This window comes from Drosophila gunungcola (genome assembly GCF_025200985.1).
Source record: "Drosophila gunungcola strain Sukarami chromosome X unlocalized genomic scaffold, Dgunungcola_SK_2 000050F, whole genome shotgun sequence".
Classification (NCBI taxonomy): domain Eukaryota; kingdom Metazoa; phylum Arthropoda; class Insecta; order Diptera; family Drosophilidae; genus Drosophila; species Drosophila gunungcola.
In genome coordinates this window covers 251,728-395,906 of record NW_026453194.1, presented here as the reverse complement: position 1 = coordinate 395,906, position 144,179 = coordinate 251,728, and the positions used below count along the sequence as shown (strand labels likewise).

Genomic DNA, 144,179 nt, shown 5'->3' with positions numbered 1-144,179 from the left:
TGTACTTGGCCTCGCACCGCCCATCGCCCACTTTTCGAACGCCCCTTGGTTTTGGTCTGGCATCCCCCCAATCCCCTCTCCCTGGTTAATTGTTACTATTTCTGATTTCCATCAGCACTCTTATTATGGCCAAGAACGATATATGTAAATAACTATATCTTTATATACCAAGATGCAATTTGAAGCCTCATTGTTTTTGGACTCGTTGGTGCGTTGGCATCAAGGCCACTTCTGGATGGGGTCCAATGCACCACCCATCCACGTCCCCCTGTCGAAGGTGCTTCAATGGAATCTCAACAGCAATCAGAAAACAGCGAAATGCGAAATGAGAAATGCGAAAGACAACAGCAGCTGTTCGCATCGCCCCTTGATTACCGGAAGTTTTGCAACAACCATGACAGAGCCATAAGGAAGATATAGTAAACAATCGCACAAGATCCACCCATCCACCCCCACGATTTGCCAGAAACATTATCATCATCATTGTTAATGGCAATCGTTTAAACACGCCTGATGAATGTGTTTTTTATGACTTTCAAGCTTCTCGGATCTTCATTTGCCGATTGACTGATGTGCCAAATGGGCCAATATATCAATGAATTGTTGCCGCACTTTCCACAAACAGTATTGATAAAGTTCACTTCATATATATCGGTCGCCAATAATTCATTCAATTAAAGCTGCAACTTATTGTCAACCTTTGATAAATTTTTTTTATTAAAGGAATGTACAGCAAAGGACTTTATATATTTTTTATAACACGCTATTTATTAAGTGTTTTTTTATTTATGAATTGATAATGGCTGTTTTCACACCACAAAGCTTATTTATTATTCTCCCAATAATTGATATAATTTTTTGCTTTTATTGTTATATAGTTGTTTACTTTTAATCTTCATCCATTTTTTTTTCGCTTATCATAGATACGTCAGAAAACCAATGTTCAATTTATTTAGTCTTCTTAAAATAGAATTTCTATTTCTATTGACTCAAGGAGATAATTTATCAAACTAATACAAAGCTCTGCCCACAAATATTTGAGCATTTGAGTGATTAAAACATTGAAAGACTTTTCTCCGCATTCCTTAGGTGTAAATTGACCTTCTTTCTTAACTTTTTTCATGCCCAGCTCATCTGCCAGCTATAAAACCAGCCAAACCATTCTCCATCGATTTGTCGCTCCCATGCACTAAAATATTTTATGCGGATCATAATTCCCAGCACTCTTGGCACTGGCACTTGGCACTTGGCAAGGCCATTTACAGTTGGCTTCTCTGATTGCTGTTTGTTATGTGCGGTTTTTGTTGGCTTGCCCACTAAATTAAAGAACAAACAAAGTCTGTGGTGTCTCATGTCACATACCGCATATCACGTATACGTCATAGGTGCCGGTACCGGTGCCGCCCATAAAAAGTAACCATGCATGGCTAAAAAAGCAGAGCGGACCGTAAATAATGCAAAGGCGATTTATCAGCCAGAGACAGCGACAGTTTCCAGTTTCAGTTGCATTCATCGGACCCATGTACAAATTTACAAATGTGGGGGCAAAACCCGAGCACCAGAATACCTAAACGCCGCGACTATTCAAATGCAATTTCGTAATAGTTGTAAAGCCAGGTCCCAGAGTGTCCTAAAAAGCAACAAAAAAAAATACACAAGACAGAACTCTTTTCAAAAACAAAACTCTGATATACGCTACCTTGATGTGAGCCTATAGAATTTAGAATCTTTTAAAGTAGGTCTTTGCTAATATTAAAACTTAGCTACAAAAATAACACTTTATAAAGAAAAGTAACAATTCTAAGTAAAACAACTCAAGAAGATATGTGGTGGATTTTTAAACATTAAATTTTTTAATTAAGGAAAAAATTCTATTACGAATTGTTTCATTTGTATAAGTAAAATCCAATGTTAATAAGCAATGCGAACTCATATTCCAAATTCTTAAAAATAATACTTATTTTATAAAATTGTGCTCAATATTTGAAAGTTATGTTAATCAGGGAAGCATCATCCAAAACTCTTAAAATTTTAATAATTTCCAGCCTCATTCATAATTATTTTTATCATATTATTATATATGCCATATATGTTGTTAAATTATTTAAAGCTCCGTTTTCAAGCCAAGCGTCATTCAAAATCTCTACAGTTATAGAATGAGAAACAATTGGTGGCATGAAACATTCCAGACCCGAACTGGTCTGCCCGAAGTTTTACTTTTTTTTTTTGGGCGGTCTGCTCCAAAACCCAGCCCACGATCTTTTTGTTGGTTTAGCCCCGTTAAGCCTCACACTAATTACACTTGCGCTTTTTACAGATCCACACACATAAACTCTGCTCACATGACTACAACATTTTTCTTCTTAGCCCGGCCACAAAAAACTCGAACATATTTTCATTTTCATGGTCAAAGTGTCAGTCGAATTGGGTGGGGAAAAACCGGCCGGGGGAATGAACAATTTTAAATGAGAGTTAGGACCGGTACAAAATATGCAAATGAATGCTGCTGTCTCCATATCCGTTTCCTTTGCCCTTCCTTTTTTATTTTTTTTTTTAACCTGCGCAAAAGCCCGCAAATCTTGATTTAATTTCCGGCTATGAAAAATTCTGGGCTTGCAAATAGTTGTGGTTAGAAAAGGGAAAGTAGCAGAGCAGCTCATTAGGATCGCAAAGAGTCACGTATTCGGAAATGGTATACGGTGATTTTTAGTCTAATTCCCAAGAACCTTATATAACTCGCCTTCACACTATTTTAATCGCCAGGCTGTTCACAATTTAAAAACTGAAATCATGAAATAAAATTAAAATGAATAAATTCAGCGTTTTACTTTGTAATTTTTCTTTTTCCGATAAACAGTCACTAAAAATCCAACAAATTTATTTTATGAAACTTTAAGTCCGATTCTTATAGTTTCTGTTAATTAGGCCATTAAACTTTAAGATTATATTTATTTTCTTTACTCAAACATACCTATAAGGATGACAATTAAAATAATTTGCGTTTAAAATGCAGAAATTAAATATTTTATGTAAATAAACGTTAATAAATGAAGGAATAAAATATTTTATGAAAATGCCAAGCTTTGAAAAGCTTAACTTATATTTACAAAAAATAAAAACTTTCATATTTTTAGGCACAAAAGAAAAATGTTTTGTATACAACTCTTTAATTTCTTTAATATTCTTTATCTATCGTGTACAAAACAGATTTCACTATATTATCTTCACACCAATAAAAACAGACACAAACTCATGTTCTTGGACGCTTTAACCCACGCCGTGCACCTCGGCCACGCAGGAGCCATCTATCGCCGGCTTTATGGCTCTGCCAATGAATGGACACATCCCGACTGCCCAAGGCCCTCACCCTTGGCCACCTTTCCGGCCACTCTATTATTTATTTATAGAAAGTTGGCAGACTCACGCCTGGGGCTAGGAATTTGGTCCTTTGCTGCTTGGCCGCCTCCATTCTGTGACAAATGAATTTGGGTCAGAAGTTGTGCAAATTAAAAAAAAAAAAAAAACAACGACCACAAGGAAAAGGACTATGGAAGGCTTCGTTCTTTGGCGGATGTCAAAGTTCCTTCAAACAGGACCGAAAGATTCGTCTCGCCTTTGACTCGCCTGAGTGACATTCAACTGGTCAAAGTGCTGAACCGAATTGCAGTTTTATTTCCATTCTCGTAGCTCCACACACGACATGATACCCCCATCCAAAACAAAAATGAAGAAAAGCTATCGTCGAGTGCTATCGACTAAGTGCTACTCTCTATTCTGGTTCTTAATATGTTGCATAGCCAAAGACAACCTACTTTTTGTTCTACGGATGGGTATTAGTATTTCCGTGCCATGTTAAGGTTGTGGCTTCTAATCTAAGAAAGAAATGTATCGAAACTCAATTTGGATTTCTCAATACGATGTTATTTTTTCGAATGACAAATCTGTACAGGGTCTGATTCGATAAGAAAGTTTTAGGAAAGTAAATGTTTTCGAAACTGTTATTTAACCCAATGTTAAAACTTAAATGGACATTGAGAAATCGGTCTATATTCATATATTAACTTTGACTCTTGATGCTGATTAGAAATATGTATTCAATGGAGTCAAATACATTTGCGTATTTGAGTACGGCATACCCCTTTATCCTAAAAATAAAAGGGTACAAAGAGCTCATAAAAAAAGGGGACACCAAAGCGTTACAAAAGATTTACACCATCCAAACCTCAACGCCATCTCCGTATCCGCATCCGCATCCGCATTCGACGCCACCTTCTGCTTGTGGGCAATACCATTACTTTTTCAGTTTGCTGGTTTGAGTAATGGATTAGATTTTTACTCACTTGTTCTGGGCTTCCCCGCATCGGCATTGGATGATAGTGTGTTCGTTTTTTATAGTCCCCAAAAAAGGATATCACGCCGTTGACAGAGGGATGCAGGAACCAAACTTAAAAGAACTTACAATTCGGGTTCACCTAAGAACTTTGGTTGATGGTTTTGTAAAGAGGGTGAACCGGAAGCATCTTTAAAGTCCGATGTAGTGATTCCGCCCATACTTCCACGCATTTAAATTTTATCGTGAATCATATATAAGGCAAATTAGTACAAATTAGAAAACTCTAGCTTTTATTTTCACTTTTTGAGAATAATTATTTTAAATTTAAGCAAGTAAATATTTAAGACGTAACCATGGCCATATATAACAATTGTTAAATAATAAGTTGTTAATTGACTTCCTTTTTTCATTATTATTGATCCATTTTTACATTACATTTTTCATTTTTAAAAAATTTGCATACACATCTTTAAATGTTTTTTTTTTAAGTTAGCATGTGTTTTATGTTTAACATATGTCAAACTATGATCCAAAAATACTAAGTGTAAAGCATCTACAAACATATGTTCATATATGACTCATTCTCCTAAAAAATGTAAGAGCCATCAACAATGTTTTTATATATTTATATTATATTAATATAATTAATTTCTAATAATTAAATTTGTAATTTTTTGGTTGTTCATCAACCCAAAGAAGTTTGAATTTTAAGAAACATTTTTATTTGGTGGCCCCTTTTTCCAGCGAATTTTGTGTTTCCATCAAAAAGTGATATTTTAGCTTTTTTGTCATCTAAGTAGGTCTAGCACTTTGTTAGATAAATTGTTAAAGGCATAAATCATTTAAAGCAGAACGTGTTGGGTGTAAGAACAAAAACCAAGTTGCTTGCGTTGAACTTACGTTTTTTTTTTAATTTAATAGATTCCTTCAACCAAACGTAATTTTTCTGTTGTGAATGTTTCTGATCCCGACTTGAGTTGAATATGTTCACCGCATTTATGGCGCGAACGGCTGCAGTTTCGGTGACCGTATATGTGTCGTGCCGAGCTGGAGTTTGGGGCAAGACGGAGGATTCGGATCGCCTATTGCAGCAGATCACCACGGTTATTCATCCGGTGACTAAGCTGGTGAGGCGAGTGCTGCCCTTCGAGCAGACCGAGCTGAGCGTGGGCCAGTTGGCTCGGGAGTACTACAACGAAGGCGTCAAGGGAACATTCCACATTATCCGCAACATACCCAACTACTCGGGAGATCTGGCCAAAGGAGCCAAGTTTACCTGCCTGGAATTGGTCCAAAAAGCTTGGGTATTGCGTCAACATGATGGTACCTGGTTAAATACCTCCAAGGACAATGCCAAGCTGAAGGATGCTCCTCTAGATCCTGCTGCCGGCGATGGGTACTCCCAAGAACTCGTCGTTATCGAGAGACCGGGGAATATAGACGCCTTTGCCGGGGACGGTAATGTGGCCCTAAAACGGAGAACAAAGTGAGGGATTAAACATAAACAAATACTGCCCAAGTCAGAAAAAAAAATCAACCTCACCATGATTTGCCCTTTGCACAATCTAATTGTTAAATCTTTGAGTAAAGTTCGAGCATTTAAATCAATCTTTTAAATTTAACTACGTGTCACGATGGGGAAAAAAGCAAAGAATGAATCAAACTTCCGCAGGTCGAAGTTTATATATCCTTGCAGTGAGAATACAAAACTGTACTGTTTTTTTTAAAACTATACATGGATTTTGATGCGTAGAAGTTTAAAAACAATTAAACTACGTATGGCGAATTTATAAATTTAACAATTTTATTTCTGGCAATAAAAATAAGTGCTTTGATATAGTTTCATTCAATAAAATTAGTTACTCTTTTCAAGAGAATAAATTTAATTTCTAGCAACAGAATTAAGTGTTTTGATATAGTTTCATTCAGATTAATTTGTAACCCTGTTCAGTTGTGCAATATTAAGGTATTGTCTTTGCTCTGAAAACAAAAATATTTAATATTATTAATGTCATTTAATGGGCATTATAAAGTTTTAAATGTAATGTAGAAAAATCTTTTTTAAATTGACCATTGAATTTTTAGCTAGTTTTTGCCTAAAATAAATATTTTAAATATTTTGCGGATGAACAAAGATTCGTTAAATTCGTTGTAGCCAGAGTAAGAGCAACAGAAGCCAATAGGTATTGTCGTATTCTTGTATTTTATCTTTTCCTGCTCCTATGCCCAGACACTCGGTAAACAGTGAAAACCGTCAACAGTCTATTAAAATGCCAGCCAAGCCGCATTGCCGACCGAAGTCAAGTCGTGCGAAAAAGGATATTCCACCCTTTCCCTTTCCGAAATGCGAACTGAAGCCAAGCGAGCCAAATCAATCCAACCAAACACAAAACCCTTATCCCATTTCCCTTATCCAGTTGTTCTGCGTGTTGCTTAACATGCGTTTTAATGTGACCCTTGCGGGCCCATAAAAATGGTGCTTTCTTACCTATGAAAAAAACCCAATCGGTGCCCTCCATCCTTTTATCCCCCATTTTATTTTTGTTTTCATACCCGAAGTACTTGTAGCACGTTTATAAAGCATATTCTTGACCATCCATGACAAAGTAATACCTGTTTCGATCCTCACACCATTGAATAAAATAATAGAAAACATTTCTAGATACCAAAAATCGAACCAATCGGACTAGTTTTTACCATATATTTAAGATAAAAATATATTCCAACAGGGAAGTTTCACTAGTGGCTTCGATTGATTTCCGCTTTTATTGTTGAATGTTAGAAAAGGCAGGGGAAAACAGTTGAATGGTGGGTGGGTCATAAAAATGGGAACGTCAGGTGAAGGACATGGTCGTGCTGGGAAGGGTAGTAAATCCATACTTCAAGTGGAGTGTAATAAACTTTATAAACAGCTCTAGGCAATTGGCATTCAATGATTGAAAAACTACTCTATGCTGTATTTATCATACATTTTATTTAGTGTAAGCTTATTTACATTCATTTTCTAAAAGGCTTGTTCTTGTTTTTTTTTTTTAAATTTTTTGAAAATATTACTTATTTTAAATATCCCTCAGGGTTGAAATAATAAAATATTTTACGTCATAAGTTGCGGATGCAAAGAAAAAAAAATAAAAAAATATGCTTTTAGGAATAGCCTTTTTGTAGATGAATAATAAGTGGTAAATATAATTCTTAAGAATTCGCAGTATATTTTTTTATTCATTTCCAGGCGTAATTGTCTAAAAGGCCATATTTTTCAACAAATTTCGATGTTGCCTTATGTTTGAGAACATTTGAGAAGAATTTGATACAAAGCTGTATAAAGAAGTTGTGATATTATATTCCTTATATTATTTTGAAAAGTATCACCGCGCAGGTTTGATTCCTAATGTTTAAATGTAAATGTAATTTTTGTATGTGATATTTTCCGAGCCCTGCTTTAAACAACCAAATTTTCCTCAAATCTTTCTTTTTTCCCCGAATTCTTGCTCTTGCATCGAATATTTAAAGAATATCCATTGCATTGTTGTTCAAAGCATAATCCGCGTTGTATCTATTTACATATTTATCTGCGTTTTGCGGGATTCATTCCTGTGACTCCTGATGGAGGATGCTAAGAAGGTTGCTGTGAAAGGATAGGGATCGATGGAGGGAGGATAAGGATAAGGACTACGTGCCGCATCTTTTGGCTGACTCTTTAACCGCTTATGCCTTAGATTTATAGTCACGGATTTTATTTATGTCACTTTTCCCATCCTCACCGCTGGCACCATTTTTCTTTGCGGTTTAGCATACAAAACGTCTGGTCCTGGTCCTGGTCCTAGTCCTGGTTTTCTCGCTCTGGTCCTAGCCCTTTTATTCTGCCACATTCCATTTTCCCGCTGCTCTTCTAAACGCTGCATAAAATCAATTTCCTTAAGTTCAAGTCCTTGATGATGAGGTAAAAGTGTTGTAAGTTTATGCTCCTCTAAAGCGTGGGCTTTCAAGTGGTGCACTTTAAAAAAGGGAAACATGGGACACAAATTATAAACATAAAATGTGGTCATATTTTTCTTATTTCTTGTATAAGAATTTCTGAAACTACAAATCTAAGACTGATAGCTTTGAATTCTTCTCAACAATTTTTTTGTATGCTTATCAATTATACAAAGATATATGAATTTATTTTAAATATAATAAAAAGATTTAAAGATTTTACAAATATAAAAAATAAAAAGTATTTATTTTTTTTTGTAGGTAGTATGATTTAGATGAATACCGAAGTTATATTTTATATTTAATCTTTTTTCGATTCGTTAAATTCGTGTCGATTTCTCAATGTCGTGTTAAATTTTTAACACTGAGTTAATTAAACGTTTCAGAGACATTAACATTCTAAACATAATCGTTGTCTTTAATTTTTAATATGGTCATATTTAACATACTATTTTATAAATATTAAAAAACCATTTGAATAAAAATATAGGTGAATACCAGAATTTGTGTCGATTTCTCAATGTCATGTTAAGTTTTAACACTGAGTTAATAAGGTGTTTCAGGAACATATACTTCCTCATTATAATGCTCGAGCTTATCTGACCAAAAACTCTTAACTAAAGGCAAAGTTTTGCACTTTCTCCCACAGATTAAAAACCAGAATCTAAACCTGACATTGAGAAATCGGTTAAGGGTTAAAGAAATTGCGTTCTAGAATTCATGGAAAACTTTTACCACCAGTTCCTAGAGTGCAACATTTTCGCACAGTGTCTGACGAGTGTGAGTGTTTGTCAGACCTTGGCGCTGTTGTCGGCACAGCTGGCGCTGAAGTTCTTTGGGGTTTGTGGTGCTTTGGTGCTGGAGTCGTGGGGTCATGGGGCAAAGAGGCAAAGAGGCAAAGAGGCTGGGCTGGGGGTGGCACATTTGGCGCCCAGCCGAGCGCCGTCTTGCATATTTAAGTTGGCCGAACTCTCCATGTCTCTGGGAGCGAAGAGCCCCGGTTGCTTCGTTGTTTCCGTTTAGTTATTTTCCCCATTACCTGAGTGCGCAGACTGTTGGTTGGTCCTAAAACCAGCTTCATTAGCAGTGGCTCTTGAAGGGCGCCTCCACCAACATTATTTTCATACATTCACTTGGCCACTGCACTCATTTCCGTTCACTTTCAATTCCGTCCGTCTGAAGTCGTTTATTAATGAACCGACTTGATGCCGGATCCGTTTTCCGGATCTGCCACACTTCACTGGCATTTCATCCTCCTTTGGCCAACTGTGTGCGTGAATATTTTGTGCTAATTTCCGTTTAATTGTTTAATATGTTGTTTGCATTCTCTATTAGCCCAAGTTTCCGCTGTTCATTGTTCTGGCAATTATTATTTTCCGGCTTGCCACTTCGAAGTGACCTGTCTGCAATATTCAGAGATGGTAGACAAGCAGACTCAAAAGGGATCTAATCGAGTTAATAGCCAAAATTAACCGAGAGCTTGTGAAGTCGCTCAAGTGGGGTAGAAATGGAGGATTTAAATAAGTGGATATTAACTTTGAGTTCTTCGCTGCGCGTTTTGATGGAAATTATCATGGAGATACTCGTATTTAGCAAAATAAATGCATTAAAAAGCGGGTCTGTGAAAATGCTCGGAGCTACAATAAAGTGATGTTAGGCAAATATAAACTAATTTATTTGTTGCTTTTATACAAAACAGTTAAAAGTTTAACCCAACTTTAGGGAGAATGGGTTCTAGAAAGTTGAACCCACTTTTAGTTTCATTAAATTCTGATAAAAACTTTTTCTGGAAACCATTTTGTTATATAATATAATATTAACAAGTTAAAACTTGCAAAAGGTTATGTTGGTATTCTAGAAATTAAAAGCTTCATCCAGAAAAAAAAGGGTAAATCCAAATATTTTCGGGACTGATTCAAGGGCAAGAAGAAATAAAATTGTATTTGTGTTCCAATTGGCTGAGTTTTGTACATATGTGGACACATTGCGAAAATCATAATAGTCATTCAAAAATATATATGTCTTTAATAGCGACTATTATTCAGTCACCAGCGTTTCATTTGACAAATTGAAAAACTAAAAACGTTTGGTATAAATAACTTAACTTTTGCCGCAGCCAAAAGTAAGTCGATTATTTTCCCCAGCTCCCATGGGAGTTGGCAGTCTCCATGGGCAGCTGTTGTTTAACCATTTCCCGTGGCATTGGGTCTTAGCCGCAGTTAAGACTTCATTTACATACAAGTCCCTCACTCCTGTGCTAATTTAAATCATTTTAATGGCCCAGAAGGGAAGGCAGCTCAGCTAATTCTCGCACAACTCCTAAGCCCGTCCAAATCCCAGTGCCATAAATGTGGCGCTGGATTAGCGCAGTCGGGAAATGGAAAATGGAAAATAGCAGTGGGAAACTCAAGGAAACTCTTCGGGCTCTCAGCTGCGTCTCGGTGAAAAAGTCGGGCGGAAAAGGATGTCTAACAGACAGACAATGGAAGCCGCAGCCTCCATTCTGCAAGCTCCAACTTCGAATCTCCAGTCCTCACTTTCAATTATTCGCTTTCGCTGTTCTTGTTTCGGTTTTCAGTCCGCTTGTCCCCCCCGCCAATTTCCTCCTGCTCTTGTTCTTTGGCAGTCGTAATAGAATAAAGTTTTCACCATGGGAATTTCAACTGTTGTTTTTCAGCATTTCCCACCTGACCGCCTCCCCAGGTTGAAACTGAACTTGAAGCCCCCACGCAAACACCGCCATTTCCACCCACCGAGTTTGAGGACATAAAAAGTACATAGATCTCCGCCTGCTGGGGAGCGTCTTTAGCTTGTTGCGAACTTGTAATCCACTCAGCCCCTTCAGCTTGTCTTGCCATTGCTGTCTTTATATTTTAGTGTGTGATATTTTCCAGGGCATGGAAAAAACATGTCCATACATCCGATCGTCTTTTAATTGTTTTATTTTAACATGAACACGTGAAAATACAGAAAGAACATATATAAATGGGTATAGACAGTTCTAAAATTAATGAGAAATTTGTGGAGAGCCCTTTTTTTTAAATAAAGATGGTGACCGCTCAAAACCAAACACCTGATAACTTATCAAATTTAAAAGTTGTTATTAAATTTTATTTAAAAAAAAAAACCTTTGATATTACATAGTATCCACCAAAATTAAAAGTTCATTTTAATAAAACAATTTTTCGACATATAAATTTGAATTTAGTTTATTAAATCATTAATTTTAAATAAAAAACAGTTCCCAAATATAAGTAAACTAATTCGAAATTCATGCTTGATGCTTGATTAATCTTAAACATTTTATATAGATAAAGTGGCGAAGCACAGATAATTTATCTAAATTATTAGCTCTCATCTTTCTCCCTTTTTAATGGTATAAAATTTAACTTGTTTCTCTTTGTAAATTTAATTTAATATAAGGGTCGAATTATTAAACTTTTTATTTCTGTTTTTTTTTTTTTCAATTTTTTATAAAGTTTAGTATATATATATGTTTTATTTAATTGTATTTATTTGTTTGATCCAAGATAATAATATTTTCGTCCTTAAGAGTTCACTAAAAATAAATAATAATAAAATGTAAAATTCTCGCAACAATCCTTAAAATCTGTTTTAACCAAAATGTCTAGAGACTGTGACTGTTTTCAATTGAATTGACGAAACAGGGCCCAAATGTGTTCACCTTGGCCATCTATTTATCATTTTTATGTCAGCATAACGTATGTATTTTTGTGGCAAAGAGCATTCTGCTGCCTTATTCGCCGATGCTGTTGCTTTTCCCTCGTTTATGGTTTTAAATTTAACACTAAACCAGAGAAATGACTCGCACAACTTGGCCGGAATCCAAGGGGGGTAACTTAACTGTCTTTTAGTAGCGCTGCTTACCTACTTACGATGCCGTCTGCTGCCGTCTGCCGTCTGCTGTCGTCTGTCTCCTGTCGCCTGCTGTCTGCTTATTGCTTTTATTTATTTACTAGACATAACTCCAAACATCTCCAAATCCCCCCCTCATTTCCCGACACCCTCTTTTACCCTCCCCTGGCGTACACAAACAACCTCCCCACCCGCGCACTTTGGGCAGTCATGTTTTTGATTTGTTGTGGCCCGCCGGCGTTTTAGCAGTCGCAGGTGTTGTGGCCCTTCATTTCAGTGGTGTTTATGACACAAAGTTGAATTTTATGCCAGCAACCGAAAGTATGCAAAAATATATTTATACCCCCCCTGCATATGTTTTGATACACTTTCTAATGGTATTTTCTGTTCGCACTGGAACCAAATTTATAAATAATGGAAGCATTTCGTCACCTTAATGATGGTTGTAATCGCATTTTCTACTCATAATGCCTAAGTAAATTAAGTGAAGGTTTCTAAAGCGTTTTATTTATGAACAAATTATTAGTTTTCGATACAACTCTTTGTAAAAACTAACTATTGGTTTCTGATTTTAATATATTTTTCTAAGCGAACAGATTAATATTTATTTCAAAACATTGCCTTGTTAGACTTTCAAAGTTTTCATTTACAGATGTTTTTTGAGCATATCTAAAATATATTATAAATAAAAGGGTATTCGTGGCTATACTTTAAGCATTGTGTATTTCACTGAACCGTAGTCTCCGGTGCAAGTATCTGTATCTGCGTCAGTACATGTTCCTGTATCTGTATCTGTATCTGTATCGCGACACAAGGGGCATAAAAAACATGGCCTGAAAGTAGGCAACACAACATTTTTATTCGCCCATAATGTTTTATACTTACATACATTTGTCGGGAAAATCGAATGCTGAATGGTGGTAGGTGGAAATCGAAGAAAAATCGCTGTGTTTTACCCTGTTGTGGGTGACTAGTCAATTAAACTGGTGACCGGGGTCATTTGATGGGGTTTTGATTTGCCTGCGGTCGACAGCACTGCCCGCTCCAATTCATGCGGTGATTAGATGGCGCCATGGATTTTTCGCCGTAAAACTAATCAACCTTAAATGCCTTTTTGCGACCATCAAAGTTAAGCTGCTTAAATGGCACCAAGCCACCGAAAGACACAAACTAATTAAGTAATTACTTTTCGCTAATTAAACGCAAGCGGAAAAGAAATTCAACTTCAATTCGAACTGATGCCCTGTCTCCTTGGCCGTGACTCCCTGTCCGTCAGCCTCACACTTTGGCCTCAACTTTTGCTCATTTTATGTGGATCGATTGAATCGACGATGCTTAAATATTAATGATGAAACGAAGCGAACACGGTCGGTCGCACCACCGAAAACTACGAGTACTACGTCGTGGTTCGTTTGTAAGTCCTTTCATAAGCGGACGAGATGGAAAAGTTTTCCACAGCTTTCGGTGCCGTGACTCATGATTTTTGGAGTCCTTGTGTTCGTAGTTCGAATGCCACATATGCCACACCTGCTACAAAAAAAAAACATGCTCCGCTTTTGTTATTCAGGTGCATTTAAAGCTAAATTTCTACAATATATTAAGGCCCTGTACTCGCAAATAGGTGAGAAAATAAATTACACATATACAATATACGATAAGGTTTTTTTTTGTTAAATACAACAACATTAAAGGTATCTGGTTTTTTTATTCAAAAAGCATGTAAACAACTTCTAAGAAATAAGTGCATAAAATATTATAAGGCATTTCCTTGAATGCCATATATTAACTAAAAGACCTAAATAAATTAAAATTCATGCAGGATATTAATATATATGAAAAATAATAGCCTTAAATTGTATAGTGTGATAAAAGGGTGAAATTTGAAAGTGTGCATTAATAATATATTATCCGCAATAGTAGTTGACTATTCTGTATTTACTTTTACCTTGAAGCAACTTATAAGCTATATTGCAGCGATGGTAGCGCCATTTTGTGCGACAAAACCCCCAAAACTCAAAGAAGAGTGTCGGGAAAATATCAGACACCATAATTAACTTGCTCATAACGCGGCAACAAAGGATGACAGCAAAGGGCGTTGTGGTTGGGCGGAAAAAGAGGGCTTTTTGGGCGGCAAGGACGAGGATAAGGACGAGACCAGGCAGACGCCAGATGCTGCCCGACTATAAGCAACAACAACAGCAACAGCAACAACAACAACAGCAACAACAACAACAGCGGACAAAAGGGGGCAGCGTTGCGTGCAGAGGGGGCGTGGCACTAACATTGGATAATTTTTTCGCCGGCCATTATTTTTTCCCCCATTTCGGGAGCAAACTTTTGCCATTTTTGTTGTTTGTTTGAAAAGCCGTGCAGTGAAGTGCTTTAAAAAGATAAAAGCCATTTATCACGCATGCACACTCACACCCATTCAAAAGTGAGGGTAAGGGGGTATGTCGGATTTTACGCCAAAAATAATGCAGGTGCAGGAATCAAATTATATATTACAGGACAAACAATGAAGTGGGTAATGCCACATTTAAACTGGGTAGTCATTTTAAGAAGCGTTTTCAATGTGATTTCAATATTAAATAATCTAAACTTTTAAGAAACGGTATTCAGAAAGCCAGAAGAAAGTGAATAATCTCAGAAACAATATATATATATGTTCAAAGACATGTCAGTAAAAATATTGAAACACTAAACAATAGAACCCCTATACTTTTTTTTCAACTATAGTGTGAGGCCTTATTATTAAACCACATATGTTTTATTTTGATACTTTCGTGGTAATAATTAAATACTCATCTTATTCAGAAATTTTTCATACGCATTGGTTTAAAATTGACGTAACAAAAGTTTAATTTTTTTGCTGTCTCATATAAGTTTATTGTGAGGGGCGCCAGTAAAGCATACCTTAATCTATTTCTATGCTCAAAATGTATGTAAGCAGATTTCTCAAAATGTTGCATCCATTTAAGTTTACGTATAGATGGATTCTCTTTGCCTTAAGCCTAAAGCACACAAAACAAACCCTTGCCATTTTTGCCGCAAAACACTAATATATGGGTGCTAAGCCGATCGGAAAGCATTTTGTATATATATTCTATATATGTACATATCCTACTCCACCCGACTTCCTGACTAACGGTCACATCGTGCATATAATTTCCGGCCTAAAAGCATGCAACAGTTTTTCCGCCCGTCCCGCTTTCAGCCACTTTTCAGTTTGGTTTTTCAATGCACGTAGCAAAAGTTAGCCAAAGTCATAAAGCACTTTTTTCTTCATCTCCTTTTTTGCTGCCAATTCAATTTGTTATCATTTTTTCCTTCGTTTGCGGTTGCTCCGGAGTGTGTAAAAGTGTTTCGGTGTACGTCGGAAAGTCGTAAATAAACCTGAGGAAATAAAAGGAAATACCAAAGTTAAGAGACTGTAACAATTGCGCTTCCTATATTTTCAACTTCAATTTAAATGAAAGCGTTTTAAATACCTTTTTTTAATGAGACATCCATGCGAAAGCCATGTCTAAATATCCACATATTTTTTTTGGAAATTCCATGGAACACAATAATTATTTTTGTAATTGTACAACCATTTTTATTTAATTCGAGTATAGATTTTAAGGTTTTTCTTTCATTTTTTAGAAAATCATTTATATCTTATAAACAAACCTTTTTTTATTCTGTTATATTTTATTTGTTGTGGCTTTGTGAGCTGTACGTTATATAAATTTAATATAATGTATTGTTGTAAAACCAACCTATCTTATTTGGTCAAAACGAGAGCCTAATTTAATTAGCTTATTTGGAAGATTTGTTTATCACCCTGATAGCAAAACATTGTGTGCAATTGATATTTTTATCGGTCGTAAGTTTTAAGAAAAGTTCAACAATAGATGCGAATGGACCCACTAAATTTGCGATGTTGCCGCCGCCGTTAATTTTTATCGCATTCGCGTGTCTGGCATGCATGCTTCACTACCGACCCGCCCACCAACCCGCCCACTGCCACCCACTTCCAACCACTACCACCCACCCACATAGACAGCCAGCAGCACGCAACTGAGCTGAAAATTGCTACTTTGTCTGACGCTGTCTGAATTCAACAGCAATGTGGACTAGTGGGTTAATATGTCTATCACTTTTATATGGCTAGTTAACGCTACTAATACTCCACACTTGCAAAAGCGAAAAACTCTCGAGGGTTTTCCATCAAGCCATAAGCGGCTTTCGCTTCGTCGGATTGCGCAAGTTGCCCGAAAAGGGAAAAGTCGATTGCACAGAAGAGTAATTTGAAATGTCAACTATCAGTGAAACAAGTGCTGATTGTCTTCAAATGTGTGAAAAAGCTGAAAAAAATTCTCTTGAAGAAATTTCACACACCCCATCTTGTCTTACTTAATATTTTTTTACGTTTTTATTTCTATAAGCAAGGTAGCTAGAAAAACTCTAGAAACAAACTGTATAAAGTTCTAAAACTCGATTGTTCCTTTAAGAAATCAAAAGTAAACATGGCACAGATTTGTTTATGTTCAAAAATTGTTATAATTATAGGTTATTGCCAAAATATATACATACATAAGTGTCTTGATGATGAAAATCATTCGTTTCTGAAAACCCCCATTAGTTGTATTTGTTTCACTATGTTAACAAATGTAACTTGAGCTTCTAAAACTTAATATTTCTATCATTAGTTTATAAGCAAAATTGTGTGTATAAGATACATTTTAAATTCATACATTACTGAATTTAGTAATCCAAGCGTTTTTTCCCAACACTTAACAAGTTTGAGTATTCAAATTTTATTAAATTCGGTTTTACATCTTTGTCTAATACCGTTTACAACATTTTTTTTATATAAAAATATAATATGTTTTCGTAATACAATTTCTGATAATATAGAAAAGAGTTTTCTTCTAAATTGGGTGTTAAAAATTTCAGTTTTCAACATGAAAATTTAAATTTAAAGTTTAAGTTCCAGAATTTAATTATTTGTAAGTTTTTGATTGGAGAAAGCACTGAAATTTAAATTGAATGGAATTTCTAGTTTGTTAAAGTTTTTTAATAAACAAGTTGATCCTGTTTCTATCTCTTTTTCTCTGTTAATCCCTCTCTATCTACCTGACTATTGTTGTGATTTCATTCCCATTTTTACTCACCGCAACGTGATTCCACTTGCCACAATTTGCATCGCGATTCTGCGGTTGCACTTGTTACTTTCTGCACACCGCCCACTTTTCAGCCCACCGTGGCCGCTCTCTTATTGGATTATGCGATTTCTCTTTCACACACTTCCGCATTTGCCGCAAAACTGGAAAATGCCAATGGACAGTGGAAAAACCAGACGCAGCGAAGAAAAACGCGAATGCGAATCCAGGTAAAATCTCTCGCAACATCAAGAAAAGCCGGTCAAGCTGGCTGAAAGCTCTGAAATAGTTTCTGCTTACAATTGGATTTCCTTGGGATAAAAGAGGAAGCAGCAAAGTTGTCTAATTAATTTGCATTTTGCCGATGTTTGTCGCTTATCGATTTAATTGCCCGTCTTCCAATTGAAGTTGATTGAACTTCCAGGAGAGCAAAAGAGCATGGAGATCGGTAATTTGAGACCAAAAAGAGAGAGTCCTGTTCAAGTCTTCTCTTTTCTTTGGAAAGAGCGCACAGTGGTTGTCTTAAATGGCAATATCGAACAAAAACCTAGATTTTTAAAATCTTAGCTCATTTTAGAAAAATTAAGAACGGGGACTTAGCTTTGGCAAGCTTATGTTTCAACAGATATTGATTATAATATTTATTTCATTTTAATAAGCAAGACCAGTCAGTACATTTACAAAAGAAAGCAAAGCTATATAATTTAGGACTGCTGTTTTATTTACTTTCAAATAATTTGTATAGTCATCATAAAATAATTTTTTTTTTTTACAATCCTGTTTTATTTGAGCGTTGTTTCTTTTGGCTTCATATTATCGGAACAGCCAAAAAAATTTACAAAATACGCCATTGCTTAGATTATGATACCAGAAAATAGGCCTGACTCATTTAGCTAAAATATTTTGTTTTTTAACTTTTTTTTGCATATGCGAGCACAGTGGTACAAAATAAATTGTTGTAAGATTATCTTTCTTTCTTTATATGTATATTAATTTTCCTTAGCATACTCTAAGTTAAATTAAGCTTTCACTTTAACAAAAGGTTCTAGGTACTTTCGTAAAAAAAAAAGTTGTAACTTTCAGCATACTTTAAACTATTTCAATACTTTAAATTATTTAACAACAAAATTTAAATTAGTATTAGTCACACTACTACGGAATAATGTATTACAAATTTCGATATAAGTCACTATGCGATATTTTTTATAAGATATTCATCTTGATATTTTTTGATTAATGGATATTATAACAAAGTTTTCATTTTAAAATATTAAATGTACATCTCTACACACGAAGTACTCTACGTACATAAATATGGTTTTTGTTTTAGGTCTTTGGAGTTTTTTATTGTCGGCGTCTTATTTTGTTCACATTGAATGTGGTGGATCTTCCGCTGGGGCTTCTATTTATATCGCCGGCAAGTTGTGTGTGCTGCGGGGCGATCTGACACCACAGTGCCCATGCCAGCGAGGCCCACTGCCGATGCCACCGCCGATGCCACCGCCGATGCCACAGTCGATGGCAAAGTCGATGCCGCAGTAGCCGCTCGTCAGTCACAAGAAAACTTTCGATGCGAACGCGCGCCGCATCTCCTCGTTCTCCGTGAATGTACATTGTTTGTGTGTTGTCGGGGGGGCAGAAACGAGTATATGAGTATTCGAGCCCCTCAATCGCGATCCACAGAGGTGTGACCATTGCCCCCGGGAATCCGAATCTGAATCCGAATCGAAATCCTCCTACCTGACCCAAAACTCGCAAACAAATCCAATGTGAATCACGATTCGCTTGAAATTCGCCTAATCGTCTGCTTCTTTTTCGTAATGCAAAAAACAATATCACACAGAAAGAAAAGTTCAATTATTGTGAATGAGTTTTAACTTTAAAAGGAGTATTTAATGATATTTAGAAAACTGTATTTATCAAGTATTGATACATAAACAAATACTTCTTACTTAGTAGTCAGTCTGTTGCAATCTTATATCAACAAGAAACTTTATAATGTTATTATTAGACATCGAATTATTATGTTTTTAAACATCCGTTTCCAAGAGAACTTCAAACACAAATTTTGTTCATCAAATCACAATTTGATTTAAGCTTAATTTTATAACAATTGAATGCAAAAATTGAATGTTAAATAAAAGATTAGAAGAACTTATTGTTCTACATATGTACATATAAATATCCGACTTCTATGTAGTAGTATGATAAATAGAAGACTATATTGACGAGTAGCAGCCTTGCTTTGGGTTAAAAAAAAAACTAAATAGACATAGAATGATTGTTTACATGACACACATAATGTAATAAAGTTTTAAAAATATTACTCGCTTTATAAATGAGTGAATTTAAATCAATATTATCAACCCTTTTTATTACCAACTGTGGTTGTTTGTTGCTAGGGGTGATGTACATACATACACACTTACATCCAAAAGTGTATGTTAATGTATGGATTGAGACATGAACACAACGATGTAACATCCCAAAACAGTTTGCACAAGACGTTGTTTGCGAAACTCCAGTGTAGAATAGACCTTACCTTAGTTACCCATTTCGGGGTCACCTTTTCTCCGTGTGTGATTGTTTTACGCTCTTGTGATTGCGTTTGCGATTGCGACTGTATGCTGTAACCTGGCTAACAGTTAACGGTAAACTGAGCTGACAAACAACAAATACAAAAGAGCAATGATGACGATAATAACAAAAACAAAACAGAAGAAAACACTTTTATTTTTTTGACAAACGACACAGCGAAGCGTAGAAGAAACAAAACAAACGAAATGAAAAGAAAATAAAATACCTACAGCAAAAAAAAAAGGCAACAAACGAGGCAAATTAAATTGCAATTTATGTAATTTCTGTTCGCCATTATGGCTGGGTGGGTCATTGGCATCTTTAGCCCCCAGTACGAGATCAAATTGAGCTCTGAGCAGAAATGAGCTCTGCGAAATGATCGCCATGCAGATATGAAGGCCAAAAGCCTTAAAAGCCAGCAAATTCGGAGGAATCGTTTTGGTTTGCTCATTAATCACACGCCAAACGATCGGCAGACCTTATAGCTATTACCAACTGACACATTTGTCAGATCCCGGCTTCTGGGTTGCTCTTAATGGATATATCTACAAGAATCCATCAGAAGAGGCTCTTTGCAGATCAAAAAATGGACTGCTAATGATTCACCTTCCATTTTTAAAAACAAATAGCCTTCCTTTATTTAAGTGCAATTTGTTTTTGAAAAATTAAATTAAAACTTAAATTACAAAATTGTAAAATCGTGACAAATCATTTGTTCTAATGGAAGGGGAAAATTTTTTTTAATTAAGAAAATTGTTCTTATAAAAAATTAGCCCTACATTTTGGAAAATTGTATAATTATGACAAATTATTTTTTATATAGGAAGAAACATTTTTTTTAATTAAGAAAAATGTTCTTGAAATGTTTTATATTTAATAGGGTAACACAAGTTATTTGCAAAACCATCGAATTAGATTAAATCCTAAGTATAAAAACAATAAACTCCATAAATATACATAGATGTGTATGCATTTAGATTTCTTAAGCTTTCTTCGCAGAGCATTTTTTCGGGTTGATGAGCAAATTCCAGTTTCTGATAAAACCAAAGTTTAGTCACAGTTTATTAATTTTGTTTTACATACAAAAGATATAGTACCGCATCGGGCATACATCACCGATGAATCAAGCTAAAAAGAAAGAGCGTGCCAAAGAACGACAAGCGAATCGCGTCGCGTTTCGAAAAGTGTTTTCATCTTAATATCATTCATCTTTTTGTTTCTGTTCAATTTTACATTATTTTGTGTTGTGCCCCAAGTGAAACGATCTAATGAAAATAAATAAAAACGAGTTCGTATGGGTAATTACCCCGAAGGCCGAAGATCTTTCAAGCGACTCCCTGTGTGTGTGGGCGTCTGCTCAGTATCGCGCGTCTATATATGGTGTATATATCTTCTGATTAGTTTAATTAAAGCGTATTTCAATTGCCCTGCCCAGTGCGCAGTTGTTGTTAATGCCACCGCCACCGCCACCGCCAGCACCACAGTCTTTGTTGCACCACATTTCCTGCCGCACAAAAGAGGAGGCTCCGCCGGAGCCGCCGCCACGAGAATCGGAAAAACATGACAACGACCAGCCTGGGCCGTCAAATACTGGAGAAGTTCTTTCCATTTCGGTAAGTAAGTCCTCTGTCGGGCAGTACCACTGGCAGATCCGCAAAAATCCACCAGAGCAGCCGAGCCCATCAAATGCCATACCAATGTGCCAAAAATAAATATGGGTCAGGCGACGACGACGACGCGTCGGGATGACTAGCCATATACACTCATAATACTAAGGCTGACAATGATGCTCCACATCCCACATAGCACTTCTCTTCCAACTTTTCGGCCATAAAAACGGATATATAAATTCGCAACCCCAGAATATGCCCCTTGTTTTAACAATTGCAAAGAAATATACAGGGTTCTAAAACCAATTTTGAATAAATCACTCATAGGAGATTTTTAGCCTAGAGTCTTTCAATTTCTTCCTTTAATTTATTCATGTTTAGAACCTCAATGAAAAATATTTTGTTCTTACAACCCAGAAAACACATTTTTAGTGAACGAATTTTTAGTCTTAAACAACATGAATTAAAAGAGTTCAACTTTTCATGCAACCAGAGAAAAAATCAATAGTAAAATTAAACATTAAAATATTTGAATGTATCATTGTTTTTCAAACTATAAATTACTTAAATTAAACTAAAAACAATATAATAAAATTATTAAAATACTTGATTAATTTATCCAATAGGAAAATTGTAGAATTCAATTTTTATTATAATTTAAAACATAATTTTGATTTAAAGATAACACCCCTCGGGGCGTCAGTACCGAATATGTTTAATTCAAAGTGAAAATATATTATATCCAAAGTAAATCTGTAAAATATATCAACAAAAATATTCGTTTGTCCAAACTTAAAGATACCGAATTCCTTGACCGCTTAAAATAACAAATTTTTGTTAAATGTCAGATACAAAATATTAAATATTTATAAAAACAGTTTTAAATTTTATATTTAATTTTTTATCAAAAGTTTTAAGTTGTTTGAATATATTTATATTATCATTTTGGTCAAAGCTACTATTAAGATGGGGTAAAATGGTAGCCATGTAAGCAATAAAATCAATAAACGAAAATACATTCTTAATGTACGCATTTTGCATAAAAACTGATTTTAATTCTTAAAGAAAATAACAATCTTTCAATGAAACGATCATCAAAGAGCTAGCCACAACTTTTCACATTTGTCATGGCTAATTAAAGTCCAACTTCTGATGGATGCCATACATCGGAGATCCCTGATTTGTCTCTAGTGATCTCACTTTCACTCCTCGCTTTTGTTTACTCAAGTTTGCAGCTGTTTTGGGAACCACAATAAATAAACATTTTGATGACCAGAAAGATCGCAGCTGCTGCCTCTTGGGCTTCCCAAGTTTTCGACGTTTTTCCGATTTTCCGACTGCCACCCACATTTCCCACTCACTCCCATTCGCCCCCATTCGCATTATCCTGGCTGTGTAAGCCTAATAAACATATTTTCTCATTTGCAAAACTCTCATTATTACGCCCCCTTTTCCCTTTTCCCCTTTTCCTTTTCCATTTCCATTCAGTCGCAAACTCATCGCAGACCATTTTCCTAAGCATTTTTATCGCATGCTATAATTGTATGCATAACAATAACACTTTTGACATTAACAACAACCAGCGGAAAATGGGCAGCATTAAGGCAGCAACAATGTCATAATTTTTCACAATAAAAAGTGTTTTTGTTGATTAAATGGCGCAGAAGAGTAAAGGCATAAATGTTGCCCTGCTAATTTGCCATATCTGGCATAAAAAAAGGGAAAACTTTTGCTCACTTTTCCATTTTCTCGCTCTCTCCAAAAGTTTTTGCTTTGCTATTTTTATTTTTATTTTTTTTTTTGTGTTGGTTTTTTGGTGGTGTGAAGAGCCAACAAACGGAATTGGCCCTAATTTTATGGCTTTCGTTTTATGTTGTGGGGATTTCGGGGGGCGGGGGGAAACATGTGAAAGGGTGCGAACTTAAGTTCTTCAAAAGGCCAAAAAGTGTGGGAGATGGGATGTTTGGTAGTTTGAAGGAGTCAGGAAGTTTATTAGGATAGCAGGGATGCTACGCAATACTATTAAAGGCAATGCATGGTAGGGAGTTCATTAACTATTGATGACTCACATAAAAACAAGATGAAAATATTGTAAGCAGATACAATATTTGCTTGCTTAAAAAAGCTCCCGGATTTATTTAAATGTACAATTTAATTTTGATTGAAACTTTTAGCTTAAATTTAAGGACTGTCTTGCTTCCATAACTCAAACTTTAACAACAGATATTCCTTCACAAAATACCTATAAATTTAAATACAACCTCCACTGCTGTCTAAATTTAAAATATAACATTTTTAAAGAGATTACACTAAAAAGAATTGGAATAGTAAAAATTAATATCGGAATATTTTTTATTTAATGTTTAAATTAAGTAAACAAAATTTTATTTTATATAATTCAATTTAATATAGAAAATTATTTTTAATATTAAAATTAATTATAAAACTTCAGGTCAACAGCTTCAAACTTCATTTAAAGTTTTCTTTTTAAACACACAATATTATTAATTGAATGCCAGGTATTGAATATGCGACAGTTTGTTTGTGAGATACATCCTTTTGATCTCCATCAATCGCTGACATCTGCGAATTCTTCCAAATGAAGAGAGAAAGTTGCCAGTTTTTGTGGTCGCTTTTATTTGCCGTTTGCAATCTGAAAAATGCATTTGCCCATATACGGCGCACATATACATACACATACATTTTACAATGTTGCATATGGCCAGATGTCGTACAATTTTGTCTTCATCATTGGCAAAGTCAGCTTCAACTTCATCATCATTTTCATTATTTATTGATGCTGGCTTTTCTAACGTCAACGTTGAATGACCAGCATATGTTGAAATTGTTTGTTTGCTGTTGACACCAGCTTGCAGAAAAAAAAGAGATGGAAATCCGTCTATTTGACGATGTGACTTAACTTAAAAACAATATGTGAATATTTCAGCTATTGATGTTTAATGCATTCAATACATGATTAAAAATTATTATTTATGCACTCCCCAAAACTCAAATTCAAAATAAAAAGTGTAAGCTTCTTTAACTATTAACTATCTTTTGTAATGTCCCTCAGTATAAATATAACTATTGAAATTATAATAGAATTAGCTACAAGTAAATGAAGTACTTTTATGCAATATTTCATTTGATCCCCTTGCTGTTCTGGCAACTTTCACTGGGAAATTTATTAATTTATCCTAGGGGAGCAATAGTTCGATGCGTGTGTTTGTGTGCTTTGCTGACCCCTGACCCCTGACTCCTCTCCATCCTCTCTTGGGGGTCAGTAGACAGTAAACACGGATATAACTCCTGTCCACCGCAGGACCTCGGCTACTTCAACTTCAAATGCTGTCAAGATACTTTTGTTTTTGTTTTTATTTGTGTTTGTGTTTGTGTTGTTTTCCTTGCCGAAAAGTGTGAGACCGAAATGGGGGCGGGTCCGTTCGGGTCAGAGGGCAAAAAGGGGCGGGGCAGCAGCAAGGGCATTATTTAATTACAGGACTACAGTTGTCCAGTGCCATTCCTCTGGCACATTTTTTCACTTTTCCCCACTTGTTTCGCTGGAAAGTCGTAAAAATATTTTCAAGCTGCTGCCATTTCGGAGGTCTAGAAATGGGAAGCTTGGCTCCTTGGGGTCGAGGTCCTGCCAATAGCCCGACTCCGTCAATGGCCTCTGGGAGCCTCAAAACAATTTTTGAAATTTTTTTTTACTCAACAAAAACAGCAACAAGTTTTTAATTAATTTACAACATTTTTGTTGTTCTGTTTATTCAGAGGTTTTTATACTTTCAGATGTTTGTAACGACTTCAGGCAACCTCTTCGACTTTCAAATATTTTTATTTATATGTTCTTAACTCAATATTTAACATAATTTAATTGCTTTTCAAAATGCTTGCAGTTAAAGTTAAATATTCAGAAAAACAATCTTTTAGAAACCTTACTGGAATTTAGAAAGTTTAAATTCTTTCTTAGTTTTAAAGCGATGGGAAAAGGTCAAATCTAATTGCTTCAAAAAATTTTGCCTTTGAAGTTAAAAATGTAGCAAAGCAATCACTTAAAATTTTCTAATTTTTAAGCATCAATATTTCTTTAATAACGAAGATAAATGTATGGTTTAATCGTCTTAAAAGAAAGAATATCGTTTCCTTATTTAAGGATTTTAAATACATATATTAAGAGATTTGGAAATTATTAAAATATTTTCCTTTCTTGTTATTACTTTGTTTATGACCAAAAACATTTAGTTAATGTATTTACTTGTCTTTTCGTTGCAGGTGAGTTCTTTTTTGTGAAGTCTTAAATGTTAAAATCACAATTTTGTGTAAGTAAAATATGATAACTTTATAAAAACAAGTAAGGTACTTATAACTTAATTTGTTTACTAATTAAGGTAAATTTTTTGGTAAGTTAGAATGTGTAAATTTAGGTTAAAATGATTTTATTTTTAGTTTATGATGTTACTATTTAATTTCTTAAAAATGTAAGATTAAACAAATTTTTAAAACTCTTCTTAAGGGCATTCCAAAGGATATAAATTGAAATCGAATGATTTTTTATATTTTATAAATTTTAAAAATATATTTTTATAAAATAGTTAACGAAAAATTGAATTGTCTTTATTATGAATAGAGCAACAATTATAAAGTTATAATATTGGCAAAAGCATAATGCGAGTTCTCGTGTGTTCTGCTTGTGTCATTTCCCCAAGACTTCCCCGAGTCCGCTTGCCAAAAATGTCTTGCAGTTTGGAAACACACCATGTTGCACACACCATGTTGCACACATCATCTTGCACGACAACTGCAGTCGGATTTTTGGATTTGCTTCGAGATTTTCCACAAGACATTCTCCGCCCCCGCGAACAACATAGTCGTATATCTTTTCATTGTGCTCCCTTCGTCGCTTTCCAAACATTTCTCGTTTACGCTTCTCCGACTTGACAGTTTGTTTACAATATGTTTCTTGAGGCGAGGCGGTCTCCTCTGTGTCTGGCAGCTCGATGCGGGCTTTTCCCGCTTTTCCAACTCGGGGGGCTCTTGTCATCATCGAAGAACTGCCCAATTATGTCAGTAAAAGCAAACGCAAGTGCAGATGTGAACTTTGCCCAGACAGCTGCATCCGCATTTAATTTGATTTCGAATCGTTGAAATCTTATCTTATTCGTTTATTACAAAAAGTAATAATTGGCATTTAAAAAGCCGCTTAATTTTTTACAAGAAGTTTCCAAGGGGGTGCCACAGAAATTGCCAAAAGTTTTAAAACTTTTTAAAAAGGTGTCTAAAAGTATGCTGTCAAAATATTAAGTCGTTTTTCGCCATATTTTAATTGGACATGACAGTATTTTGCGGCATACTTTTAGACTACTTTCCAAGTATTAATTATTAAAAATCTATTTTAATATGAAATAATATATAATCTTAACAGAATTAAATATACATAAATAAGAAACATAATCTTCAAATGTAAATTTAAGTGTCCGATACGGGATACTTCAAAAATGTTTCATAGCCTTTTGCGATTTTAAATCTCAAAATTTCTAAACCACAGCCAGTAAGGAAGTACCACCCATTTCGACCCATCTTTTCCGTCCGTTGTGACCTTTTTACAGCCATTAGAATTTCTTTGTGGCACCGCGAATTGTTCTCAGCATCGTGGTCGTTGTGTTTTAAATAATAAATCATTTGGCCTGAAAAACCAAAAACACAGGGCAGCCAAAAATATGCACATTATGTGGCCAGAGCCCAAAGAACGGACTTTGCTGGAGAACATGTTAAAAGGAGATAGATAGGTGGCTACACAAAACAAAATTAAAGTTCTTAAAAATTCTCTTAAGATTTTCAAGGAAATCCGTGGCAATTCTCAATATCAGTATTAATTTTTTTGTATATTTTCAAATTTAATTAACTTATTTTGGCCAATTTTTAATGTCTTTCGATGCCTTCGTAAATATATGGAAAATTTACATGGTTTTATGCATAAATGAAGTATTATTTGGAGGGGTTATACAATATACATAATAACCAGCCATGACCTCCAGTTAGGCAACCAAAAAATTTTTTTATGAATATTCTAAATAATCCGATAACGTAAGTTAAATATATGTATATAGGGGTTTGTTTTTTTTAAGATACGCAAGCTTAAAATTCCACAAAAGTACGTTTTTCAGTGCAATTTATAAATGATCAGAATGTTATTTTACTTTTTTAAAATTATGTTTAACAACTTTAACTATAACTAAAACTACAACTATATAACCTTAAATATTTAAGTTTTAATTTTTCTTTGAAAAATCCTTTAAATTCCGAACCGTCAAGGGATTATAGGTATTTTTTCTCAATGTAGAGCAATCTGAAAACGGAAAACGAACCGATATAAATTGCATTATAGGCAAATTAATTGTTTTTACCGGCCACAAGGGGAGGATGAGGGGTAGTGGTCGCATTAATGGCCAACCCCTGATGCCATCCCCCCTCCCCCCAGCTGCACACGCACACATACAGACCGCGGGCCAAGGACATTAATAAGGCCCAAAGGATGTGGTGACATTAATTGCGCGTCGAAGGCCGAGCCATTTTGGATCCAGGGGGGGTCGGACGGTCATTACATTTCCATATAATATTTATCGCATGTGATAATGCCCGCCTTGGCTCGCGGCATCGGGTGGGTTTGACAATAGTTTTCAATTTATGTTGTAAATGAAACCCTCTACAGGGATCGCCCGCAAATGGAAACTGCCGTTTAATTAGATGTTAGTCCAAATTCATAAGTCTGGAAAAAAATGTCTAATGGCTTAAAATGTCTAAAAACATCGAAATAATTTTAAAGAAATAATAAGTAAGTCAAAAATACATTTTTTAATGTATGAAATATATATAAAAAATCCGTTTTTATTCGCTTGTCGGATCCAACAAAACTTTTGTTTATTATGTATATTATAAATACTTAAAATTTAATTTACCTGTGAATTCGTCGTTAAATTCCCAATCGAATGGCGTTCCCAGTTAAATTTTTTTCATATTTTCAAATTTTCGAAAAAATTTATGACGATCCACCCTTATCAAAAATGCAAAAATTGGTAAAAATTACATTTTTAAAAAAATTGATTTTTAAAAATCGGTTTTTGCATTAAAACTAAATTATTAATCTAAACCAAATGTGGATGGGTAGTATAGGTCGCAAGATTTACAAAACAGTCAATCTTATGGCTTTACGTCTAATTTTGGCCAAGTTACAACGAAAGGACTTTTTTGATTTTTTGACAAGTCTCCAAAACCCCAAAAAAAACTTTAAAAATCGGTTTTTCTATCTATGTATTTTTCAAAAAATCGATATTTGAAAATTGCTCTTTGCATTAAAACAAAATGGGTAGTATAGGTCGCAAGATTTACAAAACAGTCAATCTTATGGCTTTACGTCCAGTTTTGGCCAAGTTACATAAAAAAACTTTATTGGAGTTTTTGGTTTTTTACAAATCTTCAAAGACCCAAAAAACCACCCTAAAAATCAGTTTTTCTATCAAAACGCTGAGAAGTAATGCTCAAAAGATGGAATGTCATACATCGCTGAATTCGTCGTTAAATTGCCAATCGAATGGCATTCACAGATAAAATTTTTTTTATATTTTCAAATTTTCGAAAAAATGATGACCCCCACCCTTATAAAAAATGCAAAAATTGGACAAAAAATGTATTTTTCAAAAAATTGATATTTGAAAATCGCTCTTTGCATCAAAACAAAATTTATATTTATAAACCGATTGTGGATGGGTAGTATAGGTTGCCAGCTATACCAAACAGTAATTTTTATGGCTTTACGTCCAGTTTGGCCAAGTTACATAAAAAAACTTTATTGGAGTTTTTGGTTTTTTACAAATCTTCAAAGACCCAAAAAAACCACCCTAAAAATCAGTTTTTCTATCAAAACGCTGAGAAGTAATGCTCAAAAGATGGAATGTCATACATCGCTGAATTCGCCGTTAAATTGCCAATCGAATGGCATTCACAGATAAAATTTTTTTTATATTTTAAAATTTTCGAAAAAATGATGACCCCCACCCTTATAAAAAATGCAAAAATTGGACAAAAATGTATTTTTCAAAAAATCGATATTTGAAAATCGCTCTTTGCATCAAAACAAAATTTATATTTATAAACCGCTTGTGGATGAGTAGTATAGGTTGCCAGCTATACAAAACAGTAATTTGTATGGCTTTACGTCCAGTTTTGGCCAAGTTACATAAAAAAACTTTATTGGAGTTTTTGGTTTTTTACAAATCTTCAAAGACCCAAAAAAACCACCGTAAAAATCAGTTTTTCTATCAAAACGCTGAGAAGTAATGCTCAAAAGATGGAATGTCATACATGGCTGAATTCGTCGTTAAATTGCCAATCGAATGGCATTCACAGATAACATTTTTTTTATATTTTCAAATTTTCGAAAAAATGATGACCCCCACCCTTATAAAAATGCAAAAATTGGACAAAAAATTTATTTTTCAAAAAAATCGATATTTAAAATCGCTCTTTGCATCAAAACAAAATTTATATTTATAAACCGATTGTGGATGAGTAGTATAGGTTGCCAGCTATACAAAACAGTAATTTTTATGGCTTTACGTCCAGTTTTGGCCAAGTTACATAAAAAAACTTTATTGGAGTTTTTGGTTTTTTACAAATCTTCAAAGACCCAAAAAAACCACCCTAAAAATCAGTTTTTCTATCAAAACGCTGAGAAGTAATGCTCAAAAGATGGAATGTCATACATCGCTGAATTCGCCGTTAAATTGCCAATCGAATGGCATTGACAGATAAAATTTTTTTATATTTTCAAATTTTCGAAAATATTATGACCCCCACCCTTATAAAAAATGCAAAAATTCGACAAAAAATTTATTTTTCAAAAATCGATATATGAAATCGATATTTGAAAATCGCTCTTTGCATCAAACAAAATTTATATTATAAACCGATTGTGGATGAGTAGTATAGGTTGCCAGCTATACAAAACAGTAATTTGTATGGCTTTACGTCCAGTTTTGGCCAAGTTACATAAAAAAACTTTATTGGAGTTTTTGGTTTTTTACAAATCTTCAAAGACCCCAAAAAAACCACCGTAAAAATCAGTTTTTCTATCAAAACGCTGAGAAGTAATGCTCAAAAGATGGAATGTCATACATCGCTGAATTCGTCGTTAAATTGCCAATCGAATGGCATTCACAGATAAAATTTTTTTTATATTTTCAAATTTTCGAAAAAATGATGACCCCCACCCTTATAAAAATGCAAAAATTGGACAAAAAATTTATTTTTCAAAAAAATCGATATTAAAAAATCGCTCTTTGCATCAAAACAAAATTTATATTTATAAACCGATTGTGGATGAGTAGTATAGGTTGCCAGCTATACAAAACAGTAATTTTTATGGCTTTACGTCCAGTTTTGGCCAAGTTACATAAAAAAACTTTATTGGAGTTTTTGGTTTTTTACAAATCTTCAAAGACCCAAAAAAACCACCCTAAAAATCAGTTTTTCTATCAAAACGCTGAGAAGTAATGCTCAAAAGATGGAATGTCATACATCGCTGAATTCGCCGTTAAATTGCCAATCGAATGGCATTGACAGATAAAATTTTTTTTATATTTTCAAATTTTCGAAAATATTATGACCCCCACCCTTATAAAAAATGCAAAAATTGGACAAAAAATGTATTTTTCAAAAAATCGATATTTGAAAATCGCTCTTTGCATCAAAACAAAATTTATATTTATAATTGTGGATGAGTAGTATAGGTTGCCAGCTATACAAAACAGTAATTTTTATGGCTTTACGTCCAGTTTTGGCCAAGTTACATAAAAAAAACTTTATTGGAGTTTTTGTTTTTTACAAATCTTCAAAGACCCAAAAAAACCACCCTAAAATTCAGTTTTTCTATCAAAACGCTGAGAAGTAATGCTCAAAAGATGGAATGTCATACATCGCTGAATTCGTCGTTAAATTGCCAATCGAATGGCATTCACAGATAAATTTTATTTATATTTTCAAATTTTCTAAAAAATGATGACCCCCACCCTTATAAAAAATGCAAAAATTGGACAAAAAATGTATTTTTCAAAAAATCGATATTTGAAAATCGCTCTTTGCATCAAAACAAAATTTATATTTATAAACCGATTGTGGATGGGTAGTATAGGTTGCCAGCTATACAAAACAGTAATTTTTATGGCTTTACGTCCAGTTTTGGCCAAGTTACATAAAAAAACTTTATTGGAGTTTTTGTTTTTTTACAAATCTTCAAAGACCCAAAAAAACCACCCTAAAATTCAGTTTTTCTATCAAAACGCTGAGAAGTAATGCTCAAAAGATGGAATGTCATACATCGCTGAATTCGTCGTTAAATTGCCAATCGAATGGCATTCACAGATAAAATTTTTTTTATATTTTCAAATTTTCGAAAAAATGATGACCCCCACCCTTATAAAAAATGCAAAAATTGGACAAAAAATGTATTTTTCAAAAAAATCGATATTTGAAAATCGCTCTTTGCATCAAAACAAAATTTATATTATAAACCGATTGTGGATGGGTAGTATAGGTTGCCAGCTATACAAAACAGTAATTTTTATGGCTTTACGTCCAGTTTTGGCCAAGTTACATAAAAAAAATTTTATTGGAGTTTTTGGTTTTTTACAAATCTTCAAAGACCCAAAAAAACCACCCTAAAAATCAGTTTTTCTATCAAAACGCTGAGAAGTAATGCTCAAAAGATAGAATGTCATACATCGCTGAATTCGCCGTTAAATTGCCAATCGAATGGCATTCACAGATAAAATTTTATTTATATTTTCAAATTTTCGAAAAAATTATGACCCCCACCCTTATAAAAAATGCAAAAATTGGACAAAAAATGTATTTTTCAAAAAATCGATATTTGAAAATCGCTCTTTGCATCAAAACAAAATTTATATTTATAAACCGATTGTGGATGGGTAGTATAGGTTGCCAGCTATACAAAACAGTAATTTTTATGGCTTTACGTCCAGTTTTGGCCAAGTTACATAAAAAAAACTTTATTGGAGTTTTTGGTTTTTTACAAATCTTCAAAGACCCAAAAAAAACACCCTAAAATTCAGTTTTTCTATCAAAACGCTGAGAAGTAATGCTCAAAAGATGGAATGTCATACATCGCTGAATTCGTCGTTAAATTGCCAATCGAATGGCATTCACAGATAAAATTTTTTTTATATTTTCAAATTTTCGAAAAAATGATGACCCCCACCCTTATAAAAAATGCAAAAATTGGACAAAAAATGTATTTTTCAAAAAATCGATATTTGAAAATCGCTCTTTGCATCAAAACAAAATTTATATTTATAAACCGATTGTGGATGGGTAGTATAGGTTGCCAGCTATACAAAACAGTAATTTTTATGGCTTTACGTCCAGTTTTGGCCAAGTTACATAAAACAAATTTATTGGAGTTTTTGGTTTTTTACAAATCTTCAAAGACCCAAAAAACCACCCTAAAAATCAGTTTTTCTATCAAAACGCTGAAAAGTAATGCTCAAAAGATAGAATGTCATACATCGCTGAATTCGCCGTTAAATTGCCAATCGAATGGCATTCACAGATAAATTTTTTTTATATTTTCAAATTTTCGAAAAAATTATGACCCCCACCCTTATAAAAAATGCAAAAATTGGACAAAAAATGTATTTTTCAAAAAATCGATATTTGAAAATCGCTCTTTGCATCAAAACAAAATTTATATTTATAAACCGATTGTGGATGAGTAGTATAGGTTGCCAGCTATACAAAACAGTAATTTTTATGGCTTTACGTCCAGTTTTTGGCCAAGTTACATAAAAAGAACTTTATTGGAGTTTTTGGTTTTTTACAAATCTTCAAAGACCCAAAAAACCACCCTAAAAATCAGTTTTTCTATCAAAACGCTGAGAAGTAATGCTCAAAAGATAGTAATGTCATACATCGCTGAATTCGTCGTTAAATTGCCAATCGAATGGCATTGACAGATAAAATTTTTTTTATATTTTCAAATTTTCGAAAAAATTATGACCCCCACCCTTATAAAAAATGCAAAAATTGGACAAAAAATGTATTTTTCAAAAAATCGATATTTGAAAATCGCTCTTTGCATCAAAACAAAATTTATATTTATAAACCGATTGTGGATGGGTAGTATAGGTTGCCAGCTATACAAAACAGTAATTTTTATGGCTTTACGTCCAGTTTTGGCCAAGTTACATAAAAAAACTTTATTGGAGTTTTTGGTTTTTTACAAATCTTCAAAGACCCAAAAAACCACCTAAAATTCAGTTTTTTCTATCAAAACCTGAGAAGTAATGCTCAAAAGATGTAATGTCATACATCGCTGAATTCGCCGTTAAATTGCCAATCGAATGGCATTCACAGATAGCATTTTTTTTTATATTTTCAAATTTTCGAAAAAATGATGACCCCCACCCTTATAAAAAATGCAAAAATTGGACAAAAAATGTATTTTTCAAAAAATCGATATTTGAAAATCGCTCTTTGCATCAAAACAAAATTTATATTTATAAACCGATTGTGGATGAGTAGTATAGGTTGCCAGCTATACAAAACAGTAATTTTTATGGCTTTACGTCCAGTTTTGGCCAAGTTACATAAAAAAACTTTATTGGATTTTTTGGTTTTTTACAAATCTTCAAAGACCCAAAAAAACCACCTAAAAATCTAGTTTTTCTATCAAAACGCTGAGAAGTAATGCTCAAAAGATGGAATGTCATACATCGCTGAATTCGCCGTTAAATTGCCAATCGAATGGCATTGACAGATAAATTTTTTTTATATTTTCAAATTTTCGAAAAAATTATGACCCCCACCCTTATAAAAAATGCAAAAATTCGACAAAAAATGTATTTTTCAAAAAATCGATATTTGAAAATCGCTCTTTGCATCAAAACAAAATTTATATTTATAAACCGATTGTGGATGGGTAGAATAGGCTGCCAGCTATACAAAACAGTAATTTTTATGGCTTTACGTCCAGTTTTGGCCAAGTTACAAAAAAAAAAACTTTATTGGAGTTTTTGGATTTTTACAAATCCTCAAAGACCCAAAAAAAACCACCCTAAAAATCAGTTTTTCTATCAAAACGCTGAGAAGTAATGCTCAAAGATGGAATGTCATACATCGCTGAATTCGCCGTTAAATTGCCAATCGAATGGCATTCACAGATAACATTTTTTTTATATTTTCAAATTTTTGAAAAAATTGATGACCCCTACCCTTATAAAAATGCAAAAATTGGACAAAAAATGTATTTTTCAAAAAATCGATATTTGAAAATCGCTCTTTGCATCAAAACAAAATTTATATTTATAAACCGATTGTGGATGGGTAGTATAGGTTGCCAGCTATACAAAACAGTAATTTTTATGGCTTTACGTCCAGTTTTGGCCAAGTTACATAAAAAAAACTTTATTGGAGTTTTTGGTTTTTTACAAATCTTCAAAGACCCAAAAAACCACCCTAAAATCAGTTTTTCTATCAAAACGCTGAGAAGTAATGCTCAAAAGATAGAATGTCATACATCGCTGAATTCGCCGTTAAATTGCCAATCGAATGGCATTCACAGATAATTTTTTTTTATATTTTCAAATTTTCGAAAAAATTATGACCCCACCCTTATAAAAAATGCAAAAATTGGACAAAAAATGTATTTTTCAAAAAATCGATATTTGAAAATCGCTCTTTGCATCAAAACAAAATTTATATTTATAAACCGATTGTGGATGGGTAGTATAGGTTGCCAGCTATACAAAACAGTAATTTTTATGGCTTTACGTCCAGTTTTGGCCAAGTTACATAAAAAAAACTTTATTGGAGTTTTTGGTTTTTTACAAATCTTCAAAGACCCAAAAAACCACCCTAAAATTCAGTTTTTCTATCAAAAACGGTGAGAAGTAATGCTCAAAAGATAGAATGTCATACATCGCTGAATTCGCCGTTAAATTGCCAATCGAATGGCATTCACAGATAATTTTTTTTATATTTCAAATTTTCGAAAAAATTGATGACCCCCACCCTTATAAAAAATGCAAAAATTGGACAAAAAATGTATTTTTCAAAAAATCGATTTTTGAAAATCGCTCTTTGCATCAAAACAAAATTTATATTTATAAACCGATTGTGGATGGGTAGTATAGGTTGCCAGCTATACAAAACAGTAATTTTTATGGCTTTACGTCCAGTTTTGGCCAAGTTACATAAAAAAAACTTTATTGGAGTTTTTTGTTTTTTTACAAATCTTCAAAGACCCAAAAAAACCACCCTAAAATTCAGTTTTTCTATCAAAACGCTGAGAAGTAATGCTCAAAAGATAGAATGTCATACATCGCTGAATTCGCCGTTAAATTGCCAATCGAATGGCATTCACAGATAAATTTTTTTTATATTTTCAAATTTTCGAAAAAATTATGACCCCCACCCTTATAAAAAATGCAAAAATTGGACAAAAAATGTATTTTTCAAAAAATCGATATTTGACAATCGCTGCTTTGCATCAAAACAAAATTTATATTATAAACCGATTGTGGATGGGTAGTATAGGTTGCCAGCTATACAAAACAGTAATTTTTATGGCTTTACGTCCAGTTTTGGCCAAGTTACATAAAAAAAACTTTATTGGAGTTTTTGGTTTTTTACAAATCTTCAAAGACCCAAAAAAACCACCCTAAAATTCAGTTTTTCTATCAAAACGCTGAGAAGTAATGCTCAAAAGATAGAATGTCATACATCGCTGAATTCGCCGTTAAATTGCCAATCGAATGGCATTCACAGATAAATTTTTTTTTATATTTTCAAATTTTCTAAAAAATTATGACCCCCACCCTTATAAAAATGCAAAAATTGGACAAAAAAGTATTTTTCAAAAAATCGATATTTGAAAATCGCTCTTTGCATCAAAACAAAATTTATATTATAAACCGATTGTGGATGGGTAGTATAGGTTGCCAGCTATACAAAACAGTAATTTTTATGGCTTTACGTCCAGTTTTGGCCAAGTTACATAAAAAAACTTTATTGGAGTTTTTGTTTTTTTACAAATCTTCAAAGACCCAAAAAACCACCCTAAAATTCAGTTTTTTCTATCAAAACGCTGAGAAGTAATGCTCAAAAGATAGAATGTCATACATCGCTGAATTCGTCGTTAAATTGCCAATCGAATGGCATTCACAGATAAATTTTTTTTATATTTTCAAATTTTCGAAAAAATTATGACCCCCACCCTTATAAAAAATGCAAAAATTGGACAAAAAATGTATTTTTCAAAAATCGATATTTGACAATCGCTCTTTGCATCAAAACAAAATTTATATTTATAAACCGATTGTGGATGGGTAGTATAGGTTGCCAGCTATACAAAACAGTAATTTTTATGGCTTTACGTCCAGTTTTGGCCAAGTTACATAAAAAAAACTTATTGGAGTTTTTGGTTTTTTACAAATCTTCAAAGACCCAAAAAAACCACCCTAAAATTCAGTTTTTCTATCAAAACGCTGAGAAGTAATGCTCAAAAGATAGAATGTCATACATCGCTGAATTCCGCCGTTAAATTGCCAATCGAATGGCATTCACAGATAAATTTTTTTTTATATTTTCAAATTTTCTAAAAAATTATGACCCCCACCCTTATAAAAAATGCAAAAATTGGACAAAAAAGTATTTTTCAAAAATCGATATTTGAAAATCGCTCTTGCATCAAAACAAAATTTATATTATAACCGATTGTGGATGAGTAGTATAGGTTGCCAGCTATACAAAACAGTAATTTTTATGGCTTTACGTCCAGTTTTGGCCAAGTTACATAAAAAAAACTTTATTGGAGTTTTTGGTTTTTTACAAATCTTCAAAGACCCAAAAAAACACCCTAAAAATCAGTTTTTTCTATAAAACGCTGAGAAGTAATGCTCAAAAGATGGAATGTCATACATCGCTGAATTCGTTGTTAAATTGCCAATCGAATGGCATTCACAGATAACATTTTTTTATATTTTCAAATTTTCGAAAAAATTATGACCCCCACCCTTATAAAAATGCAAAAAATTGGACAAAAAATGTATTTTTCAAAAAATCGATATTTGAAAATCGCTCTTTGCATCAAAACAAAATTTATATTTATAAACCGATTGTGGATGGGTAGTATAGGTTGCCAGCTATACAAAACAGTAATTTTTATGGCTTTACGTCCAGTTTTGGCCAAGTTACATAAAAAAAACTTTATTGGAGTTTTTGGTTTTTTACAAATCTTCAAAGACCCAAAAAAAACCACCCTAAAAATCAGGTTTCTATCAAAACGCTGAGAAGTAATGCTCAAAAGATGGAATGGCATACATCGCTGAATTCGTCGTTAAATTGCCAATCGAATGGCATTCACATATACATTTTTTTTTATATTTTTCAAATTTTCGAAAAAATTATGACCCCCACCCTTATAAAAATGCAAAAATTGGACAAAAAATGTATTTTTCAAAAAATCGATATTTGAAAATCGCTCTTTGCATCAACAAAAAATTATATTTATAACCGATTGTGGATGAGTAGTATAGGTTGCCAGCTATACAAAACCGTAATTTTTATGGCTTTACGTCCAGTTTGGCCAAGTTACATTCAACGTTGAATGACCAGCATATGTTGAAATTGTTTGTTTGCTGTTGACACAGCTTGCAGGCAAAAAAAAGAGATGGAAATCCGTCTATTTGACGATGTGACTTAACTTAAAAACAATATGTGAATATTTCAGCTATTGATGTTTAATGCATTCAATACATGATTAAAATTATTATTTATGCACTCCCCAAAACTCAAATTCAAAATAAAAAGTGTAAGCTTCTTTAACTATTAACTATCTTTTGTAATGTCCCTCAGTATAATATAACTATTGAAATTATAATAGAATTAGCTACAAGTAAATGAAGTACTTTATGCAATATTTCATTTGATCCCTTGCTGTTCTGGCAACTTTCACTGGGAAATTTATTAATTATCCTAGGGGAGCAATAGTTCGATGCGTGTGTTTTGTGTGCTTTGCTGACCCCTGACCCTGACTCTCTCCATCCTCTCTGGGGGTCAGTAGACAGTAAACACGGATATAACTCCTGTCCACCGCAGGACCTCGGCTACTTCAACTTCAAATGCTGTCAAGATACTTTTTGTTTTTGTTTTTATTTGTGTTTGTGTGTGTTGTTTTCCTTGCCGAAAAGTGTGGAGACCGAAATGGGGGCGGGTCCGTTCGGGTCAAGAGGGCAAAAGGGGCGGGCAGCAGCAAGGGCATTATTTAATTACAGGACTACAGTTGTCCAGTGCCATTCCTCTGGCACATTTTTCACTTTTCCCCACTTGTTTCGCTGGAAAGTCGTAAAAAATTTTCAAGCTGCTGCCATTTCGGAGGTCTAGAAATGGAAGCTTGGCTCCTTGGGGTCGAGGTCCTGCCAATAGCCCGACTCCGTCAATGGCCTCTGGGAGCCTCAAAACAATTTTTGAAATTTTTTTTTACTCAACAAAAACAGCAAAAGTTTTAATTAATTTACAACATTTTTGTTGTTCTGTTTATTCAGAGGTTTTTATACTTTCAGATGTTTGTAACGACTTCAGGCAACCTCTTCGACTTTCAAATATTTTTATTTATATGTTCTTAACTCAATATTAACATAATTTAATTGCTTTTCAAAATGCTTGCAGTTAAAGTTAAATATTCAGAAAAACAATCTTTTAGAAACCTTACTGGAATTTAGAAAGTTTAAATTCTTTCTTAGTTTTAAAGCGATGGGAAAAGGTCAAATCTAATTGCTTCAAAATTTTGCCTTTGAAGTTAAAAATGTAGCAAAGCAATCACTTAAAATTTTCTAATTTTTAAGCATCAATATTTCTTTAATAACGAAGATAAATGTATGGTTTAATCGTCTTAAAAGAAAGAATATCGTTTCCTTATTTAAGGATTTTAAATACATATATTAAGAGATTTGGAAATTATTAAAATATTTCCTTTCTTGTTATTACTTTGTTTATGACCAAAAACATTTAGTTAATGTATTTACTTGTCTTTTCGTTGCAGGTGAGTTCTTTTTTGTGAAGTCTTAAATGTTAAAATCACAATTTTGTGTAAGTAAAATATGATAACTTTATAAAAAAAGTAAGGTACTTATAACTTAATTTGTTTACTAATTAAGGTAAATTTTTTGGTAAGTTAGAATGTGTAAATTTAGGTTAAAATGATTTATTTTTAGTTTATGATGTTACTATTTAATTTCTTAAAAATGTAAGATTAAACAAATTTTAAAACTCTTCTTAAGGGCATTCCAAAGGATATAAATTGAAATCGAATGATTTTTTATTTTTATAAATTTTAAAAATATATTTTTAAAAATAGTTAACGAAAAATTGAATTGTCTTTATTATGATAGAGCAACAATTATAAAGTTATAATATTGGCAAAAGCATAATGCGAGTTCTCGGTTGTCTGCTTGTGTCATTTCCCCAAGACTTCCCCGAGTCCGCTTGCCAAAAATGTCTTGCAGTTTGGAAACACACCATGTTGCACACACCATGTTGCACACATCATCTTGCACGACAACTGCAGTCGGATTTTTGGATTTGCTTCGAGATTTTCCACAAGACATTCTCCGCCCCGCGAACAACATAGTCGTATATCTTTCATTGTGCTCCCTTCGTCGCTTCCAAACATTTCTCGTTTACGCTTCTCCGACTGACAGTTTGTTTACAATATGTTTCTTGAGGCGAGGCGGTCTCCTCTGTGTCTGGCAGCTCGATGCGGGCTTTTCCCGCTTTTCCAACTCGGGGGGCTCTTGTCATCATCGAAGAACTGCCCAATTATGTCAGTAAAAGCAAACGCAAGTGCAGATGTGAACTTTGCCCAGACAGCTGCATCCGCATTTAATTTGATTTCGAATCGTTGAAATCTTATCTTATTCGTTTATTACAAAAAGTATAATTGGCATTTTAAAAAGCCGCTTAATTTTTACAAGAAGTTTCCAAAGGGGGTGCCACAGAAATTGCCAAAAGTTTTAAACTTTTTAAAAAGGTGTCTAAAAGTATGCTGTCAAAATATTAAGTCGTTTTTCGCATTTTTAATTGGACATGACAGTATTTTGCGGCATACTTTTAGACTACTTTCCAGTATTAATTATTAAAATCTATTTATAATGAAATATATATAATCTTAACAGAATTAAATATACATAATAAGAAAACATAATCTTCAAATGTAAATTTAAGTGTCCGATACGGGATACTTCAAAAATGTTTTCATAGCCTTTTGCGATTTTAAATCTCAAAATTTCTAAACCACAGCCAGTAAGGAAGTACCACCCATTTTCGACCCATCTTTTCCGTCCGTTGTGACCTTTTTACAGCCATTAGAATTTCTTTGTGGCACCGCGAATTGTTCTCAGCATCGTGGTCGTTGTTGTTTTAAATAATAAATCATTTGGCCTGAAAAACCAAAAACAAGGGCAGCCAAAAATATGCACATTATGTGGCCAGAGCCCAAAGAACGGACTTTGCTGGAGAACATGTTAAAAGGAGATAGATAGGTGGCTACACAAAACAAATTAAAGTTCTTAAAAATTCTCTTAAGATTTTCAAGGAAATCCGTGGCAATTCTCAATATCAGTATTAATTTTTTTTTTGTATATTTTCAAATTTAATTAACTTATTTTGGCCAATTTTAATGTCTTTCGATGCCTTCGTAAATATATGGAAAATTTACATGGTTTTATGCATAAATGAAGTATTATTTGGAGGGGTTATACAATATACATAATAACCAGCCATGACCTCCAGTTAGGCAACCAAAAAATTTTTTTATGAATATTCTAAATAATCCGATAACGTAAGTTAAATATATGTATATAGGGGTTTGTTTTTTTTTAAGATACGCAAGCTTAAATTCCACAAAAGTACGTTTTTCAGTGCAATTTATAAATGATCAGAATGTTATTTTACTTTTTTAAAATTATTGTTTAACAACTTTAACTATAACTAAAACTACAACTATATAACCTTAAATATTTAAGTTTTAATTTTTCTTTGAAAATCCTTTAAATTCCGAAACCGTCAAGGGATTATAGGTATTTTTCTCAATGTAGAGCAATCTGAAAACGGAAAACGAACCGATATAAATTGCATTATAGGCAAATTAATTGTTTTTACCGGCCACAAGGGGAGGATGAGGGGTAGTGGTCGCATTAATGGCCAACCCCTGATGCCATCCCCCCTCCCCCCAGCTGCACACGCACACATACAGACCGCGGGCCAAGGACATTAATAAGGCCCAAAGGATGTGGTGACATTAATTGCGCGTCGAAGGCCGAGCCATTTTGGATCCAGGGGGGTCGGACGGTCATTACATTTCCATATAATATTTATCGCATGTGATAATGCCCGCCTTGGCTCGCTGCATCGGGTGGGTTTTGACAATAGTTTTCAATTTATGTTGTAAATGAAACCCTCTACAGGGATCGCCCGCAAATGGAAACTGCCGTTTAATTAGATGTTAGTCCAAATTCATAAGTCTGGAAAAAATGTCTAATGGCTTAAAATGTCTAAAAACATCGAAATAATTTTAAAGAAATAATAAGTAAGTCAAAAATACATTTTTTAATGTATGAATATATATAAAAAATCCGTTTTTATTCGCTTGTCGGATCCAACAAACTTTTGTTATTATGTATATTATAAATACTTAAAATTTAATTTACCTGTGAATTCGTCGTTAAATTCCCAATCGAATGGCGTTCCCAGTTAAATTTTTTTCATATTTTCAAATTTTCGAAAAAATTTATGACGATCCACCCTTATCAAAAATGCAAAAATTGGTAAAAATTACATTTTTAAAAAAATTGATTTTTAAAATCGGTTTTTGCATTAAAACTAAATTTATTAATCTAAACCAAATGTGGATGGGTTAGTATAGGTCGCAAGATTTACAAAACAGTCAATCTTATGGCTTTACGTCTAATTTTGGCCAAGTTACAACGAAAGGACTTTTTTGATTTTTTGACAAGTCTCCAAAACCCCAAAAAAAACTTTAAAAATCGGTTTTTCTATCTATGTATTTTTCAAAAAATCGATATTTGAAAATTGCTCTTGCATTAAAACAAAATGGGTAGTATAGGTCGCAAGATTTACAAAACAGTCAATCTTATGGCTTTACGTCCAGTTTTGGCCAAGTTACATAAAAAAAACTTTATTGGAGTTTTTGGTTTTTTACAAATCTTCAAAGACCCAAAAAACCACCCTAAAAATCAGTTTTTCTATCAAAACGCTGAGAAGTAATGCTCAAAAGATGGAATGTCATACATCGCTGAATTCGTCGTTAAATTGCCAATCGAATGGCATTCACAGATAAAATTTTTTTATATTTTCAAATTTTCGAAAAAATGATGACCCCCACCCTTATAAAAAATGCAAAAATTGGACAAAAAATGTATTTTTCAAAAAATCGATATTTGAAAATCGCTCTTTGCATCAAAACAAAATTTATATTTATAAACCGATTGTGGATGGGTAGTATAGGTTGCCAGCTATACCAAACAGTAATTTTTATGGCTTTACGTCCAGTTTTGGCCAAGTTACATAAAAAAACTTTATTGGAGTTTTTGGTTTTTTACAAATCTTCAAAGACCCAAAAAAACCACCCTAAAAATCAGTTTTTCTATCAAAACGCTGAGAAGTAATGCTCAAAAGATGGAATGTCATACATCGCTGAATTCGTCGTTAAATTGCCAATCGAATGGCATTCACAGATACAATTTTTTTTATATTTTCAAATTTTCGAAAAAATGATGACCCCCACCCTTATAAAAAATGCAAAAATTGGACAAAAAATGTATTTTTCAAAAAATCGATATTTGAAAATCGCTCTTTGCATCAAAACAAAATTTATATTTATAAACCGATTGTGGATGGGTAGTATAGGTTGCCAGCTATACAAAACAGTAATTTTTATGGCTTTACGTCCAGTTTTGGCCAAGTTACATAAAAAAACTTTATTGGAGTTTTTGGTTTTTTACAAATCTTCAAAGACCCAAAAAAACCACCCGTAAAATCAGTTTTTCTATCAAAACGCTGAGAAGTAATGCTCAAAAGATGGAATGTCATACATCGCTGAATTCGTCGTTAAATTGCCAATCGAATGGCATTCACAGATAACATTTTTTTTATATTTTCAAATTTTCGAAAAAATGATGACCCCCACCCTTATAAAAATGCAAAAATTGGACAAAAAATTTATTTTTCAAAAAATCGATATTTAAAATCGCTCTTTGCATCAAAACAAAATTTATATTTATAAACCGATTGTGGATGAGTAGTATAGGTTGCCAGCTATACAAAACAGTAATTTTATGGCTTTACGTCCAGTTTTGGCCAAGTTACATAAAAAAACTTTATTGGAGTTTTTGGTTTTTTACAAATCTTCAAAGACCCAAAAAAACCACCCTAAAAATCAGTTTTTCTATCAAAACGCTGAGAAGTAATGCTCAAAAGATGGAATGTCATACATCGCTGAATTCGTCGTTAAATTGCCAATCGAATGGCATTCACAGATACAGTTTTTTTTATATTTTCAAATTTTCGAAAAATGATGACCCCCACCCTTATAAAAATGCAAAAATTGGACAAAAAATGTATTTTTCAAAAAATCGATATTTTGAAAATCGCTCTTTGCATCAAAACAAAATTTATATTTATAAACCGATTGTGGATGGGTAGTATAGGTTGCCAGCTATACAAAACAGTAATTTTTTTGGCTTTACGTCCAGTTTTGGCCAAGTTACATAAAAAGAACTTTATTGGATTTTTTGGTTTTTTACAAATCTTCAAGGACCCAAAAAAACCACCGTAAAATCAGTTTTTCTATCAAAACGCTGAGAAGTAATGCTCAAAAGATGGAATGTCATACATCGCTGAATTCGTCGTTAAATTGCCAATCGAATGGCATTCACAGATACAATTTTTTTTATATTTTCAAATTTTCGAAAAAATGATGACCCCCACCCTTATAAAAAATGCAAAAATTGGACAAAAAATGTATTTTTCAAAAAATCGATATTTGAAAATCGCTCTTTGCATCAAAACAAAATTTATATTTATAAACCGATTGTGGATGGGTAGTATAGGTTGCCAGCTATACAAAACAGTAATTTTTTTGGCTTTACGTCCAGTTTTGGCCAAGTTACATAAAAAGAACTTTATTGGATTTTTTGGTTTTTTACAAATCTTCAAGACCCAAAAAAACCATCCTAAAAATCAGTTTTTCTATCAAAACGCTGAGAAGTAATGCTCAAAAGATGGAATGTCATACATCGCTGAATTCGTCGTTAAATTGCCAATCGAATGGCATTCACAGATACAATTTTTTTTATATTTTCAAATTTTCGAAAAAATGATGACCCCCACCCTTATAAAAAATGCAAAAATTGGACAAAAAATGTATTTTTCAAAAAATCGATATTTGAAAATCGCTCTTTGCATCAAAACAAAATTTATATTTATAAACCGATTGTGGATGGGTAGTATAGGTTGCCAGCTATACAAAACAGTAATTTTTTGGCTTTACGTCCAGTTTTGGCCAAGTTACATAAAAAGAACTTTATTGGATTTTTTGGTTTTTTACAAATCTTCAAAGACCCAAAAAAACCACCCTAAAATCAGTTTTTCTATCAAAACGCTGAGAAGTAATGCTCAAAAGATGGAATGTCATACATCGCTGAATTCGTCGTTAAATTGCCAATCGAATGGCATTCACAGATACAATTTTTTTTATATTTTCAAATTTTCGAAAAAATGATGACCCCCACCCTTATAAAAAATGCAAAAATTGGACAAAAAATGTATTTTTCAAAAAATCGATATTTGAAAATCGCTCTTTGCATCAAAACAAAATTTATATTTATAAACCGATTGTGGATGGGTAGTATAGGTTGCCAGCTATACAAAACAGTAATTTTTTGGCTTTACGTCCAGTTTTGGCCAAGTTACATAAAAAGAACTTTATTGGATTTTTTGGTTTTTTACAAATCTTCAAAGACCCAAAAAAACCACCCTAAAATCAGTTTTTCTATCAAAACGCTGAGAAGTAATGCTCAAAAGATGGAATGTCATACATCGCTGAATTCGTCGTTAAATTGCCAATCGAATGGCATTCACAGATACAATTTTTTTTATATTTTCAAATTTTCGAAAAAATGATGACCCCCACCCTTATAAAAAATGCAAAAATTGGACAAAAAATGTATTTTTCAAAAAATCGATATTTGAAAATCGCTCTTTGCATCAAAACAAAATTTATATTTATAAACCGATTGTGGATGGGTAGTATAGGTTGCCAGCTATACAAAACAGTAATTTTTATGGCTTTACGTCCAGTTTTGGCCAAGTTACATAAAAAAACTTTATTGGAGTTTTTGGTTTTTTACAAATCTTCAAGACCCAAAAAAACCACCCTAAAATCAGTTTTTCTATCAAAACGCTGAGAAGTAATGCTCAAAAGATGGAATGTCATACATCGCTGAATTCGTCGTTAAATTGCCAATCGAATGGCATTCACAGATACAATTTTTTTATATTTTCAAATTTTCGAAAAAATGATGACCCCCACCCTTATAAAAAATGCAAAAATTGGACAAAAAATGTATTTTTCAAAAAATCGATATTTGAAAATCGCTCTTTGCATCAAAACAAAATTTATATTTATAAACCGATTGTGGATGGGTAGTATAGGTTGCCAGCTATACAAAACAGTAATTTTTTTGGCTTTACGTCCAGTTTTGGCCAAGTTACATAAAAAGAACTTTATTGGAGTTTTTGGTTTTTTACAAATCTTCAAAGACCCAAAAAAACCACCCTAAAATCAGTTTTTCTATCAAAACGCTGAGAAGTAATGCTCAAAAGATGGAATGTCATACATCGCTGAATTCGTCGTTAAATTGCCAATCGAATGGCATTCACAGATACAATTTTTTTTATATTTTCAAATTTTCGAAAAAATGATGACCCCCACCCTTATAAAAAATGCAAAAATTGGACAAAAAATGTATTTTTCAAAAAATCGATATTTGAAAATCGCTCTTTGCATCAAAACAAAATTTATATTTATAAACCGATTGTGGATGGGTAGTATAGGTTGCCAGCTATACAAAACAGTAATTTTTTTGGCTTTACGTCCAGTTTTGGCCAAGTTACATAAAAAGAACTTTATTGGAGTTTTTGGTTTTTTACAAATCTTCAAAGACCCAAAAAAACCACCCTAAAAATCAGTTTTTCTATCAAAACGCTGAGAAGTAATGCTCAAAAGATGGAATGTCATACATCGCTGAATTCGTCGTTAAATTGCCAATCGAATGGCATTCACAGATAAATTTTTTTTATATTTTCAAATTTTCGAAAAAATGATGACCCCCACCCTTATAAAAAATGCAAAAATTGGACAAAAAATGTATTTTTCAAAAAATCGATATTTGAAAATCGCTCTTTGCATCAAAACAAAATTTATATTTATAAACCGATTGTGGATGGTAGTATAGGTTGCCAGCTATACAAAACAGTAATTTTTATGGCTTTACGTCCAGTTTTGGCCAAGTTACATAAAAAAACTTTATTGGAGTTTTTGGTTTTTTACAAATCTTCAAAGACCCAAAAAAACCACCCTAAAAATCAGTTTTTCTATCAAAACGCTGAGAAGTAATGCTCAAAAGATAGAATGTCATACATCGCTGAATTCGTCGTTAAATTGCCAATCGAATGGCATTGACAGATAAATTTTTTTTATATTTTCAAATTTTCGAAAAAATGATGACCCCCACCCTTATAAAAAATGCAAAAATTGGACAAAAAATGTATTTTTCAAAAAATCGATATTTGAAAATCGCTCTTTGCATCAAAACAAAATTTATATTTATAAACCGATTGTGGATGGGTAGTATAGGTTGCCAGCTATACAAAACAGTAATTTTTATGGCTTTACTGTCCAGTTTTGGCCAAGTTACATAAAAAAACTTTATTGGAGTTTTTGGTTTTTTACAAATCTTCAAAGACCCAAAAAAACCACCCTAAAATTCAGTTTTTCTATCAAAACGCTGAGAAGTAATGCTCAAAAGATAGAATGTCATACATCGCTGAATTCGTCCGTTAAATTGCCAATCGAATGGCATTCACAGATAGATTTTTTTTTATATTTTCAAATTTTCGAAAAAATTATGACCCCCACCCTTATAAAAAATGCAAAAATTGGACAAAAAATGTATTTTTCAAAAAATCGATATTTGAAAATCGCTCTTTGCATCAAAACAAAATTTATATTTATAAACCGATTGTGGATGAGTAGTATAGGTTGCCAGCTATACAAAACAGTAATTTTTATGGCTTTACGTCCAGTTTTGGCCAAGTTACATAAAAAAACTTTATTGGAGTTTTTGGTTTTTTACAAATCTTCAAAGACCCAAAAAAACCAACCTAAAATCTGTTTTTCTATCAAAACGCTGAGAAGTAATGCTCAAAAGATGGAATGTCATACATCGCTGAATTCGCCGTTAAATTGCCAATCGAATGGCATTGACAGATAAAATTTTTTTTATATTTTCAAATTTTCGAAAAAATGATGACCCCCACCCTTATAAAAAATGCAAAAATTGGACAAAAAATGTATTTTTCAAAAAATCGATATTTGAAAATCGCTCTTTGCATCAAAACAAAATTTATATTTATAAACCGATTGTGGATGGGTAGTATAGGTTGCCAGCTATACAAAACAGTAATTTTTATGGCTTTACGTCCAGTTTTGGCCAAGTTACATAAAAAAAACTTTATTGGAGTTTTTGGTTTTTACAAATCTTCAAAGACCCAAAAAAACCACCCTAAAAATCAGTTTTTCTATCAAAACGCTGAGAAGTAATGCTCAAAAGATGGAATGTCATACATCGCTGAATTCGTCGTTAAATTGCCAATCGAATGGCATTCACAGATACATTTTTTTTATATTTTCAAATTTTCGAAAAAATGATGACCCCCACCCTTATAAAAAATGCAAAAATTGGACAAAAAATGTATTTTTCAAAAAATCGATATTTGAAAATCGCTCTTTGCATCAAAACAAAATTTATATTTATAAACCGATTGTGGATGGGTAGTATAGGTTGCCAGCTATACAAAACAGTAATTTTTATGGCTTTACGTCCAGTTTTGGCCAAGTTACATAAAAAAAACTTTATTGGAGTTTTTGGTTTTTTACAAATCTTCAAAGACCCAAAAAACCACCCTAAAAATCAGTTTTTCTATCAAAACGCTGAGAAGTAATGCTCAAAAGATAGAATGTCATACATCGCTGAATTCGTCCGTTAAATTGCCAATCGAATGGCATTCACAGATAATTTTTTTTTATATTTTCAAATTTTCGAAAAAATGATGACCCCCACCCTTATAAAAAATGCAAAAATTGGACAAAAAATGTATTTTTCAAAAAATCGATATTTGAAAATCGCTCTTTGCATCAAAACAAAATTTATATTTATAAACCGATTGTGGATGGGTAGTATAGGTTGCCAGCTATACAAAACAGTAATTTTTATGGCTTTACGTCCAGTTTTGGCCAAGTTACATAAAAAAAACTTTATTGGAGTTTTTGGTTTTTTACAAATCTTCAAAGACCCAAAAAAACCACCCTAAAATTCAGTTTTTCTATCAAAACGGTGAGAAGTAATGCTCAAAAGATAGAATGTCATACATCGCTGAATTCGCCGTTAAATTGCCAATCGAATGGCATTCACAGATAATTTTTTTTTATATTTTCAAATTTTCGAAAAAATTGATGACCCCCACCCTTATAAAAAATGCAAAAATTGGACAAAAAATGTATTTTTCAAAAAATCGATTTTTGAAAATCGCTCTTTGCATCAAAACAAAATTTATATTTATAAACCGATTGTGGATGGGTAGTATAGGTTGCCAGCTATACAAAACAGTAATTTTTATGGCTTTACGTCCAGTTTTGGCCAAGTTACATAAAAAAACTTTATTGGAGTTTTTGGTTTTTTACAAATCTTCAAAGACCCAAAAAAACCACCCTAAAATTCAGTTTTTCTATCAAAACGCTGAGAAGTAATGCTCAAAAGATAGAATGTCATACATCGCTGAATTCGCCGTTAAATTGCCAATCGAATGGCATTCACAGATAAATTTTTTTTTATATTTTCAAATTTTCGAAAAAATTATGACCCCCACCCTTATAAAAAATGCAAAAATTGGACAAAAAATGTATTTTTCAAAAAATCGATATTTGACAATCGCTCTTTGCATCAAAACAAAATTTATATTTATAAACCGATTGTGGATGGGTAGTATAGGTTGCCAGCTATACAAAACAGTAATTTTTATGGCTTTACGTCCAGTTTTGGCCAAGTTACATAAAAAAACTTTATTGGAGTTTTTGGTTTTTTACAAATCTTCAAAGACCCAAAAAAACCACCCTAAAATTCAGTTTTTCTATCAAAACGCTGAGAAGTAATGCTCAAAAGATAGAATGTCATACATCGCTGAATTCGCCGTTAAATTGCCAATCGAATGGCATTCACAGATAAATTTTTTTTTATATTTTCAAATTTTCTAAAAAATTATGACCCCCACCCTTATAAAAAATGCAAAAATTGGACAAAAAAATGTATTTTTCAAAAAATCGATATTTGAAAATCGCTCTTTGCATCAAAACAAAATTTATATTTATAAACCGATTGTGGATGGGTAGTATAGGTTGCCAGCTATACAAAACAGTAATTTTTTATGGCTTTACGTCCAGTTTTGGCCAAGTTACATAAAAAGAACTTTATTGGAGTTTTTGGTTTTTTACAAATCTTCAAAGACCCAAAAAAACCACCCTAAAATTCAGTTTTTCTATCAAAACGCTGAGAAGTAATGCTCAAAAGATAGAATGTCATACATCGCTGAATTCGTCGTTAAATTGCCAATCGAATGGCATTCACAGATAAATTTTTTTTTATATTTTCAAATTTTCGAAAAAATTATGACCCCCACCCTTATAAAAAATGCAAAAATTGGACAAAAAATGTATTTTTCAAAAAATCGATATTTGACAATCGCTCTTTGCATCAAAACAAAATTTATATTTATAAACCGATTGTGGATGGGTAGTATAGGTTGCCAGCTATACAAAACAGTAATTTTTATGGCTTTACGTCCAGTTTTGGCCAAGTTACATAAAAAAAACTTTATTGGAGTTTTTGGTTTTTTACAAATCTTCAAAGACCCAAAAAACCACCCTAAAATTCAGTTTTTCTATCAAAACGCTGAGAAGTAATGCTCAAAAGATAGAATGTCATACATCGCTGAATTCGCCGTTAAATTGCCAATCGAATGGCATTCACAGATAAATTTTTTTTATATTTTCAAATTTTCTAAAAAATTATGACCCCCACCCTTATAAAAAATGCAAAAATTGGACAAAAAAAGTATTTTTCAAAAAATCGATATTTGAAAATCGCTCTTTGCATCAAAACAAAATTTATATTTATAAACCGATTGTGGATGAGTAGTATAGGTTGCCAGCTATACAAAACAGTAATTTTTATGGCTTTACGTCCAGTTTTGGCCAAGTTACATAAAAAAACTTTATTGGAGTTTTTGGTTTTTTACAAATCTTCAAAGACCCAAAAAAACCACCCTAAAAATCAGTTTTTCTATCAAAACGCTGAGAAGTAATGCTCAAAAGATGGAATGTCATACATCGCTGAATTCGTCGTTAAATTGCCAATCGAATGGCATTCACAGATACATTTTTTTTATATTTTCAAATTTTCGAAAAAATGATGACCCCCACCCTTATAAAAAATGCAAAAATTGGACAAAAAATGTATTTTTCAAAAAATCGATATTTGAAAATCGCTCTTTGCATCAAAACAAAATTTATATTTATAAACCGATTGTGGATGGGTAGTATAGGTTGCCAGCTATACAAAACAGTAATTTTTATGGCTTTACGTCCAGTTTTGGCCAAGTTACATAAAAAAACTTTATTGGAGTTTTTGGTTTTTTACAAATCTTCAAAGACCCAAAAAAACCACCCTAAAAATCAGTTTTTCTATCAAAACGCTGAGAAGTAATGCTCAAAAGATGGAATGGCATACATCGCTGAATTCGTCGTTAAATTGCCAATCGAATGGCATTCACAGATACATTTTTTTTTATATTTTCAAATTTTCGAAAAAATGATGACCCCCACCCTTATAAAAAATGCAAAAATTGGACAAAAAATGTATTTTTCAAAAAATCGATATTTGAAAATCGCTCTTTGCATCAAAACAAAATTTATATTTATAAACCGATTGTGGATGAGTAGTATAGGTTGCCAGCTATACAAAACAGTAATTTTTATGGCTTTACGTCCAGTTTTGGCCAAGTTACATAAAAAGAACTTTATTGGAGTTTTTGGTTTTTTACAAATCTTCAAAGACCCAAAAAAACCACCCTAAAAATCAGTTTTTCTATCAAAACGCTGAGAAGTAATGCTCAAAAGATGGAATGTCATACATCGCTGAATTCGTCGTTAAATTGCCAATCGAATGGCATTCACAGATACATTTTTTTTATATTTTCAAATTTTCGAAAAAATTATGACCCCCACCCTTATAAAAAATGCAAAAATTGGACAAAAAATGTATTTTTCAAAAAATCGATATTTGAAAATCGCTCTTTGCATCAAAACAAAATTTATATTTATAAACCGATTGTGGATGGGTAGTATAGGTTGCCAGCTATACAAAACAGTAATTTTTATGGCTTTACGTCCAGTTTTGGCCAAGTTACATAAAAAGAACTTTATTGGAGTTTTTGGTTTTTTACAAATCTTCAAAGACCCAAAAAAACCACCCTAAAAATCAGTTTTTCTATCAAAACGCTGAGAAGTAATGCTCAAAAGATGGAATGTCATACATCGCTGAATTCGTCGTTAAATTGCCAATCGAATGGCATTCACAGATACATTTTTTTTATATTTTCAAATTTTCGAAAAAATGATGACCCCCTACCCTTATAAAAAATGCAAAAATTGGACAAAAAATGTATTTTTCAAAAAATCGATATTTGAAAATCGCTCTTTGCATCAAAACAAAATTTATATTTATAAACCGATTGTGGATGGGTAGTATAGGTTGCCAGCTATACAAAACAGTAATTTTTATGGCTTTACGTCCAGTTTTGGCCAAGTTACATAAAAAAAACTTTATTGGATGTTTTTGGTTTTTTACAAATCTTCAAAGACCCAAAAAACCACCCTAAAAATCAGTTTTTCTATCAAAACGCTGAGAAGTAATGCTCAAAAGATAGAATGTCATACATCGCTGAATTCGTCCGTTAAATTGCCAATCGAATGGCATTCACAGATAATTTTTTTTATATTTTCAAATTTTCGAAAAAATGATGACCCCCACCCTTATAAAAAATGCAAAAATTGGACAAAAAATGTATTTTAAAAAAATCGATATTTGAAAATCGCTCTTTGCATCAAAACAAAATTTATATTTATAAACCGATTGTGGATGGGTAGTATAGGTTGCCAGCTATACAAAACAGTAATTTTTTATGGCTTTACGTCCAGTTTTGGCCAAGTTACATAAAAAAACTTTATTGGAGTTTTTGGTTTTTTACAAATCTTCAAAGACCCAAAAAACCACCCTAAAATTCAGTTTTTCTATCAAAACGCTGAGAAGTAATGCTCAAAAGATAGAATGTCATACATCGCTGAATTCGCCGTTAAATTGCCAATCGAATGGCATTCACAGATAATTTTTTTTTATATTTTCAAATTTTCGAAAAAATTGATGACCCCCACCCTTATAAAAAATGCAAAAATTGGACAAAAAATGTATTTTTCAAAAAATCGATTTTTGAAAATCGCTCTTTGCATCAAAACAAAATTTATATTTATAAACCGATTGTGGATGGGTAGTATAGGTTGCCAGCTATACAAAACAGTAATTTTTATGGCTTTACGTCCAGTTTTGGCCAAGTTACATAAAAAAAACTTTATTGGAGTTTTTGGTTTTTTACAAATCTTCAAAGACCCAAAAAACCACCCTAAAATTCAGTTTTTCTATCAAAACGCTGAGAAGTAATGCTCAAAAGATAGAATGTCATACATCGCTGAATTCGCCGTTAAATTGCCAATCGAATGGCATTCACAGATAAATTTTTTTTATATTTTCAAATTTTCTAAAAAATTATGACCCCCACCCTTATAAAAAATGCAAAAATTGGACAAAAAATGTATTTTTCAAAAAATCGATATTTGAAAATCGCTCTTTGCATCAAAACAAAATTTATATTTATAAACCGATTGTGGATGGGTAGTATAGGTTGCCAGCTATACAAAACAGTAATTTTTATGGCTTTACGTCCAGTTTTGGCCAAGTTACATAAAAAAACTTTATTGGAGTTTTTGGTTTTTTACAAATCTTCAAAGACCCAAAAAAACCACCCTAAAAGTCAGTTTTTCTATCAAAACGCTGAGAAGTAATGCTCAAAAGATGGAATGTCATACATCGCTGAATTCGCCGTTAAATTGCCAATCGAATGGCATTGACAGATAAATTTTTTTTATATTTTCAAATTTTCGAAAAAATGATGACCCCCACCCTTATAAAAAATGCAAAAATTGGACAAAAAATTTATCTTTCAAAAAATCGATATTTGAAAATCGCTCTTTGCATCAAAACAAAATTTATATCTATAAACCGATTGTGGATGGGTAGTATAGGTTGCCAGCTATACAAAACAGTAATTTTTATGGCTTTACGTCCAGTTTTGGCCAAGTTACATAAAAAAACTTTATTGGAGTTTTTGGTTTTTTACAAATCTTCAAAGACCCAAAAAAAACCACCCTAAAAATCAGTTTTTCTATCAAAACGCTGAGAAGTAATGCTCAAAAGATGGAATGCCATACATCGCTGAATTCGTCGTTAAATTGCCAATCGAATGGCATTCACAGATAACATTTTTTTTATATTTTCAAATTTTCGAAAAAATGATGACCCCCACCCTTATAAAAAATGCAAAAATTGGACAAAAAATGTATTTTTCAAAAAATCGATATTTGAAAATCGCTCTTCGCATCAAAAGAAAATTTATATTTATAAACCGCTTGTGGATGAGTAGTATAGGTTGCCAGCTATACAAAACAGTAATTTTTATGGCTTTACGTCCAGTTTTGGCCAAGTTACATAAAAAAACTTTATTGGAGTTTTTGGTTTTTTACAAATCTTCAAAGACCCAAAAAAACCACCCTAAAAGTCAGTTTTTCTATCAAAACGCTGAGAAGTAATGCTCAAAAGATGGAATGTCATACATCGCTGAATTCGTTGTTAAATTGCCAATCGAATGGCATTCACAGATAACATTTTTTTTATATTTTCAAATTTTCGAAAAAATTATGACCCCCACCCTTATAAAAAATGCAAAAATTGGACAAAAAATGTATTTTTCAAAAAATCGATATTTGAAAATCGCTCTTTGCATCAAAACAAAATTTATATTTATAAACCGATTGTGGATGGGTAGTATAGGTTGCCAGCTATACAAAACAGTAATTTTTATGGCTTTACGTCCAGTTTTGGCCAAGTTACATAAAAAAAACTTTATTGGAGTTTTTGGTTTTTTACAAATCTTCAAAGACCCAAAAAAAACCACCCTAAAAATCAGTTTTTCTATCAAAACGCTGAGAAGTAATGCTCAAAAGATGGAATGCCATACATCGCTGAATTCGTCGTTAAATTGCCAATCGAATGGCATTGACAGATAAAATTTTTTTTATATTTTCAAATTTTCGAAAAAATGATGACCCCCACCCTTATAAAAAATGCAAAAATTGGACAAAAAATTTATCTTTCAAAAAATCGATATTTGAAAATCGCTCTTTGCATCAAAACAAAATTTATATCTATAAACCGATTGTGGATGGGTAGTAAAGGTTGCCAGCTATACAAAACAGTAATTTTTATGGCTTTACGTCCAGTTTTGGCCAAGTTACATAAAAAAAACTTTATTGGAGTTTTTGGTTTTTTACAAATCTTCAAAGACCCAAAAAAACCACCCTAAAAATCAGTTTCTCTATAAAAACGCTGAGAAGTAATGCTCAAAAGATGGAATGTCATACATCGCTGAATTCGTTGTTAAATTGCCAATCGAATGGCATTCACAGATAACATTTTTTTTATATTTTCAAATTTTCGAAAAAATTATGACCCCCACCCTTATAAAAAATGCAAAAATTGGACCAAAAAATGTATTTTTCAAAAAATCGATATTTGAAAATCGCTCTTTGCATCAAAACAAAATTTATATTTATAAACTGATTGTGGATGGGTAGTATAGGTTGCCAGCTATACAAAACAGTAATTTTTATGGCTTTACGTCCAGTTTTGGCCAAGTTACATAAAAAAAACTTTATTGGAGTTTTTGGTTTTTTACAAATCTTCAAAGACCCAAAAAAACCACCCTAAAAATCAGTTTTTCTATCAAAACGCTGAGAAGTAATGCTCAAAAGATGGAATGTCATACATCGCTGAATTCGTCGTTAAATTGCCAATCGAATGGCATTCACAGATAAAATTTTTTTTATATTTTCAAATTTTCGAAAAAATGATGACCCCCACCCTTATAAAAAATGCAAAAATTGGACAAAAAATGTATTTTTCAAAAAATCGATATTTGAAAATCGCTCTTCGCATCAAAAGAAAATTTATATTTATAAACCGCTTGTGGATGAGTAGTATAGGTTAGTAATTTTTAGTATAGTAATTTTTATGGCTTTACGTCCAGTTTTGGCCAAGTTACATAAAAAAAACTTTATTGGAGTTTTTGGTTTTTTACAAATCTTCAAAGACCCAAAAAAACCACCCTAAAAGTCAGTTTTTCTATCAAAACGCTGAGAAGTAATGCTCAAAAGATGGAATGTCATACCTCTGTGAATGGCGTTCCCAGTTAAATTTTTTTTCATATTTTCAAATTTTCGCAAATAACTTGTATTAAACTATCGAAACGAAAACTCCATTACCAGTTTTTAGTAACGGAACTTTTCATTAAGCGTTATTGTGTAAACAGTGTTGTTTAGTATTTTTTTGATTGAGGTGGATTTAAGGACTTTAATATAAAATAAATAATAAAATAAATAAAGTAATTTAACAAAATTGTCTGTTGATTGTTTTGAAACAAGCTAAATAAGTTTTTCGATGTAAAAAGGTACATACATATATGGTAAAATCTATTTTTCTCTTTCAAGTTTCCACTGTACTTTGGGCTTAAGCCCCGTTAACTGCAATTTGAGCCACATGCTGTCCCTCTGTACCTGTCTCTCTGTCTCGTTCACCCTTTCCAGTGGGCAATGGCTTTGCATGTGTAATTAAGGCGAAATGGTCAAGAAATCATAATTTAAGTGGGCCCATTGTGCGACCCGCACTCTTCTTCTTCCCTTTTGGCTGTTTGGCAACATCTGTCTAAGCAAATAGCACATTCATTACATTAATTAATAATTGTATGGCATTAATTTTGATTTATTTGTGTTCTTCCCTCTCGTTCTCTTTCTGGAATGCCAGGGCCAATTTGTCAACTTGGTCAAATGGAAATGGGAAGCGAATTCCTTCTGGAATGCGCTTCCTCCCTTCTGCTCTTCTTATTGGAGCCGGTTTCTGCTTCAATTGGGAAAACAAAAACAAAAGTTCAGTCGCAACAGCTGGTCGATCACTACCGCTTCCACTCTCTCTCTTCTTTTCCTTCTTCTTATTCCCGTTCGAGGCCATTCGAAATGTAAAAAAAATGAACAAGAACAGGCCAAAACAACAATAAAAACAAAACGAATAACACAACTGAAAATAAGAGGGCAACAAAAGCAACGCAATGAAAACTTTGGCGCAGTTTTGACGATTTGAGCGAAGGGCTCTCCCACGTTCAAGCCGTATGTATATGTGTGTATGTGTATGGGGGTATTTACATACTCACGTTCCACTTCCTTGGAAATCGAGCGAACAAAACGATCGGTGCTCTTTCTCTCTTCGCTTCGCTGAATTATCACCCGCACACTGGAAAAAAATCAAACGTTTATCACCAGTCTTTCAGAACAGTTCTTTCTCCAATTCTTATTAACGTTTTTAATAGTAAGTCGATTGTTTAAATTTTTTTAACCAACTTCTGGTATATGTGGAAGTGATTAAAACCTTACCAATTTGATACAAATATGATAAGATTCAATAAAACATTGTTTTTATAAAGCGGTTCTGTCTGTTATCTTTGCAAATTTCATAAAACATTTGTATTTTGTATTACAAATAAAATGTGTTAATTTTGAATCTTGTTTGTGAATGTGCACTGTATTTAAAAAAAGGGGTTGGAGATGGTAAAGTTACAGCAATCGCGGCCTCGCCCAGATTACCTCCTCCGCCCACAGCCACGCCCCCACACGCAGCCGCCTCCGTGTTTTGGCCTTCTCGTCTCTCGATTTACTCGATGCGTTTGCATGTTGTCTTTAAATAGTCGCCTGCGTTCATTACAGTATTTGCCATTCTACACTGAAAGAAAAAATGTATGAGATTTAAAGATCAGAAAGATGGTTTTATACATAATTTTGGACAACATATGTATCAGCTATTAATTTTTATTTGTATCGACTATTAAATAATAATGCCGGACATTTGATGTTTATATTTATTCGAGCCCGGGATTTTGTTGCACAAGTCAGATGGTTTAGTGAATGAATAAAATTTATCATTTGTCTACAATAAATGTTAAACATTATGGTACAGTGGAACATTAATAAATCTAATTTTTTGACTTGAACAGCACCGAGTGGCGTTCAGCAAAAAGGTTTTTTCTTTTAATTTCAGAAGTCGTTAAATTAACAAGAAGTTTACGTAACATAAATTCCCTTTGCAAATATTTGCATTGAAACATTTAAGTGAGGAATAAATAATTGTGTTGAGATACATATGGGTAATATTATAAATTTGTGCTATAAATAATACGTCGATATGGACAATATCCTGATCGATTTAAAAACACGTACGTTTTCCTTTAATATTTAATGGTAGATTTTATGAAAAATTTCAATAGATACGAATCAAATTTACCAATCGAGTTGTCTTTTTTTTCTGTGCAGCAGTGGATGTTAATTTTTGTGGATGTCGCGGTCTGCAATGCAGTTGACCAAAAACAATGCACACGCTTTTATTTTATGGCGGTTTTTCGTGATTTCGATCGCGGCGGCAACAACATAACAAGAAAAACACATGCGATTTGCGCAATTTACGCGTGAGCGTGTGTGTGTGGGCAGCATCCACATTTCCAATGCAGCAAACTCGTTCCACACAAACACACAGATGTTTTTGTTTGTGCAATGCCGCATATGCGCGCTCTCTCTCTCTCTCTCACACTTTTCCGCGCTCCCGCTCTCTTTGGCTTGCTTTGCTCTCTCAGCTCTCGCGTCGGCAAACTACTGTTTTTGTTCATTCCAATAGGAATGCTCGAAGGCAACGGTTCGCAATCGCGGCTGCTGGAAAAACGGATAAGAACGCCGACAATGTTGTTTGCCATGTTCACACGCGAATAATTTCGTATTGCGAATTTTGTTTGTAAGTGCGCGGCATTTTTTCTAGCTAGTTGGGTGTGCGTGTAATTAACCAAAATTCGAGTGCTAAAATCGACAAAAGGAAAAAAAAACAACAAAAAACATTTGCGATTATTTTATGCTTTACCGTTTTTTTGTTTGTGTGTGTGTGCCTGTGCTTGTGTGTGTGTCTCATTTATTTGTTTCAATTCTTTGCAAATGCAAACACAAATAATCAAAGAATAACAAAGAACCAGAAAACAAAAAGGAAAACCGAAAACAAAAATGTTGCTGTGGCTGTTTCTTCTTCTTCCTTTTGCCGCTGTTTTTGTTTGTTTTTATTTCTGTGTGTGTTTCTTATTCGTTTTTTTTTTTCTTTTTGCAAATGAGTTTTCGCAATAAATGCAAATTAAGCTAAAAGTTTCAAGAGTTTGAAACGAGTTTCCATTGGTTTTAGCAAGGCCTGCAGTTAACTAAAATTTAAAATCTATGTCGCACTTTGATCTTCGTGGGTGACTCACCCTCTCTTTCTCTCCCCGTGCTCCCATCTCTTTCTGACTCAGGCCAAGATTCTTTGGAATTATCGCGATTATTACCAAAAAATGTGTAATTTATGTTTTTGAGAGCATTGCCTAATACGGTCTTTTGGTTAACAAAAAAAAAGAGGGGGATATAAAGTTTTTAGTTTATGACTTTTGGGGATTGGTTAAGCGTCTCAAGTACTTAAATCTGTAAAAACATTAAAATATGTTGGCATCCATAAAAAACAGTCAACAAGTCTATTAAATTCTATTAGTTTTCTCATCATTACTGATAATCATTAAAAACTCCACTTTTTCTATGTATGTCTATGAGTATTCATTTTGATAATAAATTATATTATCAATTATTTTTGTTTTTTGTAAATTTTTGTTAACATATTTTAGTCCGTTTGTAATTTTATCAAACAAAATATATTGTCTATCATATATCTTTTAAAATGCTGTTTCTCTAAATTAAAAATATCAATTTTATGAACTTCGGTTCCAAAAATCGGTAAATCATAGTATAACACCTGCATTTTAAATTTTTGTTTACCGCTGCCTTTTAATATTATAAAAAAGCATAAACATAATAAAAAAATTTACTTTTATAATACACTTGGAAACTTTATATTTGAGTTCTTAAAATCTTTTATATCATGATGTCATCACCTTATTATAAAGCGTTTGATTTAAATGTGTTAACACCATGTTCACCCGTTTTCCTCGTTAACTCCAAAGTTTTCTTCGATACTTTGTATAAACTAAAAATACCAGACCAGAACTCTTAATATTCATATTCGGGGTGCAGTCCGAAAATAGCTTGGGGAAATTATAATTCCCTCTGGCTGCACTTTAGTTTTTCCTCTTGCTTTTTCCCAATCCTTTTTTGTTTTCCGCCATTAATGTCATCCGAGACGATCGGCAAATCAATTTAACAACAAATGCGACGACACTTGAGTTTTCCTAAGGGGAAACAGAAGCCGAAGAATGGACAAAAGAAGTGCCAACATGTGCGGCCCTTAAGATGCGATTCTTCTACCGATTCTTCAGCCGCATTCCTGTATCTGTTTAATGGAGTAGGACTGGGCCACTTGCGGTTAATGTTTATTAACTGTAAATGAAGAAAGCACACACCGAGACCAACAAAAAAAAAAAGGAAATGCAAATTGCAGTTGGGCGCGAAAGCCGCAGGGAAAATCAATGTAGAGTTGACTATTACCTTAAAATTTGTTTCTTTTAATTTATTTTAAAGTATACATTTTCAACACTTTTTCTTTTTTTTATTTTTTAATATTCCTATATATTTTCAACTTCTTTAAACTGGAAAATAATTAATTCTTTAAAAATTTTATTTTGATATAATGATTCTTATTAATCAAAATCAGTTAATTATAAAAGCAAATAATAATCCCTGTGACCACTTTGGTTAATCCTAAAACATGAAAACCTAAAAATAATCTATAAATAAATAAAATTTGAATACTTTAGCAGAATAGTCACATAGTCAAAGAAACCCTTTTTTATGTTTGTCAGTTTTTCATCATGAAAATTGTTCAGGTTTTTGATTATTTTATTTTTGTTTTTCGAAGCGTTGAGTTTCATTAACGTGCATTGTACGCCTGAGTGAATTTTTTCCATTTTATTTACATATCAAGTGATGGTCAGCAATGGGGTTTTTGGTTTTTTTTTTTTGTTGCCATGACAACTACTCGAATGAATTGAGCGAACGAGTGGGTAAACGATTCTGCAGCAGAAAACCCTATAATTAATTCTTAAATATTCCTTTTTTCATCCGTTTCAATTAAACGAACAAATAACATCAGTGCAAACTGTGAAAATGCAATCGAAGCATCGAAAAATAGTGCAAGAAGTTGCATTTTAAACAATAATCGAGTACGAAACTCAACTCTTTCAACAGTCAACGAACTGTCATCGAAGCCAGAAGGGCGAAAGAGACGGAAGAGCCAGCGAGAGGGAGACAGAGAGGGCGAGTCTCTTATCCGCCTCTTAAAAATTTGCATAGAAAAACCCGACACAAAAAGCAGCAACATGTAAGTATTGCAACAAGAAGGAAATGAAATACAAAATGAAAAATTGTTTTGCTACCAACACAAAAAATGCACTCAATAATGAAGATAAACAGGATTCCTGTTGCTTTTTATGGATATTCCACACAAATAACAGATTTTTAAAATATCAATATTGAAATCCACCGACGCCTAGAGCTTAGTTAATAATAGCTCGGCTGTAAAATTTCAAAGATACGATGAACCTACCCTTGGCAATTAAAATTGAATGTACGGAGATAGACAGAGAGTTCAAAGGGCCAGGGCGGTTGACTTAATGACAATTCTCACCCCTCGATTTGAACTTGGTTCCCACCTACCTATACATGTCTTTGCCCCTGCCATGTGCAACAAATATGCCGGCTTTTCCTTATCAGTTGACTTGCACTGCGCAAAACACAAACAAACCACAGGGAGGGGGTGAGTTTTGGTTAGATGGAGCGACAAAACACGATGGAACATTTAAGTCACTTACTCTCTGACCCCCCGAAATCGACCACCCAATCAAAGCTGCCACCTGAAAGCGATAAGAGGAAAACATTTTGTTTGGAAAGTTCTCGGGGGGAACGGGGGTGGTGGTGGGGATTCCGGATAGGAGGGCGCCTCAGATATCGACGGTCAATCGATGATGTCCCCAAAAACAACAACAAATCGACGATGACAATTTCTTTGTAATTTGTTTGTCTGTTCCCCACAGCCGTCGTTTTATCTTCCATTTCATTATTGCTACTTTATCTACACCGAGAAAAATGCAAACGATATTAGATATTTACAGATTGCTTATAATTTTGATATATGAATAACGTTAAATTACAATGAGAACATCTGATCTTGGTAGCAAAGGTCCGAGTTCGATACCCACCGCCAACCTAAATTTTATATTATAATTTTCAGCTTATAAATTTGATTTGTTATAATATTATCTTAAATTATTTAGATGTTTCAAATTGATATATTTAGTCCTAAAATATGTGTTGAATTATCAAAATGATCATCATTTTATATATATTTTGTCCCATTTTTCTTTTAATGCTATTAGAAAGTAGGAAAAATTATATTTTTTGCTTTAAACACAACGACTAAAATTACAGTTTTGTCTTCTTAAATTAAAAACCTAAAAATCGTTTGCAAAAAGGTAGACTTGGTATATGGACAATAATTTGAATATGAATATTAACCAAGTTAAAGCTGTTTTAAAAAAGAGCGACTTCCTAATGCTGAGCAAGCAAAGCTTTGCTTGTACTGTTTACAAACTAAACAAAGTGCGTTAATATATGGTTTTTTCGTAACACCATGTACCATGAAACTAATTAGAGCTAATAGCAAAGTTATTAACGAAAATGTGTACTTATTTTCTTATGGTGTATGCGCTGGGCAAACATTTAAACAGATTTTGAAAAGTAAACTGAGGCCAAATCATGAATTCAACCTCAGGCAAACTCAAAAGTCAACAATAACAAATTGCAGTCTATAGAAGAGACTGCTTTTTCCTATTTGTTATCAGCTTCGGGCCAATTTTAACTTTCGTTTTTCTCTTTATTTTGCTTTTCCAAGAGCAGAGGGCAGGGCACCTGCTTTATCACCGTCTCCGATTTAGTTCTGCCCCCCACGACCGATTCATAACCCATTTCGGGGTGCCCATTCCCATTCTTACAAGCCAATTACCGATTACGAAACTCCTTGCTGGTATCTCAATAAGTTGTGTTGCGTAATTCCCAGAGAAAGAATTGGAATCGAGTTTTTAACAGTTTCTGGACATGTAATTGTTTGAGAAATTGACAGAAAAATAGGAGGATTTGTTTGAATTGTTTTCAATAATGTTGCGCAAGTCTGATTGACATACTTAACAACAGTTATGGGGTCTTACAATTGACGATTGTTATATAACTTTCGGAGCTTAAAAGTTTGGTGGATAAATATCTAAAGATTTTCAAAATATATGCAATGTTTTTTAAAGAATTAGGAAATACTTGTCCAATTATTAAATTTGTTTGCCTTATAAACTAAGTGAATTGTTTCTTTTGGAAGTAGCTTGAAGATTAAAAGCTGTTTTAAGGAAACAATAAATACAATGATACAAAAAAACTTGCGCAATAATTTTATTTATTTGTTTTTAAATCCATAAATGAATTGTTTTAGCCGGATATAGCTTAAAGAATAAGAGTTGTCAATTAAAGTAAAATAAACACAATGAGCACTAAGTCTTGCTCAATGAATAAATATATTTGTTTTGAACACTTCAAGAATGATTTACGTTTAATATTCATATTTTCAGCCAGAAGTAGCTTGAAGAATAAGAGTTGTTAATAAATACAATGCGCAATAAAAGAAACTCAATGATTAAATTTATTTGTTTGGAAGTCAAAAAAAAAAAACATTTCGTTTTAATACACATAATTTCAGTCAGAAATAGCTTGAAAAATAATACAAAAGAGCAATAATTTTAAAAGTAACTCAAATCTCATTTAGGCAAATAATTTGATTTAAATACATGGCTCAAATTAAAATTGCTGTGGCCACTGAAATCCCCGAACCTCTTGTAAAAGAGCGTTAAACTTTATTTCGCGGTCCCCAAAGTCAGACGTTGTACAAAAATAATTGCGATCTTTAGCGTCTTCTCAATTGAGGCTTGTTGCAAGAAGGGCGGGGTTATGACGAGCATCTCAATTCATTTTTTGGTTTGGTCTTTTTTCTTGGTTTTTTCGCCTCACTTCCGCGTGCTCTTTGTGCCTTTGCTGCCTTCACTGCCTTCGCATCTTCATTGCTTTTTGTTCAAGATACTTCAGACGTTGACGACGCACTGCAAATTGTGGGTTGTCAGGGGGGCTAGAGAAGCTTAAAACCGGGAGTATGGGCGATCCGGAGATTGGAGCTAAGCTGAAAGGCGGTCGTCATCAGACGAAGACGATGGCGATGGCGATGACGAAGTCTTTCCCATCTTGAACTCGAGATTTGAGATTGGGCTGCGCCAGTTTGCGCCGTTGTCGTTGGCAATATTTAATCAAGCCAAGAAGCCAACTGGAAGCAGCCGCCTATAGGGCAAAACAACAACAACAACAACAACAACAGCGGCGAAAACGAAATCAGCGAAAGACAAAGCAAACTTCTTGTTGTTGATGTTATTGATAGTTCGCCATGAGTGGAGCTCGTCTATCTGAACGATACGCAGATATTCGCAATCTGTGCGTGGGTGACTATCGCAACAAAACCCAAACCCACAGCAGAACCAAAAAACCCAAACCCAAACTCAAACCCTCGAAATATATGTATCTTTGGCACCCCACGTTCATAAAAGGTGACCACATACGTTGATTTGGTGGCACTTAATACAGTTGCACTCCAAATAATCTATGTATTAAACTGTCGGTTGATATCCACGAAACAATCTAGAGCCCAAACCAAATAGTGCACACTTAAAATCCAATAGCTATGACTTACTGATTTATATTCAAAATATTTTTAACCACTTTTTAATAAAATTAAAAGGCAATACAATTGGAAATCAATACAATAATTCAAAATATTTTCAAATATAACAAATTGTTATTTGTATACTTTATTTAATTATTAAAATATGCTATTATTTTTGCCCTGACTGTATTTTTGCAGCGTTTGGGCTGACGGTGGTAAATGAATTTAGTCAAAACCCACAAAGCAAAATGACTCAAAGAGGAAGTAAGAAATTTATATAAAAAAAAGTTTGACATGCAAATTACTCCGTCTGCTGACACTTGAAAATAAATAACAATAAAAGATATTAAAAACAAGAAACGTAAACCAACCTTTATTAAAACCCCAAATTAGTATATTAACTATACATTTTCAACACTGGCCCAAGTTCACTTCCTCTCTCGTTTTGGATATAAATAATTTTAGTGATATTATTGGCAAAAACAAGAGCAGCGGATGTGTTCGCTTTTAGCTAACAGCGCCACTCTAATTGATTTCTTGTTGTACCTTTTGAAGCATTTTTAATAAAGCGAATGTCAAATCGAATGACAAAATCGAAAATCGTTAAATTTTTAATGGCTTTTTTATGGAATATCAAAACCGCAGTTGCTGAATAAAAGTCTGCGGCTGCAATGAAAAACGTAAACTAAACGAGATAAGAAAGTTGTAATATACGTAGATGGTGATTGCGATGAAATTGTGTTTCTGCACTTGACAAGTCACTAAAATGGATTTATTCTTGCAGTATTCTGCCCTTTTTAAGCTAACGAAATGTTATCAAAATCATCTGCTTGCTACATATAACAATTTAATGGTCAACCAGAAATTACGATAAAACGAAGAGCAATAACTGTGGTCCAAATATACATCTCAATTTATATACCGGTTAAGATTTAAGAGTTTCCCAAGACAGATGGTTGTTGCGCCAAGAGCAACTTTCTATGCCGCAAAAGCGGCAGTAAATTGTAGTTAATGATCCTTTTGTGGTTTTCCCTCAGGTAATAGGATAATGAGCTTTCCTCTCCTCTCAGCGCATTTCCCCAAAGGAGCCGGCAAATGTTAATTTCTTTATGATATTTTCGCCTGGACTAAATGAAGCGCTTAATATTCGACCCTGTCGGCAATTACAAGGGTCTGTATGTATGTACAACGTGAGGCGCCGCATAAAAATGCTAAATAAAATATAAAAATGGATTATCAGCCGCACTCTGACTGCGAAAATTGAAAGTTAAACTGCAGTAAAATGGTGGGAAAATCACCGAGCAACCGAACTCTCTGCCAAAGAAATGTCAACGAGCGTGAAAGTGACAGGAGAAAGAGGGTGGGGTTTTTTTTTTCTTTGGAGGGGTGTGGCAGCAATCAAAGTTGAAAATTAGGCAATAAAATTAAACGAACGGCGACGAAACCGGGGGAATAAAGGGAGCTGGGGCAGGCTAACCTTTTGCCTCCACAATAAACACAAATAAAAGAGCTCGGGAAAGAAAAAAAAATGGAAAAGCCGAAAACGAAAAGAAATTGCCGCAAATGGTGGAAAAATTGACATGCCACATGGCCAAGTTGAAGTTTGAGCGACGTTGCCGCACTTCTCCCGGCACCCCGATTACAAGTTTTTGGGGGAGTGTATTAGTATTATATGCTGCCATAAACTATGCCGCAAACGGGCCAACACTAGACCAGGTTAACCCAACTCAACTCAACTCAACTCCACTCCACTCCACTCAACACAACGATTGATTTGCCTGCAAGTTGCCTGACAACAGTTGGTTTTGGCCAAGTTTTCGTTGCTTTGTTTTGGCATTTTTATGTGAAAGTGGCATGTCGTGGTGTTTGCCACATAAATGAAGCGATTTGTTGCTGTCCCACTTAACCAGTCGATAGTGGCTATAAGTGTAGCATGAAAAAATAATGGATACAAAATATAACTACGTTTTTTCAAGGGTTTGGTGCAGGGTTTTGGCTCTAAAGTATTTGTTTTAATTACTCTTTACCACTAGATGCTGAATGTTTTTGTCAACAAACCTCTACTCTTTGTTTTGCCAAAGTTAATTCTTATACATACTTTAGGCAAAAACCAAAAGCTAGGTCAAACTAATTAACCTTGCCACTTGAAATATGTTATTTTTGTTGTGTTTTTTTGCGATTTTTTTTATGGTTTTATACGTTGTAAACCTAAAATTTTTAATCTATAATCAAGTGAGTACCTATTTAAAGGGTTCAAATTTTGATAATAAACTAAAACTGGGAAATAACACATTTAGATGCTGAAATCTAAATTGGACAGAAGTTAAGTTAAACATTTTTTTATAAATAATAAAAGTCTGTTAAAAATAATTTAACTTAAACTACAGTAAGCTTAAAAGCACAAATTTTTTCTCTTTTCTGTCTGGCGAATTTAAACATTTTTCTAATTACCGGATTTCCGCGAGCTATTTTACCTGATTGTCAAAGTTATGACTCTGTTATTTTCAACTTACCATGTCCTACCGCACTAAATCACCTTAAAATCGCTCTGGGATAGATGTAGTTATGCGCATTTTCCAAATGACCACAAAATGCTGGGCTGTGTTTGCAATTTCCAACTGTTTTTCTCCAGTGGCTGCTCCAATTTGGTCCAAAAGCTGGGCTCATAATCTGCTAAACGCATCATTACAGTAGATGTGGATGTGGACGTGGATGTGGATGTGGATGCTGCCTTTTTGCCCAGGGAGAAATAAAGTATCTGATGGATGCACATGATGGGGCGAAGTGTGGCAGCTGAATTGCGAGGGCGTGTTGCTCATTAAATTTCCGCTCTCTTTGCAAAATGAAGTGGCCAAACGATGTGGATGCCGATGTTCTTGGCTGCTGCTGGTTATGCTCTGCAAACTCATAAAATAACTGTAATTGTCGTACCATCGGCAACAACGTTGCCGCACTTCACTCGGCCACTCGAGCCTCAGTTTTGTCTCAATTTTGCCTCAGTTTCGCCTTAGTTTCGCCTCAGTTTCGGCTTCAACTTGTTGCCAGTCACGTTTTGTGTCCGTTTCACCTCGGACAGAAAAATGTCCAAGGAAACGGGAGTGGCGTGGGGTGAAACCCTGAAACCCAAAGCTTAGTGCCCAAGTTCCACCCAGCAAAAAAATCCCCAAGAAAATCATTAATTGTTGAATAATAATTTAGCACCTTTTGAGTTTTGTGTTAAGTTCTTATTTATTTTTCCATATCACAAACCAACATATTCCATCCAAATTTTAAATGAACATTGTATTGACTTTCAATTTACATTAAGTTGGAAGAGATTTCTACAGCACCCCAACTTTGTCACACCGACTTTGTAGTATCTATAGTTAGATAGCATATTTTGAGGTTTTATTCCACAGCTTTATGACCATTTTGTATCAGTTAAGTTTAATTTGCTATTTCCATTAAACAAAACAACTTATGCCAACTAAATTTTAATCGATCTTGAATAGACTTTTGGTTGAAATTTGGTTGAAAAAGATTTCTGTAGCCCTCCCCATATTAGCATAATTTTCCTTTCATTAGCATTAGCTGTATTTTATGATATTCTATCTAAATCCTTGTGAAATAATGTAAATTTTCTAATTCAAGTTAAGAAAGCTAATCATTTCGTACTGTGCAGCACCTTGCACCTGCTTCTTTGTTAGGTGGTTCGGTGGTTCCTTCTTCTCGCCATTCCCTTAACTTTCAGCCACCACCTGCGGCTAAAAAGTATCTGGGAACGAACACTCACACTCACACACACACACCACGGAAAAAATATCCAGAGTGTACAAAAGCAAATTTTCTGGTTCATTGCAACCATTCAAACTGTAATCAGATACTATCCCCTTTGCCTTCGTTTTTGCCTTCGTTTATTTTTTATTTTACTTGTGAGTGGGGACGGGCGCATTCCAGCAGAGCAGGTTGCTCAGGTCTTCGACTGCTGCTTTTTTTTGTCGTTTTATTTTCTCAGCCGAGTGTGGGTGAGGGATTAACTGGCGATCGATAGAGGTCCATAAATAAAAAGTATCTCAGATATACGGGCCATATACAGCGATTGCTGCCCAGCAAAGAACAAATCAAAAATCATTGACATAATTGACCAACAAACCTTTTCCGGGTTTCATTTACGAACGTAGCATTTAAAACTAGGTAAACTGAGAGACATTGTATTACTACTACAATTGTAGATCTTAAACTTGTTTGCTTTTTTTATTCTATTAAAAGAAAAGTGATTATATTGTTTAAATTAAAAGCACCATGCTCCTATCTATTTTTCATAAAAAAGTGTTTTGCCAGCGCTCTGCCAACATAACAAAGTTTATAAATATCTACTATTTTAAAGTATCCTTGCTTTATTGATCAATCAATAACTTATCAATTGTTAGAACGACCACGTACATTTAGCAATATTAAAAATGTCAAAAAACAATGAATTGTTTTGCAAACACATTGAACTTAACAAATGATACACATAGTTTGCTGCCTTCGCCTTACATGCAAACTATATCAATTATTTCCCGGAACTGCAGTCGGCCGATTCAGTTGCTTTTGGGCTGCTGCAAGAACAGTGGCATCATCTGTTAGCGCTTCAAACTCCCCAGCTGTGCAACTAATTAAGATTGACCCAACGACACCCTTTTTGCACTTCCAAAGCTCGTGGCAATAACCAACTATCGTGCCGCTCCTTTTCCCAGCAAATCTATCTTTCTCTTTTCCCACATTCCGCTGCTTGCACAGAAAGAAATTCTTTATTCCATATATAAATAAATAATATATAATTATTTTAGTTTAACATTTGTTATTTAAAAAAAATGCAGCTGACATTACAAAGCTTTCTTAGTTCTTATTTAGTTAGTTTTATAATATATGTCCAAAATTTCTTTAACTTAAATTTTGTATTTAATTTTGTATTTTTTTTTTGTCAAGGAATTTTTAAAAATATATTACAAAGTTAAAGATTTTTGTTTCTGAGTTACTATATTATTTAATCGGTGTGAATTTGAAAAGTTGTTCGAAAGATGCGGGGTAGGTCTTGCTGTGGTTTAATGTTAAATAAGTTTGCGTTGGATAATTATTGTAATATCCACCAGCGGCCTAGTGAATTGTGTTTGCTGTAGTATGTGGAGTGTATCTCCAAGTTTTCCCCGACCCACGTTTGTTGTTTTAGTTTAAGTTTTCCGCCTGCCTGAGTGTTTGCATCGTATTTCTTTCAAATGGCGTTTCATGCTCGGCTGTCAAAGTGATTCAACAAGTCGAAGGCGTAAAAATAACATCGCATAAAAACAAAACGAAAAGTCAACTTAACTCGATGTAAAACACTTAGAAACCACCACGCAAACGAACCAATATAAAGATATTGTAATAAAAAATATTTTTATAATCGCTGCGATAGAGTGGAGGAGCCAAAACAAAACAAAAAAGGGGGACTAGACTAAAGAGAATGAAAATAGAGAAAATGTGGAATATACATACTTATATATACATATGCAAAGATAGATGATAGTCGATGGAGTAAATGAAAAGCTTTTTTAGAGCAGATTGTAACGGTACCACTGACTTGACCCACAGACAACAGCACAAAGCGATATAAAAACAAGAACGCGAACGCAGCATACAAGATCAATGAATTCCCGATCGTCTGACTTGAACTGACTATTATGCTAATTTCTACCTCCCATTTCATTTTATTTCATTTTATTTCATTTCATTTCGTTTGGCTCTAGTCTCTCTCGTGTTTCTTATGCAAATAGATTGCGTTCCTTATTCAAATCGAAACGCGAAAGTGTCACTTTGTTGTGTATCTCGTGTCGTCATAAATCAACATTTCGTGTGTGAATTCAGTGACAACTTCGATGGCCAAATGGCCCATTCATCGATCTTTGGAAATCACACACGACTTCCACAGCTGACACATTTTTCTGTCCACTTCATCTGTAATTTCCGCATTTCAGTTTCAAGATCCCCGTGGGCTGAAAGACAATCGATCGATCTATCTATCGAGCGCGGTTTTCTCGACTTTTTGAGGACTAATTTGCAATTTGGTGCGTTGCTGCGTGATTGATCAGTAGTTGAGTGCTCAACACACATATTTGGCATGATTAGTGGCTTTCGATTTTGCTTTAAATAATATAGTTCGCGCTTTGGTAGGGGAATTAAGGCAAATAAGTCATTTATTATTAATAAAACAATTAGTGTTTTAATTTATTGAGAAATTCCAAATACATCTGGTATCGGATTTAATATAGAAATGGCTTTCAACAAAGCTTCACGATAATGCAGCTATGAAAACTTTGACTTAAGAAGTCTTAATCGTTTCAATTAGACATTGATTGTTCTGAAAGACTTTTGACCTCAACAAAAGCTCTGACCACAATTTCTTCAACATAACCTTATCTTAAAAAAAAAAAGCCTATAGAAAAGCCTCATTCGCCTCATAGACTTTCATAATAATAAAGCACATCCAATTGATTTCTAAGATGTTTACAACTCTGGAAACGAATCGCTAACGATTCGACATTTCGCTTCGTTAAGTGATCTTTGTGGATTATGACCGATGGACATGGACAGTGCTGTGTGCATATTTCTCTTTAATTAGAGCCCCACACGCCCAGATGAAACTCGTTCTGGCTTTCTGGATCCCTAGGTCTCCCTATTCCGATCATAGGGCAGTTAAGCTCTCGCCTCTTCAATTAGAACTAGTGACGTCAGCTGTAAGCGGGGAATCATTCCCGCCGATCTCCGCTGGGAAAATAATAATTCGACCCCCTTTTGCTTGGCTACATGTTAATTTCCCCAATGGGCAGCGACTCCGCTGCTTTCATTATGTTATGTGTCGAATTTTTATAGCCATGCATAGGGTACTACGATTTTAACCAGAAGTTTGTAACATTTGTTGATAGAGCCTATTCGATTTAATATATTATTTTGAAAACTGATTGTTTTTTAAGTGAGCTTAAGTTAGCTTAATTTTGTTTATTCTAATACGATTTTCGATAAGATGTTTTAGTTTTATATTTATATAACAAAATTTATAAATATTAAGAAATTTATTTTTTATATTTGAATGATCTGACAATAAATTTAAACGTTTCCCCTATAGCTGTATTACTTTCAAGGGTGTACAATCTTCGTTTTGCCGATATTTTATATTCTCGTTTTTTGTTTGTTTAAAGTATCTGCATTTTTGCTGGGGCCGCTGTGGAGTTACCGTTGCTGTATCTTTTGCTGCTGTTGGTTTTGTTATTTTTCAGGCTGCCAATGGCATACACTTGCGTTCCAAGAGGGCGCAGCGTAAAAGTTGCTAAGCAGGTTTTTTTTTGTGTATAAATGTGCTGCTCTTTTTTTTTTGTTTTGTTCATGCTTCTGTTTTTGTTGCTGCAGTTGTTGCACTTTCATATTTTTGTGTGCAGTTTGTGCCTCTATTGTATGGTCAACTTTTGCAACTACAAACCGTAAGATACAAATGGAGCAACATCGGTAACATCGGCAGCGGGAGTTTTGTTGCACAGAAGAAAAAAAAACTAATCATATCAGCCATGCTCCGATTATTACTCCGAATTGCAATAATATGGTTCAACTCTATTTTAATTTGTACGAGAATTTCATGGGAGAAACTCGGCAGACCCACGAAGCATTAAATCGTTAAGTGTTGCGGCAAAGATAAGCTCAAAACAAAAAAAGAATGGCTTGAGAATGAGTCGGAAAACAGAAAAGTTCACAATACCACTTTTATGATTTGCTATTTAATATTAAAATTTAAGGTGGTTTCACCTAAACTTAGAGCTGAATTTTTGAACTTCAATTGATTGTAGCTATTAGCAAACGGCATTTCTTTCTGTGTGCATTTCCTAGCTGCCCCGTATCATAAATATTTCAACGCCTCTGTTAGCTGCGCTTGTTTTGCTTTTCTGGCGATATTTTCCAGCGGCGCCTTTCACCGACCGACCGACCGACAGCATCTAGCCAGCGATGCCAAGCGAATTAAGTTTGGCGGGGTATCTGATAGATACAAATTGTGTAAGCGGCGAATTTCGTTTCCTTTTCGGCTGCGTGAGGCAACCCATTAGTCACCGGTCTAGCTTTGGCACATAGAAATATCATTAAAAAAACAAAAACTATCCCACATATAGACGAGATTTCAATGTGTTATGAGTTTGGTTAGTAACGCACTATCGAAATTATGATTACGGTTTGTACTTAAAAAAAGATTTAATCGGTTGGATAATGGTAGATATTTATAGTTTATAAGCTCACCCCAGTTTTTTATTTTTGTTTTTCCATAATGTGTTTTATGTGGGTTACATTTTATATCTTTTAGAAAAATAAAAACCATTTAAAAGCAGGTTTCTCTGCCGTCCACTTAAGTTTAAAGTTCACACATCAAATGAGTCTTGTGAGGATAACAAACGCCTTTTATTAAAAACAAATGGCTTGTGGCCACTTCTAAACAACAAATTAAAAGCACTGCCATTTGATAAATATTTAATACCCTATCTATATAAAAATGCTAATCAAGTATATATACATGTATTAAAAATTAAAATACCCTCTTCAATCGTATTAAAACTACACCCACGAAAGTATCCCAGAGATACGTTCCTCATTTGCATTATAAGGTTACACTGATATACTTTTAGTTCGATCCGCCCACCAGATCGAATGTATCCCACAGATACCCGCACCAATTGGCATCCATCAGATAAATTCAACGACACCCCAAGTCAATTCGATGAAATTTCATTGATGGCCGCCCAATCTCACGATCTCTTTGCGCTGTTTTTAGTTCACAAATCACACAAATTGCTCTTGGGCAAAAGTGTGAAATTTTCATTCAACCGAATCCCAGCGAACAAATTAAAAATTCATAAAAAACCCCGAACGAAAATACGATTTACAAAAATTTCCAAACACCCAAAAATTATAGGGAAAGGAAGGAAACACATTCGAAATAAACGAAACCTGCATTTACATAATTTATAGACTCATGTCGCAGGCCACATATATATTTATTTAGATAACATTGCTAAGTTGTTGATGTTGTTTGTGCTCGTGTGTTTTTTTTTTCATCTTGTTTTTGTCCCCGGTTTTGTTGATTCTTGAGCTCTAAACGCCACAACGTCTGGCATTCCACAGCGCATTTTGGGGGACACGACGTGGGCGTGGATATCTTGTAGGTGGACTACTAAAGGCCTTGAGCTCCGTTGACTTGGAAAATAGCAATGTAGAGTGGAGTGGAATGGGGCTCATAAGTGGAGGGGAACCTCAATGACCAGCGAATGCTGTCGAAATCAATTTGGCTAATGTTGTCGCCATATGCTGACGGAAACGCATGCGACCCTGTTCCGATTTTCACCAATTTCTGTGAATCCAAATCGATACGAAATCAAGGGACTGCTAAATATCACTCAAATTGCTCTACAAAAAATAGTAAATGTTATAATATTAATAATTTTTTATCATATATTGATCTTAAAAAGAGAAACATTTAAAAAAGGTTGCCAAATGGTAATTTGAAAAATGTTAACTTTAATATCACTTTTTTTTTTTGTTGGCATTTAATATTAACAACAAACTAGTAATGCAAAACAACGTTTGGTGTTATTACATACATACTTATAGTTTTATCAGCAAGCTCTTGAGCAAATCTTGAAACATTGAAAGCAAGAACAGACCGGATGGACCGGAACAGGGTTGCCATTGTCGGCCAAAGTCAAACCATCAAAGAGCTCAAATTGTTGAGCCGGGCACGCAGCAAACGCATTCATTGCAATGCGAAATCAATTACACTAAAACCCGCCACCATGGGTGGGGAATGGGGGCTGTGATGGAGGGACTGTGGAAGGGAAAACCCTTAACCCCGCAACCATTTTTCCCCCCCTCTGGCTGTGGAAACACGTCGCGCACGTGCCGAGCGTACCGCCGATAATTTGTAGTAACAAGGCAGACAAAAAGCAACCACCGGGGCAGATCTCACCCCTCAGCCGCCGAAAGAATAAACCCAAAGCTATACCCATACCCATACCCATACCCAAACCACATGCCCCATCCACAAGGGGGCAGAATTGAAAAATTACTAAACACAAAAGCGCGGAACGTGTTTTCGGAACTGCCCACCCAAAGAAAAAAAAAAAAGGAAACAAAAAACAAACGCACACATATGCATGGATATGAAGTAAATATAAAAAATAATAATTTTGACTTTTGAGGAGGAACCGATGGGGCGGGAAAAGCTCCAAGTTTATCGCATTCCACTTACGGAATCCCCAGAGTTTCGGGGGCATTTCGTTTTTCGTTGTTAAGCAAGAGCGATAAGCACTCATTCATTATTCACTCACTCGCATATGAATCACATTCATGGGATGATTTTAATTGCATTCCGGTTGATAGATGCACTTACCGCAAGTAGAACAATAGAGTAAAACATGGAATTACACATGTATGTATGTATTTATGCTTGACTCATACCACAAGACATTGATGATTAAGCATAAAGCACTTTGTTTTCAAAACAACACCTTCTTTTGTCATTGCTTACAGAAAATTTGGAAGAAGCAATATTCTTGTCATAAAACTCAAATTAAATTTGTAATAAACAATACTTTTAGCGCTTATAACTTTGTTTAATTACAGTCTTATTGCAAGAAATGTCTTTGTTTCTAATGTTTTTGTTACAGGTTTTTAGACAGATAAGAATAATAATTTTTGTGAACGCCTCTTAAGTGACTTACAAAAATTATTAGGAACATTTTAATGAATAGAATACCTAGTTAGGCAGGTAGTATAAATTGAATAAAGCTAGTAGTCGGATAGCATTTTTTTTATTTAAAAACGAAACATAAATTTGCTCAGTTTTATATGCCATTAAATAATAGTTGTCTGCCAAACTTTCGACCATTTCGGCCTGGGGACTTTATCAGGCCATATTTAAACGAGCATCGTGCCGCCTTTGGCCTTGAAATCGATCACTACTGACTATTCATACGGTGACTATTTTTTTTATAAAGGCTGCAAATCGCAAAGGCAAATGGCAAGCGCTTTTGCACGCGACGTTCAAATCTCGTCAAGCTTCGCCTGGCAGCCAGCCCAAATAGATTCGGATTCGGATTCGTATTCGTATTCGAATGACTCCAAAATGGGTACCGTGTCCTCTTCCTTTTCAGAATGAAAACAAACTGCTCAACTAGCCCAAGTTTGGTTGACAATTTGTTGACAATTGCGTTTCACACTTTGCATAATAATCAGAAATATAAACCGAGACCATGGAAGAGCGACGGGCAGAGAAATAAAGTTTGCATAGTTCATAAAAGCAATGTTTGCGAATGAGGATTACCATTCCCATTCCCATTTCCATTCCCACTACCAGTATGAATCCGAAAGCAATTGAAGGCGAGACAATTTATGTTAATATATTTACAAGGAAATTCTGTCGTCGAAATGAATCAGAATCGCAATCAGAAATTTATGGAATATATCTTTCGCCAGAGCGCCGCAACCAATTCAAGTTAAAAGCCAAAGCCGTACACAAACACTCAAATGTAATCGAATAGCTACGAATATGTCGAACACGAAACGCGATTGTCTCTATTATACTGTAATTGTTGTCATTGTTGGCTCGTCAAGTGATTCAGGTAATTGCGAAATGCGGCGCGGCAATGTTTATTTTATACATTTCACCCTTGCTGCGTTGCCCAATGCATTCTGCATTCGAAATTCAACCAGAGCACGACTGAAATCGGCGAAATCGTGAAAGTTCCAGCAACGAGGAGTATGCGGCGGGTGGTATGCGGAAAAGTGCAGGTCGGGTAACTGATGAGTTGTGGGGGAATTTGGAGAGGTGCAGCCAAGGGAATCGGTGCCAGACAAAACATCGATGGCAATATTCCGAAGCACTTAGCATTCAAACGACGACGCTTATGCCTCGAAGTTCGTGGGAAAAGTGGGTGGAAATCGGCAATAAAATATTAATATTTCAAAAATACCAAATTGTTTTCTATAACTTGAGCAAATTCAAAAAATGTCGACTAGAATTTCTTCAAAATAATTACAAATATAAACAAAAATAAGAAAAAAAAATATACATATATAATATTTAAAAGTATTTGAAAGTCAACTTGCTGAAAAAAGCTTTTGTAAATACATAAATGTGTAGATTTATATTCTTGATACGCAAAAACTTTTCGGTTTGCCTTTAAAGTGAGTCTTTAACGTTAAACGGAAACTGTGACAAATCTCCAAGAATTGGAAACTATTTGGCTTTACCATATGACGAAAGATGCAGACTTGCGAGCGCAAACATACGATTGTACATACATACTCCATTCGAATAATGTAGTCTGAGGCCGAACAGAAAATAAATAAATTAAGAATTTACTCGATCACAACGAGGAAAAACGAAACCCACTTTGGTTTTTGGTCGCTCTGCTCTGGATCGCCTCGTTTTCGTACTGGTATACTCGTACTCGTACAAATGTACATACGAGTATTTCTGGTGTGTTCTTTTATTTATTTATTTTTTTTTTTGCTTATTAATATTACTTTTGCTGGGAGTTTCTTTCAATTTCTTTTGATGTCAAAACAAAGCGAGCACAAATGTTTGTAATTGCTTATCGTCACAAACGGTTTACACAAGGCAGCGTTCTAATGGCACCCATTCCCAAATATATGGGCCATTCATTCATCTGCAGCGGTCACCTTTTGCCTTCCGTTCTGGGTACAGCTTTTTTTTTTTTTTCCATAAAGAAAGCCCCACTTATGCCAAGAAATACTTAATAATTTTTTTCAACAAAATGAAATGGATACGTGCGCACGGAACACAGAGATACAGGTCTGAAAAAAAAGCGACAGAGACAAGCACTCAAACACTTGCGTACTGACACAGGAATTATTGTTAAAAGTTCATAAAAACCATAAAAGTCTAGATGACAATCGGTCGAATGTTGAATGCTCTTATCGAGAGGGTGGTTAAACCGAAGAACACAATTTTATATTTGGCTTTACTTTACAGAGACAAATAAAACATAATTTGAATATAACGTTGTTCTTAAAGGTACTCTCGGTTTAAAAAATCAATTTATTTTTTTCATTTTCCTTAGGATAATATATTCTAAAAGTCTCAAGTAAAAAATTAGCAACAAATTTGGAATTTTGTGGGTTTTCAAATATTTTTTGTTGAATTAAAAAAAATGAAAGATCTGTTATTATTGTTTTTACCTCATTCTTTAGCTTGTAGATCTTAAAGTTGTCATTATATATTAAATTTTGTATGATCCTCCCATTAAGTTGCCAAAATCTGTCAACCCCTAAGCTGGGCATTGAAAATTGTTGTTGAAACTGCCTGTCGTTTGGCAGGTGTTGCCCTTTTTTTTTTACTGCAGTTACATAATACCAATGTGTTTGTCTTCGCATTTTTATTGGTAATAACATTTTGAAAGCCACAATGTGGCCGGGTTGTATTAAAATTCATGTTCTAAGTGGTTCATCGGATGTGCAATATGCGATATCCGATGTCTTTAGAGGTGGCGCAGGGGGCTTACCTCGGGTATTTAATGTCGGAATCAATAAAAGAGACTGACACATGTGTGTGGGGGTGTCTTCATTTATGAGTTGCAGTGTTGGTAGCATCAATTTTCCATTTCCCTGTCAGCTTGATTTGCCAGTAACTAAATGAAGGCGACTTTGCAGCCAGGATGTCGCACGAAACAGCAGTCTCAGCAGGAGCAAATTCTACAGCGGCGGTGTCCTGTGCGGATAACTCCTCGAAGGTGGAGGTCATCGTGTACACCACCAAGTCGGACAAGACGCTCAAGCAGAACATGAATGCCAAGGATGATACGCTCAGGAAGCGTACCTCCCTGATCATTGTGCCCCAGCAGGTGGACGTTGAGGAGCAGGATGCGACGACAAAGGTCAGGGACAATGGGAATCGCAACTCAACGGCCAGCATGGATAGCTGCGTCTCGAACACGACCAGTCAGAGCAATCAGTCGAGTGGTGGTGGCTCCAGTTCCTCGACAAGCAGCAGTGGCAGTGGCAGTGGCAGCAGCAGCAGCAGCAGCAGCAGTGGCTCCGAGGATGCCCACGGTGCCTACCAGGATCTGCAGAACGGCAATGCTGGCCAGGATCTGCACTCACCGTCGCCGGTGCCCAGGTGCCACTCGTCCACCAGCTCATCCTCCGCCTCGGAGTCCACCTCGTGCTCCAGCTCAGCGGACTACTCGCTGCGGGAGCAGCTCAAGAACTTTGCCAACCGAAATGCCGAGGAACAATTGAGGTCCTCGGGAGCCGCCGTGGAGCCCACCATCCGCTTGCTCAAGGGCATGAGTCTTCCGGTGGGCGGCGATCAGCAGTCGGTGCCCTCGGCCCTCTGCGATGCCCTGCTCAGTCCCCAGGAGGCTCCCCTGGGACGACGCTACGCCGAGGTGGCCCAGTTCAAAGGTCACCCCAAGGCAAGGTGAGTCAACTGATTCGATTTGAGTGCTTCGAGTGGTAATACACATTTTTTAGATTTCATAAGACCACACTCAAATCATGAACCATTTAATTTTGTTACAATAGTTAGTCATAGATCACTTTTTATTTTACTTTCGTCATGGTTAATACGGATTTATTTTGTAAATTTTGAATTAAAAAAAAAACCTAAAAAAAATATCAGAAATGTAAACCTAGGCCTATCAATGCTTAAATCATTTTTAATTAATTCGGTTTTTTAGTTTTTATTTAATTAATCTTTTAATTGGTTAAAGTCATCGAAGAGCAACAAAGTGGTCTGACAAATTAGACCATTCAAAGTTTTTTTTTTAAATATTAAATCTTTAGCATTCGTATCGGAATGTATGTAAATAATATTTATTCACCACTGTGTCTTAAAAATTAACAATTAAATTCAAGAGATATATTAACCATAAAATCCGTTTTTGTTTTTATTATATCTGTTATCTCTTTTAGGAATTCATTTTTGTTTTTGTTTGATAAGTATCTATAAAGTTCATGGTTGCTAGAAAAATGTTATTCTAAGTATGTAAAAACATAAACTATCATACTAATACCTTTTATTTTAAGCGCACTGAAATTGAATGAAAGTTTAAATTTAAAGAAAGCTGGGCTGTGTCCTAGTCAATGACTTACTATCTTCTTACATCCTCGGCAATCCAATCAATATGCCTGAGATGCAACCAAAAACTGACCTAGTCTGAGTGAGAGCACTCACTTCGATGACATCCTCTACAGGTTATCTAACCACATACACTTGGCAGCCGGTCCTCCAGCAATCCCCTACTGGATCCATTGTGTTCGGCGAGTGCTCAACTAAACGATGTCAACTGGCTGCTTAAGTCGAGTGCCCGACCCCAGGCATCCCACCAAACTGGCGAGCTGGAGTCCCAGTCCCAATCCCACTCCCAATCCCAAACGCAATCCCCCGAGCCGTTCCTCAACTCTAGCTGCACATGCATAATACACAACTTAATTAGTATTACTACTTTATGGCACTCTCGACGACGTTTGCCCCTTTTCCATCTACTCTCGACTCCTTTCTCTGGTTTCTACTTTGAGTTTGGAAGGGGGGAAAAATCTAATAACGGAGCATTACACACACGCACTGCCATTGCCACATTACCATATCAAAAACGGTTTGGTTGCCGACTCTCGAGCCCGTGGGGCATAGACAGGGGGTTAACTCCTTACCCCCGACACCCACTGCCATTCGCCTACAACTTCTTTTCTGTTGCTGTTTTGGCTAGATCAGAAATGCAGTTCACCCACACTGAAAGGAAAATATGACAGAAAGTCTGAGCCAAGTGCTCTACATTTAAATTGCCAAATATGCTATTTTAACTTTCATTTTCTTCGATTGCGATTTACAATTTTTGGGTTAAATATTGTTATATGACATGTAAGATTAAAAAGGGTTAGAATAGCACACTTTCTTATCTGTTTATTAATTATTATAGATTTTCTATAAATTTACATTTTTCATCATTTTTCTTCATATTTGCGTACAATATGCAAAAGTGTAAAGTAGTACTTATAAATTTACAACAATTCCGCAGTTTTAAGTGCACATATGAACTTTGTGCGGGATGAACTCTTGTGCACTTTCCCCACACTCGATGTGTCAGCTGTCAAGTGAGGAGGACGAAGCTACCATCGACAACTATGTTGAACTTTTTGAAAGCTGTCACAAGTAATTTGCATTCCCCCAAACTCCTTTTGGTCCTGACCAGCCCAACTCCAACTCCCACTCTAATCCAATCCGATCCGATCCGACCGCATCTAGCTGAAGTACGACCCGCATCCCCCTACGACTTGAACTCCATATACTGCACCTCTGTGTTGTACATATGCTTACTTTTTGTTTTATTTTCCACACTTTGATTCCATTCCATCTGGGCCTGAGAACAAAGAGTAAATATTCATGGGGCTGATGGGGCGAAAACTTTTGACAATTTTCGGGCCAACTGTGATTGCGCTGGGTGAAGAAGAATGGCACTACGGATTTCTGTGCGAACGAAACTTCCGATTGACAGAATCACGGATGGCATTGCGAGTTAAACTTTTCAAATTTGTGCAGACCAATAATTGAGTTAGCTCTGGTCCTCAGCCAATGCTGATTGTGAATAAAGATTGAGATGAAAGGGAAATCTTAAAATACTTACAGTTTTACTAACAGACAAGCTTCGTTGAAAGGGGAATTTTGGAAATAAATTCGAATTTAATTGAATTTAATTGATTAGGCAATAAATTAACTCTGACTTTAAGTAAGTAAAAAATAGTAATAGAAAAATATTGGTACAAAAAAAGTAGTACTATTTAATTAAAGCCAAAAATATTTCATAAGTTTCTATAGTTAAGAGCTATTAATTTTAATTTTGTTTATAAGTGTAAGCTACGTATAATTTTAAAAAAGTTATAAATAATTTAATTTCAATATAAAACAATTAATTGCTTTAGATTTTAAAACAAATGTACTTCATACTTGCAAATACAGTTAATGTATATTTATGTAAGTCTTTATTAATAGACTTTATTTCATATTCAATTCTGTGGCTGTGTCTATTGTACTAAATTCTTTTTTTTTTTAATTATCCACCTTATTCTTGTTTTGCATTTAATATTTATCAAGTTTCCTCCCAATCAAGATATTTACATACGTGTTATGGCTTAAATTGACCTTCAGCCCGCAGAATGGCCAAACTTTCAAGGTTTTCCGCCACCGACCGTTTATATTACCCCAAACCCAAACCCAAATTCACGGCGCCAGTCGTTGCCACTTAATCTTAATTGCCATGAGTGGGCGAATTTCCATAGGTTTCTAGTCCTACTTCTCCTACTCAACTGTCATTTCCCTATTTTGTTTATCGCTCGCTCTTGTTTGTTCTGCAAATCCTCATAAATACGAGCGTGTTTTCTTTGGCGGTTTGGCGTGTCCTTGAGCCTGCCTCAAGTTTCCCTAAAACGCCTAATTCTTTGCGAGTGTTTTATTATCCACCCAAACCCAAACCAAGTGGGCCAACAACCGCACACAACAAGTTTGACATCCTGTTTGTTCCGTGTTAATTTGACATGATTATGTCAGAGTGTTTGACAACTTTTCATATGGCCAAGTCGAGCATTTTCCGCCGTCTTCTTTTTCTTGTCTATGACAAGAGGGCCTGCTTTTCCAACGGCGCTGATCCATCAAAAGCAAAAGGCTGTCTTGCGGTTGCGAGTCCTTGGAGTTGAAGGCGGAAGCACATGCCGGCTCTCATTTCTTTTTTTTTTTTTCACGCACTTTATTTTCTTTTTTCTCCGTTGCCCTTCTTTTCTGTTCTCTAGCCATTCATTAATAACATTTGTGTCCTATCGTAGAAATATTGTTAAAATGGCGTAAAATTGCCCGCTTTGAGGCGTCATGACGATGCGAGTTCTGCGTCCTTCATCCTCGTCTTGAATTTAGCCACTTTGGCGACGGCATTGGCAAAAAAAATGTGTCGCAAATTAACCTTTTGACAGCTGACTGAGGGTTGAATGGGTATGGGCTTGACAAATGGGTCCAGAACTTAGGATTCGTGTCTACGTCAGGACTTAAAGGACTTGAAGAATCGAAGACTACTTAAAGACTACAAAAAAACACAAAAATAAATTGTTTTACAAACTGTAAAATTTAAATCACTTTGATTCATTAAAAATATTGTCTGCCCAGTTTACAATTGCTTGGAATTGAATGTTTAGAGTACGGGTTTGCACGTAATCCGCTGTCAATTAATAAGAAATTAAATACAATTTTGCTGTAGAATACCGGATAAAAAATACTTTAAAATAATGAATTTAATTTGATTTTGTAAAAGTAATGTCACACGCTGAATTGTTAACGCAAAGAATGTTTTAATGCTAATAGCTAATAGCATGTTTAATGGGTAATGGTGTTGTGTCCAACAAATTGTCGGAATTGTGAAGCTCGGAATACCAAAAATGTCTGAATCCATGTCTAATTAATTATTTCTTACTTCCATTTGCAGAACAAGTGAACCGCTTCCCTCTGCTGGTGCCACGCCCTCGTCTTTGGAGGCGTCCTCTGTGGATGCCGGCAATTCCCACGGTGGCAACAACAATAACATTAACAACAACCACAATGGCCAGCAACAGTCACAAAAATCTCAGCAACAGGCGAGCCTCAACGCCATCAGCAGCAAACTGAATGTCCTGGCCCAGTCCAATCTCAATAACAATAACACGAGCAGTCAGTCGGGATCCATGACACCAGCCTCAAATCGCACGGGCCTGGACGCGAATCAGAACCAAAATCAAAACACAGGCAGCCGCCGGAGCAGCAGCCTCGATCCGGATGTGGATGACGTCGTGGATGCGTCCCACGGCGGAGCCTTCGATGATGACATGCAGGCCCTCCTGCCCAAGTGCTCGCGTCGGTCCCGGGATGAGCTCAGTCAGGTGAGTCGTCGAATCCCTGTGAATCTCTGGAAGTTCCCTAACTTAATTCAGAAATAATTAACGCTGCTAAAATAATTGAAAATTTTTAATTTTGCATCACTTGTGGCAGTCAGATATTTTTCCCCGGTTCAAGTTTCATATTGTTCAATGAAATGTTGTAGAAGGCTGGTTGTAAACGATGAAGCAGCTGCATTTGCTGTATTCGTGTCGCACTCTTGTCTATGTCTTCTTTCTAATGCAATGAACTACGATTCAGCTTAATATTTGCATGAACTTAATGATCTGCGTATGGTTTACATTTACATGAGCTGCGAGACTGCTGCTGCATCGTTTACCACCAAAGCAAAAAACTGACTTACAATTTATTAAAAACTATCTAAGAGGTGAGCCTTGCGCATATATTAACTAAGGTGGGCTAGGCTTATGTTAGGCGTAGGTCAATTTTCCAAAACTTGGTTTGGTGGTAAACGATGCCTCTGCCGTCTCGCATGTGTGGCGTGACCAGTCGGTCAGAGATATTAATATTAAATTATATGTTTAGTTAAATCGAACAGGTTGCTATAACATAAATGTTTTTTATTTTAATAACAATACCGCTGACCAGTGCCAAGAAAGAAAACCAAAACCAACAAGTTTTCTCATTTAATGGCAACCATATTCACTCGCATTTCTATCCAGACTCCTGGGGTTCCCAGTTCGGGCTGCTCATGTAATTTGCCACCGTTCATTGCGCAATTTACTCAGTTTGCAGGTCCTTGGAGAGCGAGCGGCGAGAACTACTGAAATTTGTCGCCTTCATTTGGATGGCCTGCCACATGTGGCACAACCAAGTGGCAATTACGAGGCAGGCTCCACTGTTCCACACCCAGCTTTCATTCATTCATAATTTGCTACGTGTTGCCTTTTTGATGGGCAAAAGCAAGGGAAAAAGGTTGAGGGTCTAATGCTATGTGTGTATGTCCCAAAATACTATGTATAATGATAATGCAGTGTCGGGGTCCATAAAATGATGAAATCGAATGATTTCGTTTCGGCATAAAAATAAAAATTACAATACACGTCGCTTCCTCTCCGTTTTTCCCCATTTCCCTCACATTTTCCTCATTATTGCGAGCTGGTCGTGCGTGCTTTTCCCTGTGATTTTCTCATTAATAACTGAGAATCCTTTGTGTCTGCCTTCTCTCTCGTCTCATCGTCCCATCGTTCCATCGTCCTGTGCCTAATGGTTTGTAATTTCGTTTTTGGGTGGTAGTTGGGTGGTGGGCGTGGCATGCCCTGGGGCTGAAAAGAGTTTGACAAGTCAATTTGTTAGTTAATTTGATATGCGTTGCTATGCCACATCAATTGAGCAACCAATTTTGAAATGCCAGCAAGTCAGTCATGCCTTCTAATTGCTTAATAATTTATCCACTACATTGGTAAGTCATTGCATCCCATTGCATCGTTGCCAAAATTCGGTTTTATTCAACTTTGGAGTACTGTTCAAAATAAGGCAATAAAAACGTTGGCAACTGAGTTTAAAGTCGGATAAAGGGGCGTGGCAACCACAATCGAGATGGACGAAACCAAATCGTCTGGGGCGTGGCCCTTTCCGACAAGTGTGCTCACATTTTAATTTGTGGCCTGCACACATCCTGTTGCACTTGCAGGCAGTTTACGTTACACTATACGAAAAAAAGCTACTCTATTTCAATATAATAAGATTTATTTTTCCTGTATTTTTTATTGGAAAAGAAACAAAAAATGACGAATATTAAAAGAAGCTTTAGTTTGTAGCACTTTGACAGCCGATTCAAATTCCCATTTCCTTGCTTACCTGTTTTTCGTCCTTCTTTTTGTATTTTTTTTTATTTATTTGATTTATTTGTTCAAAAAGGGTCAAATAATTATTGGAATTTATTTGACTCTAATTTTTTGTACTTTCATTGTAAAATATAATTCCTGGCAACCTGTTTTATGGGAGGTTTTAAATTTATTCCAACTAATATATACAATTTAATGAAAATGATTTTCTTCGGACAAAAAATGAATTTATAAATATAAACATATTTAAAGCCTATTCCTAATACAATTTAATTGTTTTAAGCAGTGCTTCTTTCTCTGTGTGGCTTTCCTTTCTTGTGTGGTCGTTGGTAGCATCTTCCTTTCTGACCAGCAGATGGGCATAAAATATTGATTCTATTGCCAGACAGGCAGGCCCAAACAGCTGAGGCCGCCGACCAACGACAACCGACCAACGACAAGCGACCGTTTTAGTTGCAGCTTCTTTTGGTCCTTTTTTGGCCATTTATGAATATTCAATAAAAACAACATCAGAACGGCAGCAACAGGGCGGGGCACCGAACATCAACGATGGCGATAAAAGTGTCTGCCACCGGTGGAAAGTGTTTGGCGTTCTGTGTTCTCTGCTCTTCGTCCGCTGGCCAATATTTTCCGGTGCAGGAATGTGTTGCCACGACCACAGAGCGATGCAAAAAACACACATGCAACACACATAAGTGGGAAGGACCCGTCGAAGGACTCTCTGTCTGGCATGCACAAGTTTTTATCGCCACGGCGCCGATCAAAAGCATGTTTAGAGTTTGAGTCCTGAAACTGTGAAACTTTATTACTTTCATTATGCTTTATCCCCGCTGACGGTGACCGTCGCCTCCCTTTTCGCCATAAACAACTTTGGGTCTAATCTCCTGGCTGCGGGCAATGTCGAGTGGACATCGTCCTGTTGCTCCTGCTCCTGCTCCAGCTCCATCTGCTCCAACTCCTGCTGTTGCTGTCCCCTGATCCCTGTTCTTAGGCAGCTGTTTGCACAGGTGCACAGGTTTGCTAATTGCAGCGGTATTAGTGGAGCTTTGTCAGCGGCTTAGAGCATCCAACCCCCCGAACCGAACCGAACCGAACCGACCCAACCCGACTTCCTTTTTCTTTGAAATGGATGTACCAAGGGGCTTTTCTTGTTTCCTGCCCGTTGCCCTTTGAATGGGAATTTAGGTGAATGGAAACCCTATGGCCCAAGCTTACCAATACAATATATGTTTATATATAGGTTTCATCTTTAATAAAGCAACATTTATTTTGTCACTCTTTTTTCCAAATCCTATTTTACCCCAATATCGTAAGCCTTAATGTACAACAATTTCAACAGAAGAAGGCTTGAAACTTATCCCATGGATACAATTTTTTTTTTTTTTTTAATAAATTGTAGATTAAGCTTGCATTGGTTTTTAATTTTTCTGCGTTTTACTGTTTCAATAAGCAAGAAAATGTGCGAAACTCAAGTTATTTTCGTAAACGGGAAAATTTGTCGCCGTTTTTTAAAAAGTAAAGCTTGTTTTCTGCAAAAAATCGAAAATTATTTGCACAAAGAAAAAAAACTTTATGATTATTTATTAACTTATAAGAACTTAGTTATTTTTGTAAACTAAATTTCCTGAAAAATCAATTAAAATCAATTAGGAACACACCTTAATAAAATGTTAAAACCCTTTTGAGTATAAAGGGTATTCCAAAACTGGGACCCCTTTTGTCCTGGTAATTTTTTGTTGAGTTTTGCGTTCAGTTCATGTTGCTTGTCAGGCGAGAGATGTTTGCTGATATTGTCAGGTGGGCAGGACGAAAAAGGACATGCGACAGACGACCGCAGCAATCAGGCTCGAAGGGATGCGAGTTTGTTGTGTCCTGTCAAAGCCAATGAGGCGTCTGTGCTGTGCATGTCATGCGGTCGCCCAAGCTCACCATTTTTCCCCATTTTCTCCATTTTCCCCCCATCCGCACTTGGTGGCCTTTTTAAAGTCCATCTAATGAAGTGAACGCTTAAATTTCGTTGTTCATTTGCGTTAGTTTTTGGTGTCAAAAGTGGTGAGGACTTTGCCTCACATTTTTCTTCCCACTGCCATCTCTCGTTTCAATACTGTCGCCGCTGGACGCATCTTCCTTGGTGTGTGCCTAATGGCTTTGACTTTTTGACAGCATCCCCAGCGTACAGTCCAGTATCCTGTTTCCTCGCCCCCTCCATTTTTCCCCACCAGACTGGCCATTTGAACGTCTCGTCTTCGTTTTGGCCATCGGCCATTTAATGGCGTTCTTTATGTGCTGGCTTATTACTTGAGCTGAATGTTTATTGCATTTCCCATTTAGCCATTCGGTATTTAGAATTTGGGAAGCTGTGGAATTTCCACTTACTCTTGAGCGCTGCCGGCAATTTTCACTTTTCCCAGCCGGCTTGTTAATTATGCAGACGCTTTCGTGCTTTTTGTGTGCAATTTGTGCAGTGTTGCCGAATTTCCGCTTGGCTAATTATGCATTCACAGGATGGATAGTTTTATGCGCAACTCTTTTCAACTCATAAAGGAAGAACTCTGCTGACAAATGCAAGTGCTCACTGAAATTAATTAGATTTTTACATTAGTAATATAAATATTTAATATGTTTTAAATCAAAATTAATTGTACTTTTGCATTTATAGGGAGTGTGCATATTTGCGCAGTATTAAGCAGCTGCAACATGATTTTAAAGAGAAAAAAAGCTGGTTAATTTAATATGAAATTTAAATACAAAAAAATAAGTCTGGTCTGACTTTAGATAATTTATTCTATCTATTAGTTGATAAAGGTACAAAGGGGATATTGTTGACTATATTGCTGTAAAAATTAAATTTTTAATATTTATTAGTGAAAATACAATTTTTGACGCGTTACTATTCATTTTTATTTGGCTTCCCATAAATACACAATATTTAAAGAAAAAATGAAAGATGTTATACTTGACTAGATTTCTGTCCCCTTTAAGCCTTTAATTTTATTTTAATTTAAATCCAGTTAAGTATTCGTTTTCCTTTTCCTTTCTGTTTTAAGTTCACATAAAGTTTATGATTTTAAAAAATGCAAAAAAGATTTTCTTGACTAGATTTCTTAACCATTTTATTGTTTCCTTTCTGTAAGTCCGATCCAAACATTCTTTTAAACCTTTTTATGGAAATATATTTTCCGAGTGGACTGCGTGCTCAAAGGATAACTAAATATGGGACCTGGGAGATGCACACTAGGCACACACTCACATACACTCAGCCACACACACACACACATCAGTCAGTCTGTGTGATGTCTAGCTGCTGTTGTTCCCATTGCGGTTATTCCTACCATTTCGGGGCATCCTGCTGCTACTGCTGCTACTGCTGTTGCTGCCATTAAATGTAATTCTCTGTGGTTTTTATGGTTTTTTAAAACATTCAACAACATTTTACGTGGCTGCTATTTATCTTTTATTTCCACGGCTGCTGCACTCCCCCTCTTTCCTCCTTTTGTGGACTTCCTATCATGTCCTGTGCACGTATTGTGTTGCTGTTGTTGTTAGTTTTCAGTTGGTACATAGAGACAAAAATGTTGGTAACTTAAATTTGAAATGTTAAAATAAGAATACGAAATTTTAAATTTCATAAAGAAATTATCAATCCAGTGATGAGTTTTTAGCGCTGATTTAACCAACGAATAATTTCATTTATTTTTGAACAGAAAATTCAAGAATTGGAAAGTCAGAAAAAATATAATCTATTTATTATGTATAGGTTTCCGTGTCTAAACATTATCTTCATTTGGAAAATAAGTTGTTTTTGTTTTTTGATATAGCAAAGATTAAAATATTCACATATCGAAAGAGTTTGTATTTATTTAATAATTTAAATTTGAAGGTACCACACCAATTACTAAGGTTTTAAAATCACTTCGAAAGGTGTCCAAAAGTATGCAGTAATAAAATTAACACCTTTTTTCATAGTATGGACTTTTGGACTATGAAAAATGAATAATGAATAATGGACTTTTGTTGCATACTTTTACCCTCCTTTTTTTTTTTTAAGAAGTAACCCCACTAGACTTTGAAAGAGAGAGTTTTTTCTCAGTGCACTTGCTCCTGCGCTGCGACGGGTAATAATTCAGTCTCGAGTGCAATTTGCCCGCACGAGACAGAAAAACAGCGGGTGCGATGGGGCCAGTCCTATAGAGACACGTGCACGGCAGCTTATCGCTCTTACCTTTTGTCAAACTATTAGTTGAAAGAGAATAGATTCGGCAATGGGATGGAAAACGCCATCGTGCACCGTGGGACTGTTAATCAGCTTTATGCGAACAATGGCCAAAAATCACTCAATCGTTCTATATGATTTTTATGAAATTAATTTCACGCTGGGACCTGCGCCCTGATAAGAGAAGCTTTATGCGGGGATTTCGCACTCACACCCCGCAATCATATGAGCCATTATCTTGATCGGACGGCATGGCAGCCGCAAAAAAGGGAAAGTCAGTGTCTGGGGGTGTAAAATCATTTCAAATTGACTCGAAGCTGATTCAAACTTTGTATTTGTTGAATTCTAAGTTATAGGCTATAGAATTCACATCCAACAAAAAATTTTCATAGAAACGGAACTATTGTTACATACATTTTAAACTATATTTATTTGAATGCTTGAATGAAGAAGCTTAAATATCATCTCAAGTTTTCCAGAGCTTGTCCCTTAACTTCTTGCGATTCCGTTGCCTGATTTCATTTCCGCAAGTCTCCAGTGCAACTTCCGCTCCTCCTTGCAGTTTTTTTATTTGTCAAGTTCCCCCTCATTTGTCGCATTTGAACAATTTTCATTGCTCGCTTTTCGGCGGCGTAAAATAAATAGTTTTCCCCCCATGCCCTTTTTTTTCTGGTTTTTATTTTTCTCTTTTCCTCTGCTGCTTGTTGTGTAATTTATTAAATGGCAGTTGGGTGAAAGAGGTGGGAAACTCCCTGGTGAAGTTACAGGGCATTTTGTCAATGGCTGAGAATTTTTATATTGCCATCGAATTTTGGCCAAAAGTATTTCACCAATATTGGCAAGATAGAGATACCAGGACGATACTCAGACTCAGACTCAGACAATTGTTTGCCAATATTTTAGCCGAATTGGGAAGTGGGAGGCGGGAAGTTTGCAGGGCGTGGAAATGAGATTGGGTCGGTCTGAGAATGAATTTCGTTGTCGACATCTGCCAGAACGGAACCCAGAATACTTTCTTCGTCTGTCGTCGCAGTCTGGCTCGTTCAACTTCCGGCGCTTTCTCATGACCGTGAAAGTGTTGGCCCTGGCCCTGGCCCTAACCCTGGCCCAAACGCAAAAATCGGCTTTTGGCCCGACTTGGTCCACAACCACTCGCTTCGCTGCCCATTGTTGCATTCACAGATACACTCGCACACACTCCGAATCTGAAGAAGCCGCATATAATATGAGTACAGCGGGCTTAAAGTCGCGACTGTTTGCCCAGCATAACGAGATCCCTTTAGGAAGCCAAAACCAAACAAATCCCCACACACAAGCTCAAAAATCTGAAAATACACGCGGAGAAATACATTTTATTGCATGTTTTACTTGTTTAAATGCGTTTAAATAATTGTTTGGCTATTAAAATTAAGGAATGGCCCTTAAATTGAAGTCAAATAATAGGTTGCATGAATAAATTTATAATAATTTTGTCCACTGCTCTCCAAAATAAAATGGTAAGGCCCCTTTATGGATTTGGTTTACTTACATTACAAATAAATGTTTTTAAGTCTGACCGGATATTTTATATAAACTGATGCGGTTTCAAATATTTATGAGATACACCAAATCGGATGAATATAGAAAAGCTGCCCTAAGAACATGAAACTGCGCAATTTATATGATCTTTTATCATTTGGGGATCAAGAAAGTCTCATGAACAATAATCTGAGTGTATTTAAAGGCAAAACAGAAGCCCTGGCAGCATCAACCCTCAGCTTAGATTTCCACCCAACCTCTGTGTGCCACTCAAAAATGCAGCCAGGCTACTCAGAAGTCGATTCTGGTTCTGGGCACGACCATTCTTTTTTATTCGGGGTTGCTAACTACTGCCCTCACTGCACCCTGCAAGAATTTCAGCCTTATCCAACATAAAGCTATTAGATATCCCTGCATGTCCATGTTTTTGTGTGTGTGTGTGTGTGCTTTTTTTTATGTATTTTGGTAATTCTGTAAACAAATGAGTGGGATCTGGCAGATAGCTATAATATTCGAACTGGGGAAGCTCAAGGCTAACTTAATAAGTATCGCATTAGAGCGGAAGTGTGGGGATGGCAAAATGCGTTGTTTGAAGATGGTCGTATTTTTCTTTGACGCGTTCAATTTAAGTTGCTTATTATTAAAGACGAAATGTGTTTATGTTTTACTGCGTTTGTATATGGAGTTTTCTCATTTTTTTTGTGAACATATTATTTAAGGCACTTTTAAAGGACTACTTTATTTTTTTTTACTTTACCACAAAGAGTAGTAAAATCAGTTATCATCAAATATGTAGTCAATTCATTCTTGCCCACAAAAGTCCAATAATTTTAAAAGAAAATAGGCCTTAAAAATAAAAGTTTCAAAACGCGAATTTTTGCGGTAATGTTTTATTTAAAAATTTCCTCCACAAAAGTTAAGTAGTTTATAAAAAGCAAAGATTTATTTTTATAGCAAATTAATTAATGTATTTTCTTGTTATTGATTTCTCACATCCAAAAAATCTTAATCGGCTTAATAACATAATTTGCATTTCGACAACTATGCGTTCAGCTTAATATTATACTTCATTTAGCAACGCAGTTCATTGACTTTAAATAATGTAAGTTTTGGGCATTCGAAATTCAGTCGTAAAACGGGTAAATAAGTATCATTAGGTTTCTAAATTCAGCATGCATTCGGCCAACATTTAACTCCCTCCTTAACTCGACCACTTTGAAATAGTTTGGGTCCCTGGCGAGCGAATAAAAAGTAGAAAAGGGACCCCAACGCTGGCGTAATAAGCAATACTTAAGACCTAATGCAGGGTATAAAATATGCGCAGCATTCGCAGTCACCTCGCTCCACGCCCTCTCGCATTTTCCAGGATACCTAGGACACAAGGGTTGCCCTGTGTTCATAGTCGTCCTTTTTGGTTGGGAAAAACCCTGAAAACGGTCGCCTGCAGTGCGCGTTTCTTTTGCCGCTGCTGTGATTTTTGATTTAAGCATAATTTTGCAACAATTTCGCTGGGTTCCTTGGGGCTGCCCGCTGTGAGCTCTGAAAAATTTCAAACATTTCTTCAAGGGATTTGCGCAATTTTCCATTTTTTTCCTGCCCAAGTTTGTGTGTGTCTGTGTGTGTGTTTGCCCTGCCATCATCTGTCTGCTGGGGATGCTGCCGGTTTTTTTTTTTCTTGCTGTTCAAGGCTCCCCCTCTATATTACTCGCATTTAAATGGTTGGCAAATAAACAGGCGAACATTTTGCATTTCCATTTCATTGCGTTTGTCTTAAGACCTTTCTCTGTCTGAATGTCTGCGGCATCTTCTCGGTTCTATTTCCTGCTGCCATTGTCAACTCGGCGTATGATTAATGCGTCAAAGAAGGGACAGCTGAAACCGAACCTCTGAACCCCTGAAACATGATCTCTATTCTACGCCAACTCACTCACGCCCACAGCCCAGCCAACCCGTTTAATAAATGACATCAAAAATTAAAATTCGCCGCCGCCGGAGCGTAATTCAAATTTACTAAAGCAATAGAAAGATATGCATCTGGGATGTATATCAAAAAGGTGAACCAGGCAACCTAATTTGACACTTGCCGGCACTCGAGCAAGTTTCACTTCTTTTCCAAGGACACAAAAACAAAAAAAAAAAGGAGCAAAAAAAAAAAAAGGCAACAGGAATCCATGGCGTTGTTAGTGGTGACGAGTCAAGTCGAATGAAAGGGGTGCACAGTGGGTGCGCGGAAAACCACTCGAATCGACTCGACTTTTTTCCAAAGCCAAAAACACGCTTCGATGGTTTCATCCTCTAATGAAGGGATTTATCAAGCATTTTAAATTAAACGGGTCCAGCAGTGCGAATATCAGGGCACTTTAATGAGATCCCAGAAGCCGGAATAACTCATTTATTTAAGGGGGTAGAATTATTCCGAGGGCCTCAAATTTACCTCTTTGCCAAATAAAAAATGTTTTAATCTAAATCAAATTTTTGTTCTCTTTTAATAAAGTAATAATAATAAGCGATAAGTTTGCAAACGAAGGAACCACCTTTTCCACTGAAAAAAATCGAGTTAATGAGACTTTGAGTTTTACAAAATGAATGAACTTGTTATACCCTTGCAGAGGGTATTATAATTTCAGTCAGAAGTTTGCAACGCAGTGAAGGAGACGTTTCCGACCCTATAAAGTATATATATTCTTGATCAGCATCACTAGGAGAGTCGATCTAGCCATGTCCGTCTGTCCGTCCGTCTGTCCGTCTGTCCGTCCGTTTATATGCAAACTAGTCTCTCAGTTTTAAAGCTATCTGCATGAAATCCCAAAAGTTGTCTTTCTATTGCAGGTAGTATATAAGTCGGAACGAGCCGGATCGGACGACTATAGCATATAGCTCCCATAGGAACAATCGGAAAAATAAATGAAAAAAAATTATAACTTTGCTGTTTTTTAATTTTTTGTTTAGTTCTTCGACATATAGTAATGGTAAAATATTTCCGATTTACGGTTTAAATTTCATCAAAATCGGACGACTATAGCATATAGCTCCCATAGGAACAATCGGAAAAATAAATGAAAAAAAATTATAACTTTGCTGTTTTTTAATTTTTTGTTTAGTTCTTCGAGATATAGTAATGGTTTAATATTTCAGAATTACGGTTTTAATTTCATCAAAATCGGACGACTATAGCATATAGCTCCCATAGGAACAATCGGAAAAATAAATGAAAAAAATTATAACTTTTCTGTTTTTTAATTTTTTGTTTAGTTCTTCGACATATAGCAATGTTTAATTATTTCAGAATTATGGTATAATTTTATCAAAATCGGACGTCTATAGCATATAGCTCCCATAGAAATAATAAAAATATATAAAATAACTATCTAATAATTGAGCTGCAAATAATCATAGTTTCAATGTTTTTTTTTAGCACATACTCAAGTAAATCATAATTTAAATGTTTTCAAAAGTATTTAATTAATGCAATAGCTGCAAGGGTATATGAACTTCGGCTTGCCGAAGTTTGCTTTCCTTCTTGTTTTTTTTTAGATTCTATTTGGTTCGAGTTTAGCAATTTTAATTCACTATTAAAGCCATCTAAAATTTGTTTTAAGTTTAATTTAACGATAATTTTTTATTAAGAAAAAAGAGTCATAAATAATTTAATATTAATGAAATCAAGGTGGATAAATAAAACATGGGCTAAAGATTTTTATTGGCAGTTCGGATCTTTTCTACTGCTCTCCATGTTTTTTAAAGTATTAGCAATTTTTAAAACGAAACATTTTAAGTATGTGCTTTTAGTTAGGTTTTGAATTTAAGCAATAAGAAAGGTATTTTATTTTTTGTTCAAATTAGTCTTTCACTTAAGGAATGTTTATCTGCGCAAAAAGATAAAAAAAAAGTAAACATTCAGATATGTTTTATTTTTAATTTATTTTTTATTGTTTTTAGGGTATTTGCTATGGTTCATCCTTGATTTTTGCCATCCTATCTCTTATTTATTTTTGAATAAATTACAATTCCAAAAGCATCGGCTTTGGGATCAATTGTGGGCATCGCTAACAGTTGGCAAACATCGTCATCATCATTTCCATTTTGACAGAGGATGACATGCACACTCATCTACGATATAAACCCCCAAATAACATCCGCCTGCTGAAAAGTATGCTACACAACACTCTCGCCCACACTCACTGGAATAAAGAGGCGAAGTAACTTCAAAGCCAGCCCTTGGCAATTTTCAATTAAAAACGCCTACAACGCGACTGCTTTCGCATGCCTCTGCTGCCAAAGAATTTTTGTGTTTTTGTTTCGCTTTGTTTGCCCTGCAAACTCTGCCTGCGGGAAAATGCCGCTCCTGCCGCTCCACCACCACTGCTAAATTTCTGGATTTTCCGGCCGCTCTTTGGCTCAGCTTTAATGTTGAGCTCGGAGCCATTCTAGAAAAATATCACGACATGGAATTGCACTCGCACTGATGGAGATTACAGAAATATGGCCAGAGGCAATGTGTCAAGTGTCGGAAATTCGTCTGCCAGCCCTGCGTTTCCATCCGCGGAGCACTGCTTGGTGCCTCTAAACTTGGTCAAGTGTGGGCTTCTGTGTGTCCCAGCAGCTGCTCAGGAAGTTCTCCCTCACTTGGCCCTCTTTTCTGGCAGTTCTAAGTTCTAAGGTTGTACATTAGCCTAGAAAGAAACTACATGTTGTGTACAAAAAGGTTTAACAAATTGAAACCCTTGAAAATTAATTTTATCTGCGTACTAGACATTGATAATTGTAAGCTCCAGATATAGAAAGAAATGTATTTTTGTATTATTTTTATTTATTTTGAACCCAAGCCTAGATTGAAACTTCATGACAATTTACAAATTTGAATCTTTGAAAAAATGTTATTTATGTATAAGACATTGACAATTGTAAGCTCAGATAGAAAACTCGAAAAAAAAGCTCCCTTTATATGCTGATGTAATTAATAAGTCCTCTTTAATAACATAGACCTGTTAAAAGTCACTTACTTAAATCTAGTTTTTAATTAATTTTTATAATAGTCATTTTTAAGGGAAGACAACGTAATAGTTAAACACGAACATGGTGCATAATTATAACATTTAACAAGAAATGAAAGACTTCTCAGAATATGAATGATAAATGTCTATTTAATGATGTGTGCTATTTGAAGACCAACTTTTTTTCAAACTATCTTTGGCACTCTTTGCCTTAAATAAAAATACTTTCAATTAAGCTTACCTGTACTTGATTTAACTTTGAGGTGCAGTTTGATATATAGGTACTAATCTATACGCATCCTTCTCCACTTGCAGTCGCGCACATCCTTGGTGTCGAGCTCGGAGGGTGGCATCCTGGCCGAGGGCGAGACGTCCAGCGAGGACGACGAGGAGGAGCCCGTGGAGGCGGAGGACGAGGACGATGGCGAGGAGAGCAGCCGCGACTCCAGCGACAACTCGCCGCCCTGTGACCTGGGACTCATGGAGCGCCTCCTGCTGACCCATCCGATGTGGTTCCTGCCGGGCATCCAGCGATCCGGGGCCGTTCATCTGCTCCAGGGCAAGGAGGAGGGGGTGAGTTGTCCTTCCTGGCGATAATTATTAATTTATTGATTTAGCTTAATAAGGCAATTTGGTAAATCGCAAATGGACGGTAAAGGGGACGGTAAATTAACAAACACATGTGACCACACAAATTTGCACAACAATGAGAGCAGGCAAAAAAAAAAAAAAAAATGAAAGGACAGGACAGAAGGATTCATTCATTTGCTGCAAAATTTACATATACAAATTGCAATCAATTAACGACCAGCGGGTCCTGCGATGTCCTGTGATGTCCTGCGTAGCCAGCAAAAACACCAAAACACACACACACGGCTAGAAGGTGGCAGGGGAAGATTCATTAATATTACGACAGGACAACAATGCCAAGCCCTTTTAATTGTAAATGTATAAAGATAAACAAAGAAATGTAGCCAGGACCAGGACGCCGAGAACGAGCACGAGAACGAGGACTAGAATCAGGACTCTGCTGCGTTTGCAAATTCATTGAAATTTATCTGACTCGAGCAGCAAATGGCAGACAATGGGTATGAAGAATGGGAGGAATGGTATAACCATGTAGTATGAGAAACGAGCACCCATTCACAAAAGGCGACAAAAACAAAAGCCCAGCCAGAAAGCTTACAAGCTAGCAAGCCAGCAATGGTCAGCAGACAGGGATTGATAAAAAGGACCAGGAGCTGAACTATAGATGGCCCAGGACCTCGAGTCTACACTAAGGGAAAAAGCAATATCTAAAGTTAGCACTACATTTCCGGACCGATTTCTCAATATCATTTTAAAGTGCTAGTTTAAGAGAAAGTTTGATGGAAGTCACGAATCGTTAAGAATCGTTAACTCAATGGCAATTTAATCTTTAATAAAATTCAATTCACATCTTACTAAAAATGTATACAAATTAAATATCAAAAATGATTTGAATTTATAGTGAATGGATTTAAAGAAGTTAAATATTATTATTGTAAAATAATTGTAATTTGTATAAAATATTGCTGTGATGGCGACACTTCATTATTAATTGTACTATAACAAAATAAGGCAAAAGAAATGTAAAGAGCTTTAACTTTTCCCAGTGTAGGCAGAGTGTGCTGACCATTTTGCGATTCAAAGCTCTATGCATAGACAATTGAAATTACGGGTACCGGGTGGAACTGGCAGATAAAACAGAACAGGTAATGGTTGACGAAGAAAGAGAACTCCTCGGGTTTTGGGGAATAGATTGGTATGGCTAACAAATTGTACAGATTCAATAAGGTAAAGTCTCCCCGACTTGAGCTTGGAGACTGAAGCAGCAATTATCACGTGTTCCCCGCTTGGCAGGAAACTCATTAAAGTCGCAAAACGTTTACCTTCATTTTTCAGTTGTAATCATTCAATCAGTATTTTGAAACAATGCTTTCCAACGAAAATTTTTCAATTACCAACTTTATGCGAACGTTTTTGCAATTTAGCTTGGAGGGAATAAAGTTACCATTTCAAATTAATTCGTACAAGTTTTGAATGACCGAATGAAAAGAGTTCAAAACTCAAAAAGAAGAAAATTGGATAGAAGTATTTAAAATTTAATACTTTTTAAAAGCATGTCCATTGTTCATTGTTCTGTGAATATTCGCTATAGTCGGGGCATCTCCGAACTGCACAAGAAAATCGGAAACGGCACGCGCACTCTTTATTTGAATGGATATATATTCTCTGGTTCCCTCGGTTTTTGCTGCCAGCTTAGCAATTTTCAATTGTCGAACGCGCCTTAACAATGGCTCATTGATTGCAACGTCGTCCCGTTTGCCTCTTGCAAGACCACTTCAGTTCACTGACACTGAGAAATACTGGAAGTAACTAGTTTAGATATTAAATATTTATGTACTGCATAAATACTTACCGTATATTGTGGGCTAGAAAAGAAAAGCACACATTTTTTTTAAAATTAATTAATTTGTATTAGTAGTAGTATGAAATTCAAATGCCAGACAACATTTGTCGATTTTGTATAGAAATTCAAATTTAGAAAGGTTTTCGATTGGAGTAAACGTAAGGCTTTAATCAGAAACAAACTTTAAAAAAAATGTCTAAATAAAAATATTCAAAATGATTCCAAACCCAAAAGTATAAAAATATTAAAATGTATTCCAAACCTAAGAATTGATTGTGAAGGTTGTTATTTAGTTGATTTTCATAACCATATTTAAGGATTTAAGATTTCTGCGGCACGTTTAAACATATATAACATTTCGTAACCAATCTTGATATAAAATGTAAGTAGAAATTGCAAATTAGAAACCAAAGGTTAACCCCTTTAATTTCACAGTGCCTTAGAGTTTGTGGGGATGTGAAAAGTTTTTCGCCAACTTTTACATTTTGCTGCTTGCTCTTTCAGTGCGTTGTCGTGCCTCGGAAACTGTCTGCAGTTCCACCTGCCACGACTGCCGTCCCTTTTTTTTTTTTTTTGTTTTGCCCCATTGGATGCTCCTTTTCCATCCATTGCTAATTGCATGCGTCAACAGGAGCAAAAGCATCGGCATCGGCATTGGCATCGGTGCTGCCTCAATTATACTGGCGAACGCTTCGGAAAAGTCCTTAAATCCCCATTAGGATGCAGGACGCACTCCTCCCTCGCCATTGTTTATGCGTTTAATAAAAAGCCATTTAATTGAAATTGAAGTAGCACCCCGCCGTCCACTTTCGTTCGTCCGTTCGTTCGAATTCGCTCGCTTTATGTGTAGTTTGTAATTAAAAATCAATCAATATGTTCGAACTGGACACACACACACACACACAGTGCATTGTGATTGTGGCGTCATATGGGGCTGAAAACGAGTGCTGCGATCCATTTGCCTGCCTGGTATTTTAATTACTTGTTGTTCGGCCTCCCATTCGAACCGTATCGAAACGAAGTTTAACAGATTTTTTCCAGCCTTGTTTGCACATCTCTCTCGATTCTTTCCGGATACCTTTTACATCCGACTGTGCCCCGCCATCAATCATAAATATGCGTGGAGTTTGGGGCGTGGTCACATGTGCGTATGTCTCGCATTTCCCTTTACCCCAGTTCATCTATACATATTTATTTTTTTTTTCCTTGCCCCGCCTTGGCCACGGGATTTGTTATGCCGGCCACAGAATGTAATTAGCAGCAAATGTCGATGCTTTATGGACCAAACGATGACCATGGATTGGTAGTGGCAGTGGGGTGATTGGTCAACAGCTGGGGCAGCCATTTAATGTCTGGGTAATCGGCTGCAGAGGGAGTTCGATTGGGTGGAGTCGCGACATCATTAGCGCTCGTCACCTGTACGGTGAGCAATGGATATTTGATGACCCCCTAGCTTCTGGGTTTAAGATTCTATTGATTCATTTCGATTACTCAATGAGTAAGAACAGAACAGTCGAAAAAGATGAAAGATAAAGTATTGCACATTGATTAAAGTCGTTAAGGATTTTAACACAAATTTAAACACTTGATTAATCAAACTTATAAAGACATGTCCACTTGCTTATACAATTGTCTTAAAGTATGCAGTGAAAATTTTAACGTCTTTTATTGACTAAATCAATTGGTTTTCCGAACTAAAAATATATTGTTGCATACTTTTATACACTTTCATAAATAATTATAAAATCCTTACCATTTCTTTGGCATCTCGGATTATATTATTTCAACTAACTGAATATTCATTTTTGACAACTATTTCGTAATTTATTTATTGGAGTAATACATTTATTTAATTCCTCTCTGCAAGAGTTAAGCGAATTTAAAATGAACAATCCATTTTGCAAACCAAACTAAGCTTCCACTTTTGACAGCTGGAATCTTAATTCACATTGCCGCCTACAAAAAGTGTGCAATACATTTAAAATTCCCTCTGCATTCATAGCACTCGATTCATTCATTCATTACGCATTTTTGTTTTTGTTTTTGTTGTTTTTTGATTTGCTTTGCATTCTACCGATATGAGTTTGATTTGGGAAAAACACACATATCCTTTGATCCCCGAAACGAATCCTGCACTTGTTTTGCCATGCTCTTGAACTATTTTTGGCTGCTTTATTGACGCCTTGCTTTTGATTTATGAATCCATGGCCATACGGACCGAAATGAACATGTTAAGCTGCAGCTAAGGCCAAGCTGCAGTGCCACGCCCACTCGTTTTACGGCCCCCGCCCACATTGACATCCTTAATGGCCAAATGGTCGATGGCGATGAGAATGGAAAATGCCAAATGCGGAACATAGTGAAATTGAATTTTTTCGACATCATCCTTTGTTTGGCATGTGGTGTTTATTTTTTGGTCTCAGCTTACATGGCAAAAAGTCAGACACTTTTCAAAAACAAAGTACAGAAAAAATGTCGAAATGTACATACATTCAGACAGTAGCCACATAGGCGCAGACAGTTTTTATTTATCACCCAAGCCAACCACCGACATGTGGGATGGGCAGGTGGTCCAGCAGGAGGAGGAGGATATGCAGTCCCACTGGGTGGCAAATGGCCATCAACAACAGGCACAGAGTCAGTCAGTTAGCCAGCTGATGAGGCGATAAGGGAAAGCAGACAGCCGCAGGATGGGAAGATGTCAGCCAGGACATGAGTCCACTTTCCACCGCCCACTGACCACCGTCCACTGTCCAGTTCAATTCGTCGTTCCCCATCGATGCGAGTGTGTCCGAAATTATATTAGCAACCACATGGCAAGCAAGCCAAGAGGGAGACAGCAACCACTCGATAAGAAGGCAGAAAGAGGGGAATCCGCAGGATGTCGTATTTATTGACGTGTTTATACGGTGCTTGTCAGCCTTGAAGCCACTTTAAATGCTAACTATCCGTGGGTTTTAACCGTGCATCAATCGTTTTTATCTCGACTTTCACTAGTTGACACCTTTGTCACCTAATAATAATTATTGAATAGGATCATAATATTAGTGAAATAGAAATATGTTAAGCGTATCGGATTCCTTTAAGGGTAACACATAGCACATAACATGAAAATTTTAAACAAAAGCACAACCAATTTAGTTTTCTTTATACATATCTTAACTTTTTGTTAATTTTTGTATTCAATATTTATTTAGTTCTTGAGTCTAAGAATAACTTTTTACTTACTCCTTTACTAATTATAATTACTAACATGTAATGTAGAAAACAATTACTTTGTCATTTAAATAATGCATTTTTTGTACTTTTTTTTTAAATGTTTATGTTTGTTTTCACCATGTTTCTACTATTCTAGGATATTGGAAATCTTTTAAACTTAAAAAAGTGAAAGCCACTCTTACTTTCCTTCCTTTATCTTTATGCCAATTATTTTTTTTATTCACCTACGTTTTTTATTGTGTTTATGTTTAAAGTTGTATAAATTATCAACTCTTGTGGTTATGCCAAATACATTTTTTGGGATATTCAAAACCTTCTAAAAAGCGAAAGCAGCTATTTGTGTGCACACATGGCGCATTTACTCTTTGGAGAATACAAAAGGGTAACCATCATCCATCAGTAGAAAGCCACAGGTTCAAAATCCTGGCTGCAAGTGTGTCTGACTGCATTTCGGCAACACATTTGGCTAATGAATTATTAACAAAAATTATAATTGAAAGCCGTTTGGCAAATGAGTTTAATGCACTTTGTCCTGCTGGCGGCGAAACAAGGATGCTGGAAATGGAAATGGGACGGGGACTGGGGATGGGGAAAATGCGGCGGAAAAGCGGCGGAGGTTTTGTCCGGCCACTGATGACTGAGTCGAGCGGAAATAAAGGGAAATCAGCTTAAGGCGGCAGTGGAAAGCTGGCAGGGGGGCATTCGTAGCACAGTGGATTTAAAGGGAATCCTCGACTCTTGAACTGCCAAACGGAATCCGCTTAGAGAGGCCATTGGCAGGTGAATGGAGCTTGAGCTTGAGGTGGAGGTGGAGGTTTGGGGGGAAAACGGAGAGGAAAACGCATAAATAAGGCGACACAAAATGCCGGCAGATTATGGGACGGGTGGGTAGACCTGGGCCTTTGTGGATCGTCTAGGGTGGTTCCACAAAAGGCAGAAGGGTCCAAACAGTGGGCTCCAAGTCCATTGGACTAAGTCTTGGCCAGCCAAATTCAATTTTCTATGCAAATACGACTAGTCCCACTTGGGTCCCACCTTTTTATTTTTTTTGTTTTCACATTGAAAAACGAATTTACGTGAATTTGTATGCTACAATTCAATGCTCTAGTTGGTTGGGGCTAAGAATTGTTTTCAAACTCTTTCTTTTACCCAACTTTATTGATAATAAGCTTTAGGAAGCCATACATATCTTCATTTATATTATTTTTGTTATCAAAAACAAATTTAAGCACTCTAACAGAACTCAACATTTAAAATAAAATGTTTGTAGTTCTTTCGTTAGCAATTTTGGCTTAGTTTTGTTTATATTAATATTTTAAAACTGTAAATTTATTTTGATTATTTTGGAAATACAACAGGGAAACCAAAAATCGATTCATATGTATCTTATCTCTTGAAATAAAATCTTAAATACAATGGCAGAAAGGACAATCGTAGCACCAAATGAATATCAACGATATGCAAATGTGAAATGTGGTAAAGTAGACAAAATGAAGCTACATTTTTTCTGCGTTACTACGGTTTCACTTTACATTTCCATGCCAGCTCACACAGCGCTCTCGCATTACCAATTTCAATAAAATATGAGATTTTTATTATGTGACCCTGGTGTCTAAGTCCCCCGTTTAATGAGCAGCGAATGGCAAGATAATGGCAGGTCCAGCTTTGCTGTCCTGCCTTGGCATAATTTCGTTATTTTATGCAAGTTTTTTCTATGGCCCCGCTGGCTATTCTGTTTGCCCGAGCCACAGAAACCGCCGACACTCATTAGACGCCTCCCCTGGGGCTTTCAAGGGGGTGTGGTGGGGGTGAGGTCGGAGGGCTTGGTTGGTTGGGTGTTTTGGGTGGGTTACGGGGCTTCGGAGGGAAGGTCAAAGGGGATGGGTGTCATTATATCAGTACGTATTCAATTTCACTGGCCACGCTTTTTTTTGGCTTAGTATTTGCATGCAACCCTGAAAAGTGGGCAACATTATTCTATATTTAGGGTATATCGAGTATTCGCCGGGTATGCCTGAATAATGAGCACAACATTTTTGTTCATTACACTAATTACATAATCCTAAGAAATTAATTAAAGCCAAATAGAAATATTATATTGAAATCTTCTGCAAACTTTATTAAAAACACATTTTTATGTTGGCCAGTGCATAAACATATAATATTTAAATTAAAATTTCAGTTTAAAAACAGTAAATCTTAATTTAAAACATTTTTTCTATTTATGCAAAGTTAAGAACATATTAAAGATGCAATGAAAGTATTAAAGCAACTTCTTAGTTAAATGTTTTTTTTTTCTAGAAAGAACAGCTTTATACTGGACAGATTATTTTGCTTTGTAAAAACAGAAAAGCCAATCCAAGCAAACTGCCAATAGCAACGTCATTCAGCGCCTGAAGCTTTCCACTTTAATTGAATAAATTGCATCGCTCATCCGGGACCTTTGAGGCAGCCTAATCTGCCACTCAAGCACCACAACTAATCCGGCCAATGCACATTGCATTCCGGGGCACTAACACCCAGTATTATTTTCCCAGTCCGCTGTCCTTCAAGTGCTTGGCCATCTGGCACAACCACATCAGGGCCAAGGATCTCCTCCAGGTCCAGATAGATCCCCGGGAGCTGCAGCACTCCATTCCACTCGGCTGCAGTTGGCTTGGCAGCCTTTCGTTTCCATTCCATTTCGCTGTCCATGACCATTAAGCAGTCAAGATTTGTTGTCAAGCATTTTGATGGCGTCATGATTGATAGACAGAACAGGGGATGGGAATGGGGATGGGGACGGGGATGTCTATATATACGGGTGAGGGCTGAGGGCATGGATTGCAATGTAGTTGCTGCTGGGTATAACATTTGTGGCATGACTTGATGATTATAGACTAGACTTGGCGCTTGAACGGGTCCAACGAGCGTCGACGAGTCTATTTGCGGCCCAAAACTTGATTACGTCCAAAACACCAGACATCCTGCGACAGCACTGAGCAAATATTTTTGATAAAATATGTTTTTTTTTTTTGTTTTTGTATTTTTAATGACCTTTTTTCTAATCGAAGATTTAAAGCACGTCATAGCTTGGTTAGTACTATTAAAAATTTTTCTAAAGTGCTCATCGTTTCAAAATGTTCATGTTTAATATAGAAACTTGAATTTCATGAATCAAAGAAAATGTCCATTAAAATTACCAGTTTATTATTGGGTATTTATTTCGAGTTTAGGTTATATTCCACATAATTAAAAGAAAAACATTTTGTTTTTTATCTATAAAATTTATATATCAAGAAAATTACATTTTTTTATTTATTCAATTAAAACCGTTCGAAATATATTATCAATAAGTGATTAAATTTTACATTTTGTACTCTATTATTGTAACTTAATTATTTTGGAAAGTTCAATTTGTTTTAATACATTTATTTTAACAAACTAGGCAATGTTATTCTGTTTTAACTCATTTTTTTGTAAGTGTAACTAACCATAAATGAAGTGGAACATCATTCTCAGGAAAATTAATTTTTAAATAATTTTATTAATTGGTACATATAGCGTAAATTGCTTGGCAATGAGCAAGGGATACTAGTCTAGTTTTTTTCACAGTGTTGTAGCACTTGGCAACGGCTGCACTTTCAATTCGATGGCCAAAACCACAAACAGAACGCGATGGGGGCAGACAGGCAGCAGCTGCGACACGTTGCGCATTGTGAACGGGCCAAAAAAGGGGTGACTTGGCCAAGGATAAAGATGGTGATTGAGCCGAAATCAGAGGCGGCGGAGTCGCAGGCGGATACGGAGGACACTGCGGACATTTCGAGAAATGCAGCCCCGAAGGCACGCGGCTAGAAATGGAAACCGGAAATGTTGTTACCTTCCTTCCCCCCCATAAAAGCAGCAGATGGGGCATTGGGCATCCCGGAAATGGGTGCAAATGCGACGAATCGTTATTTTCTAGAGAGAGGGTGTAGTGTGCGTAGTGTGTGTTCTGTGTTCTGTGTCTGATTTGCAACGCCACAGGGAATCGAGTGAAACGGCGAGGAATGGGTCAAAAGATTTGATGCGGGCGGAGGTCAAAGTTGACTAAAAACGGCGGCAGGAGGTGCGAACATTCGGTGCCATGTGCCGTCCAGTGCACAATAATTTACATGCAATTAAATGCAAAATAAATGCAAAGAGATAAATGATTACCCATGGAATGGGACGGCAGGGGAGGGCTTGTAAATGGATACCTATAAGGGGGAATAGAAAGTGAAATCGGAAGAAATACTGGTTGATGTTAATTGGAATAAAGGCCATATTATTAAACACATGTTGAAAATTCCATAAATATGTTGAAATGGATTTTCGTTACATGACTGTAAATCTTTTCGGTTTAAAATACAACTACAACTTGATCCAAAGAGTCAATTCTTAAATTTTGGTTTGTAAGGTACCATTCTAAAAGCAAGATAAACCTGGACTAATAAAACCAGATATATCGAAATTATTGAGTAAGTTTTGTATGAGAAGTTAAATTCGCTTAAAAGCTGTTAGAGAAATATATGTTTGAAAGGTTTTGAAATTTATTATAATTCGATGAAAATAATCAGCATGTGATTGGTAACTACTAATTAAAAACAACATTTTTAAATTGTTATTGCAAAATATTTAGATAATATTGGTAAAAATGTTTTATTAAGATTAATCCATTTGATAGATATGTGTAGGATATAGCAGAATGCTATCCCATTGACAAACATATGAACATTCCGTCCTTAACCCTTTCTGCAGCTTTTAGGGAGCAATAAAAACGTTTAAATTTACGACATTTTTTGGCCCAACCCTCAAGGATACACTCGTATGTTCCTGTGTAATTGAAAATGCAATGGCAGCAAACACGGAAATTAAATCGTTAACTGTCTTTTGCGGTTGGCTAGCAGAACAAATCGAAAACCAAACCGCATCCATCAGTCTGTTGGCGAGTGGAAAAGTGCAAGTGAAATGCAATTGGGAAAAGGAGGACCCTTGTGCGGTGTCTACCTATCGTGTCCATGCCAAAAGCACTCCCTTCTGTTATCCTTCATCCTGCCACACTTAGAGAATAGCTTTGAGACAAGAACAACCTTTTAATTTGGCCAAATAATACCTTGATGTCGAGATAGTAAATAGATGGTTGATTTCATTTGAAAATCATAACTTTTAAAATAGCATTAGAGTGTTGTAAAAAGTGAAACCCTTTTAAAGAAATTCCAACCTTTTCTCACAGTTTTTTCTTTTTTTTTTTTTTTGAGTCAATGAACTGGAGTGTGCATTTCTAGGCCTTCCTTGTTTCGCCAGACGATGGCTAAAAGCCTGCAAAAAGCCATGGCCAGCTTTGGAAATGTAAATGGGAATGCAAGTGCAACAGGAAATGGAAATGGCTGACGAAGAGCCATTGTGACAGGTGCACAGTGTACAGTTGAACGAGTATACACCTGTACTTAAGGGCACATCCACCTGTCTGTGGCTTTTGGGCCTTAAGCTAATGCATTTCTTTAAAATCAACTATATAGAATACTGCTGGAACAGCAGATGTATGCATTATACATACGGTATTATTTAGCATTATTTAACTGGTCTGTCGTCGATGGCAAATGCCGTTACGCCTTTTTATTGTTCGCCACCCAAATGAAATTTGTCAATTCGAACCAATAAAATGCAGGCACTCAGACACACACATGTCAGTACAGTGCGTGGTAAAACTATAAGTCTGCTCAGAAAATTTCAGCTGGCAATAGATTTGGATTCCTAGAAATAAGTAAATTACTCCAAATTATAGCAAAATTAAAATAAAAGAGTTGGTTTGAAAACTTAATTTAAATTATATTAAATAAACTTATGAATTAATATTAATATTTGTTCACCTTGCTTACAAAGTTTAAGTCTTTATTGTTTCATTTAATATTCGTTTCACTTAGCTTCTTAAACTTCTGAAACGCAGTGTATTCATGGTACTTTTCTCTTTCTTTTATGGCCAGAATCCTTGGCAACCTTTGTGCATTATACTATTTTTCTTGCATTGGCTTTTCTTTCCCTTTTTTGAGCTCGAGTCTTTATTAAGTTTTCTTCTTGTCCAATTTTGGTTGGCTTTCAGCCTGTTCAAGGAACTTTTACGCTCGTTTTGTCTGACCAACTCGATTTCAAGTCGTCTGTGTTTCCAATAAATTGCATTTTCTTGATGGTCAAGCCACGCCCCCTTTGTGACCGCCTTATTAAATCAGTATAAGATGTTTGACTCTCTCCGTAAACCTTTTTATTTCGGTTAATGGCATTAAAAGTAGATGTGGTAGCTGAAAAGTATGCTTTAAAAAATGGTTGCAGCTAAAACGAATAAACATCCTCACCCCTTAAAAAAAACCACCCGATTCCTGGGTTTTTATCATCTTCTTTCAACTGCTTATTGAAAAATTGTGCGCAACACACACAGAGAAATCATAAACAACGCCACGGGGTGCACAATTTCTTCCTTTTCCCTTTCCCCGTGCAGTTGGCATTTATTGAAATCTAAGAAGAAAAATTATATATCTATATACGGTGCGTAGGCGTGTGTGTGTGTGTGTGTGCGTATATATAATTGCATGCTTTTAGGGTTGCTGCGATTAAATTGAAAAGCAAATACAACAATGCCAGCGGAGAAGACAGACGTGGAGAATCTGAGAATCGGAGAAAGCGAAATCCCAGAGACTGGGGCAAAACACTTAAGAACTTCTCCCCAAAATCGCTGTCGTTTTAATTCCCCTTGAATGGCTGCTGGTGGGCAGAAGATTGGGGCAACGGGGGTTTTAGAACTTTACAGAATTGATTTGAGAAAGATTATGAATGGAAATTATAATGAAATTGGGCATAAAAGAATTAAGGGCTTACACAACTGCAGACTGTAATTTTCGAGCATTCTTTTGTATTATTGTTTTCAATAACAGAATATTTGTATGTTACAGTACGACAAAAAAAGAGAAAAAATCTCCGTTCGATATTTACTACATAATGGGTAATTTAAATATCTGGTCAAAAATTCTAATCAAAATATTGAAATTTATGTGTGCCAATTTCAAAATGTAATAAAAATGTGCGAAGAGCAGGAAGATTTTTTTTAACATTAAAATTTTTTTTTTGTCTTGACAAATATATAAACTTTGTTTTAAGTCACATTATTTTAAGACTTTCTCAAAACAAATAATATAAAATTACTTAAACCTTATTAAGCTCGTTATTTAATTTTTAATTCAAGCCAATAATTTTTAATCCAATGGCTTTTAACTTTTGTGCTGAATTATTGCAAAAAGTTCTTCTTTTATGAAAAGGCCTTACTCTGTGCGTGACTTTAAGTGAAACGCTCATTATGAAAGTTTTCACAGGCGATTAGCAAACCAGAGTTTTGGCCCAAGTCTTGGCCATGGTCTTGGCCACACTTGACCAGGTTTTACCCACTGAAGAGGCGTATTCCCCCGCCCCCCTTTTGTAAGCCATCGTCGCGATTTGTCGCAGCGTCTGCAAAGTTTTTGCAGACAAAAATAAGTGGAATGGGATGGCAAAAGAAAAATACGAGCCAGAGCAAAGGCATTGTTGCAAGTCTCGCAAGAAAAACGGAGGAGAGTAGGGACGATTTATCATCCATAAGTGGTAATTCATGGGCGAATTGTGAACGCAACATTTAACGCTCAGTCAGAGGAAAAAGACTCACTTAAGGACTTAAACCACCTCCAAGTTATGCATAGATAAAACATAATATTTTTGATATATATCATGGGATGGCGAGAAAATCAAGAGAAAGAATGAGAAAATGTTCCATTACGTTTGGAAACTTTATCCGTTGGAATAGAAGAATATCCTTAAATACCTATAGAAAGATAGATAGATTATTTATAATAAATTCTGAAGAGGTTGAATTTAGTATTTTTTGATAGATAAAACAGACATGCTACAGTGAGGAATTAAATCATTTCCGCAAAAAGCTATATGTACTTACCCACTCAGGATGTTTTAAGCACTTTACTTATCCCAATCGAATGTTTTATCTTTTCATCCAGACCTTCATTGTTCGTGGTTCCAGTCAGCCCAACACGATGGCAGTTTCGGTGAGACTTCCCCAGGACACGGGACCCTACATCGAGCACTATCTCATTCAGTCGCACGACAATGTCCTTAGCTTGGAGAGCTCCCGTTTCACATTCGGCTCGATTCCCCTGCTGATTGCCCACTACGCGCAATGTTGCGATGAGTTGCCGGTGCAGCTGATGTTGCCGCGTGTCCTGCGGGAGGCGAACAACCGCAAGAAACTCAGCTCGCTGGCCCTACTTGGCCAGGAGTTCTGGAGCTATGCCAGCAGTCCGGCCCTCCTTGGTCCACCCACGCCGACGGTGGCTCCCGCGAAGGATCAGCACCACCTGCTGGATGCCAAGTCGCCGCTGTCACTTACCGAAACCAGTGGCCTGGGCACGGCCACGTTTTTCAGCGATGCCCTGGCCAAGCCACCGCCCACCGGGGCCCCGCCCCTTCCGGGCAGCAGTCTCTTCAGCCCCACCGGCAGTGGCCAGCTGCTGGGCTTCTTCAGCCAGGCGGGCACTCCGTCGGACACCACAAACTCGAGTTTGAGCTCCTTCACCACCAGCGGGGGTCAGCACCTGCAGCTGCTGAGTCCGAATTCCGTGGACTCGGTGATACTCACCATGTCGCCGGTGGACAATCCGGGGCATTATTTGCCAGGATCTGGTTCATTGGCACCCATCTGCCCCTTGGTGGGTGACCAGCAGCTGAGCACATTTAAAATGGCACAAACAGCACCGGAACAAGTGGATCAAGTGCGTCCGCAGCGACCGAAGCCACCGAATACATTGAATCTCAAGCCACCGGCGCCACCGATGCGATGGTCCAAGCCGCACTCACCGGATCATCAGAGTGTGGGGGGAAATGCTAATGCTAATGGTAATGGTAATGGTAATGGTAATGGAAATTTCACGGTCACCACCACGGTTACCTTTTCGATGGAGAACGGCGTGGGCGGAGGAGGCAGTGGTGCGGCCGGAAATGGCAATGGCAAATTCGTGGAGGTGACCACACCGGCGGCCAGCAATCCCTTCAACGCACTGCTCAACGGCCAGGCCAGCACTTTTCAGACATTCGCCAAGCGACTGTCGCCGGAGGGCGAGTGCAAGGACACTCTCTCCTCGCAGGGATCCTCCTCGAATGATGGCCGCTGGCCGCCCACGGGTCGCAAGCTGCTCGCCTCTCCACTCACCCCGTTGACGCCCAGCGGTGGCAGCAGCAGCAGCGGCGGCAAGACCAGGAAATCCCGCGCGGGCAAGGAATCAAAGCACTACAAGGAGTCGGACATCCTGGAGAGCCCGCCGCAGCAGTACTGCGCCAGTGCGCTGAGCGACAAGATCAGCGACTACGAGGACGTCTGGTCACACGATCCCAGTGACCGGGCCAGCCTCCTCACCACTTTCCGCCCGGCCACGGATTCGATGGGCGGCGTGATGAACCGGCGGCCCGATCTGCTGGCCGAGACACGTAAGTCTTTGTACACTATTCTGGGTCTATGAAAGGGGTATTGCCATTCCAGAGGTTTGAAATCTCTTAGAGAACTGTCTACACATAAATTAATTCGTTGAGATCTATTAAAGCTGGAGAGTTCACATAAAGCACGAAGATTGCAGTGAAAGTAAAAAAGTATAAATATTCTTGATCAGCATCACTAGGAGAGTCGACCTAGCCATGTCCGTCTGTCCGTCAGTCTCTCTGTTTTAAGGCTATCTGCATGAAACTTCCCAAAAATTGTGTTCTTTTTTTTTGAAATGTGATCCAAAATTACATTTCTAGATCCCATAACTTGATCAATTGAATTCCGATTTAAAATTAGCATACCTGTACAAAATTGTGGTTTTATTCCCTATTACCCTGTTTTAGAATTTTCAGCTTTAATTTTGGGTTTTATTTTCGGCCCATAACTCCAATATTAAATAGCATTTTTACCATTATTAAGGTTGGCTTCTATTTATAATCTATTGTAAAAAATCCAGCTTGGAGCGCTTCTTGGCGATCGCATCCTCGATAGCGCGTAGTTGCTTAAGCAGTTCCTCGCGACGCGACTTCATACCATCCTTGTCCTTGCCGGCATCCTTGTCCTTATCCTTATCATTGCCCTTCTTGTCTATGTCCTCGCTGTGCTCCTTCTCCTGGTCCTTATCCTTGCCGATGTTATGCTCCTTCTCCTTGCCGGAGTCGGCTGAGTTGTTGGGTGAGTCCGGCGCCAAAACTCTCACCATGTTCGACGTTTTCTTAATCCTAAAGGAAATTGGCGAACGCTTCTTGGTTGCTTGTTCAGCGTCTGACGAGATAGACATAGTAATTAATTAGTTTAATTGGTTTATGAAGGGATATTGCAATTGAACAATTAGTCTAAATTAGTTTTCTCGAGTATTCATATTCAAAGAACCTTCAAATTGTCAAAACTGCTAGGTATATTATTATTAACAATATCCTTCATATTTTTTTGAACTGTTCCCTTAAACTACATGTACGGAATGAGTGATCCTTACGCTTCTGCATAAGCTTGCGCTCGTTCAGCGCCTTGTCAGTGGCTCTCACTCGCTTCTGGGGCGTGTCCCTGGATCCCGACGAGCTGTCCGATGATGAGGAGCCCGATTCCGATTCGGAGTACATTCTACCATCCAATCCATGGCACTTTCGTCCATCCTTTAATTGTTTATGAAAAGGCATTGTGTTCAGTTTTCGATTTAGTTTGCTGTTTGACCACAGGCAAAGTCCAAGTGGCGAAGACTACAATGAAAAGGCGTTCACCGAGCTGTTCAAATATGAGTTGAACTATTGATTCTGACGTTTAAATCTTCGATTGCTAGATCCAGCTAAATTTTTAGTTACTTTTCGATAAAAGTCATAAATTATTGCGCATGTATTCTAATGGACAAAGTGTTATTGGGTATTATAGTTTTAGTCAAAAGTGAATAAGACATTTCCGACACTCAGTATATATTCTTGACTAGGAGACTCGATATGGCCATGTCCGTCTGTCTATCCGTCCGTTTTTATGCAAACTAGTGTCTCAATTTTAAAACTATCTGGACGAAACTTTACCAAAAGTCTTCATACCATTTCCGTTCATTTTCAGATTCTGTTCTATACTTTTAGCCACCATTAAAGGTGGCATTTCTGTAAGATCCAATTCCAGTGATAAAATTCATAACCATCCGTTTTGCACCGTCTATTTTCCAGCGAGCACGCCCACACCAACGCAGTCGTCGCACCTGACGCCCTGCGAGGAGGAAACCACAGCCACGCCCAACGAAAGCTCGAGCCAATCTCTGCTGCAGTTCCCGGGCGATATTCCAGCCCGCTCCCGAGCCGGTCTGCTCCTAGCGAATCTACCGGGTGGTCAGGCGCCAGCAGCCGCCATGACCCAATCCCTGACGGCGGCCGTCGAAGATGATGGGGCGATACCACGCCCACGGCCGAGGGACAGAGCCACGGAGCCAGCAGTCGCAGCAAGCAGGGCAGCCCCTTCTATGCGGAACCGGCGGATGCACTGCGTCAGGCGGGCCTGACCAGCGCAGCCACCGCCATTCTGAGGCGCCCGCCTCGCAGCCAAGCGCTGCACGCCAGCCAAAGACACTCGGAACCACTGAAACCGGGCTCCGGAATATCGGGCAATGGGGCAATGTTGCAGCCCAGCGAGCTGGAGAAATTGGCCGGCAGCCTGGACGAGCTGAAGCCCAAGCCGAAGGCTAGTCAGCTCCAGCTGCAGCTGCAGCTGCAACAGCAGACACAACAGCAGACACAACAGCCCACCAAGCGGCCGCACAAACGGACCGACCAATGGCCACTGGACAGCAGCTGGGAGTTTATGGCCAAGCAGGAGACAGGAAGCCATGCTGGCGGGGATTACGATGCGGCGGTCATCGACTGGCAGGAGAAGGAGAACTCGCTGGGCAGGGAGGGCAGTCGAAAGCGCACGCTGACCATCCACCAGATCATCGCCAAGCGACTGCCCGACCTCAATTTGCCGGAACTGGTGCGCTGCTCACCGCCGCTGCAGCCGCATGTCCTGGGGCAGGATAAGGTCGGACTCGGAATCGGACTCGGAACCGGACTCGGATTTGGAGTGGGAGTCGGGTGCAGCGATGGCAGCCAGAACGGTTGCAGACTATCCTCCTACGACAACGTCTTCTGCCAGAACTCATTCGCAGGCATTGATTCGGCCCAGTCCGACGATGGAACCATCTTCTCGGAGCCCTGGGATTCGTCCCAGTGGGACACCTTTATGCCCCACGATGGTAAGGAATGAAAAGTTTGCGAAAGATTTGGTGCAGCTCTATGGGCATAAAATTATGTTATATAGTAGTAGTGATTTATCTCAGCATATCTGTATATTTGTCATGACATAACAACATTTCTGGTTAAAATTAATTAATTAAGATATCTTCGATACCGTTATATCTCAGATACCATTCTCTAGATTCACTTTTAAATTGACAACATATTTTAAGTAATTCGTTTGCCTTATTATTATTATGTGTACAAATAAATATTTTTCGTGCTTGCAGAACCACGTAAGATACTAAGCACCATTGTGCATCAAATGTTGTAATATATATTTTGTTTCTTAAAAAAAAAACAAAAAAAATAGTAAATTAATTAATAATGTATTTATTATACGTTTCGTAGCCTTTAATTACAACCTACTCAAGTTGCCACATAAATGTTTAAAAAGATTTTTACAAAAGAAAATAAATAAAATAAAATAAAAAATAGGCATACAGATATGATAAGATAATGCTCTACTAAAATAGGACAGGCCTTTTACAAAGTCCCATTTTGTAGTTCTGTGTTTTAAACAATATTAAAATGGATTTCCTTTTTTAAGATGCCACCATCAACTCGGACACCATCCATCTGTCCAAGTGCCGACCCGCTCTCTCCGAGGACGACACGATCATCGAGGAACTACAAAGCACCAAAGACGGCAGCAATGCCAGCTGCAACCAGGACACACTCAAGGCCAACCGGAACGGTGCTGGACACCACAAGCCCAACAATGCGGGCCACAATGGCAAGGCCAACAGTCGAACCAAAGTGGCCACAATTCTGCGAAACCCCAGCATGCGGGATCGTGAAGTCTTATGTAAGTGCATAGCTTTTATTGCAATTCGGATTACATTAATAGATGGCTGCTTTTTGTGTTTTTTTTTTTTTAAGTACTTCTTTTCTTATCCATTTACATTTTAAAATGGCTGGCTGGCTAGGTACTGTTCAAAAAACATTTCCAAACAATTGTCAAATAAACATGAATAGACTAGGATTATCTTTGAGAGCCTCAAAAACCATGGTTTATCATATATTTATTTTAACTACCATAGTTTCACATATTGTAGCTCAAGTTCCACGAAATGTTAACAACATGCCAAATTTTAATATTTCGAAAATCAATACTAGAATTACTAAAAGGATGTTCATGTCAATAATTAACACAAAAGGATATATTTGTTATCAATGTTAACTAAAATTGTTATTTGAATACAATTACTAAAAGGAAATCCATAACATAAAATAGATTGGATTATCGTTGAAAGAAATGAATTTATCTTAATATCAACAAAAATCCTATTTTGAAGCTCAAGTGAAGTTCCCAGAAATGTTTATGTCTTCTTTTGATATTTAGAAAATAGGATATATCTGACAATAATTGGTTAAATTGTTTAAAAATTAATGCAGCAAATTTATAATACTTGAACATCCCAAGAAAATCATTAGAAATAAGAAAATAGATAAGAGTATCTCTATATCTCTTATAAGAGTGGTATGCTGGTTGGTTGTAAATAACTATGGTCAGCAGCCTTCTTTGAAATCGATAGATTTTCACTATCAAATCGATCTGATTTTGTAGAGCGAAGCATGCTGATAATGTCATTGAAACCGGGTCAAATGGGCTGCAATGTACGCCAGCACCTGACAGCACTTCGCCTTCGGTTGTCGTCTCGTGTGCTTGGGAAGTGGAGTAATGCTGATGGCGATCATCACGCTCCATTGCAATCTGTTATTATGGTTGCATCATAATCGCTCATCCGCCCCATGGTCGCCATGGCATACGAGTTTCGAGTAGTTATCAGTTATTGGCTATCATCGGCACACCGTCATCGATTGACGGCTCGATTGAGTTGCAGTTTTCAAGCCGAAGCATGCATGTTATGAACTAAAGTTCCGTTCGATTTGTTTTGGTCAAGAAACCATAATCAATGAATCCGATTATTTAGAAACCTTACAGGCAAAAGGGGTCACCAATATTACTCATAGGCAGCTACTTTTTATTGTAAACAGTAAACAAAACACGCACGAACCGCAAAAATACTGCAGCGATAAAGAGCTAGAATTAGCTTAGAAGCTTCTGTTGTCTGCTTATTTTGTAATAAGTATATTTACTAAAAAGGAAGTCGAGAACATATATTACAAAATAAATTCTAAACAAAAAAAAAAACGAAACAATTTTGTTTAAGCTAATTTAAATGAAAAATAAAATATTCCTCCATATTAATGAAAACACATGCCATAATAATATTTAAGTTATAAACATTATAAATTTGAGATCTTATAAAAATCATATTTACAAAGAAATCAAATTTCGTTACTCAATTTCAGAGAATCTTAAGCTTTTTAAGCAGCTTTGGAAATAACAGTTCATTAAGACTTTAATATTTACATAATTACTAGGAATTCCTTGATTTTAATATACTTTTCGGGAAAAAGTTATTAGTATTTATTATAAGTATTACTATCTTCTAACAAAACGCTTATTTTTGGTCCCAGTTTTGAAGTTTATAAGTATTGTTTACACATAATAGCTCAAGCTTGTTCCCTTTTAATTGTATAAAATGTTATTATAAAATAACTTAGGTCTGTCGTCTGCGTTGGTTTAAACCGGATTGCAGCGACTTGGACAGTAAAGTCGCAACGCCAATCTGAAAAATAAAACGCGACTGCACTTTTTGCCGTCGTCCGAAGACTACAAAGCCTTGCCGAAACTTATCTGCTGCGCAACGTTGCCTTCTTCCAGTCGAACCCAATTCCGATCTCGACCGATCCCGCCCTGCAACTCACAACCCACAACCCACTCCGTTATCCGCTGCCCTCAGATTTCTGCGTCGCAGTTGGCAGCTAAATACTTACAATTTAGATAGATATATGTTCGCAAGGCAGCAGAAAGCAAGAGTGATACACTGAAAAAAAAATAAGAACAAATACTCGATTTACGAAGACTTTCTGTAGAAGACAACCTTGCAAAAATATTATACAAATTTATGACACACTTATGGGCATTTGTTGTAGCTTAAATTCCCACACCCAATTCTTTGAATTGGACTTAATTCATTTATTAAAATTTGAATATTTTTATATTTTTTCAAAGATTTGTAGATTAACTCTTTAAGCTGGAAAAACAGATTTCTGAGGAGAATACTTCAGTAAATTAAAAACAAATTATCTTAATTTATATATTGGATTCATTAAAAAAATATTTAAGTTAAAAAGTGTTATATTCGAAAAGAGTTCTCATTTCTGATAGTTGAAGCAAGAAATGAGAATGATATATTGATATATTTTAATATATTTTTCGAGAAGTAGAAAACTTATTTATAATTATAATTACATTATGGGAATTCATTCAAACTCGAATTTATTCAATAGTCGGATTTAAATAATGAAAAATATAAGAAAATTTCATTTTAAAAAGTGATATTTTTTAAATAGAAAGATGTTTTTGTTTTTTAAGTTCATACATTAGTTGAAGTAAATATTGTAGAGTTTTCCGCAATTTTAACAGAAATGTATTAATCAACAACTTTATTCAACATTTTTTGATTGATATAAATATCACTCATAAAATATCTTAAAGCGATAAAATAAGTTTATATTGTTATTAAATGCTTGATATTTGTTTTGTTGAGGATTTGACAAATTTAAAACCCAAATTAAAAACAACAAAGATTCGACAATTTGTTCATAGGGTTTTTTTAAATGGCAAATGAGAAGAATTAGCTATCAAACTTTCGCTTGGAATTATGATACCCTCTTTCAGTGAGGGTATGAAACGGATCATACATTTCCGAGTTGATTGAGGGTGGGGAGGGGGTGTTCGTTACAGAGACAGACTTTGGAATGTAAACCGACGTAGCGACGGCGGCAGCGTTTTTATCAGCGAGCGCAAATTTCACCGCGCGGAGCCAGAGACTCTGAATGGGATGCGTAATTAGTAGATGAGTAAACACGAGTGTGCGTGGTGTGCGTTGTGTGTGTTTGCAGATTGAAATGCAGTTTGGCCAAGGAGTGGGAGTCTCGACCTAGACGGTCTATTTTTGGGTCAGTGTAAGCAAAGAAGTCAGGCCAGACAACAAAGGCCATTTGAGCTGGTGTGATGGTGATCTGATGAAAGCCAAATAAATTCGCTGCTCTGCTCTGCTCTGCTTTGCTATTTTAAAAACGCACTCGATTCGTTTTTAAAACGCCATGATGATGATCACTTTGGTCCAGCCCAATTCACACGTGCCCGTTTTTCAGTCGGCGGCTTGGCAACTGCATTGTTGTTTGCCTGCGGGCATCGTAAATGTTAATGGGGGGTGGCTGGTACTGGTACTCATCATCATCATCATCATTACCATTATCATCATCTGCTCGGAGGATTGATAAGCCAAATCTCTGGTTGGAATATCTGTATCTGTATCTGTATGCAGGTAGTCGCGGGTTCAGTGCACCCTGCACCCCAAGGCTCAATTTTCATCTCTAAAGTCTAAACTTTGGACGAGGAAGATCCCAGTTGGCAGATCGCAGATCGCAAAACCCTCAACCCTAACCTGGAAACCTCCATTTACCGCCCGGAGGTTTTTCCGAATTGCGCATCAAGTCGCAAGTCGCCAGTCGCCAGTCGCAGGCTAATGCTAATGCTGATGCAATCCGGGCGTGCCATTGCATGAGAACCCGGACGGAGTGCGGCTCCAGTTTCGAGCTAGCCAGCGTGTCTATTGATAAGACTGCCCAGAGATAGAGGATAGAAGATAGAGGATAGATGATAGAGGATTGGAAAAGAAGAGCGATTCAAACTAGCTTTCCGCCAAGGACATGTTAAGGTTCTACATTGAAATATTGCTGATAATAATCAATAATTTCATAGAACCAAATTGAAATATTTGATGATGATGTTTTGATAACAACTTAGAAATCCAAACACACTCTAAGCTATAGAAATTTGCCTTATTTTTTATGATGACGATGATGTTTAAACCCACTCTAAACTATAAAAATTAAGCATTAGAAATTAACTAAGAAATTAGCCCTATTTTTTATGACGATGATGTTTTCTTAACAACTTTGAACTTTAATGAAGTCAAAGATTCCGTAAAACCATCATTATATATTTGATAGTAACGATTTAGAACTATAAACCCACTTTAAACCATAGAAATCTGACCAAAAAGTCAAATATTTTTGATGATAATATATTAATATTAGTTTTGGCTAAAAACAACTCTAAACTTTGTACTTGATGATGGATGATGTTTTGACAACACTTTAGAATTTTAAATCTTTCTAATCGAATCCAATATTCCGTAAAACCCTATCTATATTTTTGATAATGATAATATGTTGATAACATTTTTTTGTTTAACTCTCTAAACTCTAAACTATAGAACTTTGTGTGATAAAAGCTGTTCTGCGCAACAGATAACATAAGTCTGATAACAATTTCGTACTTCAAACAACTATGGAACTGTGGAATCACAAATATTTCAAGTCTCTATTCAGATTTCAAGCTGAAATATATCGAAACCTCAGGGTTCACAGCCCCGATAATCTGCATATGAGTAATATCAATATGCTGCGGCTTCTAAAAATGGTTTTCTGGGGACATACGAATATCTGGGATTTTGTGTTGTATGCGAGATTGCAATGGGGTTTTCGACTTGCAGGCCACACAAAGAACCCCCCCCATATGAATCACAGCTTGAAATGGCGATAAGTTGCGCGTTATTCGCAATTGTACAGGTAGTGATTCGTTATTCGTTTTGTTACCTGCTGAATGATTGGATTGGACTACCTATAGAGTGCCCTAAAAATCAATCCAAGTCTGCGGTTCACTCATTGGCTTGCGCAACTGTACCTGCGCGAGTGTCCGGAATTTCCCGTGAAATCAACGAGGATTAGGTATAGGAATATCTACCTGGTTGCATCCTAAGATGGCCTGTTTTAAGCATAAGCCGTTCAACGGGAAAGGGAAAATGAAAAGGTCACGCGAATGAGGCCGCCACTTGGCGAGTTGACACATTTAGCGGCGCCGTTGTTGCTATCTTTTGTTTTGCGGACTGCGACGTCGACGGCGATGAGAGTGCCGCCCGCCGTCTTATAAACTAATGCGTATGAAGTTCAGAATTAGTTTTGCATTGGCCGCGTTTAGAGCAGCAGCACAGTCTGCGAGAGCAGAGAGTACAAATCTGAACCGATCTGATCCATAGGGTGAAATCCTACCCCCCTCCCCCCACAGCCATCGCATATCAATCCGCAGCCGCAGCGTGTGCCGATGAGAAACCTGCGTTTCCGCCAATTCGTTTTAGCTGGCAAGAATCGCTACCGGATATACCATGAGCTGGTTCAAAAGATCGTCGCGTGCACCGTCCGTGAGCCGCCCGCAATTGGATTCCGTAAACTCGGAGCCGGATCGCCGGGTTGGCCAGGACATGTCCAAGCTGTCACTCAGCTGGCTGGACGAGCGATGCATTGAACGGCAGGAGCCGGAGGAGTTCTTCCACGATCCCGACCATGTGCGCCATTACAAGGAGGAGGCGCAATTCCTCAGCATCATGGCCGAATGGGAGATCATCGAGCATCCGCCGCAGAGCAATTACTTTTCCGCCGACTTTGAGGAGGAGCTGCTGCACCAGCGGACACAGCTGCCCGAGGATATCACACCAACCAAGGAGCCCAGGGAGGAAATCCAAGGGAAGGCGACCAAAGCCAAATTGACAACGAGACCGAAACGCAAACGCAAGTTCCTAGAGCTACTTTTCGTGGACAACATACAGAATGGGATTGCTCTGCCTTCTGGCAAGGGAGACGAGGACCACCAGCAGGCGGAACCGCCCTCCTCGCCCACGGCCGTGCTGTGCAAAAAGTCCAGAAAGTCGAGCAGCTCCAACACACCACCATCACCATCCATCGCCACCTGTCCACAGCAGGTGCTCAAAGACTGCCGCATCAATCGCAAGCAACTGATGACTGAGGCTCTGGCCGGCTCCATAATGGGCGCCATTGGCAAGTGTCCCGCCGGGGAGGATGCCGTGGATCCAAGCGCGACTACCGCCGGCAACAATACTGCCAGCAACAGCAACAGTGCCACCGCCACCGATCAGTGCCATCCTGGTGAGCTGAACACCTGTGACCACTACGACATCAAACAGTTCTTTCACCTGGACGAACAGGGCAACATCCTGCTGAGCATGGCGCACATTGTGGAGTGCCAGGCGCTGGGCCTGTGCCTCCAGTCCCAAAGTCGTCGTCTCTATCGACGCTATCGACGTGGCTGTGAGTGTGCCGACGAGCACTTTTGCCGCAATCGTGGCTGCTGTTCGGTCCTGCGGCGTCTGTTGCGACTACTGTGTGAATTAATACTTGGTAAGGAGTACTTCGGGATACAGTTTTTGTGAGTTTTGAACTCTTTTAAAGGCCATTCTTGATTTGCCATAGCCCTAGTTAACTACAAATTTAAATTCCATCAAGAAAGCTCAGCTGTTTAACCCATCTCAAGCCTTAAAATAGGTATTTAAAGAGTTTTGGACTCTTTTTAAGGCGAGTCTCTAACTTGACATTGGTGTTTATAGCCTTATTCAAGTACAAATTTAAATTCCAGCAAGGAATTTTAGCTATCTAGTCCATCATAAGCTTTAAATATAAGCTTCGAAGAATTTTGATTTGGATTTGATATTGGTTTTTATTGCCATATTATTGATCTAACTAGTTAAATTCTAGTTAGGAATCTAATTTGTCTAGCAAACAGACTGCTCAACTTTGTTCTATCTAATCCATTTTAGACACACACACTCCATTCTGAACTCATTTAATCTAGATCTAGATTAAGTGGGGGGTTGAGCTTTGAAAATATATAACCAAGATTTTGGGCTCTTTTAAAAGCTTTCCTGAATTGTCGCTGCTTTTTGGTTGCCACATTGAAGTACACAGTTAAATACATCCTGTATATGTTGGACAGTCAGCCATTTAGAAAGAGAAATAATTTTGTATTTTAACTCATTTAAAGATCAACTAAATTGAACTAACCAGCCAAACTTATAGATCTAAACTATCCCTAGAACCCTATTGAAAATACTTCGCCATACTCATTCATTTAAATATGTAACTAATAAAGTAACGCATTCATTCCGCTTACCTTCAGGTCACCCCCGCAACAAGATGAGCCTACAGAGCAGTGGTCCCGGCGATTCCCTGCGAGCCTACACCCTCCAGCTGGCCCAGGACCCAGCTCCACGTTTGCCCGCAACATCGAGAACTTCATTTGCTGCACGAAGGAGTCACGTGAGGCGGCGCCGCAGGTGGTGATGCGCAACATGCGCCAGTTCATGAGCGGCATGAAGAACTATCTGGTGAAGCACGGCGAGGGCAAGTTCCATGCCGAACTGGAGACGGCTAGGGCGCGACTGAAGTCCGACGAGTTCCTCAATCTGGACGCCATGCTGGAGACGGTGATGCACCAGCTGGTGGTGCTGCCGCTGCGGGAGCATCTCTACGGCATATTCGTGGATCACTATCAGCGCAGCGAGGACATCCAGCTGTTGGCGCAGAATGTGCGCTATGCCTGCGAACGTGAGGCGGCCGACTTCGGGATCAGGGCCACGGTCACGCCGCCATCGCAGGCCGCCCTGCGGCTGATTGCCAACCTGCTGTGGCGCCTCCAGGAGGCCGAACTGCCACTGGACAAGCTTGAGCTCTTCCTGTGCGTCATCTCCACGGTGTTCGATGCCACCGGTTGTCCGCGTGGCCAGCAGCTGGGCGCCGACGACTTTCTGCCCGTCCTCGTCTATGTGGTGGCCAAGTGCGGCTTCGTGGGCGCCGAAATCGAGGCGGAATTCATGTGGGGCCTGCTGCAGCCGACGCTCTTGAATGGCGAGCCGGGCTACTACCTGACCGCCCTCTGTAGCGCCGTCCAGGTGCTCAAGACCTTCATGGCGTCCGAGGGCGAGAGCGGCACCGGATCGTTGGACGTAAGTAGCAGCCACAAATGAGCTGGGTTTTCACTTCACTGGAACGACTTGATCGCACACTTAATTTGCATAGATTAACTTTTAAAACGTACTTAAGCAACTAGGATAGAGCAAACATTTAAAAACCACTTGACGCTTAAAACGAGACTTATAACAAGAAATCACTTTATAATACTTCATTTAAATTTGTCATATTTAAGCAGAATGTTCTTAGATTATTTATTTAGATTGTGACATTTTTATGTCAACTTTAACCTCTAGGACTTCAAATAAGATCGAAAGTTATATTTTAAATGAATAGCCCTATTTTAGAAACTAAAAGCAAAAAAAAATTTCAATTTGTATAATTTTTTTCATTAAAAATTGTATTTTAGAAACCAAACAAAAATAAAACATCAAGCTTTTTTTTACAAAAACAGATTCTTTGAGTCAATATTTTCGATTTGAAAATGCTTAACAAAAAATGCAACATATTTGCATATAAAAATGATTATTAACTATTTTTGGTAATTACATAAACATTTTTAAGCGCATTAAATGAGTCGTATGGTTGTAATGTTTTTTTTTTAGAGTTTTCGCATTTGTCACTTATTTTTGAATTTCATTACGCATTATAAGTTTTATACTGAAATTCAGCTAAATATTTAGGGAAATAAAATAACTAAGGATAAAAAAAAGAAATATGGAAATATTGTACAGCGAAATCCATCTTAAGCTTGATAAAAATAAAAGAATTAAATATATATACTATAATATTCTATATATAATAGAAAAAACAAAAAAAAATAAAGATAGATCTATGTAAAGAAAGTAAGATATATAATATATATAGGCAATTTTTTGATGGGGTTATCATAGGAACAAGAAATAGTGCAATCCAGCTCAAGGTCTAGACCCCCTAATGTGCATCAGTTACTTACCATTCTTGTGCTTTCTCTTCCAGTGGCGCTCCAGCTGCCTGCCCGCCTGCTCCAGCGTGCTGCGCGTGATCATCCCCGACGAGTGCAACGGATCGCTGCAGACGAGGACGCTGCCGGTGCGACCGCACACCACCACGCGCGAGGTGTGCCGCATCATAGCACACAAGGCGCGCATCACGAACCCGCAGGACTACGCCCTCTTCAAGCTGGTCGACGGCGAGGAGACGCTGCTGACGGACGCCGAGTGTCCGCAGGATGCCCGACTGGCGGCCAAGGGGAAGCACTGCATGCTGGCCTACAAGCGGATCGATGCCAAGATCGCCTGGCCCACTGCCCAGCTGGCAGGACACTGATTCATTGATTCACTGGTTCACTGATCCAATGATCCAATGATCCACTGATCAAATGATCCACTGATCCAATGATCCACTGATCAAATGATCCAATGATCCACTGATCAAATGATCCAATGATTCCCTAGGGACATATATACATACTGCCCCAACACAACCCGCCCCTCTCTTGCTCACTAACCAAGCATATTTGATTAATAATTTATTATTATTACATTAAAATATACTTAGTAGCCTGTAAGTAAAGCTAATTAATGCTAATTAGAAAGCATCTAATGTGTACTAAACATCAGTATTGAGTTAAGTGTGTTTTTTTTTTTCCAAACATTTTTTTTTTTGCTAATAAATATACTATGCGAATAATACATATACACACATATACGATATATAAGCCACTAAGTAGAGATGCAAATTCTGCACAAAATGAAGGAGAAGCAAGGAGTCATCTAAACGAATCTACAATCTAAACATATATGCAAGCATGAACATACCATATAGCAATGGTATGGTATGGTATGGTATGGATCGTGTGCGCCACCCTAGAGACCAAAAGCACAGTTCAACAATCACAGCAACAATCAAGCAAGCAATCAAGCAAACGATCATTGCATACCATCAAACTACACAAAAGGCATTTAGGTGTGAATGGGTTTCGTGTTCTTTTAAGAAGCTATACCATATTATATTAAAATATAAACCACTACATTTTAATATTTATGTTCAACTAAACACTGCTATCAGCCCTCGAAATATACATAAATACATATTTTGTTGTATACTTTGTAAAATATGTGACACGTAATCCAAATAGCAAGCAAATAAATAACCAAAATAAAAAAAAAAGGTATTTTAATTACATTCTTTGCAAATAAATTGAAATATTAAGGTAAGTAAGTCAAATATTAGTCAAGTAAAAACAAATATTCACACTGTTTTTATGTGTGTGTAAATGTTGTGTTCTGGAAGTCAGTTTAGTAGCTTGAATATAAGCTTTCCGTCGATACCTTAAAATAGACCTCGTTATTCTGATGGCACTCTTCATTGCAATATACTTATAGGCTGACAATTTATGTTCGAGTTTAATTAAAGCAGCAAAACAAAATATGTAATGCCCTCTCCCGAATGCCTCTGATCTTAATAATTCTGCCTTTTTTTTTTTGTTTTCTTTTTTGAGGGATTAGAAAGGTGGGGGCTATCGCCCGGGATCATGCCAAAGAGACTTTCCGAAGTAAAAATCGAGAGACATCTGGGGACTTAATTGGCCCCACCACCGACTATTCGAATTGAATCGAAACAGAGACGATGCGACAGACAGCGATAATGGACGGTGATAGATGTGCAAATGCGATTGTCGCCTGGCTCTCAAAATAAGTATTACACATATGCGGATTTATGCGAATTGTCGCCAAGAATCGCGTTCCTGCTTTGGTCTCTCCGAGCGAAAATAACCGAATCAAATGTCGCTAGTTAATCGGGCGTATAGTAGAACTATCTACGCTGCTGCTGCCCGCTTTGTTTTGATGGCAATTCAAATTCGGTGCGATAAGGACCACACATTCGCACGGATGACGCCAGACGGACAAATGGACAAATGGACAAATCGACATACGGACAATCTAACACACGGACAAAATAACGGACAGACACGGGCTGAACTTTAAATTTCGCAACGTGTGCAAAAAACGCACCGAAAACGCCAAACAAGTCTGCACAGGAAAAAAACAAACAATGATATCAATGCCCAATTTTCATCGAAATATTTTAAAATCTATTATATTCAGTACAAAGCAAAAAAAAAAAAAAAACAATAAAAACAATTCATTAAAGCAATAATAATATGAAAGTCATTTTGACTTTACAAAAATCAATTTGATTCAGAAAAAAAAATGGAAAGTACATTTTTTACTTCCAAGATTTCTTTAAATAAAGTTCACATAGAATAAAATGAATCGAAGTTTTATTTACATGATAATGGCATCAAATTTTGATTTTTTTTTGTTTAGGGATTTGAGACATTTACAGGCAACGATAATCAACAGACTTTTACCTATGCTTATTAAAGCCTATTGTTATTGTAATTGACAAATCATTTTAACTAACTAGCTAACAACAGAACTTGTAACATTTCTAAATTTGTGTTACTATTTAAATGTTAAATTGTGATCATTGCAATGATCAAATATTCTGTTTGTCAGTAATTAAATCCTCGCCACCTTCTTGTTAAACCTATATATATATATTTATATATTTTCGGTGAACTGTGCTGGGAACTTCTCCTTTGTTTTGCTATCGTGAAATAGTTGTAAATTGATACAGATTAGGGTTTGAGCAATCCATACATTTTTGGTTTAATTATAAATAGATAGCTGGCCAGCGATCGCCATCGCTGCTGGCCAGTCGCGATCGCAGAGGCTATAGATTTTTGATATTTTGATATTTTTTGAGTGTGCTCTTATCAGCGCGACACAGCGACAGTAGCAGCAACGGCAACAAAAAGGTCCAATGACGCGATAATAAACAATTATTGCCACGACGCATGGACCCAGCTCCAAAAGCCCCATCCCCCGAGGCGAAGAAGAAGATCAAGGAGCCAAACATCGCTACACCGAAAGAAAAGTGCTTGGCTTTTGCCCATTTGCAAATGGTCTTCGAAATGCAAAGGTATCAGTCCAACAACTCGCTAAATTTAAGTTCTCCAATTATTGCTATCAAACAAAGAACTTGCACAATATACATAATATCAATAATAAAATATCAATATTCATATACATAGACAAAATATTATTTAACTTAAAATCTTTCAAAATATCTTTAAAATATACATAATATAAATAATATTGTTCATGTACATAGACAAAATATTATTTAACTTAAAAATCTTTAAAAATAGAACCACAATTTAAGTATCGAAAGAACCGTTTACCTGAACAATTAAACTATAATTCTCAAGCTTACACGATACAATATGGTACGCGAATTCTTAAGCTAAAGTAAAATGACCAGGAGTAAAGCAACGCCCAAATTCCACAGTTTGCGACTTTTTTCATATATATATAAAATAATATACTTAATACTTCTCATACTTCTATAAAATAATGTACTTAATATTGTTAATATAAATAGATAAGGTATTGTTTTTTGCTGTGTAGCAACAAATAACCACAGAGGGCGTAGAAGGGGCGGTGAGATGTTTTGATTAGACGCTCCTAAGTACAGAAAGTCAGGCGGGCAATAAAAACAAAAGATTGACGAGAGTAAATATATTGATTATTGCACGGATGAAGTGGGCTGTTCGATAACTTTCGCACAAGTCCCCTAACTAACGAGCCTAAAACCAATTGGCGATTGGTGGACTGGATGTGTATTGGTGGAAAAGTGGGTTAAGGGGCGACAACCGACGACGGTGTGTCATAAAATATATTCAAGTCCCGGCGCTCGTGTGGATCGATCAATCGATTCGATCGCTGGACGGCGCAAACCTTGTGGCAGTTGAAAAGTTTCTCGACCTTTTTTTTCTGGGTCTATAAGAATATTGGCAAGCAATCTAAGATAAAATATTATTAAATTATATTTTATTTTAAAACAAACAATTTCAAGGCTATATTTTGTAAAGTTAGTTTACATTGTTATATAATATTTTTGTATTATTTAAAACTTTTCAATGCTTTTAATGATTTTATTAACTAGCTAATTTAAATATAGTATAATGAAAAAGACATTACTTTAATTAACCCAACTTCACATGAAACAGTAATAATAAAACTGAAATATTATATATTTGGACAAGCTTTATAGTCAACTCAATTAAATTTTTTAGTTATTCAAGTAGTTTTTGAATTTTAAAGGCATATCCACTTGCACACAATCTTTGTAAGAAATCCCATAAAATATAAGAAAATCCCAAACTTTCCTATCAGTTGAGTCATAATCGTTTTCTAAATTCTATTTAATAAACAGATTAATACTTTTACAACCGATCTGAGTTCCCCGGAATTTCTTTTATTACCAGATAGGAAAACCTCTCAGCAAGGGCCCCACTTGTCTCAATATTTATATTGTTATATTAAAATTGTAGAACGTTGTCCGAAGTGGGAACCATAAACAATTCAAATAAAATAATTAATGTCAAATAAATGATAATGACGAAAGTACACGGTTTCCTGAAGCAAAACGAAATCCGGGTGGTCTAGCTTTTCCCTCTGCCGATAGCGTTTGGACCACCCACGCAAAACCGAGTACCTTTGGCCGAGTACTACCCCTAGTACCAGTACCGCCACCAGATTGCCAGCAAAAACCAGGCTCGTGCGAATAATCGCATTACGCATACGCCTTGTGCGCAAAGAGCGAGCCGGTGCACACTGGTTTAGATTGCCTTTTCTTTGGATAAAACACAGGTATACCCAGAGATTATCTCAACATTATATCAAATCGATAACTTTAAACTATTCTTATTAAAAGAGAATTGGTGGAGAAAGAAAAGTCTATAATAAAACAAATTGATTCTGTAAAACGACAAGTTCCACGACTAACGACTTTATATATCAACATATTTGAAAAACATATGTTTATAGATTATTTATATTTAATTTTCAATGGTCTTTTTGTCAGTTAAAATATAAATTTTTATAAATTTAAAATATAAATACTTAAGTTGTAACAAATTACCATATGTAAGTTTACACGGATAATTAATTAATAACAGATATATATTATAATATAAATAAATTTATAATTTATAATTCGTTCCACGATCCAATAGCATTAATGAAAAATAATCTTTCGTATGCCTGATTTATTCTAAAACGGTAAGACGCAGTTTTAAAAAGAAAATACTTTATTTTCTCGGCATTAAAATTTAAAACAAATTTATGGAAGGGGAATTTTTAATAATGATATTATATTTTTTGCTTTGGAAAGCTTGTTGCCCTAAAATGAAGTAAACGCAAAGCGTTAACACGTTAAAGGCCACAAAATATTACTCATGCGCCATGATGGTAACGCGGGCGGAAATGTGGGTCAATCGGCATGGCATGTTGTATACCAAAGTATTTGACTGAGTTTATGACCAGAGAAACTTATATTTTGGCCCACTGTGCGGGGAGAGCGAGAGCAAGAGAAACCTAGCCTAGTTGGCGCAATCTGAGGCCCAGCCGAAGATCCAATCGTATGGCGCTGATACAGTCGAATAGTCATATAGTCGGTATGGCGATCTGAAAAGCAGACGTCGCAATTCGCTTGGCATTCGCACTGGGCAAGCTGAACGGTGCGAGCGTCAAGTCGCGACGGTTCCAATTTAATTCCGCCGACATCTACCGACATCTACATCTGGTTTACTCTGTTGTTGTTCGCGTTGTTCGTTGCCTTATTTTTTTTGTGTGTGAAAGAGCTCTCGATCGATCCGATCCAATAAGATCCGATCCGATCCGATCCGATCGATCCGATCCGATCAGCAGTGGTAAACAAAGCGATCGCGCCATCTGAAAAGCCAGGAGATAGAACAGCCATCGGAGATGGAGGTGTACACGTCGGACAGCTCGGACACGGATTCGCGGGAGCAGAAGACCCTGGACTTTGGGCGCATGAGCCTGGACCTGGTCACGCTGGAGGATCACCTGGCCTCGCCGCAGAAGGCCCTGCTCAAGTCCAGCGGCGACATCGAGGCCATGCTGCTCAACCACAATCGCCTGGTGGGCCTGCCCCGCCTCCTGCTGCAGTTCGCCAACCTAAAGGTGCTCGATCTTAGCTCCAATGCCATTACCACACTGCCGGATGCCGTCTGCCAGCTGCCACTGGTCACTCTGATCGCCAAGAACAACCTGCTGACCAACGCATCGCTGCCAAAGTCGCTGCTCACCAAGCAGGCTCACCATGTCACCAATGGCTCGTCCACGTCCACCCTCAAAGAGCTCAACCTGAGCGGCAACCAGCTGACCCACTTCCCCGAACAGGTCACCGATCTGCGCCACCTCAAGTACCTCTATTTGGGGGGCAACAAGATCTCCGGCATCTCGAAGGACATCTGGAAGATGCAGAGGTACGTGCTCTCGCCTCCCGCCTGTTTGCTCAAGTGTTTTGTGTTGTTACAAAACCAAGGCATTTTATTGTTGAAATCCAACGATTTAAATCGGGTATCTTTCTTTTTTATACCCGTTTGTCTATGCTGCTCAGAGTTTTCTACACCCCGAAAACAAACGCAAAATTAAGGAATATTTAACCAAAAGATAAGCCTAGTTCATATGGTTTAGGAAAAATTATTTCAAAAATGAGACTGAGTTCATGTTTGCTCATAATTGATCATTTCTAAGATCATGATTGCTTAACAATTGTTAAACATGTTTAATATTTTATTCAAAAACAAAACCGTAAACCAAAAAGAAACATTACATTATTGTCACCAATTTCTCGCAAAAGAAAAAGTACTTGTAACTTAGAGTCCGTGAAGGTCAAACATAAAACTTAGACTGAATAATGGACAAAACACAATAAAGGGCGATAACTCAAAACAAAATTAATTGTATAGATAACGAGAAATGAGCGAATTATAAGATTTATGAGAGCTAATTGATAAAGGCGAAGGGATTCGGACTTTCTTTTTAATTGAATTCCTTTTTAACAGAATTTGTTTTTTTTTACTTACTCACTTTGTCATTTTTTACTTAATATTCAACATTTTTTTTTTTAATATTGCAAAGTATATTCTTGGATATTGCATAATTTAGCAAATAGAAAAATGCAGCAATAGCAATAATATATATATGGTTTATGAGAGGAAAGAGGGTCTACTTGTTCGGTAAAAACATTATACTTTTTGACAGTGTTTTTTAATATATTCTTTATTATTCAGTACGAGTAATGTGTAGGGTGTAGGGTATTTCCCGATGGGATTTAGTACTGCCAAATCGGCAAGGATGCGGAATTCGCCTTTTTCTGCGAGTGTACTCCCCGCTCTCCTCTTGCGGCCTGACATTGGCCACTCGATGGCAAGGGGCGACGACTGGCGATCGCTGTTGCCATGTACAAAAGTCCATGCACAGACGAGATCGTAATATATAGAGCTATATAGCCGGGGAGCTGATAACGCCGGTCGGCCACTTGTTTGGCGGTTGGATGGTTGGACAGTTGGACGGTTGGACGAGGCTCGAGGGCTGGGAATTGGAATTGGAATGGGAATGGGTGGTGCTGGCGTCGTAAAAGCCAAATCTATCGAAAACACGTACTCGAATCGAGCCAACCGATTTGGTCGGCCCATAAAGATACGGTCGTGTATCAATTTAATAATAAACAAAGGGCAAAAAAAAATGGCACAAATACAAAACAAAAAAAAAAAAAAAAATTGCACAAAAATTCCAAACATCAGTTGAAAGCAAATTAAACAATAAAGAACTCTGTGGTCAAGTGCCTGGACAATCAGATACCCTGCAAAAAATGTATTACTCCCACATACTTTATTTTTTGTACATACATACCAAAACTTTGATTTTAATTCAAAAGGCCTTTAAGAATTTATCTAGCTTTTAGAGTTTCTGAGTTAGTATTATAAGAAACTATTGTTACATTTAGCAATTAGTCCAAGAACTCTGAGCGTATCGAAAATAAACATTTAAATAGGCATTAGTTATCAGAGGGGCTGGAATTTGCAACGTCTACGGGGGGAATTGATTGTTGTGCACTTAAAACCCCAAGAATTCGAAGAGGACCCGGACCCTAAGCTTATAGGGTCATAAGCCATGACATAAGTAGTGATTCACTAGAAAAAAATGTATATATACCTATAGTAAGAGCGAATTAAATCAAACAAATATGACACTTGCTTCTATAGTTTCATACTCAAATTTAATTTAAAATTTTTCTATTCAAATTTTCTTCGATATCACTAAGAGAAATATTTTGGGGGAAGCATAAATTAAACAATACATTTAAAATAAAAAGTTGCTATTTTGTTATTAAATAATTACGTAAGCCAGTTTTAATAAACAAGAAATATTTTTATTTAACAGCCTTTTTGGCTACGCCCAAGCCCAAAGTCAATAGATTTTGATCTATCCAAACAAGTTGAACTTTGGGCTTGAATATGTTTGTAATGGGTTATCAAAACCTCTTATCAAGTTAATTTAAATATTTTCTCTACGTATTCTCTCAATTTCTTTTTGAGGTGGCCACTTGGCTATTTTATAAATATTAAATGAGTCATTTTTGTTTGAGATAACAGCTTATTACAACGCTAATTAAAAAGGATTCAATCTTTAACGATTATTATTAAAATGAACGGGTCCCTAAAAGTAACAAAAAACCTTCACCTCTTGAATGCAATTAGGCATTATATTTTCTGTGCAATTATGATTGCCGAGTCAAAACAAGCGGTTGAGTATTCCGATGGCTAACTTCTTGAACTTTAATCTTGCAATCTTCTTGCAGTCTGCACGTTCTGTCCCTCGGTGGCAATCTGATCAGCGAAGTGCCCGAGGCGGTGGGCTCCCTCAACCAGCTGCAGGCTCTGGTCCTCTGCGACAACCTGATCGAGATCCTGCCGACGAGCATCGCCCGACTGAAGAACCTCAAGTCGCTGCTGCTCCACAAAAACCGCCTGCGTCATCTTCCCAAGGACATTGTGGCACTGAAGAACCTGACGGAGGTAAGACCCATGCCCCAAAAACTATGTCAAAGTGCCATTAAAGCTATATAGAACTAGAGAGGAGAATCAAATTAAGATATAGGACCTAAATCTAAATCTGCCTAAGAAATGTTACCCTGTTTTTCATATTTTATCCAATTTTATAATGGTGCTTATTTTTGTAAATTATTAAAGCCAATTCTAAATCTGTTCATCGCAAATTAAATTCTACATTTTTTTTTTTGCAAGATTTTAAAATTTTTAATCATTTAGGGACGATTTTTAATGTCTTGTTAATTTACTTTCAATATTGTCCCAAACATAAAACTCTTAACTAGAGGCAATGTTCCGTTTATTGTTTGTAGGTCAGCAAAACGAAAATGACAAAGAAAATTTCAGTTAATCTTTAGTTTAAGGTTTGGAAGATTGAATTTCATAACGAATCGTGTGACAAGAGATCATGACATTGAGAATGCGTGTTACAGAAAATGTATTTAACTTTTAGTTCGAACTTTAACATGACATTGAGAAATCGAGCTGAAGCTAAGCTCCTGGGTTATTTCACTTACTGATCCAGTGATCTGCCTCATTCACAGCTGAGTCTGCGCGACAATCCGCTGGTGGTGCGCTTCGTGCAGGACATGGCCCTGAAGCCGCCCACCCTGCTGGAGCTGGCCGGCCGGATAGTGAAGGCCAGCGGACAGCGACCCGGACCCTATGACATCCCCAGGACACTGGCCGAGTATCTGAACAGCGCCAACTGCTGCGTGAATCCCAACTGCCGGGGCGTCTTCTTCGACAACCGGGTGGAGCACATCAAGTTCGTCGACTTCTGCGGCAAGTACCGGGTGCCGTTGCTGCAGTACCTCTGCTCCTCCAAGTGCATCGAACCGGAGCAGCCGGCACGCGGCTCGTCCGTTCCGGCGGCGAGTGCCAGCAGCGGCTTCATGATGCGCAAGGTGCTGCTCGGCTAGCCGCATTCCAGACCGGCCCGACCCGATCCGATCCTGGCCAGATCAGAACATCCGGGAGCGCGACCGAACCGGTATCAAATTTGGACCGGAAACAGACACGATATCGATAACGATACCGATATACATATCGATATCGGATTCGGGAAAGGAAGCGAAAACGGAATGGGGATTGGGAGCGGAACGGAACGGAACGGAAAAGGAAACGGCGTCGGAGTTGGAGTCAGAAACGGAAATGGCGAAAGCGAAAGCGGAAGTGAACGTGGCGGATCCACGCGTTCCGAGGAGCCGAGGAGTCCGGCAGCCACGGGAATGCTCGCCGGGATTCCGGGATTATCTCCATTGACTTCACACGTTATCAAATCCATTTTTGATCTAGTTTGCTAAGTGATTACGACCTGTTTGTTTGCTCGCTCGCTTTGCGTGCCATTTTCTCTGTTTCTGTTTGTTTGTTTGCTTGTTTGCTTGTTGTTATCCACACTTACACAATCTATACCAAAGAAACGCGGCTGGCTTTCACTGGGCAAAAGGATTCGAGTGGCTTGCGGAGCAAATGGCGATATGAAAGATTGCAGTAGTTCAGTGCAAAAACTACATATTTGTATGTATATATACATTACGGCGGTTCAAATTTGTCAAAAAAAAGAGATTTTTTAAAAAGAAAGAAAGAAAGCGATCTGCGCATTAGCCTTAAAATTTTTTTTACATATCTTGCCTCTGAATAAAAATCTTAGCTTTATATTTAAACAACAATTTGTTCTTCATATGTTGACTATTATTTAAACGAGATAAAAAATTTGATTTATTACAAAATTCGAACTTTGAGATCATTGCCCAACACCTCAAACATAAAATAAAATTGGTTAATTTTGTAAAAAGTGCTAAGATATTTTTTTTTTTGAACCACCCTAGTGTACATGTGTAGTTTACCCACCTTATCAAGCCCCATAAATTGAGTTAGTAACAGAAACTTAAGCTACAGTGAATAGATATTCCTGGTTATATTAGCATATAATTTTGTTTTTTTCTATACTTAGCAAAAGTCACATTCTTTTAGGGTTAGTTGCGGAAAACATTCCCTACATTCCCATTATTTTTGTTGATTCTAAACTAGAGAAATACGACTTACTCAATCGCAAAGTAATGCACACTTGTTGTTTAGTTTGTCATAAACAATACACAAATCCCAAAAACTGTACATTACTGTGATCCCAAAATATTCCTTACATTAAATAATCATTGTTAAAAACAATGTAATTCTTATTTAACCCAATAGTTCCTATTGCATATACAAACTTATAATATCACCTGAATTAAATACAATACACTGCTGATTGCTTCCATCAGATATCAAATAGATTTTTCCGAGAAAAACCTTAAAAAATGAATGCTGCTTTATAGAATCAGAGATGCTTAAATTATTAAAAAAACTTAAACTTAAACGAAAACCCCACGGACATATCCACATTTTCCCCTTAAACCTACAGATATCATGCATACATACGTACCATTGCGATGTGTGATCTTATTAAAGTTTCGTTTTTTCTGAAATGAAAACATTACTTTTGAAATGGTGAATTATTGCTTACGTTTGCTATGCCAGTTTCAAGCTCGTAAAACTTTATGAAACATTCCGCAATTGGATGGGTCTGCGTAAGAACAATACTATCCAATCATCCCATTAAGGTTGAATTACAAATTGTTAGCAACTTCGCCTTCACCTCGCAAGGATAAAACGCTCAGCGTAAGTGTATGGATAGTGTTTATTGTGTGTTTAATCGCTCACATCTGGCCGAAGTTCGCGCCATGGACAGCGTCCACTATCGGGGTTGTTAAAAAAAAAAAAATCGGAGAACAGCGGCGGGGGCAGAGATACTTGGACTTCTCACTCGGCAGGGAGTTGTCAATAAAATATAAATATATAAAACAAAACTAGAGAGGGCGGCCAACGGAAGGGTCACAGATGACGGAGGATCACGGAACATTCAACAGATTCTAGTGCTTGAGCTTGTCCGGCCTGCGACTTACGGCCACAAAATGGAGGCAGCTGCCACGCCGCCTGCTTTACGGGGGCAGGTTTACATCTGCATTACGTGCGGAATGGGGGGCGCTTGTCTTACAATTCTAGTTATATGGAGTAGTAGTTGAATGTAGTTGTATTCGGCGCTTGGGTGAGCCCAGTTTACTGGTCCATCACCTCCTGGCTGGTGTCGTCGACCTCCATGGCGGCCGGTTCGTCCTTGGCGGCGGCGGCCTCATCGGTGGCCATTTCGGCGGCGGATCCGCTTTCGGCCATGACCACCTCCTCGACGGCGGCGGATGGCGAGGCGCGTGCCTCCTCCTCGGCCGGGGTGTCCTCCATGGGCTGGTCGTTGAGGGCCAAAGTCGGCGGAGTGACGGCGGCCAAGGGCGAAGCCTGCGAGTCATCGGCAGCTGCCTCGGCGGGCGGCGTCTCGGCAGCCGAATCGGCGGCTCCCAATGGAGATTGTGGTGTGGTGGCGGCGGCCAGGTCTTCGACGGCGGGGCTGGATGCTTCGCCATCCTGCGACTCCTCGACTGGCTCCTTGACTGGCTGCTTGACTGCCTCAGCAGCAGCGGCAGCCTCGGCAGCGACAGTCTCGTCCTCCTTCTTCTTGTTCTTTTCGGCCTCTCCTGTCGGCTCGTCGGCCGGCTCCTTCTCCTCCGGCAGCGACTTCTTGGCCGGCTCAGATTCAGTCTTTTCGGGTTGGCTCTCCTTGGTCTCGGCGGCCTCTGGCTTGGCCTCAGACTTGGTCTTCGGTTTCGATTCGGCGGGAGCTGCCTTCTCCTCAGTGGGCTTCTCTGCTGGTGCAGGCTCATCAGTCTCGGCAGCTTCCTTCTCTGCCTGCTTCTCCGCTGCAACTGGAGCAGATTTTTCCTCCTCCTCTTTCTCCTCCTGCTTCTCTTTCTCCTTCTCCTTTTCTGCCTCGGCTTTGGCAGGCTCCTCTTCCTTTTCGACCTCGGCGGGTGGTGGTGTGGCTTTATCGCTAGCCGGTTTCTCGTCGGTCTGCTGTTCCGCCTTTTGTCCGGCTTTTCGGCCTTCTCGGCCTCCTGGTTCTTTGCGATCTCTTCCTGCGGCTCGGCCGCCTCCTTTTTGTCACCCGCCTTATTCTCCTCCTCCTGATCTTTCTCCTTGGGAGCTACTTCTTTCACGGCTTCGAGGGATTTACTTTGCAGCGGATCCTCGACCTCTTCATCGGCCGATGCTGGGGAACTCTCCTCCTGGCCGCTTGACTTCTTGCTGCCGTTAACAGCCTGCTTGGTGGTTGTCTTGGCCTCTGGGTCAGCCTCATCCACCTCCTCGTCGGGCTCCTCGATCTCGGCAGCCTCTTTTGGGGAATCAGTCTCATCGTTATCACTCTTCTCCTCCTTCTCCTTCTCCTTTTTGGCCTTGGCGGCCACATCCGCATTCGCATCCGCATCCGCATCCGGCTCGGCGGGCACCTCATCGGCCGCCTCCGAGCGCTCGTCGCCCTCGATCTCCAGCTTGGCCTTCTTGGCCTTGGGCAGCACATTGTCGTCCGAACGCGGGCAGCTGGCCTTCTGGGCACCGCCGGCCGAGCCAGAACTGGGGGCAGAGCCCTCCTCAGCGTTGCCATTGTTGAACAGGGCCTCGTTCTCCATCTCGATGTCGATGTTGACCTCCAGGGAGAGGTCGCCGTTGACCACGGAGTCCAGGGAGTCGCCGTTCTCGCTCTCGGTTCGCTTGCGTCCCGGATCTATGGTGCTGACCACTGTAAAGGGATGATCTGACTGGGTGATCCCATTCTATATACACTTCTGGGTCACATTTAGGCCTTACCCAGAATGTTCTTCTCCAAGGCACGCATGAACTTGTCGATGCGCGAGTACTGCTTGCGGGGATCGATCAGCAGCTCGCACAAACGCTGCACGGTGAAGGGAGCTGCGTTGAAGAGGTCCAGGCGCTCGAGCAGCGATGACTTCATGGTCTCGTAGTTGAAAGGGTCCACATTTGGATAGTTGGGAATCTCTACAAGGGTGGTGGTTAAGTGGTTATGCAATGGCTTAAAGGGTTTAAGACTGATTTGTAATGTCAAGTTAAGGTTCTAGTTCGTTAACCCAAAATCTATTCTCAATTCTTTTTTAATTAAAGAAGAATTTCATATTCGCTAACAAATTCAGAGTCCAAGCTGGAAAAATGCAAATTATGAACACTTTGTATTCAGAAGAAAGCCTTGTTTAAGAATGTTTTTAATCGAAGAAAAACTACCAACGTTATTTTAAGAAAATCCATTTAACCGAAACTTTGTGATTCGCTTAAAAAAAAAGAAAAGCAACTCAAGTAGGGTTGCCAATCGAAGAAGAGCTACTAACGTTAAAGTGTGATTTACATACATTTAACCAAAACTCGTTAAAGCGCTAACAAATTTAGACTAATTAAAAGTGGAGCAATGCATCCTGTTAAACTAGAGTTGCCACCCGAAGGAAAACTACTAACGAATCGACGAAAAATGAGCACCGTCATCTTTTCGTACATTTAGAACCTGGAAACTCACCCTCGAGACGCGGCGAATCCTCGTTGAAGTGCTTGATCACGTTGAGCAGCTTCTCGCGGAACAGATACTTCAGGCTGGACCATTTAAAGATGGTATCGCCGGTTTTGGCCACATACTGCAAATAGTCCTCCAGTTCCTTCGGTATCTCCTTTTGCTTCAGGCGCGTGAAGCGCTCCAGAATCTGCAGGATCTCGTCGCTGTTCTCCATGGTGACCATTTAGGCGATCGCTGAGCGGGGGAAACACTGCGGAAAAGCGGTGGAAATGAGAGATCAAAAACCGGCCGGCAAAGTGTCAAAAAAAAAAAAAAAAATATTTCCTCCTCGAGGTAGACACACAAAAAACGAGAGAAAACGGGAGAGAATCGAGAAAATTTCGCCAACTGTGTGCAATTGTGTGCAGGTATGCGCATGAAGCATCTTGCATCTGCCAGCTCTCTCCCTCTTTCCTTCTCGCTCTTTTGGTGGAGGATTCGCCAGGAAAACTAGTTATGCTGCATGCATGCACACACACACACACACACACTCGCTCAAATTTGCAAATTCGCAAAGCCGGTGGATGTGTGTGCGTCTGTGTGTGTGTGTTAGCGGCTGCAACTCTAGTTGCCAGGCCAATGTTGTTGTAGTTGTTGTAGCTGTCTGCGCCAGACGGCCAAAAAAAAAAGGAGAAAAAAAAATTTATGCGACGCCTCTTGCGAATTTCTATGGCGAACCGGCCCGTCTTAATATTTGCAATTCGCGACTGCGTTTTATTCGACCAACCCACGGAAGAGCTGATTACGTTACACTTTCCACTCACCTGCACTAGCTGCGCTACTGCTTTCTATCACAACTTCGCCTTTTAACAGCACTTAAGTCAAGAATTCCAGGTGAGTTTTGTATCACTTCGTTTGGATTTTTTAGCAAGAGTGACCTAGGGATCAGAGGCGGCAAAACCTCGATAACAACATCGATTGGTCGGGTGGTAGGGAACTTCGATGGTTGTGAACTTCGGTGGTTGAGAACTTCGGTGGCTGACAACTCGGTGGTGGAGAACTTCGGTAGTTAACAGCTCAGTTCCTGACAGAAATGTTAAAAATCATGAATTTTTCTAACAGATATGTTAAAGCAACGTTTTCCTAACAGCCGCTCAATTGAATTTTAGCGAAAAAAGTTGATTTGTTTGTTTAATTATATATTTACTTAAATCCGCAGACTTGGCCAAAATGCATATCCATGACTGCACCTAAATTTACAAATTTGTCAAAAATTAGAAATCAATATTTTCTAAATCCCAGAAAAGATTTCTAGTTTCAAAAAATTCGATTCTAATAAAAAGGAAACTATGCTTAAATCAAGAAAACGAAAATCGTCATAAAAACATAAAATAAATTGCTAAATTTGAGTAAAAAGGGTACTCGTTTTCCGAAAAATAAATATTAGAAAATACTCTTTTAAAAGTTCTTCAAAAGTAACACATTCTAGAAAGAATAAGGTTTACTCTGATTCCTATTTTGACCTTACAATTATACAATGATTTTTTTTAAAACCACAAAAAGTACCTTTAATCCTATTTGATCTACACAAAATAGTTCCGTGGAATTGCTTAAAATTGTATATAATAATTCAGGTTTTCGGAAACAACAACCACAGGCGAAATCAGGTCCACAGAAGCCGTAGGCGGACGAACCATGGGCAAGGACTTCTACAAGATCCTTGGGATTGAACGCGGGGCGTCGCCATCACCTTCTCCAGCCTCCTGCCCAAGTGGTATAGTAAATGATCTAATGGGAAACTGGCGGTGTTTTCATCCTCTATGCATTCTGACAAATGGCCTGCCATTCAGACCAAATCCACGAGAGAAACAGTGAAGTATGTATAGTTAATTAATGTGTATAATGTTTAAACATATTTGTGCCTGGATCTGGATTACGAATCGGTGGATCCCGGCTTGAACTGCGGATTGTGCGAGCGGGCCATCTTGGCGCGCAGCCATTCGTCCGCATGGCGCTGCTTGATGTGGACGTACATGTTGGAGCGGGAGCGGCACTCCTTCGGACAGTGCGGGCAGTTGTACAGCTGCAGGCCCGTGTGGATGGCCATGTGCTCGTCCAGGTTGCGCTGCTGCTTGAAGCTCTTCTCGCAGAACGTGCACTGCAGGTTGGTGGTCAACTTGTGGGCGTACTTCACGTGGCCCCGTAACGCTGTGCGCGAGGTGCAGGTCTTGCCGCAGTGCGGGCACACCGTGTCCGTGCTGTCGTGGGTGAAGCGATGCAGCCGCAGGCTGTGCTCGTTCTTCAGCCACACACCGCAGACGGGGCACTCCACCGCCGGCGCCACCACGCCCTGGTGCTCCAGCAAATGGCGGTCGAAGGAGGGCTTGAACTTGAACTTCTTGCCGCAAATGTCGCAGACGTGCCGGTGAAGGTCCTCGTGAATGGATTGGATGTGCCGCCGCAGCCTGTGTATGTTGGCGAAGCTGTCAAAACAAATCGAGTTTTATTACACTGAATTACCAGATAAATTACTTGGGAAAGAATAGGATGAGGATCAGCTCTCTATACAACAATTAAGTACAATTAAGTAAGTAATTAAGTCAATTAAGTATTGTATGTTGGACTACCTTCAGCTTAGGAATTCGTGGTAATTCAAAAAAAGAGAATTGTTGAGTGGTTCGGTAGAAAAATAAAGATGAACGTTCTGTTATAATTGTTAGAATACAATAATAAAGTCAAATATTGCGTATGCTAATAATTATTAATAAACGATATGTTTTTTAGCTGAAGAATTTGCGGTTATTAATTAATTAAGATATTGAGTATTGCCTCTTGCGTTTATAAGCGATAAAATTATATATTTTTTTTTAATAAAATTAAGCTGAAATTCGTTCCTGATCAGAAATTATTTAAACGGAACCTCAAATGAGCTGTTGAGCTTAAACTTTGAGTAAGGTGATTTTCATAAGATTGTTTGCATTGAAGGCTTGTCCAGCATTTTGTTAAGCTATCTCTCTCGTTTATGTGTGCATCTGCAACATTTCAGGTGTATAAAGCACATATTCTGCAGTCTAAAAGCCACGACAAATATCGACAATTAGATTTATCCCAAAATATAAGAAGATATTTTGTACGAAATAAGCTCAAAAATAGCAGACAACTTTGCCTAGTTTAAATACAATTGAAGAGCCTTTGGAAAATGGTACTTTTAACAGTACAAAATATTTCAAAATTGAGTTAGCCGTTGTTTAAAACAATAAGTCAAGCATTATTTTTTTTAAGAAACAAGGAATTTTTTGTAAATAACTCATTTAACAAGAAATTATATACATTCAAATTGCTTAGCGAAATGAATTCAGCTGCGTTACTTTGTCATAAGAAACCAATAACCTTAAATTAAAATCTATACAAATTTGTAAGCAATTCTTATTATACCTCAAAGCAGCTTTTCAATTTCTACCATGAATAAGGCCACAAGTCACAAACAATTACCTACATATCTATGGCTCTATAAAAGTGTACAAATGGGTAATTACTTTTGACGTTACTCGACCATAGCCTTGTGTGTCTCTTTTGTTTTGCAATATTATATTGGTAAACAAGATTACTAGTCACCATCATCAAAGAGATTTCTAATTAGTCCAAATATGAGTAATGCAGTATTGATAAATGTGCATCACCAGAGCAGGTCCATCTGTTTGGACCGGACATTACCGCATCCTCACCTTTTGCAGCAGATCTCGCAGTTGTGCTCCAGCTGATCGGTGTCGTGCTTGGCCAGGTGGTTGGCCATTCGGCGCTCGCTGCTGAAGGTGCGCTCGCATTTGGGGCAGGGGAACTTGAGGACCTTGTCGATCTGGGCGACCTTGTTGTGCACCGTCTCGATGTGGGTGGCCAAATAGTCCTGCGAGTTGAGCGACTTCTGGCAAATGGTGCAGCTATTGGGTTGATAAAATATTGATAATCTATAGCTCCAGAACAGAACTCACTTTCAGATGTGTGTTGCAGACTCACGTGAAGAGCTTGGGATTGACATGCTTGCGGATGTGGTCCATCAGTTTGGAAGCCCGCGTGAATATCTTGCCACAGCACTTGATGTAGTACTCCCGCTCATGGACCTCCTGGAAGTGTGTCTTCAGGTCGGACAGGTAGGGAGCGCTGAAGTCGCACAGGTCGCAGTTGGCGCTCATATAGCTGGCGATGGCCTCCTCGTAGCGCTTGGCCAGCTGGGCGCGGGAGCAGCCCTTGGGCTTGCGCTCGAGGACGGCCTGTAGCTCGGTCTCCTGCACCTCGGTTGGTGCGCGCTGGCCCTGAACGGGTGCTTTTCTGCGTCGCCGCTTGCTGCCGTCGTCGAGCAGATCGGAGAGCTCCTGGTGCAGGGACAGTGTGCCCCGATCCTTCGAGGAGCGGACCGTGGCCTTGCGCTTGGGCTTCATCTTGGCCTGCAGCCGGACCAGGGGTTCATCTGTCAGGACAACAGAAAGTTAGCCACAGAAAATCACTTGTTGGCCAATGATGGGTACCCACCATCCGAAGTATCGTCCTGCGCCTCCGCCTCGCTGTCACTGGGCTGCAGGCAGGGCTTCTCGTCCTCGTCCTCGTTCTCCTCCGCCTCGGACTCCGCCTCGGGCATCTGCTCCTTGACCTGCTCCCTGACCTCCACACTGTCCACATTAACGTCCAGCACGCTGCCCAGCAGGCTCAGGTTATGCAGGTCCAGGGGCTTCTCGTCCATGTCGCCCGCTGCCAGCGGCAGCTCATCTATGTTGACGTCCACATCGACGCCGCCCGTCCACTTCATCGCCGCACAGTCGACGTCGACGGTGAGGAACTCCTTTTTCAGGGAGCACTGCTTCTGCTCCACCAGCTGCCAGAAGCCGTTGAAGTCCTCCAGGTGCTCACAGCAGTCGGTGCACACGCTGGTCGAGATGCCGTCGTCCGGAAGGATCTGGACGCGACATTGGGACATTTGGACATTGGTTAGGTGCGTCGTTTGCTGTTTACTGACCAAAGATTCGGTTCACCCACCTCCAGCTGCAGAAACTTGGCGATCATCTTGACCAGGCGCGTCTCCGCCAGCGTGTCGTCCGTCTCGAAGAGGAAGACGGCGCTCCCGGGACTGACGCAACGCAGGCACAGGCGACAGATCATCTTGTTCCGATCGAATCAAAATTATAAATCAATTATTCACTTTTAATTAATTGGTTGCGCTGTAAAC

The 144,179-nt window shown here is 36.9% G+C and overlaps 6 protein-coding genes and 2 long non-coding RNA genes across 8 annotated transcripts in view; 3 read left to right on the top strand and 5 right to left on the bottom strand.

The window, feature by feature from the left end:
- Window positions 1-5,135: 5,135 nt before the first annotated feature.
- LOC128261094 (MICOS complex subunit MIC13 homolog QIL1) lies at window positions 5,136-5,941 on the top strand. The gene is made up of 2 exons (XM_052994549.1): window positions 5,136-5,196; window positions 5,255-5,941. Exon 2 carries the CDS (start codon window positions 5,317-5,319, stop codon window positions 5,821-5,823), a length of 507 nt encoding a protein of 168 aa, XP_052850509.1. The 5' UTR covers window positions 5,136-5,196; window positions 5,255-5,316; the 3' UTR covers window positions 5,824-5,941.
- A 35,676-nt stretch (window positions 5,942-41,617) lies between these two features.
- LOC128261100 (uncharacterized) lies at window positions 41,618-58,902 on the bottom strand. The gene is made up of 5 exons (XR_008268213.1): window positions 58,718-58,902; window positions 58,024-58,159; window positions 57,594-57,673; window positions 41,840-42,109; window positions 41,618-41,689 (listed from the first exon to the last, which is right to left on the bottom strand). It is a non-coding gene; the product is annotated as an uncharacterized LOC128261100 (long non-coding RNA).
- Window positions 58,903-59,110: 208 nt separating this feature from the next.
- Window positions 59,111-125,236, top strand: LOC128261064 (protein sprint). The gene is given in 12 exon segments (XM_052994503.1): window positions 59,111-59,218; window positions 61,541-61,768; window positions 78,899-79,667; window positions 83,713-84,142; window positions 96,986-97,243; window positions 110,357-111,839; window positions 113,562-113,774; window positions 113,777-114,619; window positions 115,210-115,467; window positions 122,773-122,856; window positions 122,859-123,598; window positions 124,542-125,236. Coding segments are annotated over 10 exon segments (5,403 nt in total). The 5' UTR covers window positions 59,111-59,218; window positions 61,541-61,768; window positions 78,899-78,903; the 3' UTR covers window positions 124,872-125,236.
- Window positions 84,772-85,709, bottom strand: LOC128261101 (uncharacterized). Its single transcript, XR_008268214.1, has 2 exons — window positions 85,496-85,709; window positions 84,772-85,423 (listed from the first exon to the last, which is right to left on the bottom strand). It is a non-coding gene; the product is annotated as an uncharacterized LOC128261101 (long non-coding RNA).
- LOC128261093 (arginine/serine-rich protein PNISR-like) lies at window positions 112,105-113,318 on the bottom strand. The gene is made up of 2 exons (XM_052994548.1): window positions 112,868-113,318; window positions 112,105-112,656 (listed from the first exon to the last, which is right to left on the bottom strand). The coding sequence occupies exons 1-2, from the start codon at window positions 113,046-113,048 to the stop codon at window positions 112,331-112,333; spliced, it is 507 nt and encodes a 168-aa protein (XP_052850508.1). The 5' UTR covers window positions 113,049-113,318; the 3' UTR covers window positions 112,105-112,330.
- A 4,799-nt stretch (window positions 125,237-130,035) lies between the features above and the next one.
- On the top strand, window positions 130,036-134,957 carry LOC128261088 (leucine-rich repeat-containing protein 58). The gene is made up of 3 exons (XM_052994541.1): window positions 130,036-130,905; window positions 133,287-133,503; window positions 134,079-134,957. Exons 1-3 carry the CDS (start codon window positions 130,382-130,384, stop codon window positions 134,454-134,456), a joined length of 1,119 nt encoding a protein of 372 aa, XP_052850501.1. The 5' UTR covers window positions 130,036-130,381; the 3' UTR covers window positions 134,457-134,957.
- A 1,241-nt stretch (window positions 134,958-136,198) lies between these two features.
- LOC128261075 (serine/threonine-protein phosphatase 4 regulatory subunit 2) lies at window positions 136,199-139,921 on the bottom strand. The gene is given in 5 exon segments (XM_052994521.1): window positions 136,199-137,495; window positions 137,498-138,205; window positions 138,274-138,462; window positions 138,989-139,232; window positions 139,786-139,921. Coding segments are annotated over 4 exon segments (1,974 nt in total). The 5' UTR covers window positions 139,206-139,232; window positions 139,786-139,921; the 3' UTR covers window positions 136,199-136,635.
- A 921-nt stretch (window positions 139,922-140,842) lies between these two features.
- The window catches only part of LOC128261077 (transcription factor grauzone), a 3,377-nt gene continuing 40 nt past the window's right edge, over window positions 140,843-144,179 (bottom strand). Inside the window, exons 1-5 of the mRNA XM_052994523.1 lie at window positions 143,990-144,179; window positions 143,489-143,909; window positions 142,976-143,426; window positions 142,687-142,899; window positions 140,843-141,444 (exon numbers count right to left, since the gene is read on the bottom strand). The exon at window positions 143,990-144,179 is cut by the window's right edge and continues 40 nt beyond it. Of these exons, the coding sequence (XP_052850483.1) occupies window positions 140,895-141,444; window positions 142,687-142,899; window positions 142,976-143,426; window positions 143,489-143,909; window positions 143,990-144,112 (1,758 nt within the window). The 5' untranslated portion in view covers window positions 144,113-144,179 and the 3' untranslated portion in view covers window positions 140,843-140,894. The remainder of the gene's footprint in view (window positions 141,445-142,686; window positions 142,900-142,975; window positions 143,427-143,488; window positions 143,910-143,989) is intronic.

Bases quoted from the DNA above. Each gene is read 5' to 3' on its own strand.
- LOC128261094 (XM_052994549.1), top strand. From the start codon at position 5,317: ATGTTCACCGCATTTATGGCGCGAACGGCTGCAGTTTCGGTGACCGTA.
- LOC128261088 (XM_052994541.1), top strand. From the start codon at position 130,382: ATGGAGGTGTACACGTCGGACAGCTCGGACACGGATTCGCGGGAGCAG. The intron at 130,906-133,286 runs GTACGTGCTCTC...ATCTTCTTGCAG, and splicing joins GACATCTGGAAGATGCAGAG to TCTGCACGTTCTGTCCCTCG. The intron at 133,504-134,078 runs GTAAGACCCATG...CCTCATTCACAG, and splicing joins CACTGAAGAACCTGACGGAG to CTGAGTCTGCGCGACAATCC.
- LOC128261093 (XM_052994548.1), bottom strand. From the start codon at position 113,048: ATGCCTTTTCATAAACAATTAAAGGATGGACGAAAGTGCCATGGATTG. The intron at 112,657-112,867 runs GTAAGGATCACT...CTATCTCGTCAG, and splicing joins GCGCAAGCTTATGCAGAAGC to ACGCTGAACAAGCAACCAAG.